This window comes from Periplaneta americana, chromosome 10, assembly GCF_040183065.1.
Source record: "Periplaneta americana isolate PAMFEO1 chromosome 10, P.americana_PAMFEO1_priV1, whole genome shotgun sequence".
NCBI classification, from domain to species: domain Eukaryota; kingdom Metazoa; phylum Arthropoda; class Insecta; order Blattodea; family Blattidae; genus Periplaneta; species Periplaneta americana.
Genome location: NC_091126.1, coordinates 173,565,674 through 173,687,569, shown reverse-complemented (window position 1 = coordinate 173,687,569; position 121,896 = coordinate 173,565,674). Strand labels below are relative to the sequence as shown.

The 121,896-nt window shown below is 35.3% G+C and overlaps 1 protein-coding gene and 2 long non-coding RNA genes across 4 annotated transcripts; 1 reads left to right on the top strand and 2 right to left on the bottom strand.

Annotated features, from left to right (window-relative positions):
• Positions 1-594: 594 nt before the first annotated feature.
• On the bottom strand, positions 595-105,722 carry Ipo9 (Importin 9). 2 transcript variants are annotated; one of them, XR_011334608.1, is made up of 20 exons: positions 105,541-105,722; positions 105,110-105,292; positions 101,450-101,655; positions 87,297-87,530; positions 79,835-80,042; positions 77,250-77,408; positions 73,775-73,926; positions 72,011-72,109; positions 69,574-69,820; positions 58,557-58,704; positions 52,137-52,296; positions 43,513-43,591; positions 41,025-41,162; positions 35,757-35,896; positions 32,378-32,653; positions 23,685-23,851; positions 21,570-21,810; positions 19,240-19,327; positions 12,642-12,792; positions 12,364-12,498 (listed from the first exon to the last, which is right to left on the bottom strand). XR_011334608.1 is itself a non-coding variant. In XM_069838415.1 (19 exons), exons 2-19 carry the CDS (start codon positions 105,276-105,278, stop codon positions 12,305-12,307), a joined length of 3,105 nt encoding a protein of 1,034 aa, XP_069694516.1. In that variant the 5' UTR covers positions 105,279-105,292; positions 105,541-105,722; the 3' UTR covers positions 595-12,304. The 2 variants fall into 2 exon arrangements, 1 of the variants encoding a protein (XP_069694516.1); XM_069838415.1 differs by lacking the exon at positions 12,642-12,792 and having other exon boundaries at positions 595-12,498.
• LOC138708165 (uncharacterized) lies at positions 25,368-26,917 on the top strand. Its single transcript, XR_011334614.1, has 2 exons — positions 25,368-25,790; positions 26,566-26,917. It is a non-coding gene; the product is annotated as an uncharacterized lncRNA (long non-coding RNA).
• On the bottom strand, positions 27,680-32,347 carry LOC138708164 (uncharacterized). Its single transcript, XR_011334613.1, has 7 exons — positions 31,054-32,347; positions 30,031-30,221; positions 29,738-29,796; positions 29,526-29,595; positions 28,749-28,810; positions 28,522-28,646; positions 27,680-28,180 (listed from the first exon to the last, which is right to left on the bottom strand). It is a non-coding gene; the product is annotated as an uncharacterized lncRNA (long non-coding RNA).
• Positions 105,723-121,896: the final 16,174 nt, after the last annotated feature.

Below are 121,896 nucleotides of genomic sequence, written 5' to 3'. Positions count from 1 at the left end.
TCAGAAAGAGAAAAAGGAATTGGCTGGGTCACTGGCTGAGAGAAAAGTGCCTACTGAAGGATGCAGTGGAAGGAACGGTGAACAGGAGAAGAGTTCAGAGCAGAAGATGATATCAGATGATAGACGAAATTAAGATATGTGGATCATATGCAGAGACTAAGAGGAAGGTAGAAAATAGGAAATATTGGAGAATGCTGGGTTTGCAGTGAAAGACCTGCCCCTGGGCAGAACACTTATGTATGTAGAGCCTGATCGCAAACTCGTGGCACCTGCACGAAAGATGAATTGGCATCCACTTACATGGACTCGCCCAAGAGTCTTGCTGGGGGGGGGGGGGGGGAGGTTTGTTTGAACAGTACGCTCTATGAGTAAGCAGTCGTCCGCACACACAGAAACCCCCACTCCAAAGCCTCAGAAAGAAGCTCGCGATCTGGCTCTATGTATGTATGCGGATTGTATTGGAATGTAAGACTGAAAAGAGCTAAATAATATTCAATATCATTTTTCGTTAGGTGAGCAACACTGCTGCAGAAGTAGTTCCTGGTGCCAGAAAGGAAATTGGGTGACGTCACTGTACACAATGAACTTCATATGTAGAGATAAACTGAAGTATCAAAAAATTTATTGCGTTCAAGTACAAAATCATCTGATATGATGCGAAAAGAAATTACATAAATCAAAATTCCATTTTAAAACAAGTTCAACAATTTTCAAATGCCAACCAGAAATATCTATAATGAGAAACTAATTACGTATAATGTGTAAATCTGGTTAACATGTGAAAAGTTTTCATTTACAGTCATTTTTTGTGATATAATTACTAGATCACCATTGTCTTGCATAGATTTATGAGTGGTATCATTTTTTTCTCGTATCATTCAATTATCATTGTCATTACTACAGGGCTGTGAACAGGAATCGAAGAACAATGAAAATTAAAAATAAGAAGCAAAATCTTGGTGTACTCAGGCAATCTGACTTAACAGTGAAAATTCTCGAATTTCTTATGGACTGAATAATAAAATATTAATATTTTTGGCAGTTTAACAGTTTCTAATGCCTTGTAAAATATTCTGCTAGCCTGGTACCCAAAATTTTATTTCTAAGAATTGACTCCTATAAGATGGGCAACAGACACTGGCATAGCTCAGTTGGCTGAGGCGTTTGCCTGCCGATCTAAAGTTACGTTTTGGCATGGGTTCGATTCCCACCTGGCTGATTACCTGGTTGAGTTTTCCTCAACCATAAGGCGAATGTCAGGTAATCTATGGCGAATCCTCAGCCTCACTTCGCCAAATACCATCTCGCTATCACCAATCCCATAGCACTGTCCGACCGAGTGGTTATGTCGCAGAGTCATCAAAACATGGCAGTTACATACTTAACGGGCCTCTTTCTTTAAATTATTTTAAAGAGTTTTATAATATTATGTAGAAGCCCAATTGAGGACCGGTTTTACAAAACTCAACATCTACAAAATTAAGATTTTTCAGGAAACACATTTTTATGAATAATAACCTAGTTCTGAGTTTCTGAAAAGTGAACATCAACACAGACATGGAAATACTCCACATCCAACCAAAAAGCCAGAAACTCAACACACTAGAACAATACGAAATATAGAGACACACAAAAACACACCCCAACGATATTCTCAACACAACTCAATTTCAAAACACATACACTCTTTGACTCTACACTATGAAAGCACCCACACAGGAAACAAGAGGCACCAAGACCAACAACGACCATTCCGAAGATGACCGAAAATAGATCGAAACATGTTAACAAGGTACGTTAATATTTAACACAAGAAAGTTCTTATCACACATATTCCGAAGTGATACAGTGTTAAAGTTGTGTAATCAAGATGTAGAAAAAATTATATTTTATTATCATTATTATTATTATTATTATTATTATTATTATTATTATTATTATTATTATAGAGATGTGCTACATATAATAAGAAAAATTAATTTGGTCTGATACATGTCAGAAAAAAAATTACTGAAAACTAAGAGTTTTCTTCAAAACTTAACATCTACAGTACTAATCATTTTAAACAACTTTTAATATTTTACTTATTCGTAGTAAAAACAATGAAATTACACCAGTGAATGTTTTCATCATACATTGAAACTTCATTACAATTGTCATTGTTAACTAACATCTACAGTTACAAATTCATTTTAAACTCTAAACAACTTTTAATATTTTACTTATCCCTAGTAAAAACAATGAAATTACATCAGCTTTCTTAACACATGATTGCTTGGTGTTATTAATGGAGCATTACTTATTTCCCTGAATTGTGTAACATTTTTCTTCTATACTTCAACCATGATTGTCGGCCCAGTGTAAGTGGTCTGCACTTCACATAATATAGCATTCCTTTCTGCATTTTTGTAAACAAGATTCACTTATCTTGAAAGGTAATGTAACATATTTTACAATATTGCTAACAATGGATTTAATATCACAGACATTTTGCCAAGTACTCATATCATTTAGTTGCCATGATTATGTAAAACAGCATGATACTGTGAAGGCAATGTTATGTTTCCATGTTTTCGTAGTTCCTTTTCGATAACATCAAATATTTTATCTGGTGGCATGTAACTATGACCCTTAATGGGGAAGTAATGATAAATTTTTCTGAACACTTTCATGACTCACAAAACCTAAGTAGCATAGCCATCATAACAGTATTTTTGTTCTATGATGCACAAGAGTCAGAGAACAATCTCAATGTTAGATCTTTAGCATTTTCTCCAGAAAGTTTCTTCCCTAAGCAGTGGCGTAGCATGAAATTTTGAGCAGGGGAAGCTAATTCAAATTGTCTTTCATGCAATATGAGAAAACGTATTACAAAAACATAGTCTTAAAATAAATAGTAGTCAATGTCAAGTCAGCAGTCGAAGATTGGTTGGAACCTCGTAAGTAACACAAATAAGGCATGATCTCAAATGGTGCGTAGTAAAATATGATTTCACGGTTTACACATATCTCTAACAAATAGACACGTATACGTATAACATTAGCTCACTCCCTGTCATAGTTACAGGAATCACAATATTAACGGTCAATAGATACAGTATGTAAGTATGCGTCTGTCTTTTGGTTGTGTCCTTCATTGACAGCAAGGGAGTCGGTCATTTGTTTTTTAGATCACACTTTTGTTCGTAAGTCAGTCTTGATAATAGAACTGTCCTAAAAATTCAAGTAAATTGGTGTCAGGAACTGTTATTTCACTCATTATTTATTATATCAGCCACAATGCACACTAACACTTCAACTGAACACAACTGATGAAAAGGGATAACTCGGAAACTACTTATTTTCAATTCAATATCAAAGCTAGCTTCTTGATAGCCTTGTGACCAGGATAGTTTAGTTAGAAAGGGATGGAAAATCTGTGGGGTGGGTTATACAGAAGAATGAGTGTAAGAAACCAGTCTGCTTCTTGTTTACTGCTGCATCACAAATCATCCTGAGCTGCCGCATCACAATATTTAACGTGTAAATATAAATTCTATTAAAATTAATAAATAATTTTTCCATAGACTGAAGGTTTATTATGAAATTATTATTAACTGGGGAAGCTGAGCTTTTTAGCTTACATTGACGCTACGCCACTGTCTCTAAGTTACCTAAAAAAGTCTGACTGCAGATGGTATTTCATTTGCCCCCCCCCATCTCATCTGCATTTCAAGCCAAGTATAATGACATGTGTTTTTTCTTTCTCGTTTACTACCATAATTATGCAGTTATAGAACCATAGTTGATGAGAGTAGAATATTTCGCCAACTGACAGTTTGGGCAAGGGCTGGTTTTGTTGACAGTCAAAGCAGACTCTCGCAGTGCCAGCTTCTTTCAGTTTCATGATATCATGAAATTTTTTTGCTCTCATTTTATGAAGTCGAAAATGTGTTCTGAAGGAATGTTTTTCCTCTAAGTCTTTAGCATATTTAATTTTGAGAAGCATTTCGACACATACGGAACAAGTCAGTCTTACGCAAGTAGCTGAGTGTGGAGGTTCATTTGTGCAAGTCAGTGGAAGTAAGCGTAGCAGAGGCATTGACCTGTGTGATAAGTGAAAGAAGCCGGAGTGAAATGGAGTATATTGAAATGAAACAAGATTTAGTAGCATTGAAGGAGACCATAGCAGAGATGAGGAAGAAGATGGAAGTAAACCAACACGAAAATGAAGGTTTGAAAAGCAAATGGGAGCACTTAGAGGAGGAAAAGAGGAGAAAGAACTTGATATTTTTTGGAGTAGAAGAAATTGAAAAGGAACATAGTGGTGAAACATACGAGAAGATAATAGGAGTGTGCTGGGAGTGTTTTGGAATGGATTTGAGCGACGGACAAATTGTGGATGTATTTAGAATAGGGAGAAGAAATCGAAATCGCAATCCAGATCAAGTTAGGCCTATACTAATGAAATTAAAAAGCATGACAATGAAGGATAAGATCGTGAGAAACAGAAGGTTGCTAGGGAACACTTCCATCAGAATGGACAATGATTGGAGTTATGAAGGAGCAGAAGACGAGTTTTGGCCCCTTTCCTGAAAGAAGCTAGGAAAAGTGGTCAATTTTCAAGACTGTGTGGTGATAAATTAAAGATTAACAATTTGATCTTTAGTGTTGAAGAATGTCTCGAAAGCATCAAGGAGCCAGTAGTAGGTTTGGAAGAAATGGAGAGGAATAGGAGAGTCCTGAAGGAGAAAATTAGGGGATTAGTGTCCAGGAGCATTGGAAATGATATCAGCTCGGACAACATTAATGAAAATAGCAAGGCAAGCATGACACAGAGTTCATCAGACAGACATGAAATGTGGAAAGAAGCAACTTCAAGTGATCGAGTAAAGCCTATGACGTCATCTGAGGAGGAAATATCAACACGTAGCAGAAATCTACAAACGCGTCAAAATTCCTGCAATCAGCATTGTGAGGCGATTCCAAGGCGAGTACGTGTGTTGCAGAGTCAGGGGAAAACAACGACAAGGCAAGTGAGGAAAAATGGAACAGATTCAGGTAGCAGTGATGGAGGAATAAAGTCAAATAGTAAAAAGAAACATTATGATTTAAGAAGTTGGTGTAGTGGGGAAGTAGTGGGGGAAAACACAAGAAAATAGTATGGGTGGGACAAGGATATCAATAGGAAGTGAAGTGAAGTGAAGTGAAGTGAGGGGAGGATATAAGTGTGGGGGTCAGCAATGGAGAAGTGGGGAAATATAGATGGATAGGCCGATGAAGGAGAGGTGACAAGATACATTTAAAGAGAACGTAAGTGAAAGAGACGGAAGTAAGTTATGACTTGCATAAATTTGCTATGTAATAAGGTGGATGGCACTGTATACAAATATGTGAAGTGCCATCTCACCAGAAGAAAGTGCTTAATGACAAATATATATCATATCATATGGAACAAGTATCCGTTCAAGGATATCCAAACCCTACATTGAAATGTTTATAAAAAACAATTTGTAATTTGGAAGTCAACACTTCAATTGTCCTGCTTTGATTCTTCCCATACAAAATTGTTCCTGAATTTTTGTTATATTCAATTCAGGCAGTAAATATGATCTTGAACATTTGTTACGTGTGTAGTGACTATCCCTACATCTATACTTCAAAATATCTCTCCTAATATCACCTGTCATTTCCTCATCTCTTTCATTCTGCCTTCTACCATCCTTTTTCTCTTTCAGCTCTTCCCCTTTCAGGTATTTCTTAGCCAAATGTCCTATCCTGTCTCCTGATACCCCCTGTCATTTTCCTGAACACACACACTTGAAACTCTATCACATTTACAATTGGTACGAAGTAAGTTAAAGTTACAGATCTATTATTTTTCTGACCTCCCATCATAGTTCGTCTGGTAGGTTCGGCAACTCTGATAAATTTCAAAATAAATACATCTTGCTGAGTTTTATTGTTACCATGACAGATATTGCCTCTAAATTCAAGCAAATCATTTTTTATAAGTTTAGCTGCCTCACAGCAGGTTCGTTTAGATTTTTGCCCAAAACTTTTAAATCCATGACTGCAGTCTATATCAGGCGCACCTGTCCTTTCTTTAGTGTAACTGATGCTCTATTTTCTACTACTTGTACTGTCAAACCTCTTCCTTTTTCGCCCATGAGAAATTTCTTGAACTGCAGTTGGATACTCATCACCAGTACTTTGATTTTCCATCTGAATATTAATCCAGATATGCCTACTGTCCTATTAAAAGGACAGTTGTCAATGTTTCAAATTACCCTCTCTACAGTTAACGCATTTGCTTTTTCACAGGTGTCACTATTACTGGTCTTAATTAGAGGCTTGCTAGGTGTGTTAAGACTGGTAATTAGAGTTCTGGTCATCGTTGAGTTTGAGATGTGGATGTGAGAATTGTTCGTTTATTTCAGCTATGGCATCTGAGACGCAAATTGGATAAGAATGTTAAATATTTTTACAGTTCGGAATTATTGTACAAATTGTTGTAGATCAAATGCCTCCTAATAAGCATAAATATAACGTGAAATCACAATGCATTCGAAATATTTATTCATTGCGACATGACAATGGCGAAAACTTATGTGTCCTTTTAAAAGGACAGTAGGCACATCCCCATATATTTTGAAATTGTTTCGCTTTTTCAATTTTAGTGGATTTTCCCTGCATAAAATGCTATCTACGTTTGAAAATTATGCTACGGGCGAAATTTCACCTCAAATACAGATATATCACTATAATGCAGCCTACAAATGCCACAAAGAGTTCGTGTGCACTCAAAATTGGGTTTCTGGCGTCTTGTCAGCCCACTGAGGTGTGTGGATATGAAGGGAAAAGTTGAGACAGTGTCTGGTGTAGTTGCTGGGTAGCTAGTCGGCAGAGCATTGGTGCGCTAAGCTAAAGGTCCCGGGATCGATACCCGGCTCCGGAACAATTTTTCCTTTGAAATTATTCAAGTCTGCTTCACAGGGAGATATATCTGAAAGCCAGATTTGCACAGCAAGATCTGTTTACAAGTGGAGGACTGGTGACGTTCTGGAGGGAGGTATTGAACGGACATAAGTTTCTATTGTTTTTCATTTAGTATTTTTGGAAGAGGTCTTATTTTCTATCTAAATTGTCACTGTCATAACAATGTAGATTTTAGAAAATGAACTGAAACCTGTTTTTCGACATTGCCACAGCAATTGCTTCATTATATGTATCGTCACTTCTCTCCCAATATAACCTCCTCCTCGAAACTTCAACACTCTTTTCGCCTATTACTTATTTTTACGTATCAATAGCAATACGGTACTATTCAACGACAAAAGCATTCCAGAGTTAAAACGAATTTAGCCACAATGCATCATTCTTCAGAATAATATTAGTAGTAATAATAAAGAAACTATAATAAAATAACAACGTAATAATTTGTTAATAATACTTACTTACTGGCTTTTAAGGAACCCGGAGGTTCATTGCCGCCCTCACATAAGCCCGCCATTGGTCCCTATCCTGAGCAAGATTAATCCATTCTCTATCATCATATCCCACCTCCCTCAAATCCATTTTAATATTATCTTCCCATCTACGTCTCGGCCTCCCTAAAGGTCTTTTTCCCTCCGGCCTCCCAACTAACACTTTATATGCATTTCTGGATTCGCCCATACGTGCTACATGCCCTGCCCATCTCAAACGTCTGGATTTAATGTTCCTAATTATGTCAGGTGAAGAATACAATGCGTGCAGTTCTATGTTGTGTAACTTTCTCCATTCTCCTGTAACTTCATCCTTCTTAGCCCCAAATATTTTCCTAAGCACCTTATTCTCAAACACCCTTAACCTATGTTCCTCTCTCAAAGTGAGCGTCCAAGTTTCACAACCACAAAGAACAACCGGTAATATAACTGTTTTATAAATTCTAACTTTCACATTTTTTGACAGCAGACTGAATGATAAAAGCTTCTCAACCGAATAATAACAGGCATTTCCCATATTTATTCTGTGTTTAATTAATTTGTTAATAATAATAACAATAATAATAATTGTAAATTACAACAATTACGTTGTTTCCTTCATGTAAGCATAGTATACAATTATTCCTCAAAATGTATGCTCATATGCCTACTGTCCTTTTAAAAGGACACCTGTTTCTAGCTCAACCAGTTACAACTAGAATGTTTCGACAACATACAAATACTTCAGTTATATACTGCATTAAATGAGATTTGAAAAATATACAAAAATTGCAAAAAAATATTTCAGGCATATCTGGATTAATATAAAATAAAAATAAAAGTTATAAAATGTATATTTTGTGGATAAAATAATAATTATTCTTTTCACGAATTATCAAAGCTACAACATATAGATACATACCTTGGTAATTGTATCTATTTCAGTAGATAATTATAAATAACGTTTACAGTGAAGACAACCTCTGCCTACAATAACGTTGATTTAAGAAAGCAGTAAATTATTGTTCATTGTTGAGTGAAACACATGTGAAACTTGACAGTGTTGCTAATTAGCAGAATGCAGGGTTAGTAAATATTCCATACAAAGTGCTAACAATATAAGAAAAGATTGAAAATTGAGTAGATGTTAAGTTTTGTAAAATCTTTCTCCCAGTATATGTTAAGTTTTGACAAACTTCTCTATGTTTGTAATGAAATTGCACCAATAGATGTTAAGTTTAGCTTAATTCTGATAATGCCATTCGATTCCTCTTACTTCAAAATATACGATGTCACACATAACTTGATATTGAAAATTTTGTACATGTTGAGTTTTGTAAAACAGTTCTCAATTCTGAACAGCAAATCTTTTCAGGAAATAGCTAAGACAGTCCAGGCACAAGCCTTTACAAAGGTGCCAGCAGAAAGGGGGGAGATCGAGATACAACATAACCACTCGGATGGACTACAGTTGATACAGTGTCATTAAATAACAATAACATATTTATTATTAATAACTAAGTAAAAAAAAAAAAATATGGATAACAAGATCATGCGACAAAACATCCGACAATAAATTACTCTTAAAGACTACAAAAATGTAACAAAAAACTAGAAATTTTTTAACTTACGCAGTGGATAATGTATATTAATATTTATAGCAAATACATAGGGTGCTATTCACAGACATTTCGCTAGCCCGCACTACGAGCGTGCTAAACTAGACCCGGGTATCGAGTGATTACTTGTACAGGATTCATATCGTATCATATTGCTAACATTGTCTTATGAATACGAAAAGCGTTAGTTCACTGATCATCCACCGGAAGCCCGCACTAAGAATGTCTATGAATATGGCCCTTAATGTATAACTAAAAAATTCATTCACGTCCTTGACGACATTTACAAAATTAAAAAAATACTTTCGTCTTTCCTTCTTAGGAAAAAGAACAATGAAAAGTGAGATTCCCATCACAGCACTGATTTCAGGTTCTACAATTCAACAGCGTGCATATAAAAAGTACAATGTTCACCAAGAGTTTCCTTCTCTATGTTCCACAACAAAGAGAAATACAATTCAAATCTTCCAGAAACTGTCTGCTGCTAAAATACGAAACAGGTTTAAGCTGATTATTTGTACAGATGAGGAGGTGAGACCTGGCATTTGAGCTGTGCGAGAGGGGAAAGAATGATCTATCAGAAAGAGAGTTTGTTTCATGATGGTTATTATACGAATCTACTGACGTTAAAGTTCATAACAGACTGAAACCTATCTTCCCCCTCCACGCCCATTGGTTACATACCCACGACACATGATAAGGTCGCAGGACAAGTCTTGCCTCCTGTACTGTACATATATTACAAAGCTTATCATTGGTGTAAATTCCTACAAGTTTATACAGCAACATCAAACCAACAAATAATATACCTGAGGAAGAGCAGGAAGTTTCAAGTAACCTTCATGATTTGAACAAATACAGCATCTGAGAACACTGAACATACCAGCTCCCATAATACTCATGATAAGGGAAACAGAAAACTGCAGTCAATCTCATTTTTATAATAATTTCATTTCTTACAACTTAAATTATATGTTTCTTCCTTATGTTTATATGTATATATATATATATTATTTTTACAATTTCAATGCTATTTTAGCGTATGTTGTCCTTACTATAGTAGAACAATTAGAATTATATTCCCGCATTATGCCCAGCATGCGCAACCCTTCCCTTGGTGTTGGATTAAAATTCATTATTAATTCTAAAGTACACGATTCTTACAAAATGTAATCAACATACAAAGTCTTGAAATAAACTCTCAAACGTATTGTACAGTATTATAAATAACGCCACTCTGTATTCTCATATTTCGAAGGGAGAAAGTAACAGTGCTTTATTATTATATTTTTCGTTTTTATTACTCTTCTTACAATGCTTCTCTGAATATTGCAAGAAACATTCAAACTGCAGAAGTTACCAGAACCACTGTTGTATTATTTCATATAGTCACAACTCTAGTATTTTGCAATTCATTTTATATTTCAGATGTGTCTAGTAATGTCATAAAATAATGTTATAAATTTCAATCAAAGACACAACTATCTGCAAATGTTTATTTGCTACATGAATATAAGGTATATAAACGTTTTCGCCTTGTGGGGCATCATCAGATATATTAAAATTATGTGATCTGAACTTAGATTAAATTAGATTTATAAAAGCAAATGCGAACAGTGTGTAATACATGGTGATAAAATTTCATGAGTTATATGTATACTAATTGTAACAAGAAATAAGATAAAATGATGAATTTCAATGTAGTGTAAATTCAAATATGATTAAAATTGAAATTGTGTGTACATATAACTCATGTTACATTATAATACATATTTATCAAATAATGTTATGCAAATTATGATCATGTTAAAATCAAATGAATAAATGGATAAAATCTTGGGTTAAAGTTACCACAATAAAGATAAAAATATAATTAATGAAAATTTACTAAACTTTAGTAACCCGCTTTACACAATTTAAAGTAGATCCATTTACATCATGACATGCCATCTTTCAAATAGTTCCCTTCAATATTACTCCGCTATTACACAGCAGAACACACACAATCACTCAACTTCAGTCTACTTCAAACCATCAACACTCCCACATACACGTACGTAATTTGAAAACCGTTATTAATATAATATTATACAAATTAATACCCCCATATTCGCTTTCATAGAATTAATTATTCATTCTCACATCACTTTTCTCTTAAAATAGTTCAAATTGATTGAAATATTAATGGCAACATTTCTTGTTTTTACAGAATTCTTCCATATACACACATCTTAATTAAACACAGTAATTCAACAATGATATGCATTATAAAAGATAGATTATTTAGATCTAAAGGAACAAGGATAACCACTATTTGCATCGAAACTAGACAACATTTAGATTACAATCAAGCAAAATACTCGTAAGTAATCTTAACACCTTTTCACATCTCCAAAACCAAAATAGACTTCTATCCCATTTGATCGCTAAATAATGCTCATAATTTGTATAAATAAATCATACTTCTATGTTTACCGTATATGAATGATAATTTATACGCACATCACAATCAACCTACAACATCGATTACTGCAAACTTCGGTATGATACACAGTTCTCCAAGATGTGTCATTTTCTAAACATTGAATAACTTTAACCCAAGATTTTATCCATTTATTCATTTGATTTTAACATGATCATAATTTGCATAACATTATTTGATAAATATGTATTATAATGTAACATGAGTTATATGTACACACAATTCCAATTTTAATCATATTTGAATTTACACTACATTGAAATTCATCATTTTATCTTATTTCTTCTTACAATTAGTATACATATAACTCATGAAATTTTATCACCATGTATTACACACTGTTCGTATTTGTTTTTATAAATCTAATTTAATCTAAGTTCAGATCACATAATTTTAATATATATGATGATGCCCCACAAGGCGAAAACGTTTATATACCTTATATTCATGTAGCAAATAAACATTTGCAGGTAGTTGTGTCTTTGATTGAAATTTATAACATTATTTTACGACAACTCTAGTATGCCTTGTGCAGTAAGTGTTATGAATAATTTCTCAATAATAAAGCACACAGTAACAGTTGAGAATATAACGAGTGTTGCATAGAACTCAAAATACAATGATACAATAATCTCCCTATAGCATGGATATATTCTAAGCATTTTCTAATTGTATTAAAATATATTCACAGTTTTTGTAGATTCTCAACATTCTATTACACATCACTTTGCGAAAATATAAAACTGTCATCCTCAGTCTTATGCTCCTACTCCTATAGAGGCCAGAACTTGTTTCTCCTGCTTATTTAAGTGTTCATGAAAGGCATGGAAGTATGGCTGCTGGCTGAAAGACTGAAGAAATTCAGTCAGGTATTGCTGGATATTGAGGTGATAAACAGGGTCCTTTAGGGCATCAGGATCTTCTTCTTCATCCCCTGTATCGTCCATTCCTCCTGCCAAGAATAACACACACAGATACCATTAAATTTTACAGTTTTACTGTAACTACAGCTCTTACTCAACACACTGGTGGATGGGATAATGGCTGTGATTGTGTGATGGTGGTGGTTGTGTAACGGCAAAGGCAATAAATTACCTAGGTCAGACCTGCAGAATTGTAGCTCCTCAGAGCGACTGCCTTTTACGGCTTCTTACCCCATCCACCTTTTCTATCAGTGCGGTCATGGCGTTTTAGTTACGGTCGGCTGCATCAACATTCATTCTCGCAGTGGCAGGTATACAATACGCTATCAAGAATTACAAATGAACAGATAATAAAATCCTTAGGAACATGCCTTTAGAAAGTAAGAGAAAAATGAATAAGGGAAATAAATAAGTTAAAAGATATGTAACATAAATTTTAAAATGTATGTGTGCATATAATGTAAGGTCTACCCAGCGAATAGGAATTATAAAGAATGGACACTGAGCGAATTTTCCTGTGTTTTGTTTCTCTGTGCGCCAGCGGCTAGTTCCACTTTCAAGTGCTAGAGGTAGTGTAATCGAGCATACGCTAAGATAATAATTGAGAATAGAGTTAAGGCACAGGATCCAAACATCGCCTACCTTATTGCATAATCCAGTAACGCTTTGCTTCAAATAAATTCAAGTTAACAGCTTTTCCTCATTTCTCAGTGACAAACTAGTTGTAATAATAATTTTTTATATTTCAGATATCATAAATTATATTATAAAATAATATAATACATTATAAAATTAAGTATCGAATTCGTTTAATATTTGTATATAATATAATATAGGTATATGGTTTTACTTCTCGTAAGAGTTTTGTTTTTCCATTTTCAGCGCTATCAAATCATTACATATTTTAATTGTTGTTGGGGTCAACGTCTCAACTCTCATTATAAAGGAACTCTAGAATCTAGACATTACAGTTAATGAAGGATTTATTATTTTATGGATCCAATTTATTTTATTTGAGTACATAATGTACCTAGATGTATTAATTGTATGTGTTATATTTCCGCTGTGTCGACTGCTAGCTGGTGTGATGTCAGCGCCAACTCTAGGGAGAAAGCAGAATCTGACGCTTTAGCTGGCTTGAAGGCCATTGAAATCAGTCCGGCTACATCAAAGGTACCGACGCGAAGTGTCCATTCTTTACAATCCCTATTCGCTGGTCTACCTATGTATATATCGTCCTATTACTAGTAAAGTCGATAAGTCCACTTTTAGTGTAAAATAAGTTAAGTACAGTTCCCGACTTGTCTTTCCGTGCTCTGTATTTTACTAAAATGAAATAAGTCTGAAATGTTGCAGCAGGCAACAACCAATTACTTTATTTGAAGAATTTATTATGATTTATAGTGCATTAATAAAGTTTATTCTGGCACACCGTCGATGCTGATATAACCTCGGCAGTTGCGAGCGTCGTTAAATAAAATGTAATTAAAAAACTCGTCAATGCAAATGAAACCATACTTCGTCACTAAAAGATCATAAATACTGTGGATCTAAACTGCCGTCATGTACAGATTGAATAAACCAGTTGCAAAAATTGATTTTCCTATGTAGGTCTCCAGGTTCTAGGGCATGCACATGTTACTTTGTATGAATTAAATTTTATTTAATTTTGCTGACGTACGGCTGACCCCAGCTTCATGTGCTAACTTTGTAAGAGATTTTCACAAAGATTGTTCTAATCAAGCATCGAATTATCCAACTTTTCCACAGTTAAAACATAGCACCTTTGTCTTCTTTTCTTGTCCAACAATGATCCGTTGTTTTGACTTTATTCACTACTGAACGAACTGTAGATCTATCAGGTGGATCAACAAGAGAAAAACTTTCTTGAAATTCTCTGACACTGAGCAGATGGATGGTATTTTAAAAAGTTACAATAAATGAAAATTTTTTGTTCTGTATTAAATCTCTGAACTGTGACTCAAACAATGACTCAAACAACAGACACAAAGAGAGAAATGAAAGTCAACAGTGCACACAACATACTTACTGAAGCACTGAAAATCAACTCAAAACTGCACATAGTAAGAGGACAACCATCTAACAGTGGCTATGTGTGCCCTTGAATGGGATGTGCGCAACTAGGCATTGCTGCAGCATAGATCCCGTAAGTAGGTGGAGGAAGATAAAATGTATACACTGTACCTGTTTAATATCTTACACATACGTCCAACTTAACATTCACACTAATTATAAAACTCAATCAGCTCAGAGCCATATTTGAGTACCCTACAATGGTATTTCGTTGGTTTTTTTATATCATTCTGTAACCCTTAATTAAAAAAAAAATAATCTGAATCCTACACATGCATTCAAATTTCTTTTTCTGACCAGTGCTACCAATTCGACGATTTCTAACGTAGAATATCTGATTTTTGTATTCTACCAAAACTACCGGAACAGTATTCTATGAGGCCACAACTCTACTGGGTGTTCAGTTCAAAGTGTGTCATGGCTCGCTGTATGCCGTCACGTGGCTAGTCAATGAGCCTAGAGAATTCAATCTTCCTACACTTCCGCACAGGTGTATTACTTATCTGCCAGAGAAGTTGCCTAGCAAGTACGGCGTTCATTCAGAAGAGTACTTACCGATACGTACAGTAATGCCGGTAGTGGCAGGAATGTGAACTGTTTCGAAACATGTACTGAGGTGAGTTTTTTCTTACTGTCGGGAAATGAGCAGAGGGTTAAGACGATTACTTACGTATTTGTTGACATTAACTTCGACGGTCAACATTGGCACGGAGCATTTGATTTGTATTGTGGAATGTTGCCGTACGCAACCGATGATAACAAATACCCTGTGTATGACTTGGCCGCGCAAAACACAGTTCGAAAGAGGTTATGGTAGCACACAGACCGAACAATTATCAGAACAGTATTTTTATTAATTCTACTAATTGGTTTATATCACGAATGAAATCAAGGATCATTAGAATGAGCATCATAGGATAGTAGTTAAATATAACATTTGGGTTGCATTCAAAAAGCATTGATTATTCAATCTATCTTAAATAAGAAGCAATTAATTGCACGCCATCTGTTGCTATGATGTTCAAGTTATACCGTACACGTTCTCAAGTTCAGATTGAACGCCCTTGATTAACAGGCAACTGCTCTGACACAAAAGCTGAAACTCGCTTCAAATCGCTGACTCATCAACACTGACGTCATGACACACTTTGAAATGAACGCCCAGTATGTGACAGTAACTGGAGTTGGTGGTGACAGATATGTCATTGTCTGCCAGCAGTGAAAACCACATAAAAACACTGCTCATCAGTGCCCTCATTTGAATTTGAGAAAGCTGTTGGGACTGGCTAGTCTAAGGAAGTGTTGTGGAAAAAATGTTATATTTACTCCTACAAATATAATTGCAAATTGAGCTTTTAGTCATTTAGGATTTATAGTTAGACCTGTAAATAGTGGATATCATTGGATGAATCCTGCTATAATAGCAAAAACTGCTCCTATTGATAGAACATAGTGAAAGTGGGCCACTACAGCCGTACAATTCTTTATCTCGGGTAATTTGGGCTCCTCGCTCTTTATTTATTTATTTGTTATTTTTTCAATTTCATTTCGAGACCCATATTCCCCACATCCATACAGAGTTTCCTGATGCAGAGTTTACTGGCATGGGTTAAGTTTATTTTCTTTATAATAATACTTCACCAAAATCTTACATGCACAATATTAAGATGGGCCTTAGATGACAGCAGACTCGTTACTTTTTATTACAGTGTTGCCACATACAAAACACAGTGCTTCTGTTCGTAAGGCACGCATGATGTCATTCATCCACACCCACTAACTGATAAGAGATGTGACAGAGAGTTAGGCCATTTTACACTTTAAGACCAGAAATACTCTAATGTAGTAGGAGTAAAACAATTTTAAACTACATATACTCCACAGCACCAGATCTGCACTCTTCCATAGGCATAAGCCAAATGATGTAACACTCTACTGCATCCTGGGGCCTGTTTCACAATGTTTACAAGCTTTGTAAATTGTAAACTTTGCTTGTAGATTGTAAACTTCTGTTTCACAATCTTTGTTTGTAATGTTGAACTTTACAAAGGAAATCAAATCTTTACAAATTAAATTTTGCTCACTTTACAAGCATTCTGTTTCACAATGAAGAGTAATTTTACAAACGTGTAAACTTTACTTGTAAAGTTAGCACATTTTTCTACAATAGCTCTGAGATGTGTAAAGTTTGATATTGCAACAAATTCTGAATAAATACAATAAAGAAAAATTTATTAAATTAATTTTTGAGTAACTGGGTAATATTAAGAATTAAACTAGAGCAGTTTTGATGTTATTAAGTAGTTCTAATGACTCAGACGAAGATATTGAATTTAGGCCTAATCAAACAAAGACGTATACGTAAAATTTTCCGGCCAAGAATTAATAATACGTTCGTATCATTGTATGAATTTATTGAAAGGTTTCGAATGAGTCCCGCGCTATACTTCAGAATACCACATGAGTATTTATATACGAAGACTGTATTTAATAAATAGTCGCACTTAAAAAAGAAGTTCCCTGCACCAAAAATAAATTAATTCAATAATACAATAACGACACTACTTACGCGGTATTCTATAGTCGTTTTGAGTCCCGTTTCGCTGGAATCTCTCCTTCAAGATATGGGACATCACATCCAACATGGAAAAGTGGTGCCCTAACCTCAAAGCGAGAAGTGTATTGTTTTGCATTGGTTTAATATACTAGCTGTCAGTTCCGTGCGTTAGTAGATAAGCATGGAATTTCTAAGATATGTGTGCAAAAGTTGATGTCGCTAAAAGAGTTAAATTCGAGACAGGTTTTTGATTACCAAAATGTTATTTACTGCAGCACATAACTTTTATGCTGCTGCTGGGGTCACTAATTTTCGTGAGGTTATGGATGTAACATTAATAAATACTGATAGATCAACACAAAAAAATGAACCTGATTTTGAGGTAGACATTGTAATTATTTTATCAATTGCATATTTGTACGCGGACCAAATCTGTTATTTACGTATGTGACTGAATTTGGCACTTACTTTGGTTATTTAAGTAACAGACATATTGGTATACTCGACCAATCACATCACATTAAACTCCATTCTCGCCAACATATAAAAATCTAAATACTTTTAATTTTTTTAAACAATACTTTACATTTTCCGTTGGTGAAATATGAATCAGCAAGCTTAGAATAATCTATTTTACGAGGGGGATCCAGGAAATAACGACCGTTCGCGCATACCCGCCATGCAGCTGACTCCCCTTCCTTATTTGAAGGTCAACTGGCTTCCTTAACATGTGTTCTCATAATGATGTGAGTACTGGTTGCAACAAGTCACCATTGTGCATTTTGTGTTACTTCAAAATGAACGATGTGATTGATAATCCCGCTGACTGTGAGGTGAGGAGTGTGATTCGATTTTTGAATGCCCGATATTTGAAACCTGCAGAAATTTACCGGCAATTGAAAGAAGTGTATGGTGATACTGTAATGAATGAAAGAAATGTGAGAAAATGATGCGAAGTGTTCAACAATGGGCGAACAAATGTCCACGATGAAACTCGACCCGGACGCCCATCACTCATCACAGAAGACCTGAAGACTAAAGTGAACGACAGAATCTTGTAAGACAGGCGCACATCACTCGACGAATTGCATATTGCCTTTCCTGACATTTCTCGTTCTTTGCTTGGTGAAATTGTGTCGCAACATCTTGGCTACCACAAAATCTGTGCCCGCCCGCACACTGCTGCTTCAACTCGAGAATTGCTGGCTCAATTCGGTTGGGAAATCTTTGATCATCCGCCCTATAGTCCAGACCTTGCTCCTAGCGATTTTCACCTTTTCATTAAGCTGAAAGACTTTCTGGGTGGTACGCGTTTTGGAAGTGATGAAGAGTTGAAGAAGACAGTGAACACCTGGCTTAATGAACTGGCGGCAGAGGAGTATAACACGGGAATTCTAAAGCTAGTGAACAGATACGACAAATGTTTAAATGTAGGTGGTGATTATGTAGAGAAGTAAAGGAAGCTTCAGTTATGTAACAGACTTTGTTTTTTCAAATAAATATATATATTTTTAATTATTACAACAAAACGGTCGTTATTTCCTGGATCCTCCTCGTAGTACAAAATATAAACATATGTATCGATAGTGGTAAAAATACAGCGACTTTAGCTCTGCTCCTTAGCGATTTTTGTTAACTGTCGTTGGTGATATTGTGTAACCAATAATGCGTATTTGTAAATTTCTTTAGCTGATTTTGTAAAGTTCGTCAAACTTTACAAATTAATAAGATAGCATTGTGAAACACAATTTACAAGCATTTGTAATCTTTTACTTGTTATTTGTATATTGTTAATTTGTAATTTGTAAGGATTGTGAAACGGGCCCCTGACTGGTAGGAGCATTTGATTTCTGTGCACTTGGAAATACATGTTGCCTGGCTATACACTGCATATACGAAAATTGTTAAATATTCAAATCCAGAATATTTTTGCATGTGATATTGCACTCGTTATGAGTGTAAGAAAACGAATTACTACTTTACACATCTAGCCAGAAAGTAAACATTTATTGAATTTATTGCTTTATTTATTCTAATATATAATTTTTAAATTATCAACTTGATATTGGAATTATGAATTTCTAATTTTTGTATTAATTTTAAAATGACATGTACCAACCTTTATAAATATTTTCTCCTAATAATTGTGAAATAGGAACTCCTTGATCTTCTCGACCAAAATCATCTTCATCTGAATCCTCATCAGTCTGCAGAAATAAAAATACCAATATTCAAAGTATCGCCAATTATAGTAAATTTTAAGTATCCAGAATACATTTATTGTTTCATATCACAACCACTACCTGTGTACTTGTTTTCAGAACATGGGAAGAGTGATAGTAGGAGGAAGAACTCCTAATACACAGCTCTGACACGAGAGATATTATGACGATCTAGGGAGCACTGGAGGGAAACTAAAAACAGTGTTTCTTCTAGCTACATTTTATCCCGTTTTCACTAAATTTAGCAAAACTTCAATCCCTCCAATAATTTTAACACTTTTCTTTTTACATATTACCGGTTCTTCTGTACGGTTGTGAATCTTGGACTCTCACTTTGAGAGAGGAGCAGAGATTAAGAGTGTTTGAGAATAAGGTTCTTAGGAAAATATTTGGGGCTAAGAGAGATGAAGTTACAGGAGAATGGAGAAAGTTACACAACACAGAACTGCACGCACTGTATTCTTCACCTGACATAATTTAGAAACATTAAATCCAGATATTTGAGATGGGCAGGGCATGTAGCACATAAGGGCGAATCCAGAAATGCATATAGAGTTGGGAGGCCATAGGGAAAAAGACCTTTTGGGGAGGCCGATACATAGATGGGAGCATAATATTAAAATGGATTTGAGGGAGGTGGGATATGACAGAGACTGGATTAATCTTGCACAGGATAGAGACCGATGGGGGGGGGGGGGGCTTATGTGTGGATGGCAGTGAAGCTCAGGATTCCTTAAAAGCCATAGGTAAGTAAGTCTTTTTATGAGCTTTAGCAATAATGGTCTTACTGCTACCTCGTAGACCTGCTTGTATAAAAAAATTCAGAAACCTAGCTCAAGCTATTTTCGAGTTATAATTTGTTTCGTTATATATAAATGACTTTTTTCAATGGTGCATTAAATTATAAACGATGTCAAAGTTTCAACAGATAAAGCTAGAGACTCCTGGTTTTTACTAAATGTAGCATTCCTACTGTACTTTCATGTCAAACAGTAACATGTGTATGTTAGCACAAAGTTTAAGGCCTGTAGCTCATTACCTGTTTTGGATGGGTGTCAAACTTTTTACCACACTGTACATTTACCCCAAATCATGACTCCTAATTAAAGGTACGGTCACACGTCGCTACTTTTGCAGCGAAGCAGTACAAAAAACTGCGCAACTCTCGTACTGCGACATGTGAACAACGGTGCAACCTGAAAAGTAGCGGCTGCCGAACCTGCTGCTCGCTACTTTTCCGTGCTGTGCACAGCTTAAAAGTAGCGACGTGTGAACAGGGTTCTCAGGGTTGCAGCCACAGCATTTTTGATATCGGTTTTGTTGAAACTTTTGCTGCGGTTGCGACCAGTGTTGCCACCCAAGTGTGCCAATGATACTTTTATTGTTTGGATGTATTTTAATGTTAGATGTGATGAAAATAAATTATTTGTAACAGTTATTAAATGCACAACACAGTCTGAGCATAATTGCTGACGATATAATTCATTTTTTTAATTTTCTGTAGCGTAGTTTCAAACAGGAGGGTTGCCAACATTGATTACGTGAATATGCTGTTGGTTATCATTTAAGTATATAGGCGTTTTTAAAAGCTTTATAGTAAAAATAATGCCAATTTCTGAATACTAGTTAGGACAGAAAAGCAAATAATAGATAAGTAAGCTTTCGCATGAGTTTCACAATAATCGAACATAACCACAAAATGTATATTGAGAAATCAACACGGAGATGGAAACCCGCAGCATGACTGCGGCTGCAAAAGTAGTGCCTTGTGTGTTAACAGACTCGCAACCTCCAGTTGCAACTTTTGCTGCACTCGGGTTGCACAGCACGAAAAGTAGCGTGCAGGGCGCTACTTTTGGCTTATGTGTGAACACAACACGCAACTTTTGCAGCTGCAGCACGAAAGTTGCGCAGCAAAAGTAGCGGCGTGTGACTGTACCTTAATTAAGAATTATGAGTAATTTAACTTCAAATAATGATACATCAATAACCCTCATTTAGTTTAATTAACGAACACACAAAAAATAATGTACAAACAGAAATGTGATGCCACAAATATTTTCGTCGTAAAACATTATGAAACACGAATTAACCAGCTCTTACTCAAGTCCACCTTGTTGTTTAATATGTTGAGCAGTGTCCTATAACTCTGAAGAAGACTTCAAGCAAGTTTCTATTTGAAAAGCAGATACTGCAAGAATGTTATTTCCTAAAAAATAGCACTCACCTCTTCCTCTTCATTCCTAGCCATATTTGCTTCCATTTGATTGCTCAACTCGTTCACTAGCAACTTGTATATCTTCACTAAGAGAGGGATGTTTGTCCACTGCGGTGACTGGTTTTGAGTTTGGGAACGAGTTCTTATACCTTCTGACACAAATACTTCATCTCCTTTCACAGTGATGTCATTTAAACGATTGTCATTAGAAGCAATCCCATGTTCTAGCAGTTTACACAAGGCCACGGTACTGTAATTACATTCAAATAAATTTTTTGACACAACAATTTGTAAATTACTGATACAATAATTTTTCTTATTTCAAATGATAATACTAAAATTTATCTTATACACTAAAAGTAACGTCCCAGTATTTTAATATATTATTTCCTATTCAGGATATGATCTTTTAATTGAAATTTATTTAACAACTCTTATCAAGTGCATGATTATTTAATACAGTAAAACCCCGATAAGACACTGTTCAAGGGACCGCGTGTAAATCGCATATTAACCGGGACTGCATATTAGGCGGGTATACTAATTTTGACTTATATACAGTATCTATTAGCATTCTTCTTTATTGAAATACTTGATTCATGAAAGGTAATACAGTGTTACTCTATTATGTAATTACTGTACTGTACGTTAAAGACATTTACCATACTGTATGTATGTACTGTACTTAATTCTTTCGAAAAGAGTCATTTATAGTTGTTTGCCTTGTGCATGTTCTCCAAGTCCTCATGATTACCACACTTCACTCTCTTGCGCTTACATCCTCCTGACATCGCAACTGCAGTGATTGAGTCGTGATATGTCGATGATGGGATTCCTAAGGGTACATACACGTTGGAGCGACGATAAGCGATAAAAGAAGCAGCGATGCTATATCAGAGAGAATTGAAGCATGCATTGTTATTGAGGTGTGCATATTGGAGTAACAATAAAAGCGAAGATACATGATAAAAGCGACGAAAAAGAAAAGTTCCATTTTCTTCGCTCTTGTCGTTCATATGATCTCTGATTAAGATAATATTAATCTGTATAATTACCGGTGGTTATCAATATGTCCGAATATTAATCGATTTATTATTATTATTTTGGCATATTAAATTAATTATTGTAGATATTGGCAAATTGATCAGTTGTGTATTTATTCGTCATATGTTATGTGATCACAAGAACCAATCACAACACAACGAATTTATACTATCTTTGGGATGAGAAACGGGTTTAATTTTGTACGTATTTAAGTTATATTAACCTTGAACTTAGCAGCTGATATTTCCTATAATCTTCTTTCATTAAGTGGATGCATACAATATCTTCTACTGATAAATCAAAATGTTCGCTTCCCGCGTCCTCGTTGCTCCGATATGAACACTTGATTCTTTGATAATACCAAAGCGTCGCTAGGTAGTTTCTTTTATCGTTTATCGTTGCTTCAACGTGTATGTACCCTTATGAATCAGACAGTTATTTCTGATGAAGAGTAATGTTTTCATCGTACTTTCGTAAGATTTCCAATTTTTCCGATACAGAAAGCGTTTTTCGTTTAACACGCATTGTAATCACATTCAAAGACACTTCAATACACTAAAGGACAACAAACTGACCAGCAAAAATTTCCAGAATTTTATTATGGTCGAGTGAGGAATGCTGTTTGAGAGAGAGGGTTAGCAAGAGGGTGAGGTATTGTAACTGTATGTAGGCTTTAAAAGTGCAGGTAAGGAGTCGAATAAGAGAGTGTAATAAGAGGGTGGGGTATTATATAGTATGAAGGTTTAAATGCTCAGGTAAAGGGTCGAATACCAGTACTTTTCAGGTTAATGGCACCAGTAAGTTCAATGGCCAAAATGTTTCATTGCTGTTACAGTACATTGCTGAAAATTACATCGAAAATATTCCACAAAATCAGCGTATTATGCGGGACTTGAATGCAACAAACGAGGTATTTTTATTAAGGCGTTATATATCAAATGTGCAGGGACCGGACAAAAAAAAAGCGTATTACACGGGACAGCCTAATAAGCGGGCACATCTTATCGAGGTTTTACTGTATCTGTGAAATTAGTGATAATTATATGGTATTTGTTGGGATGGAAACTGTAACACACAAACCTAACTTTTCCTTCATAAGCTCCGTAGAAGAGGTGTTGCCGTGAACACCATTCTGTGAGAACAAACTGCAGTGCCGATTGACCAGTTGGACCGGGAACAGTAGACAAAAAATTGAGAACAGCATCGAGTTGCGTGTGTATCAGATGTGCATATACCATTACCAAACTCTGCAACACAATCCAACTACAGTTAAGGAAAATTAATGATACCGGTAATAGTCAAATGTGAAACAAACTATTTCTGAATCAATAACAAATTGGTTAATTTTACATTTCTTTAAAAAAATGCCTTTGAAGTACATTTTTAAGTACTCCAAAGGAAATAATTCACACCTATACACATCAATACTTTTCAACTTAAATGCAGCTGCTGTTATTTACCGAATTGTCTGACTAGAAACTCCATTTTCTACATCTATCACCTATGGTCTATTTTATACTAATTTATATTTTACTTAATTTCAGTGTTAGCAACCGATATGAGAATTTTCGTTTCATACAATAATTTTATCAATCAGATACTTAGCTGCAATGGCAGTTTCAAAAGGTGGGCATGTGCACCCACATCCATGAAGAAAATCTGAGTTTTTTTTTTTTTTTTTTTAATTTCAGAATAACGGAATCCAGACAAGAAAGAATTCTTCACTCCAAATGGACCAACAAGTTCAACATAAATTAGGAAAATCTGTTACAGTTTTAATAGTTTCAATATGCCAGTTTAATGATGTCATTCACAAAGAAGCTGAATTGCGTTACTTTTAAATAAAGAGTGGTTAATATTGTTTGATAGTTACTTTTACATAAATCATTTTAAATCAACAATTGGCAACTTCTGATGTCAATCAATGCTTCATATTTTCTTTCCTTGTCACTCGTTTTGCTTTGTTCCTTGTCCTCTCCATCTATCTCACAGATGTCACAATGATGTATGTGGTAAATAGTGCTAAAAATTACACACTTCGATTTCAGCATTAAATTATTCAAATTCTTGATTGACTGCACTTACCATTTGCCAAATAAAGCTTCAGATTTCCACATGTATTTAAAATATTAAATAGAACAATGAATAATCACATATATGTAACATCTGATGCCACATTTTAAATTTTTCTGATGCTTTAAAAGAGAATATGTGGTGAACACTACATGAGAATTTGTACAACATGCGCAGTATGTTATAACTGAAACTTGGAAAAATTCAAGTGGCCCGAATTTTGTTTCTGGGTCTGTATAAAGTATAGTCCGGATCAGCTTACTTCATACACTAAGAGTGAAACCTAACCATTTTTCTCCCATTACTACATATGCTAGTGGATTGTGGTGATTTTCTAGTTTGCAGGTGGAATTTTCACAAATATAAATTACACTTGGGAGAAAATTAAACGCAGAATAAATATGAGAAATGCCTGTTATTATTCGGTTCAAAAGATTTTATCATCCAGTCTGCTCTCAAAAAAGCTGAAAGTTAGAATTTATAAAACAGTTATATTAACAGTCGTTCCTTATGGTTGTGAAACTTGGACTCTCACTGAGAGAGGTACAGAGGTTGAGGGTGTTTGAGAATAAGGTGCTTAGGAAAATATTCGAGGCTAAGAGGGATGAAGTTACAGGAGAATCAAGAAAGTAACAGAATGCAGAACTGCACGCATTGTATTCTTCACCTGACAATTAGAAACATTAAGGGCCTGTACTACGACTCTCGGATAAAGTTCTAGTTTAAACTTATCCGGCAGATGGCATATTTATCCGGAAGTTGGGTTGTAATTGCGTACTACGACTTTTGGTTATGTGCAATCTGGAGGCTAAACTTCCAGATTAGCAATCCGGAAGGCAGAGTGGCAGATAGGCGTTATCCGGAGGTTGGAACTCGGTGTTGAAATCAAGATGACTGCACGTCGTACAGCTGGTGATTTGAAGGATCAATTTAATTTTGATACTGATTCTGATAAGTTCTGGAGCAGATGCTTCGTTATATCAGAACAGCAAAACGAATTAGGCTGCGTCCAAATAATTTTGAAGAGTGGGATGACGAGAAATTTTTTAGACAGTTTCGAATAATGAAACCTACTACATGAAATCTATTATCAACTGAAACAAGACACAGATCGTAAGTACACAGTTAATAATAAGCTACACTATTTCTTTAGGTATTACATTAATATTTTGTATATAATAGCACTATAATAATTATTTTGAAGTACAGTAACCTGTAATAGGCGTACAGTAGAAGTGAGGTTAGAATGTTGCTTCATGCAGGTGTTCTGTTGTCCTTACAAGGTATTAAGGTGATTGATATAATAATATAGGGCAACCTACAATAAGTTTCAAAATACTTTTATATAAAAAAATAATAATAACCGTATATAATATATCAAAATCCTTTATATGGTAAACTATCATTTCTTCACAATTGCGTTACCACTTTAAGATACAAATGTATTCACATATTTGGCTTCTAGTCAAGTCATATGTACTGTAAACGAAAGAAAAATTGAGTGCCGACACCAATTTCCCAAATAAAGGTGGAAAGTTGCTGTGAAAGTGGAGTCCGGTGGAGAGGTACGGGTAGGCAGGATCGCTCTGTCGAGATAGAAGGGGTAGGCGGCAGGGAAGGGCATCACATTCATTTCATTACTGTGTTTCCTTACTAATTAAAGGGAAAAGACAAGTTTTCGTAAGATCGAGTTAGTGACAGGTTAGGTTAGTATGATTTGCATATATTTACAATTGTCTAAAAAAAAAAAAAAAAAAGTCAAAACTACATCCAAACCTCTCTCTTCCAGGCTATCCTGTAGGGAGTCCTTGCCTTCTTTTGGTAACGCTATTGTAAAGATTTACCGGTAAAGGTGTAACCAAATCTAATTGTTTGTTCATTTTTCCAGAAATAATGCCTTATCTCCAATGGCCCAATTACTATTGGTATTGAGATTCTATGCCACTGGGAGAACATTGACAACAGTAGGAGATTTTTGTGGGGTCCACGAAGTTACAGCAGGAACTGTTGTCAATCGAGCTAGTGCTGCACTTGCTGCTTGGTTTAATTGAAGTGATGACTTTTAATGCTTCATTGGGAGTAGTTTTATTTGCTCCAGTAATTAAGTGCAAGGCTTGTTTTTTTCTTCCGAGGGATTCTATCTCTCTTTTTGATGCTGTTACGAATACTTCTGAATAGTATTTTAATACAGGTTTTATGTACATATTATAGGTCTTGATTAAAGTTTTCCTAGAACTGTCTGCTAGTTGTTTAGTCAACTCTCCGAAGATAGATTGGAATATCAATAAGGCATCACTCATGAGACAACTGTCAGGAGATAATGTGGTAGGGTGGCAAGTTCCCTTCTCCTTCCTTGCATATATCGCTCGCCAGTAGGAGTAGGCCTAACATATTTCACTAATCAGACTTAAGATATGCTTGCTATATATTATTATTTAACAAACTGTAACAGTTTATTGAATTTTAGACGTGACAGTTTTTCTTCATTTCCTGAAAGTTTTGGAATTGGCATTTATGTTTTGCAAGGGAGCTGTTTCATTCACGCTACGTCTAGTGATTCATGTATGCAAACATATTCATATCGTTACTTTTTAAATATATTTTATTGCTGGGATCCCTCACAGTGATCTCTTAACAGGCTAATGCACTGTATCTGCAATTCAAATTTATTTTACATAAGCAAAATATGGTAAAACAACATTTTTCAAGAGGCACATTAATTGAACCGTCGGCTGGAACAACGTTATAAGTTACATTTGGTCAAATTTACAGGAGCTGCAAAAATGTGTATGCGTACAACTTTGTTCTTATGAGGGTAGCAAACTTTTGAGTGGACAGTTGCAAGCCAAGGAGTATAGCAAGGTAACATGACATACAACATTATTACACGGAAACACACCGAATGAAAATTTTGTAACTTACAACGTTGTTCCAGCTGACGCTTCAATTGTATTCAGGTACTCTGTGAATGTGTAATTAAAACAAGAGAGATGGACTATAGCTGCAATTAAATTTAAAATTTATTTATTTATTTTGTGTAAACAAAACACGACATTTTTCAGGAGACACAATAAGCATAATCATTTATTACATCCACTGTCTCATTATATATGCTATGGTACATGTCATATTTACAAATTAATAATATGCAGGCTAATACATAAGAATACATAGTAACTGTAATTAAACACAACACAAATACAAATGCAAATACACAAAACTTGGAAAACTGTGGCAGAGCCAACTTCAGCTATAAGCCCCATTTGTTAGAGATCTGCACGGGCCATAATTCTTAGGCCCGGCCCATCTCGGCCTGATCTGAACCAGACCCGAACCCAACCAGAAACCTTAGATTAGCTTATAATTATCACCTGACTCGAACCTAATCCTGAAGACTAGCAGATAAAACAGAGACCATAGGGATCAAGAACAGCTGCAAGAGATTATCACTCCATTAGAAGGATGAGAAGAAGTAATCTTCCAGTCATCCAGGTCAAACAAATCTGGTCAACAAAATTAAACATATTTTTTGTTAAAACATAAAGAATGGGTGATTATTGTAGCATTTACTTTCTGCCACTAATTGAAGATGTCCTTGTAGATGGACCACCCATTAAAGAGGAGGAAAAAGTAATGTAAAAACTCCAAATGTTACTTTTGATATTCCAAACCCCATCTCTTTCCAAACATAAGGACATGACTTACTTTTATTTCAAATCATTCTTTGTTATAATGTTAGCATCCAACTTTCAACTAATGTATTTTTTAAAGAAATCGCTGTAGTAGTATTGAAGTTCATGCATTTCTAACATCTCAAGTATAATTAAGTCAACATTAGACTTACAGTTCACAGATGGAGAAAGATTTTTCAATGTGGCTAATGCATTCCTCAGAGGCTTGCTTTTTCTTTCTTTTTTTTTTTTAAGCATCCTTGGGGTGTAACTCGATCAGCTATTATCCCATTATCAGCTGAAATATTTAAGAGAGGGATATATGCTTATATTCAGACCTTTCTGGGTTTAGCCTATACTACTTACACTGAATAAACCAGTAATTTCACTTAAAACTTACTTTCATTACACTGTGTAGACACCCGTACAGTGGAAGACCTTCATCTGCTGCACCAGCTGACTCTGTAATATTTTAAGAGTGGAATTAATTCTTAAGATAATTAATTCTGGAGAAAGATGATGTTTTATCATAAATGTGTGGACACTTCAAAGTCAGCAGCTGTAACAGTATTGTATTTTCTAACGTGCTATTAATCCAAACTCATTTTTAACAATAAGAAAGTAAAGCTGCAATAAAAAAGAGAGAGAAAAAACCAAGCAGATAGTTCTATTGTAAATAGAGTGTAGTCAGTTTCTGTTTTATCTTATGAAAAGATATTTTTCAGTTTTTCTGTACACAAGAAATCATTCACAAGTTTCCTTACAGTAAAATTGAAATACAACTTAACATAATGTGGCCTAATCTGATTACAAACCCATTGCAGAGAAATCTCAAAATAAATTCTTCAGTTCAGTGTATTTTCTATTTTTAGGCCTACATTTATAAATTTCAAATTCTCACTCAAATCCCACATAATATTATAATACAATGATGTTTACTTTTTGTGACATCCATTTCTTGTGACCATTTCATCATTATGTACAATTTATATTTTAACATTTTTTTTTGCATCTAATTTATCTACTGCTTGCTACAGATTTCATATAGTATGTGTGTTAGTTTTATTTTCAACATGTTGGCTGAAAATGTGTTTACATGTTACAGCTATTTCAGATTGGAAAAGTAAGCATCATATGTAGAATGTGAAAGAACGTTTTGTAGTATAAATCAAATTACCTGGAGATATTGTTGGGATGTCCAGTTTCACTTCAAAAACTAAAGAATTGCACTGTGAACCTGAATGGTACTGTAAATAAAAAAGAAATAATACTATTATAATGTAATACCGACATTAAATTTGTATAACAATTTTCAAGAATCTAATATTTTTTTTTATCTCTAAAGCTCATCATCTCCTTCTTCTGACTCTTAATTCCTTACACACTAACCTCATTCGTGCTATTAGCTGCACTGGTATCAGTGGAACTTGGTTTAGTTACTACTTCGGCTGTAAAAAAAGTAAGTAAATAAATAAACGAGTGAATGAATGAATGAATAAATAAATAAATAAATAAATAATAAATAAATAAATAAATAAAAAGAATTCAAACTTGTGTTATACAATTTCCTCTGCTTATTATTTAATAATTGTATAACTTAACATATAAATGAACTTATGCATTGAATATGAATCAAAATCACTGAGAAATCACTCAATTGATAGGAGAATTAAATCACTTACCTTGGATAAGTTTGGATTTGGTTTTGCTTCAGTTGGAGGGGCTCCAATTGTTTGTAGCCTGCATTGTTTCTCTGCAGCAGCAATTTTATTAGTGTTCTTTTCCAAGAATTCAAATTTGCTTCTCAGCTGTTTTCAGGTCCTTGTATTTGTGCTGATGTTACTATATTCTTTCAATGCTTCATTCTATAATACTAAAAAGGAAGTAAAACTAGGTTAATTCCATATGCAATCTACAACATTAGGATATACTGTATTTCTCTTTTTCCCTTATCTAAGTTTCTATACCTAAATAAGCAAAAGCTTTTAATGGATGATTGTCAGTACAATATCAAACATATGACTATACTGTACATAGAAACTTTGGAAAAAAAAACTTAATATCTGCTGTTTCTGTGTTATTTTACGAGGTGATGAATGTGCATTACAAACAGATAGGCCTATTGCATTTTAGTGGAAACGTCTCTCCACCTCATGCTGTTCTTTTAAAAAATAACGTTAGGCCCTATCTGTGATCGAATGATATTATGGGCCTAATACAAAATATCTGCCCACTTATTAACAGTAAAATACGTAGGCCTAACATACTGAAATATTGATAATTTGCTAGGAACAATGTACCTTGCTGTACTAATGTTGGTTAGAAATCCCAGGCCAAAGACATCATTCATTATTATCAGTATCAGTGAACTTTTCTTTTTTAAACGAGTTATTGTGCCTTCGACCCATGATTTGCAGCCGTGAAGTACACTATTTCTAAAAAATTACCGAAATAGGCCCTATTCACTAATAATGTAGGCTATACAACAAACTGAAAGCACACTTAATATTAATTACAATACAAAAATAATTGCCACCTACACTTCTTGTGCAGTTACACGTGAATAAAACAATGATTATGGAGAAAAACGCACTTTTGCTGGAACCCGCACCAGTCCTGTTTAGGCCTATTAATTAAAACCAAAATACTATCATATGGTAGGAATTATTACTATTCGAAAAGAAACATAACCTTTAAAATCTTACCTTTTGCTTCCATGTAAAGTTTCTTCATACAGTATATGTAATTTTCTGTTCTTCACTCTGTTATTTTTTGGCTGGAGCTGCAGTATTATAATAAATAATAACAATAATGCTTACAATAAAACCTCTAAATAAATAGTACCATATAAACACGGAACATAAACATGAAATACGCGGGGAAAGGTATACCAACGTAATAAATTTCACTACATTTTCAGTAACTTCATTGCCAACGTAATAAAAATGTTACTATATCTTCCGGATAAGAATCCTGCAGTTAAAATCCGCTGGTAGTACAGAACAAAATATTTAACTTCCAGATTGCTAAACTGGAGTATACGAATCTGGAGCTTTAACAGGCGATCGTAGTACAGGCCCTAAATCCAGACGTTTCAGATGGGCAGGGCATGTAGCACGTATGGGCGAATCCAGAAATGCACATAGAGTGTTAGTTAAATAGCAAGGAGGTATCACTAACATTTGAACATTGCAATAATAATTGAGACAAATAATATAATAAGATAAAGTAGATGAGATAGTAGAAATATTAGTGAATACTAGTCAGAGATAAAATGGTTTTTAACGATAAACATAAAAGTAGGGATAACAGTATTGAAAGATGACAATGATAGTAGTAGAGATGGAGGAGTAGATGTAGACGCGAATGTTTCTATATAAGAGTAAGGTGGACAGTATTGCATAGTATTTGAAATTATATTGAGGGAAGATAAAGAAGGTTAATAGTTGTAAATACTGTACATCAGAAAGGATGGAGGAAGAACTAGACAGACGCAGGGTTAAACGTTAGATAATTGGAAGATTTGGGGAGATATAGATGATATAAAGGATATATGATGTAATGTAAGCAAGGTAGTGGTGGACCGTATGCAGAAATGTGAGGGAAACCACTACCTGAAAGACGTTTGATGACAATAAATACGAATATGAATATGAAAAAAGATATAGAGTGTTAGTTGGGAGGCCGAAGGGAAAAAGACCTTTGGGGAGGTCGAGACATAGATGGGGGGATAATATTAAAATAGATTTGAGAGAGGTGGGATATGATTGTAGGGACTGGATTAACCTTGTTCAGGATAAGGACCGATTGCGGGTTTATGTGAGGGCGGCAATGAATCTCCAGGTTCCTTAAAAGCAATAAGTAAGTACAGTAAGTATTATTATTATCATCATCATCATCATCATCATCATCATCACCATCATCATCATCATCATCATCCAACCCACACCTATTCTCTTCAGAATAAATATGACGAAGAATCCTATTCCTTTCAGTAAGATATCATCAACCTAAATGATATATGCTCACCTGTATGACACTAAGTGTCTCTGCTCTCTGCATCTTACTCAGTACAGCTTTGAGAAGAAGATCCAAGTTTTCACCAAGTATATTTCCCGCTTTGGTTATTAATGTAGTAATCAGACGGCCAACAAATGTTGCAGTATATTCTGAAGAAGAAGGATTTAGAAGTAGAGCCACTACCTGCAGAGTGTACCATAAACCTGTGTGACCTTCACTGTCTTGGTGATTACAAACTTGCTCTGGAGAAATAGAGATGTATGTACGTAAACATTCACCACCACTCTGAAACAAATTTACAAATGGTAAGAAATCAGCAAAAGTTTAATTTTCGTATTTAAGCTCAGCAACATGCGGCAAAATTTCATAGAGCAACACTGCAGTGGTTAAACTTTCCTACCACAATTACAGTAAAAACAATACTGCAAATACAGTTTCAGTAGAATACAGAGCATTTAAGAATATTTAAAACGGAAACTTTTAGCATATTATTACGCTCAAAACACTGTTAACTTATTCTGTAATTATTCTTTTCACACTTTTTATATTTATAAAAAAGTAAGAGCCAAAATGTGTAAAAAATTTCTAGGAATACCGGAGAATGCTTGTAACCTGGCAGCGTTATTAGAGATGGGAACCGATTCGAGTCTGGGAATTATTCTAGAAAGAAAAATAAAATATTTAGGGAATATTCTGTGTAGGAATGATTCGGCAGTTATGAAAACATGTATCTTTTTTATGAAAGCCGCTAATTGGAAATCGAATTGGCTGAATGAGCTGGAAAGTGAAATAAACAGATTAGGTCTAAATTGGCTATGGAGAGAACTAGGGTCTACAAACACGAAAACTATTGGAAGAATAGTAAAAGACAGGGCAAACGAAATTTCAAGACAAGATATTTTTAGTAATATGAAAGACCTAGGATCACTAAAATACTATAGGGAGGTTAAGCAGTTTTGGGAACAGGAAGAATATGTTAGACTAAATTCAAGGGAAGAGAGAACGGGAATAGCATGGTGGAGATTAGGTATCTGGAGACTCAAGAATAGAAGAGGGAACATAGAGAAGGATAAATGTCCTTTGTGTGGACTAGCTGAAGACGCAATACATATTGCGTTAAAGTGTCAGGCAACGAATGATTTGAGAAACAGTTGGGTGGATAAAAAATTTCTACAAATAAACGCTATAGTAGTTTATAAAAAAAATGAATGGTCACCTAAACGCAAGCATTCTGCATAAATTAGGAAAATTTCTGTTTAGAGTTAAAATTAGATGGGAAGAGAAAGTTAAAGCTCTAACGGAGATGGAATTATAAATGTTGAGGAGTTACACGATAAGAAACTACGAAGAGTAGTCAGCGAAGTAATAGAATAATTCTTAAAAGAGTAGGAGTTTTAAATAAAAGAGGTATATTTATTAGTTGATTATTATTATTATTATTATTATTACTTTTATTATTATTCTTATTATTATTATTTTTTATTATTAGTAGTAGTATTATTGTAAACAGAGGATACTTATAAGTTCAAATGTATTAATTTTTTGTTATATTTGTATAGAGAGTGATGGTGGATTAAGAACTGGAATACATCTAATCCGCCATGATGTGAACAATGATTGATGAAATAAATAAATAAATAAATATTTATAAAAAAACTTTGGTCTCCATTATAACATTAACACTTTTAGCATTACACTTTTTTTTTACAGAAATAAGAAAAACAATTATTCATGAAATGTATGTGATTTTTATTACTAGTAATTCTGCCGGACACAATATTATCACAGTCTAGTATATACAGTCGCGAAGCTTGGGGTGATTTTTTGCATTTCTCGCGATAGTTGCTAGCTGCTTGGAGCGCTGTGTGTACTAGGAACAACAGACTGTGTCACTACCATCGTGATCTAATACAGGCCGTAAGGCAGACCATGTAACTCGCTTAACCCGATCACGAAGGGCGGCGTTTCAACCATATAAATTAATTGGAATGCATAAAAAGTAACATATATTTCTCTAAAATGTAGTGTAATTGCATTAATAAAATTTAAAACAATGATTATGAGACAATTGAGACATAATTCCTTGCGAGTTAAGATGTAATATTATTTTTGGTGAAAATTACGTTGTTCGTATGTGTAATAGACCTGTCTTTATTTCGATTAAATATTGCGAAATTATTGTACATTCATTTATGCACGATTCAATAATTTTCAGTTGCACCACACGAATATTTAGATATTTTGAAATTATAGGTTATGTTTACTGTCCCAGTCGCCCATTTCTGTCTAATTTTAGTGGTCTCCAATGCCCTGCCATTCATATGGAAATATTATAGGTTATGTTTACTATATCTTATATTCCTAAATTCGCAATTATACATTATAATTAAGCATAATGTCATGTATGATACTCCGCACATTCAATTTGTCTGTATTTTAATACTACTATTGAGTATTGAATTATTGTATTTATTTACTACTTAAGAGACAAAGTAACAATCGTACGTACACTAATTTCATAAGAGTGGTATGATAAATTTTCTGTCTTTATCAAGGAAGGTAGATGTGCTATATTAAAATCACAATATAAATTCTTTTTTATTAAACCTCAAACTAGCTTCCATTCTAAACTTAAAATGTTGATGCTAAAAGATTATGTTAACATGTAAAATTCTCTTCACATTAAAATAACACAGTTTTGTAATTATTTCTGCAACATATTATGCAACAAGAAGTAAAGGGAACTCATGGACACATTACACTAAATAAAACTTAGCTATGATACGCAATAAAGTTACAATATAATAATTCACTCAGCTCCATACACTGAAATAGAAAACCCGAACATATATTACGGCCTGGTCTAGATCGAAAAGGCATTGACTGTGCCGTATTTCGCTTTGTTGTGAAAAGTTGTGTAAACTGTGAAATGTTCGTTATCGGTTGTAATAACTGTAAATGGCTAAAATAAAATAATTTGAGTAATAATATGGGACAAGAAGACGTTTGTGGCACTATAAATTCTAAGAAAAAGAGGTCAGAGTTATCCTTCCGAAAGATCCAGGAAGGTGAGTTTATAAAGTATAATATATACTTTATGATAATAATATATAAACCTTATGTATTTCGTATTTCAATAGTGGAAGGAAGGTGTTAATTTTTCAAAAGAACACAATATAAAAAGTACAATACATTTTATTGTCTGCTAGGGAAAGTCTGTGATGAGGCGATAGTAGCGATCCTGGTGGCTAGCAACTATCTATGGATGCATATTTCAACTGTCTATGTTTGCATATTTAGTAAGTATTGAGCTTCGCAACTGTACATACTAAACTGTGGTATTATTCACAAGTGGCAAAGCAAGGACATGAGAGGAACATTTATATACCTGCATAGTTGAATTGTCATCTGTCCTCAAGATGCACTGAAGAGCAGCAGGAAAGGCTGTATTCATAAGAGTGTCACTCAATGGAGGCTCAGAATACCGGACAAGTGTTTGTAGGACGTCCAATGCAACAGAGTGCAAACCTGAATATAAAATATAGAAGCTGCATTACTACACCACTAACATTTTAAACAGTAACACAATAAATTCTAATCTAATGTAACAAACAACCTACAGTGGAAGCTTTGTATCATGTATGATTGAATTAACAAGCAATATTTGTATCATGTACGATTTCATTAATAATGTCCAGATATGTGACAGAGGAGACAGCTTCAAATTTCTCATTTGCATAAAAGATTGCATACATCAATGGTTTGTATTTCTTGATTCGCGAGTCAACCCCTTAATATACAATCAGGTCGGAGAGGTAAGGTATAACCTCCCTCACCTTATATATATAAAATGGATTTATTAATTTGTCCTACAGAATAATCTCTGTAATTTGACAATTAATATTTGAGGAGAAAAATTTTTTTCCGGCGCCGGGAATCGAACCAGGGTCCTTGATTCTACGTACCAAGCGCTCTGACCACTGAGCTACGCCGAATTCAATCCACAGCACCGGATCGAACTCTCCTCCTTCAGTGTTCCCCTTTGTGACCTGACTCCAAGTTAGGCATATATGTTGACGTATGTCTAGTGTTAACTGCCATTATACTAGGAGTGCACTCAGTTGAGTGACTTATTTGGCCAGGATTCCGCAGTTATGATGCACTGCTAGCTATGAGAATATCCGGTGCTGTGGATTGAATTCGGCATAGCTCAGTGTTCAGAGTGCTTGGTACATAGAATCAAGGACCCGGGTTCGATCCCCGGCACCAGACCGAATTTTTCTCCTCAAATATTAATTGTCAAATTACAGAGATTATTCTGTAGGACAAATTAATAAATCCATAATATTCTCATAGCTAGCAGTGCATCATAACTGCTGAATCCTGGCCAAATAAGTCACTCAACTGAGTGCGTTCCTAGTATAATGGCAGTTAACACTAGACATATATGTCAACATATATGCCTAACTTGGAGTCAGGTCACAAAGGGGAACACTGAAGGAGAAGTGTTCGATCCGGTGCTGTGGATTGAATTCAGCATAGCTCAGTGGTCAGAGCACTTGGTATGTAGAATCAAGGACCCGGGTTCGATCCCCGGCGCCGGACCGAATTTTTCTCCTCAAATATTAATCCCTCACCTTAGCCATCACTTGTTCATTCAACGTTAAGCAGTTTGGGTATCCTTCCTCCCTTTTGCCCTGTGTTGTGGGATGCATTTTATATACTGGCTCATATTGTACACAGTCTTCAAATAGACATTCATCTGTGAGTGTGCGGCTGCACATAGCTGATGAAAGCACGCTGTTTGCCGAAAGAGTCAGATATTCAAGCACATAGATTGCTCATGCAAATTACAAAAACCACCTACCTTTGTCGTAGATGACGTTGGAAATGATGTCCTTGTGCCACCACACATCTCTCACACCTTTTAAGAAAATATCCAGTAACATATATTAGTTCTTCTGAAATTGCTCCAATTTCCCTTCTTATATTGTCTTTCAGTTCTTCCAAAGTATGCAGGTTATCCCAATACACTTTATTTTTTAATCAATCTTCTTAATGTATCCAGCTGTTTGCCGACAGTCCACTATAGTCCACTGTAGTATATTCAGTTGTTGTTTTTCACGAGAAATGAGGGATATTTTGATCGGTGTTCATTATAGATGCCTGTTGCTAGTAGCCAGAGTTGGGGTGTAGTCAATATATACTGCAGGGCTGTGTCTTCTGCAACTGGTACTGATGATTTTAATTCACTTCTTTTGTGATTTATGGGTGGACAGTATAGAAGAATGTGTTCCAGATCTTCATCATGATTATTACACCACAGACAAGTAGAATTATCAGAAATGTGAAATCGGTGTAGGTACAATTGTGTGACAATGTGACCTGTTCTGGCTCTTGTTAAAAATGTTTGAACATGTCTGGGCAAGTTTTTGTACATTTCCAGGTCATTTGGTTTCTTTTGTACAGACTGTAAAATTTTTCCTTTGTCAGAGGAGAGCCAATTGTTGATCCATAGGTTTGTAAAATGAGACTTTACTGAAGAAAAAGCACTGGATAGAGTTATCACTTGAAGTGTTGGTTGCAAATATGTTGCCTGTTTTGCAATATTATCGACTTTCTCGTTTCCAGGTATACCACAATGACTAGGTATCCATTGAAATGTTATTTCCCTTTGGAGTTCTTTTAGTTTACGTAGTTGTTTCTGAATTGGAATAATTCTATGTGCATATAGGTTTGGTACATATTTAATTATATTAAATATAGCCCCCTTGGAGTCGGTAAGTATGCAAATAGATTTTTCAGAAATTTGAGTAACACACTGAAGAGCAGCATCAATAGCTAGCAATTCAGTGTCAAGACTGGAGGAGGATGTACATGGTATGAAATAACTTTCTTGACATTTTGGAATATAATACCCTGCTCTTGATGTCCCACTATTAGGATTTAGAGATCCATCTGTATAAATTTGAAGGTGATCCTTATATGTGCTGCAGAGTAGTTTCATGGCATCTAACTTAAGAATGTTAATTTTTTTAAGTTCCCCCATAAACGGAAATTGTATACAACAAGATCTTGGAATCGTGGTGACCATTTTTCCTTACTGAAGACCCTAGCTTATAAAATTTCCACAATTAATGCTAACGAGAGATCAGCTCTTTGTGCTGTACCAGAGTCCTGTTGAAAAAATGGCTGTGTAAATTCAACGTCATAATTCTTCTAGGAATGGTGTGATTATGTTATCTCTGTACCTCTGCCCATTCAAAGTATTAAAACAAATATACGCTCTACAATTCTGTAAGCATTCACTGTGCAACACACACCAATTTTTTGGTCATGGAATGACATTTCATGTACAAGATCAGGTTTTCCTGCACTACAGTAAGTTATATTTGTTCTGTGCCATTACATTACCATGTGAATGAAACCATCCGTGAAAAAAATTAAATGTGGATCAACATTATCCAACGCCCAATTACAGAAATTCATTCTACTCACATTATCACGTGACTGCTTTTTCTGAACAAATGAAGTGGTACATTGCTATTTGTTGTTAGACACATTAATTTTGAGATCTTACATTGGATATTCTTGTAATACTGTATGCGGTTTCTATTTACGGGGAACTCAAAAAATAAACTAAGCTGTATTGGAATAACCTGCATATGTTGAGAACTCAGAGACAATATAAGAAGGGAAATTGTAGCAATTTCGGAAGAACTAATGCGTGTTAATGCAAATTTTTATAAAGGTGTGAGATGTGTGGCAGCACAAGGACATCATTTCCAACATCATCTACGACAAAGGTAGGTGGCTATGTAATTTGCATGAGCTATCTATGCGTCTGACTTACTCTTGGTTTCACAAGTAAAGAACCTTCGTTGCAGGGCTGGGTTCAGGAAGCCATAAATCTGACTGACACGCTCCCCCAATTAGTGAAACTGTGGACAAAGATGCCGCCAGGAGACCGCCGAGAATGCTGTGTTGTGAATTTTCCATTTTTGAAAGAATCCAACCAGTTGCAAAAGAAAATACATTTAAAGAGTCCAGCCAAGAGCAAACATGGCAACAGCTTCCCCTAACTGGCCTGTCAATCACTGTCATCTGTGCAGAAGTGGTGTGAGGCCAGGGTTCTTTACTTGTGGAGCCGAGAGTAAGTGGCTATGAATATCTGATTCTGCCGTCAAACAGCCACCATGCACAAAAGGCACGAACATCTATTTGAAGGCTCTGTATAATGGTATTTGTTAGCTGAATTTTATTACAAATTTGTTTGTCTGGAACTTATGAAATATGGGTTGGGGACAATTCGCCACAGAGGCAACTCACCACATAATTGAAATTTGTACCAAAGACAATTCGCCACACATTAAAATTCCTGTGAAAGGCAATTGGCCATATACTAAAATTCGCAACAATTTATAATATATTTCTGTGGTAACACAAGACAAATCCAGAAGCTGTAAACTAATTTGGACTATGGCGGAAGAAATTCGCTTCAAAAAACCAGAAAGAGGCTCTGACAAATTAATATATCTTGGCTACATGTACACCAGACTTAGAGAAAATAAGAATGGAGTTGTTTGGTGCTGTGACATGCGTGGCGGGTGTAATGCAACAGTCACGTTATCAGAAGATGGAAGCAGTGTCGTCAAAGAACCGTCTGAACACAAGAATCATTCTGCAGACTGGGGAAGGATTAAGGCATAGAGAACATGAAGGCAAGGGCGGGGACTTCCCGAGAACCAATGTCTGTCATTATTCAAAATGAGTTACAGCGTATTGCAAGCGAAGCCAATGTGAATCTACCGAAGAAACATCTATTAAAAAAACTGTGCACCGTGCCAGGAAGCTGCACCTACCACCTGAACCAAGGAATATTGACGAAACTGAACGTTATAGCCGACAGATACACTAAGACCGTACAAGGAGAATGGTGGTTGTTGTATTTTGAACTGGAGGACAACGTGAAAGTTATATTTGCCACGAATTCACATTTAAATAAATTGTTATGGTCCCATTTTTGGATAATGGACGGGATCTTTATGTCTGCTCCTTCAATCATGCTGCAACTTTACACTATACATGCCAATGTACAAGGGGAATGGATGCCTGCAGTAATGATGCTGATGGAATGGAAAACCAGGGAGGTGTATGAAACACTTTTGAGTATTGAAACGAGAAGTAGAGCGACGTTTTGAACATCAATTAAGCCCAAGATTCATATCAATTGATTACGAAGTAATTGTTATAAACTGTTATAAATGATTTATCTTTGTACCTCGGTGTGGCAAATTGTCTATTTGTGGCGAATTGTCTATTTGTGGCGAATTGCCTATCTGTGGTGAATTGTCCCTATTACCAATTTTCTGTGACCAATTCTCCCAGTTACCAATTTTCTGTGGCAAATTGTCTGGAACCGATGAAATATAGCTAATGTACTGCCACAAAACAACTTTTACCAATTCTCATATTTCCTATTAAATCAGATTTTTTTTTTCATAAAAGCACAGTGACGACTTTTAACACCTTGAATCGTTCTTAGCAAACTGAATATACGAACACTGTACCTGAGAGCATGGTAACATTCCACTACCCAATGTCACTGTGAACATGTTATCTTTGAACAGACTATTTAAATAAAGGTTCCTCATACCTGATGGAATCTTATCCACAGGAGCATTTAGAATACTAACAAGTGTTGGCACTAAACGTTGTTGAAGAGGAGCTAGACATTCTGGATTTTGTGACAACTCCTTAAAAACATCTTGGGCTAACATAATTATCACAGGATCTGCAAAATTATGCAAGATATTAGAACTGTGTGTCTGAAATTAGAACTACACAGCATTACATTACAATACATTCAAAATATATGATAGTTAAATTCGAATACGGTACTATTAATATGCCATGATCATCATCATCATCATCATCATCATCATCATCATCATCATCATCATCATCATCATCATCATCATCATCATCATCGTCATCGTCATCGTCATATATGCACAAACAAAGTTTGAAATATCTATACTAATAATAAATCTGTAGCCGAAATTTTTCTGGTGATTTTCGATTTTCCAAAAATAATTGGTCCTAAGATATATAATTAACCGCCCTGAAACCGAAAATCGCTTTTTTGAAATTTTTGTTTGTATGTTTGTCTGTCTGTCTGGATGTTTGTTACCATTTCACATGATAATGGCTGAACCGATTTATATGAAAATTGGAATATAAATTAAGTTCGTTGTAACTTAGAATTTAGGCTATATGGCATTCAAAATATTTTATTTAAAAGGGGGGTTATAAGGGGACTTGAATTAAATAAATCGAAATATCTCCCTTATTATTAATTTCCATGAAACATATTACATAACAAAAGTTTCTTTAAAAATAATTTCCGATAAGTTTTATTCCATGCAAAATTTTGATAGGACTGATATTTAATGAGAAAAATGAGTTTCAAAATTACAATAACAACGCCATCTAAGGCGGTGTAATGAAATAAAAAACAAATGACTTCGTCTATAAGGGACCTTGGACAACAACAATCGAAAGCTATGAAACATACGGTAGCCTAAAGAGAATGTTTCTGTGTTTGTTTGAAGTAATATCGGAAGCTAAATTAACCGATTTGTATAATTAATCATTAATTCACCATTGGAAAGTGTAGTTTCTCTAGATGGACATAATGCTATAATGTTATTACAGTAACTTCTGAGTGAATCGAGGACAGGTAAGATTAAAATAGCTTCTTATGCACAGAAAACTTGATAGGCATTCGTTTCCTGTATTTCCTAAAATAATTTTTATGACTGGATCAAAATGATCGTATTTTAATTTTTTTAATACAATTTAAATTAAGTAACATAATAAACGATTTATCCTTCTATCAAACACAAATGTTCCCTGGATCAAATGTCCTATTTTAATTATGTAATGACTTTATATTTATTTCTAATGAGTGCAGCGGAGCGCACGGGTATGGCTAGTACATAATAAAACAAGGAATATGCAAAAGCATGCAAAATTCAATTTTGTAGGATTCACTGTCTTTCTAAGAAACAAAATATGAATAATTTATTAGGTACGTGAATGTGGTTCTCTCTTTATTATTTTACATTAAGATTAAATATGTACAGATTTTAAGTGGTGCCATATTGCTATCACTTGTGAGGTTCAGACCTGTCTTTGGACAGTTGACTAAACAACAATGTACAGCTTTCTTTGTTTACCTTACTTTTTCCGGTTGAAAAAAAAAACAGCAACAAGATTTTCAAGGTTCTCTGTTGCCATACTTTGTTATCTACAAGGATATTTTCGAATGCTGTTAAATGGTTCAACATCACATAAGGTTTCTGGACAAAATTTTAGTGCACCAATTGTGAATTTGTAACATCCAGGTTCAAGAAAGCCACACTTTCTTGGCACAAGATCTTCTTTACTTTGAGCACAGTGCTATAACCAGGATTTTTTGATAGCACCATGACTAATTTCCTTTTACAGCTTGAACAGATTTTCCCCACAAGTGAAAATCAATACTTTTCAATTTTTATTTAGTTGCAGTACCTTACAATATTGAATAATGGCACTGACCTCCTGTCATATAGCTGTGATTCACTTATCAATATACAAAATTTTTACACAAACAAAGAAAGGTTTATTTATATTACATACACAGGCTATTGCTAGTACATACAGTATATTCAATCAACATAAATGGCCCAGTAAAAGTACTGAAAATAATGAAGTTAACTAAACATTAAATGCTTCAATTGTAATTTAGTTTCAAAAGGGTCTAAGTGCACAGTACTAGGTTTGTGAAGCATTGGCACATAAACCCAATGAAGGAGTTGTTAGAGACAGACCCAGCGCTATCTCGTGGAATAAATTGGTACTAATGTAGGTTTCGGTAATCCATATATCATTCTGAAATTCATTGGTCAGGGCACATGGATTCATTTAAAAGTACTAGCTGTGAAATCATGATTTTGGCACTTAGTCCCTTATGAAACTAAAATCTTCAATTCTGTATGTGATATTTTCTATTCGACAATTTCCTTAAGTCTAGTCACATGAAAAAGTAATACCAAAGAATTAATTAATTTAATTTAACGTAAAAATAAAATAACACTCACCTGAATTATATTTAAGGAAGACTGCTATTGCAAGGGATGTCACTTTAGACTCGTATGATGCAGTGAAATTTCTATCGATCTTGAAAAAAAAAAATTGCATTTTAAATTACACTTTAACACTATGTATGTACATGAATAGTTTGCATAGAAACAAAATACACATTAATACCATATGAAAATCTTACATATGCACTAGGCTGTAACGAATTCCCCCCCCCCCCCCCGAATTTGAAAATGTGCCACATTTAAGAAGTTTCATACTGACCTCATATGAGTGCACAACAAATCTGAACAGATCCAATAACATTTCAGAGAGAAGCAATGCCTTAAATATTTAACCTCTTCCCTTACTATATATTTTACCAGTTTTGTGAAAAAAAAGTGTCATATTTCTTTATTTTCGTAAAGAGGTCATTTAATATTGCAGAATCACTGTACATTAGAGTTGGGTCGATTCGTGAACGAATCGTTCATTCAAATGACTAATAATAAAGAATCGTAAGAATCAATTCGTGGTATCAACGAATTGTCGTTCAAAAGAATCATAACGAATCATCGTTCAAAAGAATAGTAACGAATTGACATGGTATCGCAACCCACGATTCTATTTACTTGTTTAATGTAACCTATCAGCGGACATTTCCGAACCATGCCGAATGCTCCCGAGCGAGAGTGAAATCAAAATATTGCATTTGTTAAGTATGAAATATAATGAACACGAACCTGAAACTTGCATAGTTAAATAGAGATGTAATGCAACAAATGTACTTCATAATAAGGTTCAGCTGATAAATTATAATTTAGAAACATTATCTTGGGTAATTTTGTAGACTAATGGAGGTCATGCTGAATGGTTCCAGCCAATGAGAAAGAGACAATCCAATGTCTCGCCTCTTATGCCATCTATGAGAGAGATGTAGAACGTTTTTGTTCTACGCGTGGTTTGCAAAGGAAAGTGTCCTGTAAGTCGTTCGTTGAAGAATTGTTGGAATCGCAGAGTAGGAAGAATCGTGAACTCGTTGATGATTCAAAAGAATAGTTTGAATCGCAGACTGAGAAGAATCATGAACGAATCGTTAGAATCGATTCGTAATGTATGATTGAATCGTTGGAATCGACTTCTGAAAAAGAATCGTGTTGCCCAACTCTACTGTACATCACTAATTTTCTTACATACTTAAAAAATCACTATGAAATAGACATTCGGACTCAAACGAGTTAACTCGGGATAATAAGGGAAGTGGTTAAAAACACTGCAAAAATGTAAATTTTCAGTAACTGTACCATGTAACGGTCTGCAAACCTGTATTCTACAGTTCGATTTTGTGCTGTTTGATATTCTACAGTTGTGGATTTCTTTCTGTGAAAATTGGTGGTCCATGGCAAGGGCATGAGTTCAGTGGAGCATGATAGAATGGCATCGTGTCTAATGATGTGGGTTGGGGTCGTTCATACAGTAGTACAGTCCATTCAAAAGACAGTAGCAGATTAGAGGTTTTGTTCTCTGTTATTTTAGGTAAAATATAAAATAACAAAGCAGGATGCTACAATGAGAAAGACAGCAAGTAGGTATCAAACTTGAAGCAATATTCGGTTTAGCAGAGAACCGGAATTCGAGAGTTCTGCCAACATTACGAGACATGATGGGATAGCTATTATTTTATACACGTCTAAGTTTGAAATTAGAAGGAAGTAAAGGACCAGTGAAAAGTAAAATTTGTAATGTTTTTGCAAAAAAAGTGAAAGAAGTATTGTTAAAGGCATCTATGTCAACAGTCTAGATGCGGCAGATCCACCAAATGATCATAGATTACCACAATAAAATTTTCAACATTAAGAAAATCTATCAAACTTTACATTATGTAATATTGTAGTAAACTGTGTAAAGTGCCAGAAAAAGAGAGAGCCTTTTTGACTGACGAAAGAATAGTAAGGAAAATAGCTATTGATAATGTAGATGTCGCCACAATTAAACAAATTGAAGCAAAAGAAAACAGAAAATCCCAGAAAAGAAAAATGAGTGAAATGATGGTAAAATCACATACTGGTACTTCAGATACACTGCAGCAGAATGTACTTCGAGTACTTAACGAAACATCAGGAACAAATTTGGAAACTGACAGTGATTTTCAATGGAAATATCAATTAGAACCGAAAAAGAGGCCACAAACACATAAAATTAAGAACTGGTTGTGACAAAACAATCACAAAAAACCAAAGAACATTAATAAGGGAGTCAAACAGGGATATGGACTATTGCCTAAATTATTTAAATCTATATTAACAAAATTGTTGAAGAATGGAAACAAATCATAAATAATGGCATTCAAAGAAATGAAATCCAAATTGTATTGTACACCAATGAGCAAGTTATACTTGCCAAATCTGAAGACGAACTACAGAAAACTGCTAAAGAATTAAATAAAATTTGTCAAAAATATGATATGAAAATCTCGAACTCAAAATCAATAGGGATATGTGATAAACACCCACGGAGAGTAAAAATTGTTATTAACAACCCATCACCATAAAAAAGAGCTTGTTACGAAACCCCAAAATAAGCCTCGGAATTTGGGGCTAAGAGGGATGAAGTTATAGGAGAATGGAGAAAATTACACAACGCAGAACTGCATGTATTGTATTCTTCATCTGACATAATTAGTAACATTAAATCCAGACGTTTGAGATGGGAAGGGCATGTAGCACATATGGGCGAATCCAGAAATGCATACAGTGTTAATTGGGAGGTCGGAGGAAAAAAGATCTTTGGGGAGGCCGAGACGTAGATTGGAGGATAATATTAAAATGGATTTGGTGGAGGTGGGATATGATTGTAGAGACTGGATTAACTTTGCTCAGGATAGGGACCGATGGCAGGCTTATGTGAGGGTGGCAATGAACCTCCGGGTTCCTTAAAAGCCGTAAGTAAGTATTAATGATAAATAACAGAACAAATGTCTAATTTCGCATATTTGGGAAGTCTAATATCAAGTTAAGAAAAAGACATGAACATTAAATTACAAAAATATAACAAAATCAATGGTACAATTAAATGACACTTGGTAAACAAAGGTTAACTGAGACTAAATTACGGTTAGATAATATCACGTCAAAACCAACTTTATTATATGGCAGTGAAAATTGGATGCTAAATACAAGAGCTACAGAGAAATTGGAAGCAGCACAAATGAGATTTTTAAGACCATTGTTAGGCCTGACGAGATTGGATGATCAAAAAATGTAGATATCCGCAAAAATTAAAAGTTGACAGTATAACTGATAAAGTTAAATGTTACCAGAAAGAAATGGTTTCAACACATACCTATCCCAAAATTAGCTCTACAATATAAACATATGGCAAAAGAGATTCGAAAAGACCATGAACATTTTCTAAAGTTTTTACGGACAGGTCATGGAGAACCTAAGCTGGACTAGTTCATGATGATGATTTATTTTAGTCATGTGGTTTATGGTGATTAGCAACTGTTTACATGCTTCCTATAAGCAATTCGCTGTTTCCACAGATTGATTGCCCACCCACATGTATTACAGTCACCAGGAAAGACTGCATGACCTATACAAAATCAACTGCATTAACACGTTGAATGCCACTTGACGCGTATACACGTCACACGGTCCTAGCGCCATATGCCAATGACGCATATGCACGTCATAGTTGTTTTCTTGCTTTCCCGCGCATTATTCCTTCAGTATTTTGGTTATCCTGTATTGTTATGCAGTATTACTTACTGGAAGGGTGCTGCTATTTATTATCATTCTTGGTTATTACCTTCCGCTCATTTAAGTAGAGAAATCATGGATGACAAATTAGATGATAATTTTGAGATGCCTCCAGGTCCTTCAAATGCAAAAAATCGTAAAAGTGCGCCAGATAAACTTGCAAGGATGACGAAATTGCGCGTCTAGTGAATACTTCAATGCCTGATTCGGACAGTGACAGTGATTTCAATCCAAATGAAAGCCAAAGTGAAAGTGAAATGAAAGCGAAAGTGAGAGTGATAGTGAAAGTGAAACTGGTTTTGAAACATCTAATAATTCAAGTACTATTCCAGTTGCCACTCCAGTTCAAAATGTGGATATTTCGACGTCTTATTTATCTCACTGAATTTGAAGACGGTATTGTTGAAACAGTAAATAAAAGAGGGCAAAAAGTACAAAAGTCGCATGCAATTTTTTTTAGTTGGTTATTTAACGACGCTGTATCAACTACGAGGTTATTTAGCGTCGATGAGATTGGTGACAGCGAGATGGTATTTGGCGAGATGGGGCCGAGGATTCGCCATAGATTACCTGGCATTCACCTTACGGTTGGGGAAAACCTCGGAAAAACCCAACCAGGTAATCAGCCCAAGCGGGGATCGAACCCGCGCCCGAGCGCAACTTCAGACCGGCAGGCAAGCGCCTTAACCGACTGAGCCACACCGGTGGCCGCATGCAATTAAAAAGTATAATAACCACATGTCAGGCATCGATCGGCAAGATCAAATGCTTTTGTATTACCCATGTGAAAGAAAAACAGTTCGGTGGTATAAAAAAAATTGACATCCACCTCTTCCAAATAATGTTACTGAACGCACATAATTTGCATCCTCGGTACACCACAAGGAGTAGGATTTCGTTATATGATTTCAGACTTTCAGTAACACGATATTTGCTATCGTATGCAACACTCAGCAGTCCAACAATCAAACTGGTATCACCAGCTGTGAAACACCTGCCTGCAAAACAACGCGCTAATGAGAAAGGCAAAAAAAAATGAGGAAATGCTGCAAAGTGTGTTACAAGAATGGCAGAAGAAAAGAATTAACATTCTACTGTCCTGATTGCCTTGGTCAACCTGGATTGTGTGTTGATCCCTGCTTCGGAATCTACCACAAATGAAGTAAGATAGGCCTAATTTATTTTTCTCTAACAATATTTCAATATACCATCACGTAAAAACAAAAATAAGTGTGACACGTAAACGGGTCAAATGGCACTGATAATGGAATATTAATGCAGTGCCGGTGATGCGTAAATGCGTCATCAAGATTTCAAACATTGTCTGTACTCGAAAATTGTATATGAGGCTAAAAATTATTCATAGACACTATTACATGATAAATAAACAAAAAACTAATCGGCTCCTGGGGATAGATTTTGCAACAATACAGTCGGCAGCAAACATGTTAAAAAGGATGAAATAATATTACTACTCAAAAACCACAGAACACTTTTAATTATCATGCAGCAGTAAACAATATAATTTCAAGAAACAAAACAAGTAGACAGGCACAGTGTTGACGTCACATAATGAGACTCCCACTCTCTGCTTAGTGCATATGATCAGAACTGCCTTAGAGGACAAAGGAATCAAACCTTATGAAGCAAAAAGAAAAAAAGCCATAATTTAAAGGGAAGAAATTAAAAAAAAAAATGAAGTCTTCTCAGAGATGCCTGATTTTTTCTTTCAATGAATATTACAAGACCAATAATTAATTAGTATGAACTAGAGTCGATGGCAATTCGGAAGGTGGTAGTCTGCTAGCGTTTGCGTCGAGAGAGACAGACAGAGAGAGGAAGGCAGCGTATAACATTGCCACATCGCACTTCACATGCACGTGCAATACAAATAGCACAGGGGCCTGTTTCATGAAAGTAATAATTTAATACCATTACTAAAAAGGTAATAGCATTAAGTAATATTATTACTGTTCTGTTTCATAAAAGTAATAGTTAATAATATTATTTATTACTGTAAATGCTCATAACATTACTAAAATAAATAATAATAATAATAATAATAATAATAAAGTGTTTCATAAAGCAGCAAAGATAATTAAATTTATTAATAATATGAACGTTAGTTCCATGACTGTATTTTAAGTAATAGTTTAATAATTTGTAAAAAGTAAATGCCAATGTAGGGGTTAGATTTTGAAGATAAAACCGTGAAAACATTTGAAATGGATAATTCTGACTCAAATAGTGATGAAGAGGGCGTGTTTGTCAGACATCCAAGAAATTTTAGACAACAAATATCCTACAACCATGCAAGAAAGTTACGAATATAATGAAAGGTTTCGGCTATATCAACAAGTAGATCTATTGATAAACTAAAATTAACTTACGAGATTTATAGGTACCGTATCTACAATTCCACATCGCAATCTCTAATCAGAACATATTTGCATTTTGTATAGTCAGGTAACTTCTTGAAAATATTACTTACAACATAATCAGCAATAAAAACCCATTCCTACAATTTCAGTATTTTTATTAATTTCGTCATAACATTAATCTTCTACAACATCCACACATTCAAACTCAAATACGATATTTTCTAGGAACGACTTCACCGCGTACGTAATGTCGTTATTGCATTAATTATTTATTTTTGGTAAAAGATTATTTTTTTGTGTATTTATTTACCCTTGCACCAATAATTTTTTAAGCTTTTTTATGTACTTGCGCAGTATTCCGAAGTATAACGGAACTTGAAATATCTTGCATAAGACGCTTTATAGGGTCCACTAACCCTGTCATTAACACTGTCTGTAAGGCTGCTACAATTTATCATCAAAAGTTTTCACGGTTTAACATTTTCATATGGTATTTCTTTAGATAATGAGCATGCAACACACACACACACACACACTCTCACACTCTCTCTCTCTCTCTCCCTCCCCCGCCATCCCCTCTCTCTCTCTCTCTCTCTCAAACTTTACAACAGCAGAGACGTGAACAATTAGGAATGATAAATATCTGTTCACAATATTTTAGATTTATCAAACTGTTTCTTTTACTCATAAATCAACTGAATCAAATAACAGAAACAATAACTTCGAGTTGCAATGATTTACAATCTTATCTGCAATAGTCTACCAAACCTTTACACATATTACGATATATTCTGTTGTTGCTATTAATCATAGTACTTCAAAGCTTATTTCATTCAACAACTGTTAACAGAGCTATAGAGTGCAGACCAATTAGGTTATGTTTGTCAGCCTTAACCTCAAATCATCTGGCTGCAAACGATACAAACACATTATAACCACTGTTTACTACGCATGACCATTCGCAACCTAAGTCTTATAGAATGCGCTCATTACTAAATTAATAATATTACTGTACGTATTTTATGACTCATGCAAAATGTTTATGAAACAGAATTTAGTCGGTTAATAAAATTACTTTCATCACTGTAATACTTACTTACAAATGGCTTTTAAGGAACCCGAAGGTTCATTGCCGCCCTCACATAAGCCCGCCATCGGTCCCTATCCTGTGCAAGATTAATCCAATCTCTATCATCATATCCCACCTCCCTCAAATCCATTTTAATATTATCCTCCCATCTATGTCTCGGCCTCCCTAAAAGGTCTTTTTTCCCTCCGGTCTCCCAACTAACACACTATATGCATTTCTGGATTCGCCCATACGTGCTACATGCCCTGCCCATCTCAAACGTCTGGATTTAATGTTCCTAATTATGTCAGGTGAAGAATACAATGCGTGCAGTTCTGCATTGTGTAACTTTCTCCATTCTCCTGTAATTTCATCCCGCTTAGCCCCAAATATTTTCCTAAGCACCTTATTCTCAAACACCCTTAACCTATGTTCCTCTCTCAGAGTGAGAGTCCAAGTTTCACAACCATACAGAAGAACCGGTAATATAACTGTTTCATAAATTCTAACTTTCAGATTTTTGGACAGCAGACTGGATGATAAGAGCTTCTCAACCGAATAATAACACACATTTCCCATATTTATTCTGCGTTTAATTTCCTCCCGAGTGTCATTTATATTTGTTACTGTTGCTCCAAGATATTTGAATTTTTCCACCTCTTCGAAGGATAAATCTCCAATTTTTATATTTCCATTTCGTACAATATTCTGGTCACGAGACATAATCATATACTTTGTCTTTTCGGGATTTACTTCCAAACCGATCGCTTTACTTGCTTCAAGTAAAAATGACTGTAATACTATTACTTAATATTATTACTGTGTTTATGAAACAGGCCCCTGGAGAGAATTTAAATTATCAAAAGACAATAATGACCTTAGCCGTTAATTACTATAAGGATGACACCAAACAAACCCTCTTTCCTTCACTAACAATATTCTTTGCACGGTTCTCAATCCCACACCACATGCTTCTGCAGTAGTTTCTTGCATGTTGGCAATGTTGCAGCCAGCATCAAGATGGCCGGCAGCGTTCTGCTCATCAACGTTTTTTAAATAATTATACACCTTAAACACTATTTTCCGCGCCTGCCTGTGCAATACTTGTTTTTTTTTTAAAGTCTCTTCTTCCATTTATTTATCGCGCACGCACGCACGCACACACACACACACACACACACACACAGAGTAAATGTTAGTAGTTCTTATTCAATGTATTGAAACACTCACACATGAACAAACGAACTCGAGAAGTACTTGTTACTGACTACGATTGGTTCTACTGTACAAGCTTGTGACGTCACATACCAGAAATGCTACAGCGCATATAGCAGCCGACAGCCTTCCGAAATACTGTCTAGTCTAGGTGAAAATGTGACGAAACAAGTACACAGGACAGAAGGACAACGCTATAATGATCACTCAATACTCACCGACAAAACTAGTGCTAGAGTTTCCATAACAAGACTTAGAACTTCACATGAATACTGAGTTGCCATTCCTAAAAGATTGTCCATCATTGTAGGAAGCAGTGAAACCAGCATCTGAGTATTGTTTGAATTCTTCAAATGTTCACAGAAACCCCAAACAGCACTGGAAAGAACAAGAGACATGAAAAGCAATCAAGCAAAACTGATACATTTCGAAGAAGATTATGTCAACGAACTTAATTTAGTTTATGCTCGACCATACCGAAATGTACTAATTATACATCTGGTAGCAGTCCTTTAATGCATGTCATTAAAGTACACCTACTCATTGAAGTACAGGTCTTCAGCCAATCATAACTCAGCTTACATGTGTTCAGCCAATGACAAGTCAGCTTTGTACCGTTATAAAACCGCAAGTATTGATTATTCTCGGATATGCAATCGAAAGAGAATTAGTGAAAAGTCACGGAGGCTGGAAATCCAATACTGTCGCAGAAGGTTATGTTCTGTTACTATAATAATTAGCGTTAATTGTAAATAATAGTCAAATAAATTCAATTTGTCATCTCGTTTTTCAATGTCGAATTCAATAATCAAGGTTATAATATTATAATATTATCAAGTTTAACGGGACTACGTCAAGGTCAATGACATTATCGTTCCTCGGAAAAAATCAATACTTTCGCGTCTGCGCACATCTCACAATTCACGACCTAGAACAAGGTCACTTCCGATCTTGTCAGTTACAAATAAAATGTATACATCTGAATACCGGTAATTTCAAGTTAGAAATATGGTCGAGCATAAAAAGTCGTATGAAACTCGCCTATAATGGTAATTAAGAAGCTCGTATGGAAATTATTAAACTCGCGCTCGTTTCATAAATATCCATACTCGATTCTTAATTACTATCATTATAGGCTCGTTGCATAATGTACTATTCTCAAGTTATCGGTTATACATGTTACATTATACTTTACATTGCATCCCTGTTAACTCGTTCCATACACACACATACACTAACACATTGACAGACTTGCATATTCACATCAAACAGCTATTCACAGGAGAAAAGAAGCAGTCGATACTTCTCGATATTAAAAGCCTTGAAACAATTTAATTTCGCAACCCTGTGTTATCGTTCACCTCTGCTGATGCATGTGGATGTGAGACCAGCAATTGGCATTTCATGGGCTGTCACGCCAGTGATTATTATTTCCTCTCTTCCTTTACTTTCTTTTCATTCTTCTTTTTCTCTTTACTTCACGAAGCTCAGTACGTAGGGAATATGCATCCATAGATAGTTGCTAACCACTAGGATCACTACTATCACCTCATCATAGACAATGTGAAATAGTACCGACACAGTATGTTGTTCTAGTACCCTCAACAACTCAAGCTTCGTGACTGTATATACTAGCCTGTGCTGTTAATATAATAGAGATACCCTTTATTATTTCACCATTGGGCATATTGTCATAAAAAATACATTCGTCCTATAAGTGATGTAGGGGCATTGCTTGTCTGTGGGCAAGGTGGGTGACAACCTGGCTGAACCCAAGGGGTATGAACTGTCTCACTTCAACTGAGAGGAAGTTTGCAACTGGAAAAGAGATTAGTTGAGTTCGTGCTTTTGGCCTGTGCAGTGGTACGTGTACCATCTTTATCTTACAATATAAAAATAAATATGTTAAATTAGGAAATAGCTAGTTGAAGTTATATGTAGTTTATATTTATTTGGTCCTTAAATAAGTTTCGTGTGTATAACTTTTGATTGCAATCAATAATTAATGGAATTAAGTACAGTAGAACTTGGTTATAACGACATCCAAGAGACCTTGAAAATTATGTTGTTAAAAACGAGTGTCGTAGTAACCGAGATTCATATTATCAGTCTAGTGAGGTGGAAAGTGAAAAATAATAAACATAATTAGGCTTATTTTAGATTTATGTATTCACTTTTAAGCATACCATGAACACAATAAAATACATGTACAATTATAAACACAGTATTCTGTATTAAAACAATTTGTTCATTACTCACCAAACTTATTTACTGAGGAATGAAGTAATCAGTCATTTTACTCTGTTGTCTCCTACTTGCCCAATATACACTTTCTGAATTAAATTCTATGTTTATTATTTCAGTTGCAATTTCACTGCTCCTTCTCCTAGCTTCATACTCCCTCCTCTAGCTTCATAGAAATGTTCACAATTCTAATGGCTTCTAAAGTGTCACTCACTTCTTTTAGTGACCATACTGCGTTAAAATGCGCGCACTTAGTGAAAACTTCCTGTCAAAACTGACCGCATGCAGGTACCATTAATACCGCATGAATTCGGGCAAGTTACAATGGGATGGGGAATCTGCCTGTATTCCAGAGGTCTACGATAGAAGGGAAAACTAAGGATTTGCCAGATTTCAGCTAAATATTTCTTAAAATACTTTGGTTCTTAGAAAATTGTATTCCAAACTGAGGTTGAAAATGACGTTATATGCGAGGTAGACGCATATGCATTTGTCGTATTAAGCAAGGTAGAAAAGCATAATGTCTTATGGGGAATTAGTTGGGACCACAGAATATTTGATGTTATAGGCGAGGTGTCGCAAAAAACGAGGTCGCTATAACCAAGTTCTACTGTATTTACAACCTAAACATTTAACACATGCAGAGAGAATTTCTGCAAAAAAAAAAAAAGGGCAGCAAGATCCATTCTGAATATAAAACAGAAGTGTAGTGATAGAAAGAGAGCTTACAACAGATATTTCAACAAATCGTTGTAAGAAAAGTGTGAATGGATTTGTTGCTGTGAAGTAAGTAATTCATTCTTTTGTTTTCCTTATGTATTGTTTAGGGTTGATGATGAATGGTGTACAAGGACAGATATTACGGATTTAAAATATTTGTCTGACAAAAAAAAAAAAAAAGAAAACATGATCTCTTGCAATTGAATTAAGTTTAGCTTTGTTAGGCCAAATTGATATTAGACAACAACGATGAGGGCTATAGAGTTTCTCTTCGGAAGCATAATGAAGAGGTGGACATGAACAGATATATTTTTCCACACATTATTGATGCAGTAAAGTTTTGTAGTGAATTTGAACTCGTCTTAAGAGGCCATGATGGAACTGAAGACTCAGGTAAAGCTGGTACATTCAAAGGATTAATAAATTACATGCCGTAACTGATAGTATCCTAAGAGATCGTTTAGAAAATGCGAAAGTGTTCAAAGGCACCTCAAAAACTATTCAAAATGATTTGTTATCTAGTATGTTGTCAGTATATCAGCAACATATAAAAACTGAAATCAGTAAAGTAGATTATATATCATTGCAAACTGATGAAACAGCAGATGATCTCAGATGACAATAATTTTAAAATACGTATTGGGAAGTGAAATTAAAGGATGATTTCAGATTTTTTTGAGGTACATGATAGGAGTGGTCAGGGCTTAGCAGAAATAATTTTACAGCAGATAATAAAATCGAGGTGGACAAGGTTCCCGAGAAATTATCTGTCATACGATGAGGGTTATGCTATGAGAAGGAAAAGAGGAGTCCAATGTTTGGTCAAGAAACAATATCCCAATGCTAACTACATACAATGTTATGTGCATCAAGGCAACTTACTTTACAAAATGATACATCCTCATCCTCTCAGAGTAGAAAATTTTTTGAAGACATTCAAGGCATTAGACCATTTTTTCAAGATCATCTAAAAAAGTATGGACTGCTTTGCTCAGTTTGTTCAAAGAAGAATCGCTTCCATTCCCACAACAAGATTGTATTTTCAGCAAAGGACTGTAAATAGTGTATATGAAAACAAAGACAGTCTAATAGAATGTTTTCGACATATTCAAGAGACAGAAATAAATGACAGACATGCAAGAGGGCAAGCAGCAGGATTTGCTCATACCTTGAAGGATCTCCAGTTCCTAGTTTGGTTAGAATTGTATCATAAAGTTATGCCTCACGTGTCATGTAGCTATTTTCTTTCACCGCATTCAGTATAGAAACATTGATGCATTTAAAGTTAGAGAATTTTTAGATAACTTTAATGATGCCATTTCTAAAGTTCGAAAAACTTATGAATAAGAGGAAGTGACAGCTGATGAGCCTCACAACAAAAGAAGACAATACAGAGAATACACAAATCCAAGAAACACTCATGCTGCTGTTCTTGAAGTATGCGATATTATTGTCAACAATATTAGACACATTTCAGTTTTTGGACCATCTTAGTGCTTCAAAATTGTTTCCAGTTAGTAATTTCAAGGGCTGAACATGTAATTTCCCAGCAAATGATCTCACAAACAATATCAAAGCTTTCCCACTTTAAATGGAGAGAAACTGAAAACTGAATTGGAGGTTTTATGCAGTCATGAAGATATGCACACTGCTGTTCTTTTACAATTCTTTATGTAAAATAACACATTGCGCACTTTCTCGGAATGTGTCATGTTGTTGAAAATTATAGTTACCATCCCAATGGAGACAGTCGAAAGTGAGTGTTGTTTTTCAACACTTAAGCGTATTAACGGCCACCCTACACCATTATCTCCTGGCCTAGTTGCCTCGAAGTGGTGCTGTCTTGGTATCACTTATGAGGTTCAGTCCTGCCTTCGGACAGTTGACTAAACAACAAGCGTATTAAAACATTTTTAAGAAATTCAATGGGAAATGAAAGACAGAATGCTTCAGCTGTGCTCTCTTTGGAGAAGAAAGTGATTTGTGACATTCCTGAATTCAACAAGATGGTTATTGAGAAATTCGCTACAGCTAAAGAGAGGAGAGTTCATCTGATATATTTACATGCATTAAGTTTTCAGGTACGTGTATTATATGAGGAGCATCGTTTCAAATTGTAAGTCCAATGGTGGACAAAATTGAGTTTATACAAATCTGGCTTTCAGGTAGTAGCCTGTAAAGCAGGTTTGAATAATTTCAAGGAAAAATTGTTCCGGGGCCGGGTATCGATCCCGGGACCCTTCACTTAGCATGTGAACGCTCTTCCGACTGAGCTACCCAGGAACTATACACCACACCGTCACAATTTTTCCTTTGTATCCACACGACTCAAATGAGCTGACAAGATGCCAGAACTCAACTATGAGTGCACACAAATACTGTGTGACTTAAATTGTGGCTATCTGTTAACGTACCTCCAGTAACGAATGTATTATACAAATCTGGCTTTCAGGTAGTAGCTCCCTGTAAAGCAGGTTTGAATAATTTCAAGGAAAAATTGCTACTACCTGAAAGCCAGATTTGTATAATACATTCGTTACTGGAGGTACTTTAGATTTATATGGTATCATTATCGATGCAGTTACTATGGTAACTGGCAATGAGGATGATGGTAGTATGGCTACTTGTGGCTGCTTAGAAGAAAGATGATTCGAAAAAATGTGAAAAAGAATCAAACACCATGAATGGATTAACATCCATCCGGTTCGATTCATGGTGTTTAATTCTTTTTCACATTTTTTCGAATCATCCTTCTTCTAAGCAGCCACAAGTAGCCATACTACCATCATCCTCATTGCCAGAACACTCTGTAGGCCTACATAAAATTTGTTTAATGTATACATTTATTTTTTATTAATAAAATAATGTTTTATTTAATAATAACAATAATAATGGTTTTTATGCATTAATTTATCTCGTTAAAGACATTTGACAGCAGGAAGAAGTTATGAACACTCTGTACATCAAAATGTTTAATGTGGAAATTGTAATTTTATATTAACAAATAATGTTATTCTTTAATAATAACAATAATAATTGGTTATTTTATGTATTTGCCTCATTAAGAATTTTTAATTACGAACATTTGTACAATTATTGAATCAAAACGTATTATGTCCAACACATTTTCCTTCAATTTGAAGAACACAATTGAAAAGTGATTTCATTTTTTCAAGTTCCTTGAAGTACGCCTCAAGCATAATACCTTCACTTTTTTCAGTTTGTGAAAAATTACCCGGATTAGGAGTAATCAGTTTTTCGTTATTCCTGTAAAATTTTGTTTTTTTTTTTTTTGGACATAATATGATTTGAAACGATGCTCCTCATATATTCTGTTATTTTCTACTTATGCAGTATGTTGCATTGGTTTCTCTTTGTTTATGTGCTTTTTGTGACCTTCCAATTTCACTGTTCACAAGTTGCTGCTGGTATGTTCAGCATGCAATAGCCAAACTGACATCAAATCATACAAGTAACTCATCAGTGTGGATGATATCTGAGGCGCAAAATAAGGCTCTAGTTTGGCTATTATGGATTCTGAAATTTCGTAGACAGGAAATTGGCAGTCTCATTACCGAACCACAATGCACAGCACTTATAATATGGGACAAGAAAATTATTACTGATGGTCTCCAACAGAATTTTCTTGTATATTTAGTAAATCCTGCACTTACCGAACAGCAGATATTCTTATATTTGGCAACTGGCTTGGTTGAAGGCCAGTTGCAGTTGCTTGAAGAAACTGCTCTATCATCGGTGGAGACATGAAGTGCGCATATCGACTCCCAAACCACAAACAACGTCCAAGTAAAAACGGAGGCCCTGAAAATTAGTACATATTATCAAACACTTTCAACTGAACAGTTAAATTGGAATGGACGAACCGTAGTGGTTAAAGTGATTAGTTAGGGTGGACACAGGTCTAACAAAGCAAATGTGATTTACAATAATAATTTGGAACTTTTGTTAACAAATTCAAATTCAAATTCAAATTTATTTACAATTTACATTTGAAATGAATACATGTGAATAGATACCCGAAATGAGCATATGCTCGTGCTCGGGTACAGTTCAGTAGTCTACATAAATTTTACAGGGATCAAATAATAATGCTGAAGATAGAAATAATAGTAATAGTAATAATAATAATAATAATAATAATAATAATAATAATAATAAAGTAATCGTGACAGAAATGATACAAAGACTGTAATACAAAATAATTCATTAATAATAATATTATTAATAATAATAATAATAATAATAATAATAATAATAATAGTGATAAAACAAAAATATATATAATAATAAAATAAATACTAAGACGGATAAAACAAAATATAAAACCACTAGCGAGAGTTAACACAACTTAAATAAGCATATAATAACCGGAAAAAAATGACGAACTCGAAAATCAACAGAAAAGTTCGTTGTATCGCAGACGACAGCAACCGCCGTATTGACATTGTGTTGTGCATTAATGGTAGTAGGGGGGAGCCGAAAGTCTACGTAAGTACCATTCTCTTCAAATCTTCTCGTACAATCATGGGAAGTTAATGCTGCAAAAACAAAATGTCTACGAGTCAAACTGTTCATTATTACCAGGATAAATACAAATAATACTGAAATATATTAATCTAGTTTCAGTTATAGATCTCCCCTTTTGTGCAAGAGGTATCGTATCAAAATATTTTATGAATGGCGGGGAAAATATAAATTTCAAGAACTCTCTAGTGACAAGAGATAGTGACAAGTACAATCAAGTGTATCTGTGGCGATGCTAAGAAATCATTTATTGGAGATATACACTGTTATTAATTAAGAAAATGATCTATTTATATTTATTACAATGGTTTATCTTATAGGTTACAATGCATCAGATAAATACAATAAAAATTAGTACCATATAATGCTAGTATCAATAAAAAAAATAAATAAATAAAAAATAAAATTGATCAAATATCATACAAACATTTTCACTTTATTTTTAAACTTAAGAATGTGTAAATTGCTTAGGTCTGGATTATTTTTCAATACTGAATTGTATAGTCTTGGTCCATAATTCCTACTGTGTCTTAATCCAGCTGTAGTGTGGCATTTAGGTTCTGCCAAAAGAGTTGGGACATTTCTTCTGGTGTTATGTATATGTTTTTCAGTTATAAAATTCATTCGATTTTTGTGAAAGTAAATTAGTACTGTACGTTTATATATTTGCTCAATTTTTAGTACTTGGAATTCAGAATAAATAAATTGTGTCGGATAATCAAGTGGTTTATGCAGACAAATTTTGATGATACGTTTTTATAGTAATATTAATGGAGTTAGGATAGTCTTTGTCATTCCACCCCATCCTATTATTCCATATTGAATGACTGATCGAAACAAGGGAAATCTGTTTTAGAATAAATAGCTTAAGTTAAAAATTATTTTGAGTTGGACCTGCTCAAAGCATTTTTCCTAGAGCCGTCACTAACTCTAAAATAAAAGGTACAGATTATCAAGTAATTCACAAATTACACACCTCACTTTATAATTCTCCGTCTACTTTAGTAACTGATGGGTTATGAAAAATGAATGAAGTGTATCTCATTTTGATAAGGGTGGATAGTTATTGGAATTATCATAGATGAACACAAGCATATTTTGATCCAATGCACTTTTGGTTGGAATAGAGATGATAAAAAAAAAGCTCTCTCTAAAGTTCTATACACAATCATATATATACTACGTAATTTACTGAACAACTATTGTCATAAAATGGCACACCTTTTTCACTGCAGATATTGTGCAGCAATCTATACTAATAATAAATCTGTAGCCAAAATTTTTCTGGTAATTTTCGATTTTCCAAAAATAATTGGTGTTAACATGTATAATTAACCATCCTGAAACCGAAAATCGCTTTTTTGAAATGTTTGTTTGTATGTCTGTCTGGATGTTTGTTACCTTTTCACGCAATAATGGCTGAACCGATTTATATGAAAATTGAAATATAAATTACGTTCGTTGTAACTTAGATTTTAGGGTATATGGCATTCAAAATATTTTATTTAAAAGGGGGGGTTATAAGGGGGCTTGAATTAAATAAATCGAAATATCTCCCTTATTATTAATTTTTGTAAAAAATGCTACATAACAACAGTTTTTTTAAAGGTGATTTCCGATAAGTTTTATTCTATGCAAAATTTTGATGGGACTGATATTTAATGAGATAAATGAGTTTTAAAATTAAAATAACACCATCTAAGGCGCTGCAATTAAATAAAAACAAATGACTTCGTCTATAAGGGGCCTTGGACAACAACATGTATAATTAACCATCCTGAAATCGAAAATCCCTTTTTTGAAATTTTTGTTTGTATGTCTGTCTGTCTGGATATTCTCTGAACCAAATGATCATATTTTAATTATTTGCATGTAATAACAATTAAGAAATATGTTAAAGTAATTATCATTGCACTAAATGAGTGGTCTCTGGACCAAAATGATCGCATTTTAATTATTTAAATACAATTTAAATTAAGTGACATATTAAACGATTTATCCTTCTATCAAACACGAATGTTCCCTGGACCAGATGTCCTATTTTAATTATGTAATTACTTTATATTTATTTCTAACAAGTGCAGCGGAGCACATGGGTACGGCTAGTTAAACTAATAAAGGTCTATCAAATTATTCACTTTCGTATTCTATCATATTCCTTTTTCCTAAAAAGAGTCACTATTTCCTCTGAAGTCCTCCACCTGCTCTATGGTTTATAGTTACAAAGACATCTACAACACATTAAGAAAAGTGAATGGCACAATGCATAGGTTTAGTAATGTGGGCCATGTCATACTGCCCTCATCCACCATAACCCTCCTGCTGATGAGCCACCTTGGAAGTTGAATTTTATTCACAAAACATCATGCAGGTGCTTACACTAATGACTAGGGCTAGGATTTTTATGACCTATAAATCATAAAAAAATGTCCTAAAACATTGCATTTATGACCTAAAAATCTTTCAAAAATGCCCTAAAAGTTGATCTTACATTCTAAAATTGCCTTAGTAGGAAAAGGAGTTTTGTTCTACTTAATATTTAGACTAGTAATTAAATTAAATTGTAATACCAACATTTAAGTTTATTTAATTTTACATAATTTTTTCTAAGTGGTACACTTTAATTAATTATTTTACCTGATGTAGTTTCCATGTAGCCCATCACAAGGCCACTCTTATACGGAATTAGCAAATATGGAGGAGTCTATATTAAAGGGATGGTTGGACTGATCCATTACATGGGGTGTACTACGTTAAAAGGGCAATATTTGTGTAGAAAAACGATAAAAAAATTATTATACAAAAAAATGGGTATTAGCCACTGGCGTAGCTCGGTCGGTTAAGGCGCTTGCCTGCAAATCCGGAGTTGTGCTTGGGTGCGGGTTGGATTCCCGCTTGGGCTGATTATCTGGTTGGGTTTTTCCCGAGGTTTTTCCCAACTGTAAGGCAAATGTCAGGTAATTTTTTGCGAATTCTCGGTCTCATCTCGCCAAATATATCACTATCACCAACTCCATCGACGCTAAATAACCTCGTAGTTGGTACAACGTCGTTAAATAACAAAGTAAAAAATAAAGGGTATTAATGGACAAAATATGTATACAAAATATCAAAGGAAATAAACATTATTTTATATTAATAATGGAGATTTGCGGCCAAAATTAAATTAAAACGCCTAAAAAATGTCCAAATAACACAAAAGATGCTCTTATGAGTTTAAACAGGCAAAACATGCAAAAAAAAAATGCTCTTACAAATATATCTTAAAACACTCAGTTTATCACATAACATATAAATACTAAAGCGGCTACGTTTCTAGCTTACTAGAAAAAAAGATGCAATTTCATCAAAATCCTAGCCCTACTAATGACACTTCCTGGCTCTCGTAAAATTCTTATTTTACATTATCTTTAGAAAGAAATTCATGTAAGTCTTTTGAAGCTTTATCAGCAAATAATTTTGTAGATAAAAATTGTCACTCTAAACTGAATATATTTGGATGTATACGGATTTTAATTTACATTTGGCACTGCTATTGAGAGATTAAAGATAACTACTTAACCCGCTATTTGTCGCTATATGAGCATTTTGCTCACATTTTTAAAACGTGTAAAACTGGCAACGTCTGCTAGTACAATTTTCCCGCTCATTCTACCTGACTTCTGAACCCTCCTGTAACAGATGTTTATGTTAGATTCAACAATGATCACATTCGTTATACTTTTAACCAGTCTCGTTTTAGCTCTGTCACAAAAAATGTGAACATTTTCATTGAACAACAAATCACATTATTAAAATGCAGTGCTGCGCGATTTTTTTTTTCTAATTGTAAGTTGACATCTAGTAATAGCATTTTGTGATCTGCAAAGGCTCTCTACCACTGTGGAGTAACGGGTAGCACGTATGATCGTGAAACAAGCAGGCCCGGGTTCAAATCTTGGTTGGGACAAGTTACCTGGTTAGGAACTTCAGTTAAACTGTATGGTTAACCGATGTTTTACAGAATGTAGTAGATTTAATCAACTCCAACTTCTGTTTAAATAAATTTGGTAATTTATATATAAGATAATCTTTCAATTGGGTACAAGTAGCACTGTGGGTAAAATGCTCACACGCAACAAACCGTGTCAGTGGTAGCAACAAATGACGGATTAAAAACAAAAATAAATTAGCATCAATTAAGAGAAAGAGAGAGAGCACTTTGGACAAGAGTTTTAAACTGCAATACATATGACCTTATCCGCCAGCGATAATTACGACACTTTCTATGCAAAATATAAATAAATGTTCCATAAATTTAAGGAGTTGTAGAGAGTGATGTGGTAAACATTTTTCATAGATGAATCTGAACACTGGAATGGATGGTAAATCTAGCGGAATAAAACAAAAAAATTCAAGTCTAATATTTTGACAATTTCAGACATCAGAGCTCTTAACCAATACCTACAGTATCTCAATGCATGTGATACCTCTGAAAAGCCCTTGTTTATGTTTAGTCTAGCTACAGAAGTTAAGTGTATTGGAAGAGAGTATTGTCTGATCTCGTTCAGTCACTGATAGAGTGAAATAGTAAGTGGTTGTAAATTCTTTGTTTCTCAGTTGACGGCAGTGGCGTATACTGGTTAAAGGGTTTGGGCTACCGCTGACCCTATTATTACACAAAATATATCTAACAATTACTTTAATTTGAATTACTATGGTAAAACTAATAATACAAAATTATTACATTATGTTATATTATAAACTTTTTCTTTTGTAATTTCCTTGGGCTACCGCCGGTAGCCCGCAAAATACGCCCCTGGTTGACGGTAGGCTTGTGAAATGGAAACTGAAGCTGAAGGTGTGTGCTACCTTTTGCATGTATAAGTAATGAAATAGTAATATACGTTACAAGAGCGGTATGTTGACGTTTTCATGGTCGAGGAAAAGATTGAAAAAGCGAAATGTAGTTGAGCTTCTTTAATTTCCGAGAACATGAAAACAAACATACCACTCGTGTATCGTACATTATTTTGTGCGAAGATCATTTATTACATACCTGAAAGACGAATTTCTAATTAGTTGCAATGAAATCTCCATGTTGGTTTCTGTTTAATGACGGCAACTTCGGAAAACTTAATATCTTTCTTCAACATTGTTGCTATAAAATGTTTTCTGTGTTTACTATACTCCAGCAGGCCGTGATATGCGTCTGTCTTTTTTTTCCCCCCCCCCAGTCTATAAATGCGAACTTAAAACAAACGGTAAGGTTATGTAATGATTTATTTTTCATTTTAATATTTCAACAATATTATTTATATAACATATTGCAGTAATAACATCCGCATCTGGAATCTTGTTGATTTTTTCACGGCTTCCTTAATGCTACTTGTATCAGGAATGCAATAAGTTTCGTGGAGTAGTAGACTTTACTTAATTTTTGCAAATATTTAAAAACAATAATTAACATTGTAATTTAGGTGACATTGCAGTGGTAAGTTTCCAATTTATAATTATTACTATGTTAAACGTCTCTAAAAATAATATGTTAAAAGCCTAAAGCAGTAAAATGAATGTCGCGCTTAAGTGGTAAGAAGAGGGAAATTGTTATGTGTGTTATGTTGGGAATACTGAATGTGGTATTTCACACTTACCGTGTATTGGTTCTGTGTGGAAAACAAGCAAATATGCACGATCTCGCACAAAATTTATTGCGATAAAACCTTTTATTTGCATAACATCTATAGGCATTTATTTTCATTTTATTAGCTTAATGTTTGCCTATACTTTTAAAAATGAAGGGCATCAGTGGACACTGCAATTTTTAGGACAACATATCAAGGATATATTAAAAATTTAAGTTTTTAACCTGCCAGTGGTCACTATATGAACATTTTCCTCACACCTTCATAAAAATGCGCATATATGTATCTTGATTCTGAATAATGGTTTTCTCTCTAGCTCAGTTTATTTTTTTTAGTTGGTTATTTAATGACACTGTATCAACTACTAGGTTATTTAGCGTCGATGAGATTGGTGATAGCAAGATGATATTTGGTGAGATGAGGCCGAGGATTCGCCATAGATTACCTTGCATTCATATTACGGTTGGGGAAAACCTCGGCGCTATACTGGAGAATTACCACGGTCACTTTGAACCGTGCCGATACGTTTACCACCAAATTTAAGTAAATACACAATGTCACCAACATAAGAACATGACGTTGGTGTGTGGCGTAGTTGGCGGGAGAAATTTTTTTCTCTCTCTCTCTCTGCCTCCTTCGTTCTGAACATTACTGAGAGATAGCACCAGTGTTAGCTACAAAGTGTATTTGTGCAAATATATTGCAAGTAGATTACGTGACTTATTACGTGTCTTAGATGAGAGTCACGAGACAAAACAGATTTGTGCTATATTTCTTTTTTTTCTCTCTCTGTCTACCTCCTTGGTTCTGAACATTATTGAGAGATAGCACCACTGTTAGCGACAATGTGTATTTGCGTCAATATTGCGAGTAAATTATGACGAGTGCCTTAGATGAGAGGCTCAGGACAGAAACAGTTTTGCTGTAGCGCATGCGCGGACCTCTCATGTAGTGGGAGTGTGATCCTTACTTGAATTTATTTTTGCGCGTACATTGCAGATTAAATGATTGAGATCCCTTCTTGCTCTTGTTACAGACCTTGCATTTACGAAGGTTAGGTTAGGTTAGCTTTGGTTAGGTTAGGTTAGGTTAGCTTAGGTTAGCTTTGGTTAGGTTAGGTTAGTTTTGGTTAGGTTAGGTTAGATTGATTTCATTCGTCCATGTAGTAGTTAAAATTATATAATATGACAGTTTTTGATTTGTAATATTGATAAAAAAATAACAGGCCTATAATGAAAGCGGTGAATAATTTCATGGTCCCTAAACTTTTTTTTCGTAAAAGGCTAGGTATTTTTCTATAGGCCAGAAATAAAACAGCAACGCCGTCATAATTACGCACTTTACGCTTTGGCGAACATTAACCGGAAATTTACTTTCCGTCATTTTAATGGTATTCCGTGAAACACACCTTTTTTCCTGTTAATTTCCTTGTGATAACCTAGCTTATGATCTTATTACATCTTCATTTTCTTTTAATGCATTCAAGAAACCGCCGTTGTACTACATAAAACCTTGAACTTGACTAATGGAGTGAATTATTTAAGAATATAGTCGCGAATTTCACTACCACGATTTCGATTACATTTTGTTTCATACGGCTCAGTACGGCCCGGTGACTAGTGGCCAGCGAGTAGCGTCGACTATCGATATTGGTCTGCCGTGGGTATTATCCAGTTGTTCCAACCTCGGAAAAAACCCAACCAGGTAATCAGCCCAAGTGGGGATTGAACCCGTGCCCGAACACAACTTCACACCAGCACACAAGCACCTTAACAGACTGAGCCACGCAGGTGGCTAGCTGAGTTTATGAACTTTAGTCACCACCTGGTATTATTTTCAAGGACACTGTTTAATAACCCCGTAACTACGGGCTTGTTAAGCCCCTCCATCTACCTGAGAGGGATTCTCTCATCATGCGTCCAACCATGCTTGGGCTTTTCTGTCAATTCCTACAATAGCTGTCACGAGTGTCACTCTTTGTAAATTGCTATTATTGTAGATTCAGTTGTTCAGTTCACAAGTATTCAAGGCAGTGATGCACAAATTTGTTTTTATTTCATGGTGAGTAAATTATTACAAGTGAGTGACAATGAGTGGAGGAAGAAAACTCGTTGAATTAGCTCTCCAATAATATCAACGTAAGTTTATGTATTTCATAATTAGCATTACTATTTTGCTGGTTCATTTCAGTAATAAAGTAAATTCAAAATTGCGTATTGTAATTATTATGTGAAAAAGAGTGGCTGTGAGAGAATCGGGTTCCTAAAATTCCAATACAGAATAATGTAGATGTGGAGGCAAAGGAACTGCTTGGAGAAAGAACCTCTGCTGTAGAAATTAAAAAAAAGGAATTTCCATAGATTTCTCTCAACATGAAAATCAGACCGCTCTGTAGTACCGCAGTTTAGTATATACAGTTGCGAAGCTCAATACTTACTAAATATGCAAACATAGACAGTTGAAATATGCATCCATAGATAGTTTCTAGCCACCAGGATCGCTACTATCGCCTCATCACAGACTCTTTCCCTAGCAGACGATAAAATGTATTGTACTTTTGATATCGTGTTCTTTTGAAAAATTAACACCTTCCTTCCACTATTGAAATATGAAATACATAAGGTTTATATATTATTTTCATAAAGTATATATTATATTTTATAAACTCACCTTCCTGGATCTTTCGGAAGGATAACTCTGACCTCTTTTTCTTAAAATTTATAGTGCAACAAACGTCTCCTTGTCCCATATTATTACACAAATTATTGTATTTTAGCCATTTACAGTTATTACAACCGATAACGAACATTTCACAGTTTACACAACTTTTCACAACAATGCGAAATACGGCAGAGTCAATGCCTTTTCGATCTAGACCAGGCCGTAATATATGTTCGGGTTTTCTATTTCAGTGTATGGAGCTGAGTGAATTATTATATTATAACTTTATTGCGTATCATAGCTAAGTTTTATTTAGTGTAATGTGTCCATAAGTTCCCTTTACTTCTTGTTGCATAATATGTTGCAGAAATAATTACAAAACTGTGTTATTTTAATGTGAAGAGAATTTTACATGTTAACATAATCTTTTCGCATCAACATTTTAAGTTTAGAATGGAAGCTATTTTGAGGTTTAATAAAAAAGAATTTATATTGTGATTTAAATATAGCACATCTACCTTCCTTGATAAAGACAGAAAATTTATCATACCTCTCTTATGAAATTAGTGTACATACGATTGTTACTTCGTCTCTTAGGTAGTAGATAAATACAATAATTCAATACTCAATTGTAGTATTAAAATACAGACAAATTGAATGTGCAGAGTATCATACATGACATTATGCTTAATTATAATATATAATTGGGAATTTAGGAATATAAGATATAGTAAACATAACCTATAATACTTCCATATGAATGGCAGGGCACTGGAGACCACTAAAATTAAACAGAAAGGGGCAACTGGTACAGTAAACATAACCTATAATTTCAACATATCTAAATATTCGTGCAGTGCAACTGAAAATTATTGAATCGTGCATAAATGAATGTACAATAATTTCGCAATATTTAATCGAAATAAAGGCAGGTAGGTCTATTACACATACGAACAACGTAATTTTCACACCAAAAATAATATTACAACTTAACTCGCAAGGAATTATGTCTGAAGTGTCTCCTAATCATTGTTTTAAATTTTATTAATGCAATTACATTACATTTTAGAGAAATATATGTTACTTTTTATGCATTCCAATTAATTTATATGGTTGAAACGCCACCCTTCGTGATCGGGTTAAGCAAGTCACATGGTCTGCCTTACGGCCTGTATTAGATCACGAAACCAGTGACACAGTCTATTGTTCCTAGTACACACAGCACTCTAAGCGGCTAGCATCTATCGCGAGAAATGCAAAAAATCACCCCAAGCTTAGCGACTGTATATACTAGACTGTGGTAGTACCATGTTCAGCTTTTCAAAAATAAGCGTGGTGACATTGTACATGCCCTGAATGCAGTTCACATGAACATGAATGAATAGAATCGAGTAAATCATTTTTGGAGCAAAAAGTATGCATCATTTATACACTTCCGAGATAAACTGACTCACAGATAGTGAGTAGGAATCAAACATGTCTTAATAGTTCAGGAGAAAAGGCTATGCAAATCAGAAATGCTAAAAATATGTACGTCCATGAGAAACTCATGTACAATATTTTGTAGTATCACAACACTTCCTCCACATTAAGTATAATGAAGCAAAGTAACGTAAGGACTATAAAACTTCACAAACATAAACACAAATGAACATTTTCAAGGCAGATGACTCATAATATTTACAAATGTGTAAAATGTGTTCCATTTGTAGTACTGTTAAAGTGTTCTTCATAAAACGAATTTATTTCTCATTCTCACTTTGGACTATACTGAACACTGATAACAAATCCATCCTTTTCACGAATTTGTTTAACAGAATTTCGGTAGAAGAATAATTCATAACAATTTTTAAACACTCACCTGATGAGTTCATATCTGCAATAACAACATTCTGAAGAAAACCTGTTAAATCGAAGACCACTTCTCCAGCTTCTAACTTCTCCACAACCATGTCTTTTACTGAACCAAGTGCCAGCATGCATGCTTCATGTATTTTCCACCAGTTGGCGTTATTTGCATTTCTTTCTGTCTCTGCTTCTTGAACGTGTCTTGCTGCAGCTTGACAAAGAGCAGGGCAACTTTCATCTTCAAATTCCATGCACAGCGTCTAGAAAAACAAACGATTTATCATTAAACTATTAGTTATCATACTGTGCAATGCACAACTATAAGGCAAATGTCAGGTAATACTATAGGGAGGTTAAGCAGTTTTGGGAACAGGAAGAATATGTTGACTAAATTCAAGGGAAGAGAGAACAGGAATGGCATGGTGGAGATTAGGTGTCTGGAGACTCAAGAATAGGAGAGGGAACGTAGAGAAGGATAAATGTCCTTTGTGTGGACTAGCTGAAGACGCAATGCATATTGCGCTAAAGTGTCAGGCAACGAATAATTTGAGACATAGTTGGGTAGACAAAAAAATTTCTACAAATAAACACTATGGTAGCTTATAAAAAAAATGGTCACCTAAACGCCAGCAATCTGCATAAATTAGGAAAATTTCTTTTTAGAGTTAAAATTAGATGGGAAGAGAAAGTCAAAGCTCTAACGGAGATGGAATTATAAATGTTGAGTAGTCACACGATAAGAAACTACGAAGAAACAATGAAGTTAACAGAATAATTCTTAAGAGATTGAGCATAAAAATGAAAAAGCTAAGGTAGGAGATGTAAATACAAGAGCTATACTTATTATTAGTTGTGTATTATTATTATTATTATTATTATTATTATTATTGTAAACAGAGGATACTTATAGGTTCATTATGTATTAGTTTTTGTTATATTTGTATTGAGAGTGATGGCGGATTAAGAACTGGAATACATCTAATCCGCCATGACGTGAACACAGACTGATGAAATAAATAAATAAATAAATAAAAAGAAATAAAAATGTCAGGTAATCTTTTGGCGAATCCTCAGGCCTTGCCTCATCTCACTACATCTCACCAAAATATTGTAAAAAATTGTAGAAAATTGTGTGTGTATCTAATGCTCTGGATTTAACAATGAAGTCATCATCCTTCTTGCTTCCCAATATTTTGATGGAAGGTCCACAAATGTCGTAAGAGTTTCACAATTAGCCAGGTGCTCCATCTCCATGTCCTCTTCTCTGGTGCACAGTAAGCATTTAGGTGAATTCAGTACTCCAATACGATGGAGGTGTTTACTGAGGCAATCATGACCAGTAATCAATCTAAACATGGCCACAGCAGATTTTCGAGGTAGATCAGGAATTAGTTTCGGATCTTTGAATGATTCTTTCCATTTTGAATTTTGATGTTTTGCCTGTTCGCTGTAACTTATTCTTTTTATGACTCGCTTTATTGATTCATATGGGAACTTGAAATTTGTTTTTAAGTTGATATAAGTCCCTTTCTTTGCTAACATATCTGCTTTCTCGTTACCGTTCAGTCCGCAGTGGGCCGAGATCCATTGGAAGACCACTTTTTTATTTAGCATTTGAATTTGTTTTACCATGCAATGAATTTCTTTTACTTTTTCCATTTTAGGGGATGTAGTTGAGCTGATGGACTGGCTTGCAACTTTGGAGTCAGACAGGATGACTATGTTTTTGCACTGGTTTAGCCAAACAAATACATTTTGAAGTGATGTATAAATGGCTTCAACTTCGCCATCAAAATTTGTTGTGTACTTGCCAACATTTTTATAAAGAGAAAAGTATTGGCAAGTAGCTCCTGCTCCATCTCCTTCATTTTGATCCATGAGAGATCCATCAGTGTAAATGTACAACCAGTCCTTTTGTGGATATTTTCTATTAATTGTTTGTAGGGCAATGGCTTTTGCTATTTCTGGATTTATATCTTTTTTGTTGAAGACTTCATCAAGATCAAGGCAGCAATCAAGGTAGAAAATTGTAAAAATTGTAATTGTAATTGTAATCTTGTAAAATTTTGACTTGTTCCACATCTTCAAGGTTCACTGCTAATGTGAGATCTATGGAATATAATAAATGAAATGGAAAAAAAAAGAAAAACAAAATCCCTTTCAGAAGTGTGTGTGTTTATATCTAATGCCTATCCACTTCATTTGAGTGATCCGAGTTCCTTTCAGGAGTTTATTTCATGATACTTATTTTGTAATAAATGCAGACATAACACAAGTGATTATCAGAGAAATATTAGTTCTATTAAAGTCTAAACAAACCATAAGACACAAACGTGTGAAACCTCTATCATTCACATAATCCCATTTTCATGAACGTAACATTCAATTTTAGCCCCGGAAATATATCCAAATAAAAGTGTCAAACTTTTACCCAAAGAAAGTAAACTTACTAGTAACAAATCCTGAGCTGATATTCTAACTGAATATGCAAATGTATCCTCATCCTCATCTTCCACAAACTGATTAGGGTTTGCAGTCCAAGAGCGAACCTGATGAGATTAAACACAAACATCACAGAGTAAGAAAATAAGCAGACAATAACTGAACATCACATAAAATAATTAACCACTTATACAATTAGATGCCAATGCTTGAGGAATTGGCTAATCACTAAAATCACCATCAATACCCTTGACTGTTACCATGATTGTCATGATATTCTAATTTATTACTTCAAACACATAGAAACTTAATAAATTAGAGGGCCGTAAAATGCACCACTCTCAGGAAATAAAATTCGGGGACTCTCTCAAATGTAAATGTATGGGCTATTCCATATGAAATCGATCAGTAAAAAACCTCGCATTTTTTTATACTCTAATTTTTTCCCTATTTATACAAGATGTTGAGGAGAGTGCATTTGCAAAAATATACTATCGAAAGTCAAACGGTTTTCGTATTGTTAAGCGACAAATTTAGCGTATTTTATAAAAACAAGCCTCTTTCAGCGCTCAGAACTCTGGAACCATTTACTGCAGAACATTGAACAAGAGCTCATTTTGAAGCTGACATTTGGTAGGTTATGATAAGAAGTAATCCTTATTTTTAATGTATACAGAGAGACAGATAATCTGATTTTACTTACTTTTAGGCTTTTTGCCCATTTGTAAAAATGTAAAGAAATAATGAGAAAAAACCTTGCATTATTAAGAGGGATTCGGCATTGTTTGCTTAGTGTCACGGCAATAAGTTTCGGGGGTATTAAATAACTTATATTCACATGCCTAGACTTGAAAGGCACAACACAGCAAGCACTGGCCGAGAGATGAAAATAAGCGAGCTTTGGGCGTCATTTTACTCCTGTGTTTATGAAAACCTGTGATAAAGCTAGCCCAGCTATGCGCTACTAGACGAAACATCACGTGTTTATGTCTCCTGGCCTTGCTTCCCTCGGCCAGCTCCCGTCTCACAGTCAGCTGGTTAGCTCACCCGCGTACTATTTATTTTCTTTATTTGATTTTTAAATACCCTCTTATTAACGTTGCACCAGTAAAAAATACGTGTTTATTTGTACTTTCAATGCGGAATCTAACTATATATTTTCAAAATATTTTTTCGTGGGCAAAGGTGTCTTAATTAAGAAAAATCTAAATTTCTCCATTTCCATAAAAAGTAAGAAAAACTGTTTACATGTCAATATAAACTTTAACTTTTCAGAATCAAAATAAACCATGATTTTGATCATTGGGTGAAAGAGTTTCAGAGCCACAACAGTTTAAAGTTACTAATTTTATGAAAATACGATAAATTAAAATATTTTTAATTTAAACACTATGAAATTCTGATGCCTCAAACTTTGCACAAAGTATTGTATCATAGTTGTCTACGGACAGAAAAAGTGTCATTGTATTTAAAAATTGCAAGGTCAATTTTCTCTATATTTTGGTTGATTTGAGATGGAATAGCCCGTACGTAAATATGAACATTTTAGAATTAAAGAATCATAAGAACATAGCACCATTACATCTCTTATACTTCATTCTGAAAAAGTACTTGTACCTAGTATTTGAAAAGAAAAATTGGGTTTACGTTTATTCTGACCTAAACAATAAGCGAGAACTAGGTACAAACAATTTGGGCTTTTAATTTGTCAACAAAAGTAACTAAATATGAAAACCCTTTAAAATGCTATTTAAGACTTAATTTTTGCTCACCTGTTCCTCTGTTATTTGCATGAACAGGATCAGATAGTATATGAGGTCTGTTAGGGCAGATTCCACAGTCTTTGAGAATTTGGGACATTCAACAAGTGCATCAACGAATTCAAATATACTGAAAACCAAATTTTCAAATCCCAGAATCTCACCTACAAACAAACAATAGGTTTCAGTTAATTTACAATGAAGTATGTATATTCACACTAAATGAAAGTTATCATTCATATACTGGCTTAAGTGAAGACACTACCCTTAATGAACATACAAGTTGAGAATTTTTTTGCGTGCTGTAAATCTATGACCGGAGGAAAACAGAGAGCCGGGGCATCCCCAGGGCTCTTCTGTACAGGAAACAGGTGCCACAACAGGCCACCAACAGAACGAAAAGGATCCCAGCACAACAATGGGAGGAACGTGGCTACTAAAACACCCACCTGAATAAAAGGAAAGGGGAAAAAAGAAAACTAGGTAAAAAAAAAGGAAAGGTCACTAAAAGAAGAGGAAAGGTGGGGACCCTACCAATAAAAACAAAATCACGATCATAAGTGACCTAACGAAAATAAGATGAGGCATGGTACAGAGCGTAACACTAAACAGAAGAACCGTAACTGTGATAACCATCAGAATATGGACAATAAAAGCAAGTGTAAAGAGAAATCTCATAAATAGCATAATAACATCAAGACATAAATACTTACAAGTAACATCTCAAAAATACCAAGAGAATACAAAAACAAAAAATGCAGGGGAGTGCACACAGCAAAAATATATGTCTGCAGCCTTGTTGTACGATAATAAAAAAGCACAAATTCCTTGATGGATGCATAGCCTAGAAGAAACCTTGAATAGGCAAGGATAAATACAGTACCAAAAGCAACCACAAAAGCCAGCCTTCCATGGTAGAGGAACAACCCCCACAAACAACAATAGAGCAACAAAAAAAAAGACCCACCCATTGCTAACAGGTACGTAAACCCATCTGTTAAATCTAAAATGCACAAGAATTTGGAAAGCCACTTTCCGGAAATTTACGGCAAAATTTAGGCAGGGGAGGAGTGGGGTATCGAAAAAAGAAACACACCACCCTCACCCTGAACATCAGAAAACACTGGTGAGGGTTACACAGCAACCCTAGCTGTGGGTCCCTGAACAGCTCCAAAAAACCGACCCTTTTGACAAAATCTCTCTCCCCTGAGACCGCACACAGGGAAGAGAGGTCCAATTTATGGGACTCTTACCCCACGCATGGGCTACGATAGCATTATTCATATTTGTCCACCATAGAGGTTATATCAGCGAAAAACAAAACGTTACTTCTCACCCCATCCAATTTAAGCTGAGAGGCATGGGGGCAGAGAAGTTCCCCCCCCACTCAACCATCAGACAACTGCAGAGTGGTAGGAGTATAAAACTGAACAACCTGAGATGGTATCTTATAACAATGAGCTAACTTCACAACAAATTTATTGGCCTTGTTGCTAATAGGGTGGTACTGGAGATAGAATCCCCCACCTTGGAAGGAATGGAGTCCCGCCACACACTGATTTTCAGGAAAGGTGAATGAAAAGCAACAGATGATATGACATCCCATAAATGCAAACATCTGGAAACGTTCAAAACATTTAAATACCTGAGTATGAACTTGGAAAACAGCATACACATGATTCAGAATTCATGTAAAGAAGAAAAGCAATACTGTAATGAAGGTAAATTTTAACATATTACCCAACCATTCGGTTTGTGGAATGGCAGTCGCTTCTACTAACACAGCATGTTACCTGTGCAGTATGATCACTCTCTTATTCTAGTCACAGACTATGTCCTTCTCTCTCGCACAGAGTAACAACACAAGATTGCAGCACCGCTGTTTATGTTCCACATACAAAATGGTCACCTAGTAAATAGAGAACAACTCTCATCTTGACACAGCAATATTGCTATTCAGAAGTAAAACAAACCCAATTCTAACCCAGATATAGAATTTATATGGGAATACTTCATGAAACAAGATCTGAAATCTATGGAATGTATAAAAGTAAGGCTTCTTAAAACAAATTTAAAAATATAACAACCCACTTCATCACAAATAGTATACGAGCTAACTCGAGTGTTTTCTTTTCGAGGATCTGAGACAAACGTCTACTGTCATCTATAAAGAAATACCAACAGAGTAGAAACTGATAAGAGAAATGTTACATCCAAAATTTTGAACTGACAATCCCAATAATCAATATATCTTGTACCTAGCAATGCAGTAAATTGGGCACATGTCATTAGATAGCTGTGCACGGTTTCCACAATACATATGTAAAATACAACAATACCACACTCTGAAAAAATCCATGTAACTGATCACATCAATGCATGCAAAAAGAATTAAAATGTTATAGTAGAATGTAGCAGGGAATAGGCCTAAGTGATGGAAAGCCTTGTACATTCCTTCTTTATTTATTAATATGAACATTTATGGTTTAATTGTAAGTATGAATTAAAAAAATGATTGAAGCCCATTTGGTTTATGTTGGCACAAGATTTTTAAAAAGAGAAGGAAATACCCTCTCACTTTCACACTTCATTGCCGCAACTTCTTACAGTGATGGTGGAAAGTGGAAAACCATGTTATGTGAACCGATGGATGAAGAAGTGGCGCAGTTGTCCCTACCATCTACCATAATTGCTGGTATATAAAAAAAGCACTTTTTTCTTTGGAACTGTCTCAGAAGCTGAGTCTGTGAATGGGTCAAAATTCAGTGGGATGCTGTGGCTAAATGTCTTAAAAAGTGTGACATTAGTAAAGCACTGAATGGTACAGTAGACAATTTGCTCAGACTCTGATTTAGAAGTGGTTTCAAGTGACCCTGGCAATGAATTTATGAATTATGACGAAAAGGATTAAAAGGTATTCTTTCCTAGTTACATTACATATTTTATGGAAGTAGATTTACATATTACTATTGTAAATTCATTATAATATTCAGTCATAAAGTTTCTTCCTTAAAAAATGTACACAAAAAGAAAAAGGGAGGCGAGTCTTATAGGCAGGCAAATGCAGTAATTATAAAGCTTTGCTTTTTATGCAACAATAATTTGGAAAATCATGAACACAAGTGAAACCACTAATATTAAATAAAATATTATATAAAATATACTATGCACTTCCAGATTCATGATACATAGAATATATTTCAACTCAGAAACTAAAGTAACTGACAAAGTGACCACCACTGATAACCACGAACTAGCAGGCTGAAGCATCTCGGCAGTTATGACAACACTGAGTTCTTGCGGAAAATCCTAAGCTTTAATGAGGGTTTAGCACTGCGCCTCAATAGAGTGGAAGTAGGTCGTTGGTGAGAAAAATTCTCCCTTTCTTCACCTGTGCCAGCCTGCCATGTCACACTGTAGATGTCTCGATTCACAGTCCTCCTGAGTTTTTCAACAATATGCATTCTAACTAGTCAGTATAACTTACCATCAGAGTCCACAATCTCATCAACTTCTTCTGTTCCATTTACAACTGTCTTTAAATAAATATCTGCACTCTGTGTCAGGGTTTGCCATATAGGCGGCAATATCTGTGGAAGCCATGGTGCCATCTGCTTTGGTACTCGCTTAACAAGAAGTGTTATTGCTGAAACACATTTGAATGTAGATTACACTGTTGAAGTCTGATGGAAACAATCTATACTAGTAATAAATCTGTAGCCAAAATTTTTCTGGTAATTTTCGATTTTCCAAAAATAATTGGTGTTAACATGTATAATTAACCATCCTGAAACCGAAAATCGTTTTGAAATTTTTGTTTGTTTGTTTGTTTGTTTGTCTGTCTGTCTGTCTGTCTGGATGTTCGTTACCTTTTCACGCGATAATGGCTGAACAGATTGCAAAGAAAATTGGAATATAAATTAAGTTCGTTGTAACTTAGATTTTAGGCTATATGGCATTCAAAATACGTTATTTAAAAGGGGGGTTATAAGGGGGCCTGAATTAAATAAATCGAAATATCTCGCTTATTATTAATTTTTGTGAAAAATGTTACATAACAAAAGTTTCTTTAAAAATGATTTCCGATAAGTTTTATTCTTTGAAAAATTTTTATAGGACTGATATTTAATGAGATAAATGAGATTTAAAATTAAAATAACTGCCATCTAAGGCGGTGTAATGAAATAAAAAACAAATGACAGTCTATAAGGGGCCTTGGACAACAACAATCAAAAGCTATGAAGCATAGCCTACAGAGAATGTTTCTGTGTTTGTATGAAGTAATATCGGAAGCTAAATTAACCGATTTGTATAATTAATTATTATTTCACCATTGGAAAGTGTAGTTTCTCTAGATGGACATAATGCTATAATGTTATTACAGTAACTTCTGAGTGAATCGAGGACTGGTAAGATTAAAATAGCTTCTTATGCACAGAAAACTTGATAAGCTATTCTGTACATTTTTATCCTATGCAAAATTTTGATAGGACTGATATTTAAGGATATACAAGACTTTTAAAATAACAATACAATACATTTTCACCGCCGCCTCAGATTATAGCGTTGTTGTTCCTGCAGTAACTCCTATGTGCAAAATATAAAATTTTTGATTAGAAAGAAAAAACACATTTATTCATTCCATGGCAATAGTACATAGGAGATCGTGAATTCTTACATTTTCGAAAGAAAGAAATATAATTACATATCACGTATCACTATTTAAGTTATTTGAAGGGTTCAGAATCATAGTGGGCCAAGCGCCATTTACTGAAGATGTAGAAAACAAGGGTTAAAATTAAGTTATTAGTCCATAATTCAATGGAAACATATAGCAAATAATATAAAGTATACACATTAAAACTAAAAGATATGTCAATCTTCATTAAACTATGGTTGCATGTAATAACAATAAAAGAAACATGTTAAAGGAATTGTCATTGCACCAAATCAGTGGTCTCTGGATCAAAATGATCGCATTTTAATTTTTTAATACAATTTAAATTAAGTAACATATTAAACGATTTATTCTTCTATCAAACACGAATGTTCCCTGGATCAAACATCCTATTTTAATTATGTAATTACTTTATATTTATTTCTAATGGGTGCAGCGGAGCGCACGGGTATGGCTAGTAGACAATAAAATCGTTCACAGAACTAAATTAGAAATAATGTGAATCATTTAGCGACAGTTTCTTGGAACTGAGAAAACATATTTTTCTTAATCGTTACATTCTTCCACACTCTAGTCTGTAGTCAGATAATTCTGTGAATTGTTAAAACAAAGCATTAATTTTAAGGTGCCGTATTTTCTCGAATACTCCGCACACATTTTTTCCTAAACATACAAATATAAAAATGTGGGGGCAGAGCTTATTCGAAATGAAGTTGGCAATGACGAAAACAGCACAGAATGAATTAGTTAACAGTAATGACACATATTGATTATAACAAACCACATAGTATCATACAAAATAAAGGTAGTTATTTACTGACGAGAACGTGATAAGAAGCACGATAGAGGGAAAGAGTAGAGAGAAAGAAAGAAAAAACCAGACAAATAGAAGGAAAAAATAAAATAAGAAAGAAAAGAAAAGAGAAAAAGAATACGAAGAAAGATAAAAAAGGAAGAACGAAAAGAAAAGAAATAAAGAAAAGGAGAAAGACTAGAGAGGTAACATAAATAAATAAATAAATATATAATGAAGAAAGAGGAAAATACACAGTAAGAAAGAAGACAAAGTGTAAATAATGAGGAAGAAATAAATAAACACACAAATATACTGCAGAACCCTATTAATATTGCAGGATATCGTGTAAACTGCTGATTAACTGACATACATGCAGTGCGTGTGCATAGAATGGGTTTGAAATGCGTCCTGTTCCAGGATAAAATTTATTTAAACTTATTATTAACTGAACTGTATATTTGTGTTTGTTTTTAAGTTATTGCTAATACATTTGTTTAAAATTTTGTATTCATATTTTTTTCTTCTTTTCCTCATTTCAAAAGTCGAGTTTTTGGGTTATACGAGAAAATACGATATATGTTACACGAACTTCACTCACCCTTTATGATATCCGTTTTTAAACACGAGTCACTATGAATCCCATTGGGAACCTGTAGCCCACGAACAAATCTTTCGGAAAACGATGGTAACACTGGATTCAGAAGAGTTTTTGTTACAGTTTTGTTATAGTCCGACATGGCAGAGATCATGAAAGCACATGTGGTGAATATCTCGACTGCACGACCTCGAATCCGAATGCTGTACTTCTGAAAAAAGAAGAAAAATATATACATTAATACAATTTAATCATGAATTTTGTTTCAATGTTCTAGTAACACTACATTCAGAAATAACTGGAATAATAACAGTACTTCCTACAGCACATTAAAAAAATTTTAAAGTTTCATCGCTACCTTGATCTCTACATAAATTCCCACATTCCTTACTTTAAAAATTTCACAATGGAACAACATTTTTCACATTTCCATGTTCCGACTTTTTAATGGACATTTCATTGTATTGGCTTGCTCAATAGATATGAAAAATGTTATCTTTATATGTAAATCTGTAAAGATGAAGTCAGGTGAAAAAAAAAAATGAAATTACAACAGCTCATTTTCACGGCATACAATTCAAATACTGGGGAGGGGGACAGCGCCCCTGACCAAAAATCACAACATAAAAGTCGTATGTCACAGTTTGAATACCATTTCTATGGCGATATCAAATTTTGATGTTCTTTTGAACAAAGCTAAAATAGTAAATTTCTTTCATACTTAATCTACTACATTCAAAAATGACCATGAGCATATACTTCACAGTATATTTTGTCCATGTATCATCATTCAGAAGGACAGTGGTAATAAATGGCAACTATCATTGACAGTAATTTAAAGATTGTTCATGATACCTGTAACAACATCAAGTCAATAGTGTAGACAACTGATTTAGCTGCTTAGGTTACGTTCACATTGGGGCTTAATCGAGGTGCGTCCATAAAGTAACTTTCCCACTCGTCCCACACCTAGCAAACCATATGTTGCGCAAAGCGACTGCGTGTACGTGGTAGAGTAATGTTCTGGCATGGCGCATGTGCTAGTGGAACTTCCCAACTGCTCTCAGTAGCTTTGTTGCATTGGTTGAAGATGGACGCTCCTATTCCAGCTCCCACAGTGTGTGAAGTGCGGTCAGTGATAAAGTTTTTGAATGCACAGGGCATAGCACTGATTGAAATTGATCGTCAGCTGTGCCAGGTCTATGGGCCTAACGTCATGAGCAAGCAGATGGTGCGTTGCTCCACAAGGTCGTCTGTGATGATGGTTGGCCTCCCACTGCGCTCGTCATGCACATTTTGGCGTCCTGCTGAAAATTGTCTACAGCAGCAACGTACCATCTGCTTGCACATAGACCTGGCACAGCTGACGATCAATTTCAATCGGTGCTATGCCCTGTGCATTCAAAAACTTTATCACTGACCGCACTTCACACACTGTGGGAGCTGGAATAGGAGCATCTATCTTCAACCAATGCAACGAAGCTACTGAGAGCAGTTGGGAAGTTCCACTAGCACATGCACCATGCCAGAACATTACTCTACCACGTACACGCAGTTGCTTTGCGCAACATATGGTTTGTTAGCTGTGGGATGAGTGGGAAAGTTACTTTATAAACGCGCCTCATATTACTATTTCTCTCCCCCCTTTCTTTCTCAGTCTCTCGTTTGCAAGATATCAATGGTATACTAAAATTCTAACGAAAATTACAAATGGTATGATTCCCTATGATTAAAGTAATCTTTGAGAACCAATTCCCACTACTGGCCAAATTCGAAACAAAGTTCAGCACTTCTATTATTCTAAAGCACAGAATCTTTCTGAAATTTTCAAGAGAAGACACAGAAAATAAACAAGACATTTCAACAAAATTTTTCTTCCCCCCTCTATTAACTCCCGGAAGATTACAGTGATTTGTGGAACAATAAATTAATTGATAGTCATAAATTAGAACGAAATGACAATGCAATTTAAATACCTTTAAAGTAAAATTACAAATACTACAACATATCTAGCAGCATCTTACAGATGATGTTGCTTTAACATGTGATAACCAAATTTTATAATGGAAGTGCAGTGTTTATTTCCAGGTGATCAAGAGTTTATTCCAAATATGATGAAAGAGTAATGGAACGGAGAAAAATTCCCTCCGGCACCGGGATTTGAACCCGGGTTTTCAGCTCTATGTGCTGATGCTTTATCCACTAAGCCACACTGGTTATCCACCCCGGCACCGGACAGAATCGTCTCAGTTTAAGTTCCAGCTCTTGGGTTCCCTCTAGTGGCCGCCCTCTGCACTACGTCATAGATATCTATGAACGTAGGAATGAAGTCCACACATGTGCTGAGGTGCACTCATTATGAGTGACTAGTTGGCTGGGATCCGACGGAATAAGCGCCGTCTTAAATCACGAAGTGATTTACGCATATCATATATATTTTAATGTACTGAAGTACATATGATATTTCCATGCAGATATTCTGCGTTATCATACGATGAAAGAGTAATGGAATTGAGAAAAATTCCCTCTGGTGCTGGGATTTGAACCCGGGTTTTCAGCTCTACGTCCTGATGCTTTATCCACTAAGCCACACTGAATACCCACCCCGGTGCCAGACAGAATCATCTCAGTTTAAGTTCCAACTCTTGGGTTCCCTCTAGTGGCCGCCCTCTGTACTACGTCATAGATGACTATGAACGTAGGACTGAAGTCCACACATGTGCTGAGGTGCACTCGTTTTGAGTGACTAGTTGGCCGGGATCCGACGGAATAAGCGCCGTCTTAAATCACAAAGTGATTTATGCATATCACATATATATTATTTTAATGTACTGAAGTACATATGATATTTCCAAGCAGATATTCTGCGTCATCATACGATGAAAGAGTAATGGAACAGAGAAAAAATTCCCTCCGGCGCCAGGGTGGGTATCCGGTGTGGCTTAGTGGATAAAGCATCAGCACATAGAGCTGAAAACCCGGGTTCAAATCCCGGTGCCGAAGGGAATTTTCCTCAGTTCCATTACTCTTTCATCATATGATGATGTAGAATATCTGCATGGAAATATCATATGTACTTCGGTACATTATAATAATATATATTATTCCAAATAATTAACCCCAAACATTTCACAATTTGAAATACAAACTTTTTCCACTTACTATATATACACAGCAGGTGCCATAAGAATAATGAAGACATGAGAAAACAGCTTTCATGTAAGCTGTATACAAAGGCTAACAGGACACAGCAAAGCTTGTTTACAATTTATTTCAGTATTGGTGTAGCTGGAAGAAAACACATTGAACTGTATTGTATTAAACTGTATTAGCTAGTCAGGTGAGGCTATTCTTCCAAGGAAGCACATCGGACTGCAGGCATTTTCTTTAAGTTGGCAGTGAGTTAAACTTTTCTGGAATAATGCACAGTTTGCAAAGAGGTTCCTTTCTGGCATAGGTCAAAGTCGATGGCTTTCTAGCTAGCAGTCTGAGGGCTAGATTTCCCTTCCCAGACTGACTGCAGACAGTTTACAACTGATGTAGACAAATCATATTTTAGAAGTCACCTCACCACAAAGAAGGAGTTGACAATAAATCAAGCCATTGCCCGTTTGACAGATGCACAGGAGTAGATAAATTTCGAGAAGAGAAGGATACTTTCGACTGCATATTATGATGGATGGTTATGAATGTTCCCCCAGTTTGACACCAGTCATGACTCTCCCCCCAAAAATGTTGCAGCATATGTTTGAGCCAAATTTTGTCGTCCTGGTGCTGAATCTCTCATGATGGAGTAGGTATCTTATCGAGAGTTTCTGGCAATTTTAATACTGAACAGAATCTTTACACAGTAAAACTTCTTTCACATGTTTCACACTTATATTTATGTTCTTCATACAAACACTTTTTCTGAATTCCTGGCAGAATTCCTATACTTCCAATGTTCATTTATTTCGGTTATACAGTTTTCAAACTTATACAATCGTATTTTAAATCCCAGGAGTTACAAAACCTCATTTACACGTTCTAAATCAAGTTTGTTTGATATTAGTTGCTGTAAAAATGTTAAGAACGCGAAAATACAGTACATATTCTTTGTTAAGATGTGCTCATTGGAAGTTGAAGCTGCCCACACTTTCCTCCACCAATCTTGTGTTCTTTAATCACATTTGTTACTGCTTTAGAAACCGTGAAACGTTTTTGTAACACACCACGATATAACTGAACAAATTATGGTACAATTATCACAATTTGAGGTTATTATAATAATAATAATAATAATAATAATAATAATAATAATAATAATTATTATTATTATTATTATTATTATTGTTATTATTATTATTTATTTATTTAATCTGGCAGAGCTAAGGCCAGTAGGCCTTCTCTTCCGCCCAGCCAGACTCTAATTCTAATTGAATACAATTGCTTACATAGTTATTACATTAATATCTAGACCATAAAACAACATGAAAGTTGGATAAGTAATGTTAGTGTGACAATAATAAACATTGGTAAGAATAGTTATAATAATAATAATAATAATAATAATAATAATAATAATAATAATAATAATAGTATAGTAGTAGTAGTAGTAGTAGTAGTAGTAGTAGTAGTAGTAGTAGTAGTAGTAATAATAATAATAATAATAATGAGATAATTTAGATATTTATCTGTGATATATATAACCATTAAACATTGAGAAACCTGAAATAGCTATTATTGTTAACAAGAATTGTTAGAAAAATATTTCGTTAGCCTATTCTTAAATTGGCGCGCCGTAGCGTCGTGGTCTAAGGCATCCCGCCTAGGACTTGCGTTACGGAATGCGCGCTGGTTCGAGTCCTCATGGGTGAAGAAATTTTCTCATGAAATTTCGGCCAGTGTCTGGGACCAGTGCCCACCCAGCATCGTGATGCACTTGGGGAGCTACGATAGGTAGCGAAATTCGGTTGCGAATACCAGCTATAACACCTGGGGGGATCATCGTGCTAACCACACGATACCCCCATTCTGGTTGGATGATCGTCCACCTCTGCTTCGGCATGTGGGCATGAGGCCAGCAGCCGGCTGGTCGGTCTAGGCCCTTCACGGGCTGTAGCGCCACGGATTATATATTCTTAAATTGGTTTGATGTATGACAGTCCCTGACATTACTCGGTAGGGAATTCCAAAGCCGAGGAACACCCACAGTGAAAGAAGATGAATATGAGGATGTTCGGTGGGAGGGAATGGATAATACTGAGGAGTGTTGTGATTGTGTGTCTAGGTTATGATGGGTGGATAAATTTTGAAAACGAGACGCAAGATAGACAGGAGTGGAGAAATGCAATATGTGAAAGAGAAGGTAAAGACAGTGGATTTTCCTACGATCTTCTAGACGGAGCCAGGACAACATTTCGAGGGATGGTGTTACGTGATCAGCGCAGCGAATATTGCAGACGAAACGGACGCACATATTATGAACACGTTGTAGTCTCTGCGCCGAAGTAACGCTTAGGTCAGTAAGCAGAATATCACAGTAATCAAAGTGGGACATTACGAGTGTTTGCACTAACATTTTTTTTCATGGAAAAGGGTAGAAAATTCTTCAATTGCCTAAACGAGTGGATTAATGAGAATACTTTTTTTCAGGTTTCTGCAACTTGAATATTCCAATTTAAACTTTTATCCATATAAATACCTAGATTCTTTACTGATTCACTGAATGGAATTTCGGTGCCGTATATTTTAATCGGGGATAAATTTGGTATGGTAATAGTGCTTAACAAACGTGAATGGCCCACAATGATTGACTGTGATTTTTCTGGATTTAGTTTAAGTCGGAAGGTTATGGCTTATTCCTTAGGAGCTAGCAGTTCAAAATAACTAACTTTTTTGTAATAATCACATATTATTAAATGAAGGTCACAATGGAAGAAGATAAGTCAGTGATTGGAGTTTGCAAATTAATATATCAGTCAGCTTTGCTCTAAGCAGCTAATACAAACTGGTCTCACTCGTCTCACAACCAGACATGCTAACCATTACTCCACAGTGGTGGACTTACATTTTTGGCACCTCTAAATTTGTGCTGGAGGATATGCCATAGTGCTGTCTGGAAAAGCTAAGTTATCTCCCCATGTGTCGGTAACAAGAAAACAGACAACCAGTAAAGTGACAGGGGAAGTTGGAATGCCCTGAGAAAACCTGTAATTCTATCTTCTCCCATCAATAATTCACTCTTATTTGCGGGATATGAACCCGGATCTTAATTTGCGGCTGTTCGTGTAAAGGGGGTTAAGTATGAATTGGCTAAAGAGCAGGGGCGAATGCTAGTCACGAAAGTTAGGCTTGCTCTTTTATTCATAGGGGAAGATGGGAGGATATAATAATTCATAATTAATAAAAATAATCAGACCCACATAAATCATTTATTTGATAATTATGAAATCATTATGAGTCATGGATCATATTTGCTTATCAGTTGTAGAAGTTCGATATAATATAACACACATTGCCAACAAAACAGTTTATTAGTTTCTTCGACCCTGCCAACCAGTGCATATTGTTGTATTGAGCTGCACTGAACGAGCACACATATTCTCTATAATGTCTGTCTTCTCTTGAATAGTCCTTCGGGAAAATGGATTTAATAATAAGGTTTCAATAACACAATTCCGAACTCATTGCAATACTTCAAATTAATGTTTAAGAATTAATACATACAGCAGCTAACACATGCATTCCGCTCATACAATTACATTGCACTCGCAAATCACAGCACATTCCCGCTGTCAATACTGCTCTGTGTAATGTTAAATAGTCGTTGGTGTAGCTCTCGGACCAGAGCTTCAAACAACACATAGTGCGCCTAGAACGGACCAAGGAGGAAGGCACTTACGCACGCATCATATTCTCGCTATTTCTACGTCTTTCCTGTAGCTCCAAGAAACGAGCAAGCGTTGCGGTACTTGCGGTGTGAAACCTGCAGATGGTAATACGCCTATACAGTATTCCAAAAATCAAAATAAATTTTAATGTACGTAACGTCATTTTGAGAAATACACATTCTACGAAAATAATGGGCTTGTGCAGCAAGCATAGCATGCCCTGAAAAATCGCCCCTGCTAAAGAGGGATAAGTAAAGATTTGAATCCTCCACGATTACTTCTGTCTTGTGTTAAAGGGGTTAATTCATGCTTCCATCCATGATGCAGCTACAGAGCTCCGTATTTTGTGACAAAGAGGTTTTGTTCAGTATCAAAGGAGAGAAGTTTACATACCTTACAATTTGACTTAACCCCCTTTACACGAGCAGCCGCGAACTGTGGAGAGCTGATACACTAGCCATTCAGTTATTACTTCGATTAAATAAACACATACCTAGATATAATTATGAAGATTTTAGAGGCCTAATTAATCTGAAATACTGACGTCCTACAATCTCATAAAATCTTAATCCTATGTAAACAATGTTACTTACCTGCTCATCTTCGAATATTCGATACATTTCTGACAAGATGACTGGTGCAATGAATGGAAGCTGAATATCAGTCAGGTCACGAGAAAACTCCGTGAGGACTCGCATCGCTCCATGTACAGCCCATTCATTGTCATTAGACAAGTAATTAACTAGAATATCGAACAAACCTGGCCAATGCTCTGGCCAATCCCAATGTGCAATTGCTGAAATAGCATAAGCCACAGAGGAACGCACCTGAAACAGTGTTCATTAAGCAATTAATAGCTCGCCCAATGTAGGAGACTCTATCTGATATGTTGGCCATGCTTCTCCTGAACTATTGGACTAACATCTTTGTAATCAATACCTTCACGTACATTTAAACCAGAGGTCTCCAAAAAGCGTATCATCTTTCGTGCTCTCGATGTTGGCCGCCGAACACAGTGTGCTGTAAGGCTAGAGAAGGGGAAGAGACTCGTACCTCAACAGATGGGAGCGATCAGTGGGGGATCGCGGCAACGGTCTGCTTATGTTTACAAATAATAACATCAAAATAATAAGAAATATCATACGTTTGTATATTATTTTCATATATATATATATATATATATATATATATATATATATATATATATATATATATGAAGCTGGAGCCCCGTCTGTTGCTATTGACACAAGCCATTGCAAATCAAACCTCTTCTGTTCTATGGTGCCTTTCAGTGCCTGGAAAAGATCTTCTCCAGTTGTATTTTGTAACTACATCTGGAAGACATTCAGACACAGTAAAATGTTCATTAACTCCTCAGATGAAAATGGATAGGTGAGCTTTATCATTTCTATCTGTGCTTTCGTCCAATGCAAGTGAGTAAGCCACAAACTGGTTAATTGTGGTTTCGACTTCAGATTCAATTACATTTACAATCTTGAAATTCCTTCTCTGAACTGTAATTGGAAACAATTTAATTTTCTTGAACTTTGACTTTGTTCTGGACACAGTATTTTAGTAACGTCCTGTATGCACGATTTTACAAATGATGCTTTTGCAAAGGGCTTCATTGATTTTCCAATATTCCAAGCTAGAACATAGCTAGCAAGAAGCTTTTATTGTTTTAAGACTGAGAACACATGTGTGATTAGTGTTTGTATTTTCTTATTTTACATTTATCAAAATATTTGTAGGCCTATGCACTTCACCTAAAATTAAACGAAAAACTGTATGTTTGTCATGCGGAACTGAGTGTAAACGTTTTGTAATATACTGATTATTATGTATAACCAACAGTTATACAGATAGCCCCAAAATAAATTATTTTCACATGTCCAATATGCCTGTAATTGTATTATATTCTTTATAAACAGTCGAGTAGTATCGCCGCATGTTGAATTTTAACACACCCTTAAAATTTTTCGAACAAATTAAGCATTTCACATTCTCCCCACTAACATAAAAATATTTCTCTTCCCTTTCATCCTTGAATGTACTACGGCCATGATTAGAAGACACTGTGAAACGGTAGAACACTCCGACCAACACAGTGATAATGGCAGTCCGCCACTGCTCTTCGTTTGCACATAAACACTGAGTACAGTACAGGTGGAGATGGGTGAGGCGATGCGCGCTCATTACGTACTGGCTTAGGTTCCGTTCAGTGGCTTACTCGCGAGTACGCTTTTGGAGACGTCTGATTTAAACATTATGCATGCAATGAAGTATTGTATTAAGAGAATAAGACTACAGTAAAACCCCCGTTACAATGCAGGGGTCAGAGGATATGTTTTACATCTACAGCACAAGAAACTTTTATTCACTTAAAAAAATGATTAAATATTCTTATGGATACTTATGGAAACTTCAGAACACGGTTACCTTCCTTGCCCTTTCCCCCCAAAATTTCAACCTTCTGCACACAGAATAAATTACTGGCACTGAAAAGTTCCTATTTGTAAACATAAAATTTACTTTGTCATACGTTAAAAGCGTTAAAATTGTTAAAAAAAGGTATATACCTTCGACAGACGGCGCGTTTCGACGCTATGTGTCGTCGTCATTCCTATTTGTAAGTGTGAAGCGCATTCGACAAACAGACAAATCTCCTCTTTTTAGTATTTTAAGATGAACTGTTAGCAATGAGATAACCATACACCGAAAGCTTCCCATTCTTATTAACTGCACTTAATCTTCATTTATTACTGTATCCTCATACTAGAGTTGGGTTGATTCGTGAACGAATCGTTCATTCGAACGACTAATAATAAAGAATCGTAAGAATTGACTCGTGGTATCAACGAATCGTCGTTCAAAAGAATCGTAAGGAATCGTCGTTCAAAAGAATAGCAACGAATCGGCATGGTATCGCAACCCGCGATTCTATTTACTTGTTTGATGTAACCTGTCAGCGGACATTTCCGAACTGTACCGAATGCTCCCGAGCAAGAGTGAAATCAAAATAGTGCATTTGTTAAGTGTGAAAAATAATGAACACGAACCTGAAATTTACATGGTTAAATAGAGATGTAATGCAAAAAAAATACTTGATAATAAGGTTCAGTTGATAAATTATAATCAAGAAGCACTGACTTGAATAATTTTGTAGACTAATGGAGGTCATGATGAATGGTTACAGCCAAAGAGTTTGTAATACTTACTAGAGACACATACCCGTGAGTGGCAGGCAAGGAAAATGTCACAAATTGAATCGGCTAGCATCCGCCATTAAAGGGAGTATTAGTGGCACGAAATTCGAAAACAGTACCCCCCAATACATTGATGTAGTCTGGTGATAGACACCGTTTTAAACATCTTTTACCAAAGATGGATCGTGATTAAATAAATATGAATGGTAGAGGAGCGCTGTATTTATTGAAATATTATATGATTCGCCTATGGCGATATTATAAAAAATAAATTAAATGACCCATATATACTCGGGATAAGTAAGTAAAATATTGAACAATGGAAATGCCAACATGAATTTTCAATATTACCAGTATTGTTTAAGGCCATAATAATATATATCTACTGTAATATTTAAAATAATCTATATTTTTGTCCTTTCATGCAAAGGAAGAGGTGCTTAGAAAATGTTTAGTGGTGAAATATGAGAGCATCAAAATTCTGGAAGCACTGATTTAAAACAAAATAAGGATAAATTTTTATCATCATAAAACAATCTATTAATTGTATAGTTGACGACCATAGATTAGAGGTCAGTACAGGCTCTTTAATGTAGCAGTAGTAGTAGTAGTAGGCCTCGTAGTAGAAGTAATAGTAGGCTTAGTATTAGTGATATTAGTAGGCCTAATAGTAGTAGTAACAGTAGGCCTAGGAATAGTGGTAACAGTAGGCTTAGTAGGTAGTAGTAGTAATAGTAGGCCTAGTAGTATAGTAGCAGTACGCCTAATAGTAGTAGTAACAGTAGGCCTAGTAGTAGTGATATAATAGAGGCCTAGTATAGTAGCAGTAGTAGTAGTAGTAGTAGTAATAGTAGGCCTAGTAGTATAGTAGCAGTACGCCTAACAGTAGTAGTAACAGTAGACTTAGTAGTAGTGATATAATAGAGGCCTAGTATAGTAGTAGTAGTAGTAGTAATAGTAGGCCTAGTAGTATAGTAGCAGTACGCCTAACAGTAGTAGTAACAGTAGACTTAGTAGTAGTGATATAATAGAGGCCTAGTATAGTAGTAGTAGTAGTAGTAGTAGTAGTAATAGTAGGCCTAGTAGTATAGTAGCAGTACGCCTAACAGTAGTAGTAACAGTAGACTTAGTAGTAGTGATATAATAGAGGCCTAGTATAGTAGTAGTAGTAGTAGTAGTAGTAGTAGTAGTAGTAGTAATAGGCCTAGTAGTAGTAACAGTAGGCCTAGGAATAGTGGTAACAGTAGGCTTAGTAGATAGCAGTAGTAATAGTAGGCCTAGTAGTATAGTAGCAGTATGCCTAATAGTAGTAGTAACAGTAGGCCTAGTAGTAGTGATATAATAGAGGCCTAGTATAGTAGTAGTAATAGTAGGCCTAGTAGTAGTAACAGTAGGCCTAGGAATAGTGGTAAGAGTAGGCTTAATAGGTAGTAGTAGTAACAGTAGGCCTAGTAATAGTGGTAATAGTAGGCCCAGTAATAGTGGTAATAGTAGGCCTAGTAGTAGTAACATAATAGAGGCCTAGTAGTAGTAATAGTAGGCCTAGTAGTAGTAACAGTAGGCCTAGTAGTAGTAACAGTAGGCCTAGGAATAGTGGTAACAGTAGGCTTAATAGGTAGTAGTAACAGTAGGCCTAGTAGTAGTGGTAATAGTAGGCCTAGTAATAGTGATATTAGTAGGCCTAGTAGTAGTGATATAATAGAGGCGTAGTAGTAGTAGTAGTAGTAGTAGTAGTAGTAGTAGTAGTAGGCCTAGTAGTAGTAGTAACATTAGGCCTAGGAATAGTGGTAACAGTAGGCTTAATAGGTAGTAGTAGTAACAGTAGGCTTAATAGGTAGTAGTAGTAGTAGTAGTAGTAACAGTAGGCCTAGGAATAGTGGTAACAGTAGGCTTAATAGGTAGTAGTAGTAACAGTAGGCCTAGTAATAGTGGTAATAGTAGGCCCAGTAATAGTGGTAATAGTAGGCCTAGTAGTAGTAACATAATAGAGGCCTAGTAGTAGTAATAGTAGGCCTAGTAGTAGTAACAGTAGGCCTAGTAGTAGTAACAGTAGGCCTAGGAATAGTGGTAACAGTAGGCTTAATAGGTAGTAGTAACAGTAGGCCTAGTAGTAGTGGTAATAGTAGGCCTAGTAATAGTGATATTAGTAGGCCTAGTAGTAGTGATATAATAGAGGCGTAGTAGTAGTAGTAGTAGTAGTAGTAGTAGTAGTAGTAGTAGTAGTAGTAGTAGTAGTAGTAGTAACATTAGGCCTAGGAATAGTGGTAACAGTAGGCTTAATAGGTAGTAGTAGTAACAGTAGGCTTAATAGGTAGTAGTAGTAGTAGTAGTAGTAGTAGTAGTAACAGTAGGCCTAGGAATAGTGGTAACAGTAGGCTTAATAGGTAGTAGTAGTAACAGTAGGCCTAGGATAGTGGTAACAGTATGCTTAGGTAGTAGTAGTAACAGTAGGCCTAGTAGTAGTGGTAATAGTAGGCCTAGTATTGGTGCCATTAATAGTGGTAGTGGGCCTAGTAGTGGTGGTAATAGTAGGCCTAGTATTGGTGGTATTAGTATGCCTATTAGTAGTGGTGGTGGTAATAAATTTGTTGCCATCGGCTATACTTTCAACAATAAACTAGAAGTACATACTGAACTAAACGGGAACATAAATTATTTAATTTATTCTGAAACAAAACAGTTTTATACAGATGCTGTCTGAGGATTTTCTTGTGCACTTTGCTATTACAATCTACTGTAATATGATGGCACCTAACCCTTACATACATTGTTGAAATAAACCGTATAAACCTGATTAATGTGTTTCTGGAAAAACTTTATCCAAGAAATGTTCCGACATTCAAAGGAGGAACTGCATTTAGAATATTCTTTCAATGCTTTCCTGGGCACCCTACAATAGTAAGCTATGTTAGAACAATTATTTGCGGCGTAGTATTTCACCATTTTCTTATTATTTCCCTTCAAGTGTACTTATATTTATTCATACTCCTCAAATTAGCATGAACTGCTCGCAATCCCGGCGAAGCATCAACTCCCTTTAATGGCGGCCGAACAGCGGTTCAATTTTGTACGCTACACTAGCGCCATTGGTGTCTCTAGTTATACTGGGTGTTCAGTTCAAAGTGTGTCACGGCTCGCTGTATGCCGTCATGTGGCTAGCCGATGAGCCTAGACAATTCAATCTTCCTACACTTCCGCAGAGGTGTATAACCTATGAGGCAGAGAAGGTGCCTAGCGAGTACAGCGTTCATTCTGAAGAGTACGTACCGATACGTACGGTAACGCCGGTAGTGGCAGGAATGTGAACTGTTTTGAAATACGTACTGTGGGATATGGGGAGAGGGTTAAGACGATTACTTACGTATTTGTTGACCTTAACTTCGACAGTCAACATGGACACGGAGCATTTGATTTGTGTTGTGGAATGTTACCGTACGCAACTGATGATAACGAATACCCTGCGTACGACTTGCCGGCGCAAAACACAGTTCGAAAGAGGTTATGGTAGCACACAGGCCGTACAGACCGCTATCTGTTGCTACGACGTTCAAGCTATACCGTACACGTTCTCAAGTTCAGATTGAAGAACGCCTTAAATAATAGGCAACTTCTCTAACATATAAGCTGAAACTCGCTTCAAATCGGTGACCCAACAACAGTGACGTCATGACACACTTTGAAATGAACACCCAATATATTACAAACTCTTTGGTTACAGCCAATGAGAAAGAGACAATTCAATGTCCAGAGTCCGTGGATATCCAGAGTACCGCAATCGTTTGAGCCGGCAAATCCCGACAAATCCGCCATTGTTAGTCCAGCGCGCGCTATGCAGTATACAGTTGTATAGGGAAAGAATGTAATTTAAGTGCGAAAAAATACAATGCTGCTGTGTTCAGAACTGTTCACAGAGAACTGAAAAAAGCGCACATTTGTTTTCTCTGTGACAAGGCGAAAGAAATAAGGAAAAAGGAAAGAAGTGACTATAAATATAAAAAGGAACAATCCACTACCTAAGCGAGCATACATTGTGAGATTAATGAATGACTGTAATTTGATATTTATTTTTTCAAAAATTGGGCTCCAAAATATTTTTATTATAACTAATGTGGAATTTAAGTTGTTTTAGCAATGATATTTCTACATAAAACAAATTAAAATCACGTACCAATTAGGATCAGTGTCAAATTTTTACCATCTTCTCCCTTTCAAATCAAGCATTTCTGAATTTAATCCTATTTGCTATTTGCAAGAATGACATAATATATTTGTGAAGTTCTGAATTCATTCTTGAGACAAGATTGTATTGTTTGGCTCGATTGGAAAATGCGGAGACCGTAGAAACTAGAAACCCTATTAAGGTTAGACTGATGTGAAATTTCAATTTTCTTTACTATTCTAGGTAGATCTCTGAAATTTTGTACTTTTAATTTGTAATTTTAAATTGTGTAAATTTAGGTTTTCAAAAATTGCTACTATTATGGCCAGAATTTTTGCCTACATACTTGTCAGACCTTCAGAAACAAAACTTACTATACAATTTTCCTTTTATTTTACTAAAAAAATAATTAAAAATATTTAATGCACTAAAAGTGTAAAAACAGAAAAAAAATTCAACTCGAGCGTAAAAAAATAGTATTAAAAATACCTTTTATTGATACTGTGGCTGATATGCATATATATTATCAGGCAGTACATCTCACTTGACGATATGTGTCAGAGGAAGAGCAATTGTTTGCATGCATCTGAAGTCTGATTAGTGGAATATGTAGCTAATCGGCGAAGTATGCATTGGAGGGAGAAAGGAACTTGCCACCCTACCCCATTATCTCCTGGCCTAGTTGTCTCATGAGTGATGCCTTATTGGTGGTACTTATGAGATTCAAACATGTCTTCGGACATTTGACTAAACAACAGCAACAACAAAAAATATGAGTGTTAGGTATAATCCTGATAGTAAGTTTTGTTAAGAACATATTCAAAAACCTCTAATGATTATTGTAATACAGTAAACTCTATGCAAACTGTAAGAATTGTTTATGTATTTTCGCGATATGTCTTCCTAAGCTAAAACGACATAAAATAAATATAAATTAAAAAAAAACCTCTGCAAAAATTCATGCACGTAGTACAAAATCTGTAGAAAAAGTAGAATTTTTAGCAATGCAAAATTTACAGTAAATTAAAGTTGAGAAAATTCACTTCAAAGTTTTGGATGATAATAATGAACCAGGTCTCTGTCTTTTTTATTTTCTAGGCATTTTGAAACATATAGACCTAGTATATTATATACAGAATTTGTTACTTGTAATTTATTAAGTTCTTGTTGCTGTAATATCTACAATTGTGACGTTTATGAAGGAGTGTATTGAACATTTAAATGTATATTTATGCTATTATAATTATTAAATGAAGTTTTTTTACATTAGTATGTTGACTGACAATAATGTTCTATAATGTAAGAAGATCCTTTAGACGTTTTTGCCCTTCAAATTAAAAATATCTGACTTTTACTTTAAATATTCCTATCCCTAGCGTGTTGAAGAGGACTAACAATGGCGGCCAACTCAGTGATTGCGCTACTCTGGATATCCACGGACTCTGCCAATGTCTCGCCTCTTATGCCATCTATGCGAGAGATGTAGAACGTTTTTGTTCTACCCGTGGTTTGCAAAGGAAAGTGTCCTGTAAGTCGTTCGTTGACGAATCGTTGGAATCTCAGACTAGGAAGAATCGCGAACTCGTTAACGATTCAAAAGAATAGTTGGAATCGCAGACTGGAAGAATCGTGAACGAATCGTTAGAATCGATTCGTAATGTATGATTGAATCGTTGGAATCGACTTCTGAAAAAGAATCGTGTTGTCCAACTCTACCTCATATCATTACTTACATTTTATGTCTTTATAAAAAAAATCGCTGGTACATCTACAGAAGAACTAGACCAAAGAAGACACCATTTTATCTTTAACAATTGCATACTACGAATAGTATAGCATGTGGTTTTGCTTTCTGGCATCCAATGGATATATCACAGCCATACTTGTCCTCATCAGATATCACGAGCTAATGGATCACCATTTAAGAATAAAATACGACTCTTAATTATAGTAAAATACGATTTCTTTTGACAGTAATCTCTATCTCCACTGGTATTAAAAATGCTTCCTTGCTGGTACAGTCCAGGCCCCAAACAACCACTGCCAGAAATTTGCACCTTGACTTCTTGAGCAAACATAAGTGTTTAAAATACAAGTCTCACCAGCACGTGCCATGTTAGCTGAATGGTTAACACAACCACCATTATAATGCTTTTCACATCACATAGTTTATGTCTCATAATCTTTGTTGCTACAACATTTTGTCTGGGAGCACGTAATATTTAAATTGTTACCACTAACAGTGATTGAGCCTTAACAATACAACTAGACAACACTGCTTAAGTGTGAATGACTCGTATCTTTCTGGGTGGCTAGACAGCCATGCCTTCCATGAACTAAATAGCAAAAAAAGGGGGTAGGCCTACAGTGCCAGATGATGATGGATTAAGTTCAATTTATAATAAATATGCTTAAAATTAAATGTACGTTGTGATTACACGAATATAACTGCAAAACAACGAACATCACAAGATACAACACAGAACTGGAGAGAAGGGGAATAGAGAGAAACAGAACTATCAAGAGTCGACGGCAATGGGGAAGGTGGTCATCTGCTATATGCACCGTAGCATTTCTGGCTTGTGACATCAAAAGCTTCTACTGTAGAATCAATCGGAATCAGTCGGTAACAAGTGCCTTCTGAGTTCGTTTGTTCACGTGCGAATGTTTCAATACATTGGATAAGTAAAACTAACATACGGGCTATTCCATATGAAATCGATCAGTAAAAAACCTCGCAATTTTTTGTATACTCTAATTTTTTACCCTACTTATACAAGGTGCTGAGGGGAGTGCATTTCCAAAAATATACTATCGAAAGTCAAACGGTTTTCGTATTATTGAGCGACAAATTTAGCGTATTTTATAAAAACAAGCCTCTTTCAGCGCTCAGAACTCTGGAACCATTTACTGCAGAACATTGAACGAGAGCTTATTTTGAAGCTGACATTTGGTAGGTTATGTTAAGAAGTAATCCTTATTTTTATTGTTCACAGAGAGACAGATAATCTGATTTTACTTGTTTTTAGGCTTTTTGATCATTTGTAAAAATTAAAAAAATATTGAGAAAAAACCTTGCATTATTAAGAGGGATTCGGCATTGTTTGCTTAGTGGTATGGCAATAAGTTTCGAGGGTATTAAATAGATTATTTTCACACGCCTAGACTTGAACGGCGCAGTACCGCACGCACTGGCCGAGAGATGAAGATAAGCGAGTGATGGACGTTATTTTACTCCTGTGTTTATGAAAACCTGTGATAAAGATAGCACAGCCATGACTGCTGCACGACACATCACGTGTCTGTCTCCTGGCCTTGCTTGTCTCGGCTAAGCTCCCGCCTCACAGTCAGCTGGTTAGTTCACGTGCGTACTATTTATTTTCTTTATTTGATATTTTCAATACTTTCTTATCAACATAACATCAGTAAAAAATATGTGTTTATTTGTACTTTCAATGCCAAATCTAACTATATATTTTTAAAATATTTTTTCCTTGGCAAAGGCGTCTTAATGAGGAAAAATCTAAATTTCTCCATTTCCATAAAAAATAAGAAAATCTGTTTATATGTCAATATAAACTTTAATTTCTCAGCATCAAAATAAACCATGATTTTGATCATTGGGTGAAAGGGTTTCGGAGCTACAACAGTTTAAAGTTGCTAATTTTATGAAAATACGATAAATTTAAATATTTTTAATTTAAACATTATGAAGTTCTGATGCCTCAAACTTTGCACAAAGCATTGTATCACAGTTCTCTACGTACAAAAAAAGTTTCATTGTATTCAGAAATTGTAAGGTCAATTTTCTCTATATTTCGGTCGATTTGAGCTGGAATAGCTCATACATTGTGTGTAAGATAAATAAATGGAAGGAGAGAATGTAAAAGAGCAAGTACTGCACAGGCAGGCACGGGAAATAGTGTTCAAGGTATATAATTATTTTAAAAACGTAGAGAAGCAGAATGCTGTTGGCCATCATGGTGTTGGCTGCAAAAATGCCAATGCGCAAGAAATGACTGCAGAAGCATGTGGTGTGGGTTTGTGAACTGTGCAAAGAATTATTGTTAGTGAAGGAAACAGGGTTTGTTTGGTGTCTTACTTACAGTAATCAACGGCTAAGGTAATTACTGAGAATTTAAATTCTCTTCTTTGCTATTTGTATTGCGTGTGCGTGAAGTTACGATGTGGCAATATTGTACACTGCCTTGCTCTCACTATCTGTCTCTTTCGATGCAAACACTAGCAGACAACTGCCTCCCAATTGCCATCGACTCTAGCAATGAAATTTTTAATCTAATCTCTTTTGATTCTGGCATTTAATGTGGAAATCATGGCAGCGATGCATCCATTCATAACTATGTATAATAGATGAATAGTTCTAGATTACTGTATGGAAAGTATCAGGTGTCGAAAATTACATAAATCCAAGTGCTTGCTACTCTATACTATACTATTTGTACTTACTTACTTACTGGCATTTAAGGAACCCGGAGGTTCATTGCCACCCTCACATAAGCCCGCCATTGGTCCCTATCCTGAGCAAAATTAATCCATTCTCTATCATCATATCCCACCTCCCTCAAATCCACTTTAATATTATCTTCCCACCTACGTCTTGGCCTCCCTAACGGTCTTTTTCCCTCCAGCCTCCCAACTAACACTCTATATGCTTTTCGGTTTAAAAATATCCTCCCGTCCTACTTTAGTATTGAAATCCCCCAATAAAATTTTCATGTGATATCTAGGTAACTGATCAAAAGTCTGTTCCAATTCCTCATAGAAGCTATCCTTTATATGGTCGTCTTTCCCTTCTGTAGGGGCATGAGCATTTATAACTACGATATCGCACCATCTACCCTTAAGTACTAAATACGATAACCTATCACTGATAAATTCGACCTTTTTTACTGCTGATTTTATTCTTTTATGAATAAAGAATCCTGTTCCTAATTGGTGATTATCGTTCCCTTCCCCATAATACAACAAATAATCTCCTATTTGTGTTATGCCATTCCCATCTAACCTAACCTCCTGTACTCCCACAAAGTCTATTCTATATCTAGCTAGTTCTTTTGCTACTAATGTTACCCCTCCTGTTCTATACAGACTTGTAACATTCCAAGTACCAAATCTCAAAACCTTATTCCTTTGCTGTGGTCGTGCCAGAGAATCAGTCCCATTCCGAGGCTTATTTGAAGGATTTGTAACAAGCTGTTTTTTACGGTGAAGGGTTGTTAGACCTTCGCCCAACCCCCAAGCTGGAGGACCACCCCTCATCGGCTGTCCGCGACTGCTTATTCAATATATTCACAGCTACCCTCCATATCTGGAGGCCGTCTCCTCGATACTATTTGTAGTACGCAAATATTAAAGAAAAAGCGGTGCCTTCTTTGATCTAATTTTTTTCTGTAGAATTACCAAATCGCTTAATTTGGTCTGACAAACCTGTTGTGAATATAGTATTTAATGGCAGCAAGATGTAATAGATACGCCTGTTCACAGTCTGACTTTTTCAACCATGCCATCACTTCCTATATTGTTTAGTGCTTGCAGCCATAGTTACCACTTGATACTGTGCTGTGAGTACAACTGACCCAATGTAGGAGTTAACACACAGTCACCAGTTTTAAGCCTGTACACTACAATACATTACTGCAGACCTAACTTCTGGTGATGTTCACAGTCAAAGATAAAGCAATTTGCATTACATTTAGCACATGTAAAATATAATAGTACATCATGCAACGAGCCTATAATGATAGTAATTAAGACGCGAGTATGTTTGTTTATGAAATGAGCGCTTGCGCTCGTTTCATAATTTTCATACGAGCGTCTTAATTACCATTATAGGCAAGTTTCATACGACTTTTTATGCTCGACCATATTTCTAACTTGAAATTATTCAGAAGTATTCATGTTATTTGTATCTGACAGAAGATCGGAAGTGACCTTGTTCATAGCTCGTAAATTGTGAGATGTGCGCAGACGCGAAAGTATTGATTTTTTCCGAGGAACAATAATGTCATTGACCTTGATGTAATGTAACATGAACTAATTTTGATATAACCTGGAAATTGATTTAGAATTGAAAAACGAGATGACAAATTGAATTTATTTGAATATTATTTACAATTAACGCTAATTATTATAGTAACAGAACATAACCTTCTGCGACAGTATTGGATTTCCAGCCTCCGTGACGTTTCCCTCGTTGTCTTTCGATTGCATATCCGAGAATAATCGAAAACCTGAACTTTAATGAATAGGTGTACTTTAATGACATGCATTAAAGGACTGCTACCAGGTGTATAATTATTACATTTCGGCATGGTCGAGCATAAAAAGTCGAATGAAACTTGCCTATAATGGTAATTAAGATGCTCGTATGAAAATTATGAAACTCGTTTGCGCTCGTTTCATAAACAAACATACTCGCGTCTTAATTACTACCATTATAGGCTCGCTGCATAATATACTATTATGCTCAACCATATTTCTAACTTGAAATTATTCATAACCATTCATGTTATGGTTATGTAAGTGAAGAGTGGAACTGACCTGAATTGTGAGATGTGCGCAGACGCGAAAGTATTGATTTTTTCCGAGGAACGAATGTGTCATTGACCTTGATATAATCTAGAAAATAACATGAACATTAGGCTTGATATAACCTGGAAATTGATTTAGAATTGAAAAACGAGATGACAAATTGAATTTATTTGAATATTATTTACAATTAACGCTAATTATTATAGTAACAGAACATAACCTTCTGCGACAGTATTGGATTTTCAGCCTCCGTGACTTTTCGCTAATTGTCTTTCAATTGCGTATCCGAGAATAATCGATACTTGCGGTTTGATAATGGTACAATGGTGATTTTTCATTGGCTGAACAACTGAATTATAATGAATAGGTGTACTTTAATGAGGTGCATTAAAGGGCTACTACCAGGTGTATAATTACTACATTTTGACATGGTCGAGCATAAACAATAATTACTGAGGTTAGAAAACAAAACTAGACTGCGTGAAGTCAGGAAAATGTTGATACTGTGTATCAAGATGTACATAAATTCTTTACATATTGGGGACACGACTGCACCAGCAATATATCCAATTCCTTGATTAGTCCACTTTTTCCTTCCCCTCATGCACAGGTAGGTTTCACGAGATACCGAATGTCCTATACTATTCTTTTATATCTTAAAATGACAATAAGTCTTTCCTTTTATAATAGCTTGACAGGGGAAGTTGTAGAAGTTACACGAGAAAAACTTAAGCATTAAAATTACAGATGCTACTCGTCTTGTTCAGTGGAAATAAATTAAGTACAACACAAGAAAAAAGCAACATATTCTTTTCAATGGAATGCTTACCTTACTAACAGATTCTTTCAAACCATGAGGCAGAAGTTCTTTGATGGTAACTTTTGCATGCTCTGTTGTTTCTGGAGGTCTAAATTTCTCAGAACAATTGCACCAATGTGTTTCAACATACTGTTTCAAGAGAACTGACGATAGCTGCCTCACTGCCAATGCACCCTCAGGATCAATAGTAAATTCAGCAAGATGAATGCCAAAATCTGAAATAAAAGGAAACAATATATTTCACGTGTATTCCACTCAGTGACAAAAAACTTCGCTATAACGTCTCAAATCGTTACTTCTGTAGAATGGAAAGTTAGTAAGGGCAGATATTGTTACAACTAAAGTGATATATGTCTCTTTTATTAGTGTGTTTGTCTTTATTATTAAACATAAAATTACCCAGCTTATACAATCTATTCAGTAAGATTACAATTGTTGGCACAAATGATAGCCAATGAACTCAGACGTGCCATGTACCATTCAGTCATGTGACTAACAGCCAATCAGTGATAGTGACAGGTGACAGTAATATTTATTAAGGAAGTTCAGTATCTATGGCTATTTTCACCAGTGTACTAATGTTCTTTAAAAATAATCACAATGTAATAGTAGCCAGGGCCGTATTTAGGCATTCTGCCACACAGGACAGCCTCAAATTTTTATAAATTATCATTTATTTTGACAATGTTCACATTTTATTACGCTGTTTTCTTTTTTTTTCAGTTTTTTTTTTGTGTACTGTATTTTTGTAAATTTGTAGTGTTTTTTGTATTGCAGCTTTACTCCTGGGTGAGTGTTAGAGAAGGCCAAATGGCATTATTATTATTATTATTATTATTATTATTATTATTATTATTATTATGTCACCACATTCTTTAACCGATTAACTGTAATGCAATCTACAGATTCATTACTAACTTCGAAAATTCCAGCAGTCATATATGAAGAGCATCATTTCAAATCGTATTATCTCCACTGATGGACAAAATTGAGTTTGATACATTTTCGTATAGTTCGGATGTGGTCTTTCATGCTGTGAAATCTGATTGTATCAAATGAAATCTGATTGTATCAAATCGTATTCGCTAACAGTGTAAATGACTGCTCAAAAGTAGCGGTTGTTTCAAATCGTATTCAGTCCTTTATAGTGTCTGTTTCATATCATATTACGTCCATTATTCATGTTACAGAATAGGTATAAATGAAATTAATTAATTACATTCTTATGTTATACTGATATTTTTCTCGACAATGCTACATATTCAATACGGACAATACAGTCTTTCCTTTGTAAGCTGTGTGTGATGGAAGTTATTATATGTATGGATTTAAATATTGATATTAGATTTGAGTCAACTATCACTAATCAGCTAGAAAATATGTTACAATCTTTTGGTTTGAATGTGCTAATACTTCACCTACAAGAGGATTGGCTTGTATTGATAACTGTATAACAGATCTGGACCCTGACTTATAAGATAAGGGTATGTGAGTATGATATTGCTGACCATATGGCTCTTGATATTGAAATTAAGACTGCAATTAGAAATTCTAATAATAAATATAAAATGTCAAATTCAATTATTGGATCTATTGAATATGAAGGTCATAAGATTCAGCAATTCAAAACTTTAATATCATGTATAGCTTGGCCTATGATGTTTGAATACAAAGGGGCGGTTAAGCCTTTAAGATATTTTGGTTAATATTTATGGATATTTTCAGTCATTGTTTTCCAATTAGAGAAACTGATGGAAAAGGTGTGTTAAATTCATGTAGGAAAGGTAAGATTGGAGTCAATTGGCTTGATGCAGAATTGATAAATATGAAAAATAGTGTAGTCAATATGCACAATAACTATAAGGATACTGGAGATATTGCTGTTTATCAGGAATACAAGTCATTAAGAAATAAATATAAAATCAAAATTAGGAACACAAAAAAATGCTGCATATAGTAGATACATTAGTGAATCTTCTAATAAATGTTAGGCTTCATGAAATATATTAAAAACTGAAGTTCTAAATAATAACAAAAGTTCGGTGGAAGATCATCCGTTCACTGCTGATGATTTTAGTAAGTTTTTTTAAACATCTGTAAAATCAATACAAAATGCAATTCACACTAATGTAAATAATGCAACTAGTCACATAACAAGTAACAAAGATAAAAATGATACTACACCTGAGGTTATTTAAATTGTTCGCAGACAGTAATTCTACTGCTAGAGATATTTATACATTTCAAATAAGTTTATAAAAGAAGTAATTGACGTAATTGCAATAACTTTGGTTGACATTATCATTATTATTATTATTATTATTACTATTATTAATAACAAAATATATGATTATGTCTCATGGTCAGAATATTGTACGAAATGGAAACATAAAAATTGGAGATTTATCCTTCGAAGAGGTTAAAAAATTCAAATATCTTGGAGCAACAGTAACAAATGTAAATGACACTCGGGAGGAAATTAAATGCACAATAAATATAGGAAATGCCTGTTATTATTCGGTTGAGAAGCTTTTGTTATCTAGTCTGCTGTCAAAAAATCTGAGTTACAATTTATAAAACAGTTATATTACTGGTTGATCTGTATGGTTGTGAAACTTGGTCTCTCACTTTGAGAGAGGAACAGAGATTAAGGGTGTTTGGGAATAAGGTGGTTAGGAAAATATTTGGGGCTAAAAGGGATAAAGTTACAGGAGAATGGAGAAAGTTACACAACACAGAACTGCACGCATTGTTTTCTTCACCTGACATAATTAGGAACATTAAATTCAGACGTGTGCGATGGACAGGGCATGTAGCATGTATGGGTGAATCCAGAAATGCATATAGAGTGTTAGTTGGGAGACCAGAGGGAAAAAAACCTTTGGGGAGGCCGAGACGTAGATGGGAGGATATTATAATGGATTTGAGGGAGGTGGGATATGATGATAGAGACTGGATTAATCTTGCACCGGATAGGGACTGATGGCTGGCTTATGTGAGGGCGGCAATGAACCTGCGGGTTCCTTAAAAGCCGTAAGTAAGTAATGATGTTAGCATATTGCAAACCATTGTTAATTAGATTTCAAATTATAACACTTCCATCTTTGTATATTTATCCATATTTGTTGTATGTTAAAAGAAATGAATCTCAACTTCCTTTACGTAAAGACTACGATGGGCACACTACCAGATATTGTAATGATATTCAGTTACCATTGATCAGACTTGAAAAAAACTAATTCTTCATTTATGAAACAAAGTATAAAGTTTTATAACATGTTGTCTAATGATGTTACAATTTTGGATATGAGACATTTTAAGATTGTATCAAAAAACATTTTAAGATTGTATCAAAAAACATTTTACTATTCATTCATATTATAAAATAAGTGATTTTCATGGTATGCGGGAAAATTTCAGTATACGAATTTCTCACTGACAATTATTATATCTTGAAATACTAAAAAGAGCAGATTTGTCTGCGTTTGTCAAATACGCACCATCATGCTTACGAAAAGGCACTTTTCAGTGCCAATAATTTATTTTGTGTGCACAAGGTTGAAATTTTGGATGAAGAGGGAAAGGAAGAAATCTGTGTTCTCAAATTTATGCGGACAACGTACAAACTTTGCACAATAAATTTAAATGGGTTACTAAATTTACTCAAACCTTCTGTCACTTCCAGTGCCTGGATTCTTTCTTCTGCAGCAATTCTTACATCATGATGTGGTGAGAGAATTCCATTTAATGTTTCATACAATGCTTCTTTCAAACTTCTGTTCACATCCGGGCTACTTGCCATTGACTGATTACTTGATAATGGAGAACTCGTCGTCATAATATATTTATAGCCTATAAAATGAAATACAATTTAGTAACAATGGTTACCATAACAAAAATACATAGATAAACACAACTCTACATTTTTCCCTTATACAAACATAAGCCGTTACATATACATTACTGTGGCAACTCTAAATGTTGCCGCCTTAACTTTGTTGATAGACTAGACATGTGAATGAATACCTACAAATCCCATTTGCCCTCGTGTGCATGAACATAAATTTTTGCTGGTATTTTAAATGTTATAAATCACTTACTATTAATGTCACCGCATTTACTTGCAAAATATTCCTATTGTAGTAAATTTTAATTCACTTCCTTACGAATACAATAGGCAACTAAACGAATAGTACAAACGCAATTACGACGAACAATTTTACAACCAAAACGACATAGAAAAACAAAATGTTTTATCTATGCACCGAGGCAAAGAAGATGCTCCACAACTGTCCCTATAAACAGCTGAGAGGCTTTGGTTACATACTCTGTAGGAAAATTAAAAATTTCCCGCCATGAATCGTTTACTACCAAAGATAACGTAGAGTCATATTGCAACCGATATTAATAAACAGGAGGAAAGAAATGTTTTCATTACAACAGACAAATTAAAATGAAATCAATACTTACTTACTTACTGGCTTTTAAGGAACCCGGAGATTCATTGGCGCACTCACATAAGCCTGCCATTGGTCCCTATCCTGAGCAAAATTAATCCATTCTCTATCATTATACCCCACCTCCATCAAATCCATTTTAATATTATCATCCCATCTACGTCTCGGCTTCCCTAAAGGTCTTTTTCCCTCCGGCCTCCCAACTAACACTCTATATGCAATTCTGGATTCGCCCATACGTGCTACATGCCCTGCCCTTCTCAAACGTCTGGATTTAATGTTCCTAATTATGCCAGGTGAAGAATACAATGCGTGCAGTTCTGTGCTGTGTAACTTTCTCCACTCTCCTGTAACTTCATCCCCCTTAGCCCCAAATATTTTCCTAAGAATCTTATTCTCAAACACCCGTAGTCCCTGTTCCTCTCTCAAAGTGAGAGTCCAAGTTTCACAACCATAAAAAAACAACCGGTAATATAACTGTTTTATAAATTCTAACTTACAGATTTTTTTGACAGCAGACTGGATGATAAAAGCTTCTCAACAGAATAATAACAGGCATTTCCCATATTTATCTTGTGTTTAATTTCCTCCCGAGTATCATTTATATTTGTTACTGTTACTCCCAGATATTTGAACTTCTCCACCTCTTCAAAAGATAAATTTCCAATTTTTATATTTCCATTTCGTACAATATTCTCGTCACGAGACATAATCATATACTTTGTTTTTTCGGGGTTTACTTCCAAACCTTTCTCTACTGGATATGCTTCCAGTAAAATTCCCGTGTTTTCCCTAATCGTTTGTGGATTTTCTCCTAACATATTCACGTCATCCGCATAAACAAGCAGCTGATGTAACTAAACCCCAAAGACGTTGTAGTTATATATCTAGACACATAATTGGCGCTGGTGTCGTGTACAAATTTGAAACCTCTCGCGCAGGTTCGCGCGACGCCATGTTTGGGGAGCATTCGGAGTTCAGAAAATACCATTGAGTATATAGGCGTTTTCTTAGTGGATTTCCTCCTTCACTGTAATATAACTAAACTTATTTACGTATTTTCTAACGTATAATATAAAATAACAGAAGTAAATCTAAATATTGTAACTAAGCATTGTTTCAAATATGAACGCCTTATATTGCTCATAAATAGACATTAGTTTATTTCTATTTCCTATGACCGAATACATGGAATATTTTTACTTATGTTATTATATACGTTAGAAAATACGTAAATAATTTATTTAAATTATATTACAAAGAGAGGAATGTCCGTTAAAAATGTCTATACAGTATACCCAACGGTATTATCCAAACACCTAACGCACTGTAATAATAATCCTCAGTGTTCTGAGAATAAGAGGCGATATGACTCTTCTACTGCAGACATTGATTGCAATTCCCTCATTCTTACATAATTCTCAATGACACAATATTGTCAAAATGTGATTGTATTCATTGCTGGCTTAGTTGTTAAATCATTAAGAAAAATATGGTGTAATAAATCTAAAGACTCAATTTATGGTACGTAGCATACCACCAGTAAACAAAATCTCTTTTATTTTTTAACGAAAGAATAATGGGAGTCTTGTCATATCATCATTTGAGATTATAGAAATATGTCGCTTAGTGAAAGAGCGATTATACAGTTCAATGGCATATTAACATCCACTCTTACATCGTGTGAAAGCAATGTGCTCTAGAAGTAGAATACTTGTGCAATTTTTCTGTACTTATAGGAACATATTTTATGAAATGGATCCCAGATTCCTCCCGAGAACCACATTTTAAACTTGTTAAACTGACCATAAAAGTGCATAAAGATCTACTGGCGTAGCTCAGTGGGCTAAGGACTGTCAGTCCGGAGTCGCGCTCGGTCGCAGGTTCGATTCCCGCTGATTTCCTGTTTGGGTTTTTTCTTATATTCCCAACCGTAAGGTGAATGTCAGGTAATCTATGGCGGATCCTTGGCCTCGTCTCGCCAAATATCATCTCGGTATCATCAACACCATCGATGCTAAATAATCTAGCAGTTGATACAGCGTCATTAAATAACCAAATAAAAGAAAGTACTACATCAAGAGCAGATGTTAGCACACACTTAAGGTTACCAGTACAACACGACTTTACATAAAAATGTTGTAAGACAATGTTTAACGGAGTCAATAATGAATCAATAGGCAAGAAGTTCTGTACACTAGGCCTGAGTTTTATTACATGATTAATTGACTAATTCGTGCATGTGACGTTTATTTCATACTACAGCTGTGATAATAAGCTATTGCACGGTAGGCCTACTTATATTTCTAACTAAAACATTAGGTACGTGTTTCTATTTTACAGGTGTAGGCCTATATTATGTGATATGGAAGCGAATAAATAATAATTGTTTATTTCTCGTCCATATCAAACCAAACGTGTTTACAATATAGGCCTAATGTAACGTCTTACACAGGCAGTGTTTTGTTAATAATAGTTAATACTAACAATTTTCTTTTCATCTAAACTATTACTACAATATGCATTTGTATTTTTGTTCGCTCTATATGTTGTCAAATAACTATACAACATCTTTAGTTACGGTATCAAATTGTTGCAGTTTTCTTTCGTTTCATGTCAAACTAACGGTAACTAAGCTTGATTATGTCTTTAACGTGGTCGCTTTAAATGTTAATTTTCATTTATCCATTCAGATTGATTTATAAGAGACATATATATTAAACATTCAGCATTGTATAGTGCAGCCGTCTGCTAGCCGGTGCTTCTCCCAAAACATGGCGGCGGACGCAAGCTTCAATTTGTCCCTACCAACGAGTTAGAAAGAGAAGACTATAGAGTGGCCATGTTGTCCTGTACAGCGCTCTTTGCGGTGCCACCGCGAAACACGGCAGATCTGAGCTAAGCGTCCACCTTTGTAAAAATTCGTCTGCTTACAATGTTATATAACGGAGGTAAGAAGTACAAAAAAACGAAGAAAAAACATGCCTGTTGTGTGTGCTGCATATAACTGCAATGTCAAAAGGAAAAAGACAACTGATATATCATATTTCATGTAAATTTTATGAAGTTAAGTCCATAATTTTGTTAATTAGCAGCATTTTTTTCATGCATAAATTTGTAACAACGCCCGGCATAAACAAAATAAATGGTTCACTGGTAATGTATTTAAACTAAATACGGATAAAACCAATACAATTCCGTTTCAGACCCAGTGAAAAACAAATATCAATACAATATTAAAACTGTATTTCGACACCGGCATCCTTTATTTCTGCTCCTTCTGTCCTTACTGCTTATACAAGAAGACGATGAGCTGTAGCTTATAAGAAGTAGGCATATTTCCAAGACAAACGATTAATCAAATAAATGGTTCACTAGTAATAAAGTTAAACTAAATACGGATAAAGCCGCTACAATTCCGTTTCAAACCCAGTAATAGCAATCAAATATTAAAATTGTATTTCGACACCGGCATCCTTTATTTCTGCTCCTTCTGTCCTTACTGCTTATAGAAGACGATGAGCTGTAGCTTATAAAAAGTAATCCTATTTCGAAGACAAACGATTGATCAAATAAATGGTTCACTAGTAATAAAGTTAAACTAAATACGGATAAAACCGCTACAATTCCGTTTCAAACCTAATAATAGCAATCAAATATTAAAATTGTATTTCGACACTCGCATCCAAAATAACGCAAAACTCTGGGGTAGGTCGTATTGTTGTTAGTATTTTGACTGGAAGGACATGAAAGAACATAATTGAGCACCCACGTGCAATAATGGGTAAGTATGAATATATTTCGTAACTACTTACCCCATTATTGTACGTGGGTGCTCAATTATACACTAATAATTATCTGTGGTGCCACACCCCTTGAAAGGCTCAGACAGACCAGCCGGCTGTTGGCCTCACGTTCACATTTCGATAATAATTATACTTTACTGTAACAAAAAAACTGAAAGCGTGTTTTGTCATGTTTCACCCACGTTACAAGCTTGGAGGTAAAGGTTGTTTACTACAGATAAGGCCTACTTTTATTCTATATCTTATGGTATAGTAAATAGTTTTGCAACGTGTAGAGACTGGGAAAACAATTTAATAAAATCATCCGAATCATACTCATTCATTTTATAGGCAATCTTGCAGGTCGCATTTAAAAGAACCTAGGAATATTAACATTTTCTTCAGTATATTTGCTAGGACTTCTTGTCATACTACATGACAATATTGCTTAGGTTATTCTTTTAAGCATTCCTTCTAGGAATAGCTCAAGTGTTTTAAATTTAGCGTACATAAGTTTAGATTAAGTTCCTAGCGCGTATTTGACGAAATACTAGGTTTTTCCACTTCAGTTTAACTGATTTATGCAAACGAAATTAAGACAGCTGACGATTCTAATGTCAGTTATCACCACGCCCACTTTGTTTTGGGCGCATAAGTTCATTACCGACGGTCGTTCAATTTTCTTCAAACATGGCGGCGCAATGACCACTCTATATCTTTCTCTTTCTAACTCGTTGGTCCCTACTCTAAACTTCTGCGCAGCCTCGGCTGTAGGGGCTCGCTAAACCCCTACAGTCTCGGCTGCGCGGAACGAGGAAACGGAAACCGGGGCAAATTGAACACTGCGCTTGCCGCCATGATGTAGGAGAGCAGACGCATAATAGCAGTACGTAAATCACACAATTTAACGCTGTGATGATCTAAAATTGACAGATTATGGCCATTTTCGACGTTTAACGTAAAATGAGGACGAAATAAATATATTCAAAGTTTCATTGATATGGGTAAGAGCATTAAAGGAAAGAAAATACGTACGCAGAAATTGATAGAAAACATGCTCATACATCCATAAACAGGCCTACATAATACACGTTATAGAATGTATAATTTTACGTTAATCAGCATATTGTTAGGTTTCAGAGAATTGAAAATTATATTAACATACATTACTCTTAGATCACAAGAGGTAAATACATGCACCTTGATTACACAAGTTCTTATCATAATCAAATTCTTAAGTAAAATAAATATGCGATAATCAGTACAGACCACTTGTTAAGTTTTAGAGAATCGAAAATTATATTACCGGTATTTTAGACCACAGGACATAAGTAATCACCAAAATATAATGCGCAAAGGTAGCAAAATTACATTGCATTTATAAGTCATTCTTAAATTAATAAAGGGAATGCTATCAACTGTTAAAAGTAGCCTACCGGTACCTAATACATTGCAATTAATAGGTAACATGAAGACCTAAAAACTAAACATAATCCCATTATGTAAAAAACATACTTTTTATGAGTGGATTTCTTTACATAATATATTGTTATTTTAAATATATATATATATATATATATATATATATATATATATATATATATATATATATATATATCTCATTGCTTACATAATTTTATGCACATATGTTATATCGATAAGATGACATTCCTTGCTTTTTTAATAATATATATGGGGCAAAATATAAACGGGTTATTTGTATGTGAACTATATGCATTTATAACCCCCAGTGAAAAATAATGCACTAAGAATATCTGCAAAAACAAAACAACAACAAAAATTGCTGTGCAAATGACAGCATAGACCACTCACAAATATAAAGTAATTTTAATGGAGTGGTGTCTCAACCTACAAAAAAAATAACCTCTATTAAGTTACAAAATCTGCTATAATGTAATATTAAATGTTTAAATATTTATACACTTAATTAGGTAGATCATGTTTATTTGCTGTTAAACACCAAAAAATGGTTGAACAGATAATAATAACTTTTCTCTCCCTCCCCCCTCCTAGAATCCCACTAGTGATATTTAGTTTCCACAGGAAATTATGTATTCATTTCCTTACATCTGAAACATAGCATGTTCTCCAACAAGATCAAACCCACGGCTGGCTAATTTATTAGTCTAGTTAGGACTATACATATTGATCATGAACCCTGAATCATAAGTTCACAAAGTAGGCTTAGCTATTATAGCCATTTATTTATTTACTTACTTATCACCTATAGATTTTGAATCGGTTTTTATTATCTTGCAGATAAATTAATTTACATAATAAAAACAAAAAGTTATCTTTCAACTAATTGTGTTTAATAACTGATGTGTAAGTCTAAATAATTCACTCAGTGGGATTTCTCTGCAGTCTGATATACTTGTACTAACAATTAAGTATTCTTTATTGTCGTAACCTACTGATTGATTTTTAATGATATTGATAGTGTAACAACAGAGATAATATATCGTACCTCTTGCAAATGGCATGGAAAATTAAACAGGGATGGTACAGCATCATCTTTCAAAATTCTATTGCCATTACTTTTCCAAAAATCTGTGTCTTTAAAATGAGCCGAACACAATTTTACGTTAGGTGAAGGCACAAATTTATCTCTTTTAATAGCAACAAACCACTTTGCAAATAGCTCGGGCTTCGTGTTTACCTCTGTTTCTACCTATTTAATGGCGGCGTAAACATGCGCAGACTGGTTTCAATTTTGGACAGCACACCAGCGCTCCGTGTGAGTCTAGTATACTATTATGACGTCTTTGGATGTAACCCGTTCAATTCCAAACCCTCTCTGTTATCCTGGACTTTCCTAATGGCAAACTCTAGAGCAAAGTTAAAAAGTAAAGGTGATAGCACAGTCTAATACATACAGTCGCGCAACTTCAACACTTTTTTTGCCAACATTCGCGACACTAGCGCTCAAGCGGCAGGCAAGGCACTTGTCATAGGGTTGATACATCCAGCACGTGCTTTAAAGGGATGCGAGATGTTATAATAACCTTTTAATCATGCGTCGGAATAAAGGCAATGTGTGCAATGACGAAAATTGCAGTAACAACAAGTTTAAATCTCCGAATTTGTCGTTCTTCAGATTCCCTAAAGACCAAGAGAAAATCATAAATCAGCCATAACCAATAATCCAAGTTGTAGGTAGCCTACGTATTGTGTTCTATAAAACATTTATTAGTTATCAGTTACCTATTTGTAAATCAGGAAGGACAGTTTAAATAAAAACAAAATAAATACTTGTTACAGTATATTATTGTTTTGCAGAGATCATATGTGTAAATGTGTAACCATTCCGATTTTGGATAATATATCTACAGTTTTTAATGCAAGGAATTCCATAATTTTTGTATTCGTGTTTTTTCTTTATATTTTTCAAAAGCTGAATGTTATATAGCATTCAAGTATGTATCATGGTGTTAATTTTGCAAGAATTCATGGAGTATAGTAATCCTTTTGCAAAATATTCACTTCTTGAATAAATCCAGACCGTGTCGATAAATTTCTGATGTGTTGGTGTAGATTCATGTGGCAGAGATTTAAGTTCTCAAGAATTAAAAGAGCCTTTTTAAATTTAATATAAAAAGCAATCTTTTCTGTAATAATTTGCATGACTGTTATTGGTGTTGATTTTACATTCCCAGTGATTATTTGAGCCGTTCAGTGCAGAAGTGGTGTAAGTCAAAATCAGATAATGAGGTTTAAAGTAAAAATTCTGTAAAATACAACGCAATGTAGCAATTAATATATCCTTCGTGCTATTCACTGACTATTAATAGTTTAAATACATTCAATATTAACCGCCACTTTGCGCTGTATTTTACAGAATGATTACTTTAACCACTCAATACCCATTTTTGACTTACACCACTTCTGCTCTGAAAATAAAATTAGGCCTACATTTTCTGAGTTAATTGAAGTTACAATTTTTTGAACAAAATTGTGTGTTCATTTATTTGTTCTCACCTACGTCATATTAACAGTAAGTGCATGTAAATTACGTATTATATAGGTAGGATAAGTTAAAATTAGGCATTAGTGAAAACTGGAAATGTAATGTAAAATGCGGTAAACTTACCATAAAAATTTAAACCATAACATCAGCACTATTTGTGACTCAAAATAATAAAGGAAATACAGGTTCTTAAGAAATGGAAAAATAATGAACTTCATATTAATGTTTAAATCCTCCCCCTTTCTTTATTTTCAAGTTTACCTCAGCGGCCGAGTTTACCCCAATTTGCGGTATGCAAAATCGTTAATTTCTCAGGAAATAGGGAAAGGAGTTCACCACGCGATGTAGGCTTACCCTACGAGATATGCCCTACAGTTTTGAAGCTACTAATTTTTACTCTTCTCACAGGAAATATAAAGTTCCAATGATTCATAATTATATTTATGAATGAATTGAATTAACCGACGACGCACGAACAATTATATTATTTCAAACCATGATACGTGATCAGGGCCATGATTCAGCTGTAAGGAGCAGAGAGAATTACGTTTATTCCCAGCTTCTGAAACTTGCAGATTAACTGCGTGTAAAATTCTTCAGGGATTCTAAAGTAGAATTAATAAGAACCATATACACTTATTGTTTAGCATAAAAACATAAAATAAATTACGCAAAACCCGTTTTCTGATGTGTTATCATATGTCGTGTGCACACTTTTAACTTGCCTACCGCTAGAGGGCTACTGTCGCGCCAGCTGTCAAATGTTGGCATATTTTATACGTATGAGTTGCGTGACTGTATCTATTAGACTGTGGTGATAGTGCATCTCCTTGCTTTAGCCCACAGTTAATTGGAAACGCATCTGACAGAAACTGACCTATACGAACTCTGCTGTACGTTTCACTGAGACATATTTTAATCGAATTAGTTTCTTGGGAATACCAAATTCAATAAGAATATCATATAAAACTTCTCACTTAACAGAGTCATATGCTTTTTGAAATCTATGAATAACTGTTGCACTGTACCTATATACTCCCATTTTTTCTCCATTATCTGTGGAATACAAAATGTCTGGTCAATAGTTGATCTATTACGCCTGAAACCACATTGATGATCCCCAATAATTTCATCTACATATGGAGTTAATCTTCTCAAAAGAATATTGGACAAAATTTTGTGCGACGTCAACAAAAGTGATTCTCCTCGAAAGTTACTACAGTTAGTCTTGTCCCCCTTCTTAAAGATAGGTACGATAATGGACTACTTCCTTTGTTCTGGTACAATTTCCTTTTCCCAAATAGCAAGTACAAGCTTATAAATTTCGTTAGATAATGCACTTCTACCCTCTTGTATTAATTCTGCTGGAATTTGATCGATACCTGAAGACTTATAATTTTTCAGATTTTCTATAGCAATTTCGACTTCAGAAAGTGTGGGTTCGGGTATAAATGGCTCAGCAGTTTGTATTTCAATTTCGTCCCGATCATTCCTATTTGGCCTATGTATATTTAGTAGTTGTCAAAAATAGTTTTTCCATCTGTTCAGGATTGAATGAGCGTCTGGAAGCAAGTCACCATTCTCATCCTTGATCACGTTTACCCTTGCCTGATATCCATTCTTGAATTCCTTTATGCCCTTATATAAATCTCTAATGTTTTTATTCTTACTATTTGTTTCTATCTCATTCAGTTTTTCCTTCAAGTATTCTCTCTTTTTATTCCTAAGCGTACGATTTGCTTCCCGTCTTATATTGAAATAATTATCTCTATTCACCTCAACTGGATCCTGTAAAAATTTCAATTTTGCTTGTTTCCTTCTTTCTACTAACATGCAACAGTCTTCATCAAACCACGGTTTCTTTTCCTTAGTTTCATAATAACCTATGCTCTGTTCAGCCGTAATTTTGATATTATCTCGGATATTTTCCCACATGCTATTTACATCTAACTCTTCCTCAACATCGTCGGAACTTGCTAATACGGCAAACCTATTTGAAATTTCGTCCTGATAATGTTGCTTAGTTTCCTCGTCCTTTAATTTCGAAATATTGAATCTTCTAATATTAACTTGTTGCTCTACTCGCTTGGCTACTGATAGTCTTTCTCTTAGTTCTCCAATTACGAAATAATGGTCAGAATTACCGTCTGCCCCCCTGAAGGTTCGAATGTCTACTATACTATTATGTCTTCTTTTATCTATCAAGATGTGATCTATCTGGTTATGTGTCAATCCATCTGGAGAAGTCCAAGTATATTTATGTATATCCTTATGGGGGAATGTTGTACTTTTAACACTTAAATTTTTTGATATGGCAAAGTTCACTAACCTAACCCCATTGTCATTACTAGATATGTGTAGGCACTCTTTTCCAATAGTCGGCTTAAAAATATCCTCCCGTCCTACTTTAGCATTGAAATCCCCCAATAAAATTTTCATGTGATATCTAGGTAACTGATCAAAAGTCTGTTCCAATTCCTCATAGAAGCTATCCTTTATATGGTCGTTTTTCTCTTCTGTAGGGGCGTGAGCATTTATAACTATGATATCGCACCATCTAACTTTAAGTACTAAATACGATAACCTATCACTGATAAATTCAACCTTTTTACTGCTGATTTTATTCTTTTATGAATAAAGAATCCTGTTCCTAATTGGTGATTATCGTTTCCTTCCCCATAATACAACAAATAATCTCCTATTTGTGTTATGCTATTCCCATCTAACCTAACCTCCTGTACTCCCACAAAGTCTATTCTATATCTAGCTAGTTCTTTTGCTACTAATGTTACCCCTCCTGTTCTATATAGACTTGCAACATTCCAAGTACCAAATCTCAAAACCTTATTCCTTTGCTGTAGTCGTGCCAGAGAATCAGTTCCATTCGAGGCTTATTTGAAGGATTCGTAACAAGTTGTTTTTTACGGTGAAGGGTTGTTAGCCCTTCGCCCAACCCCCAAGCTGGAGGACCACCCCCCATCGGCTGTCCGCGATTGCTTATTCAATATATTCACAGCTACCCTCCATATCTGGAGGCCGTCTCCTCGATCCGCTACCTGAGGACGTGCGATGCTGTGGTGATAGGGACCCACAATACATGGAAAATGAAATCAATTTCCAGAAACAAAAATATACAGGGTTTTTAAAAAATACGGGCCATAATTTCAGGTATGTATTTCCCACATGTATACAATCAAAATAGTTCATTACAACATGTGTCCGGAAATGCTTTATTTCCGAGTTGTGGCCTTCAGAACATTGAAATTCACCGGAACGTTTTTCTTTCCGCAGGTCGTTGCCGTCAAAGGAGACATTAAGAGGGCACTCTGACAGTTAATTCCGAGGCGAAGGTTACATTCAGTGTTGTGTAGGCGTTAGACTGTGCGACATGTATTCAAATCAAGAGCTGGCAGAGATACACTTCATGTACAGTAAGGCGGACAGCAATGCTGCGCTGGCTCGTCGTTTGTACCAGGAGAGGTACCCACAGCGACAATGTCCAGATCGGAAGACATTTGTACGTTTCCATTACCGTCTGTGCGAGTATGGAAAATTTAACTCTCCTGGTTTGGGAAGTGGACGACCAAGATCTACAACTCCAGAAGTACAGGAGGAGATTCTGGAGGCTGTGAACATGACTCCTTCTATCACCACACGAAGGGCAGCGTTGCAAGTCAATGTTCCTCATACGACTGTCTGGAGACTGTTGAAAGAGTATCAATTGTATCCTTACCATTTGCAACGTGTACAGGCCCTGTCACCAGCAGATTACCCTGCACGAGTTAGGTTCTGTCAGTGGTTCTTGCAGCAGTGTGGTGTAAATCCGAACTTTCCTGCCTTAGTATTATTTACAGATGAAGCACAGTTCACACGAGATGGCATAACAAATTTCCACAATCAGCATGTATGGGCGTATGAAAACCCACGTTCAACTGTTCCATCTCGGTTCTCCCTCAACATGTGGGCCGGTATCATTGGTGAGCGATTAGTTGGACCCTATGTACTTGTAAACAGACTTACGGGGCAGGCGTACACTAACTTCCTGGAAAACACCATACCTCATGTTTTAGAAGACACTCCACTGATCAATCGTCAACACATTCACTTCTTGCATGATGGCGCTCCTGCACACTTCAGTCGTACGGCTCGCCGGTACTCGGATCGAAGGTTCCCTGATCGATGGATAGGTAGAGGTGGTCCAATTGCTTGGCCTCCACGCTCACCTGATCTGAACCCTCTCGATTTCTACTTGAGGGGTCATTTAAAATCATTGGTTTATTCGTCTCCGGTGCCTGATTTGGAATCCCTTCGGAATCGAATTGTGGCATGTTCTGAGGACATACGCAATACTCCTGGAGTTTGGAATCGTGTTCGCAGGTCAATGAGACATCGATGTGAGATCTGTATTCAAGCAGGAGGTGGACATTTTGAACATCTTCTGTAATGACAACGACCTGCGGAAAGGAAAACGTTCCGGTGAATTTCAATGTTGTGAAGGCTATAACTCGGAAATGAAGCATTTCCGGACACATGTTGTAATGAACTATTTTGATTGTCTACATGTGGGAAATACATACCTGAAATTATGCCCCGTATTTTTTAAACACCCTGTATATATATGAGTTTCGAGATCTGAGATGTAGATGGGAAGATAATATTAAAATCGATTTAAGGGTTAAAGGAGGTGGGATATGATGCTAAGGACTGGATTAATCTTGCTCAGGATAGGGACCGATGGCGGACTTATGTAAGGACCTTATTGTGGCGGAGCTCTTTAAGAGTCTTTTGAGGCTCACATGCAACATGACTCGCAAGTAGTCCACACCTGTGGAGTAACGGTCAGCGCGTCTGGCTGCGAAACCAGGTGGCCCGGGTTCGAATCCCGGTCGGGGCAAGTTACCTGGTTGAGGTTTTTCCGGAGTTTTCCCTCAACCCAATACGAGCAAATGCTGGGTAACTTTCGGTGCTGGGCCCCGGACTCATTTCACCGGCATTATCACCTTCATATCATTCAGACGCTAAATAACCTAGATGTTGATACAGCGTCGTAAAATAACCCAATAAAATGACTCGCAAGCATCAAGGGCTGCCGAGGAGGAGGGGGTATCGATTCGCTACGATTCAGTAGCAGGACGAGGGGCTAGTCTCTACCGCGATATTGGTTTTCTGTAAATGTGCAGCATTCTAGAGTGTTTCTAGTTTAATCAAAAGTGCATGCGTGTGTGTGTGTGTGTTACTAATTTTGTGTAAAATGGTTCATACTGAGAAACTGAGGTCATTACTTGCAGACTTAAAAGAGAAACCGTTTTCAAGTTGGGTGTATGAAAGAAAATGAGCTTACAAAGATAGGAGATGGACACCACATTTGCATATTAAAATAGCGGATGGAGGAAGACAAAATAGATAATTTTAAATTTCATGGTATAAAAATATTCTTGGCTAACTGGGTGCCCTGAGACAAATAATTTATGTTATGCTTGAATTCTGTTTTGGGTGAAAATGAGTGATCGCCACCTTCTCGTGGGATATGTGTCACAAAAAGTTTGATAGGAAAGCCGAGAAACATTTTTATATAAAACAGACAAGGTACGCAGATTTGTACTGCCTACACAGTATTTACACCTTAGCTTTGCCACTGGCGACAATTTAACTCCAAGTTCTCTAGAGCCATTTGTAAGTAAGGGAAAACCTCTACCAGATAACTTGCCGCAACCAGGATTTGAATCCGGGCCCGCTCGTTTTACGGTCAGGCGTTGAGCCGTGCACACCGGCTCAGCCGCCAGAACAGCTTATTAAAGCTCATTTGACTAGGACCCCAGATCACATTTAAGACAGATTGCTAAGCCTTATATGTTTTAACGGTAAAAATTTTGTCAGGTTGACTATGCTGCCATCTAGTTGTTACATAATGAGTAACGTCAAAACTTCCATTTGAATTGCATTAGCGACTATACTGCCATCTCGTGTTCGTTTATGGCGAACGGGTGGCGTTCCTGGCGGTTCTCTTCAAAGTGATACCAATTTTAACATAGGGATGAGCAATCTGTTGTGCGTATATATATATATATATATATATATATATATATATATATATATATATATATATATATATATATATATATATATATATATATATATATCTGTGTGTGTGTGTATGTGTGTGTGTGATCACTGCTAGGACGAGATCTATACTGCCGGCATTTCTTACCTTCCTTCTTTATTGGGCAGCATGGAATCATTGGTATGTAAGAGAGGGGGGGGTCCAGACTTGTGGAGTAACGGCTAGCGCGTCTGGCCGCGAAACCAGGTGGCCCGAGTTCGATTCCCTGTCGGGGCAAGTTAACTGGTTGAGGTTTTTCCTCAACCCAATATGAGCAAATGCTGGGTAACTTTCGGTGCTGGACCGCAGACTCATTTCACCGGCATTATCACCTTCATCTCATTTAGATGCTAAATAATCTCAGATGTTGATACAGCGTCGTAAAATAATCTACTAAAAAATAAGAGAGAGGGAAGCCGAGCTCAGCTGGATAGTCAAGTTTGGTTACTACGCCACTCGGAAATCTGTAGCCATGTATTGAAGATCAACTATAGGTAGACCATTTACAAAAAAACAGTTATGGTGGAATCATTACCTTATTTCCTACTTCCACACTCGCTGTGCGAATCTCTCCGTGCATTCCCCTCCGTCGATCACCAAACTGAACTCAGGTCGGCAGCACTAGACCGGTTACTATCGTCACTCCCATTGGATAACGAGATGATCACGCTGTCTACTGATGAATCAACCTAAACTCATAATCAAGATATTTGCCTTTTATTTTCCAGACATGCTCACAACATTTCCTCCATTTTTCGGAGGGATATCTATTCATGAGATCCACACCTGTGAAGTAACGGTTAGCGCGTCTGGCCGCACAGACGGTAATGGAGACGTACAAATGTCTTCCGATCTGGACATTGTCGCTGTAGGTACCTCTCCTGGTACAAACGACGAGCCAGCGCAGCATTGCCGTCCGCCTTATCGTACATGAAGTGTATCTCTGCCAGCTCTTGATTTGAATACATGCCGCACAGTCTAACGCCTACACAACACTGAATGTAACCTTCGCCTCAGAATTAACTGTCAGAGTGCCCTCTTAATGTCTCCTTTGACGGCAACGACCTGCGGAAAGAAAAACGTTCCGGTGAATTTCAATGTTGTGAAGGAAATAAAGGATTTCCGGACACATGTTGTAATGAACTATTTTGATTGTCTACATGTGGGAAATACATACCTGAAATTATGCCCCGTATTTTTTAAACACTCTGTATGTATGTATGTATGTATATATATATATATATATATATATATATATATATATATATATATAGACTGTGATATAACGTCTCTGGGATTGACGAGCGCAATAAATTGAGCACAGTCAGAGCCATCTTCAGTTACAAGCCGGAGCATGCTACCGTTCGTTTGGCAACGCTGAGCGGAGGCGGGAGATTCGAAAGTGATACTGATATAATTGTGCTTTCTCACTGTTTTCTTTGTACGTAACGTGGTATTTTTTCAACATTAATTTATGCATAAATATAAGCTCAAGATTCAGAATATTTCCGTAAATTATTAAATTCGGCTGCTAACACCTAAGTGCTCATATTACAATTAAATTAATTAATTTACCAATGAATTTAAAATTAACACATTATTCATAATTGGCATTGCAATACAAAACAACGTCTTTCTCTGATTTTATATTGTGAAACTTTGCCTTTTCTTAGGACAATTTTATAAGCGAAAAATTGTTCCCAATGATACCGAAGCAATGGATGCATATTTAAATCTAGAGCTGAGGCGAGATGTTATGGCACCAACCTGCGCGATTGCTGGCCAGCAGGCAGGGGCGGCTCGTCCATAAGAGCTGCGGAGCTGCAGCACTCCCTGCTTTGACAGGAAAATAAAAATAACATTTATTTTAATTTGTAGAAGAATTGTTACAGCTTTTATTGGTAAATTGCTTTAAATGTCATCAGGTCGGGAATATGTACTATTATCTTATGCATAATCTTTTTGTGCATCGACTGTATTGGAATTGACACTGCATTCAAAGTCGTCCTGGGATCTGCAGGGTGGTCAGCTCATAGAGAGTGTGTCTCGCTTGGTCAGGGGGTAGAGAGGTGAAGGGGAGCAGAGGAAAACTGCCGCTGTTTAAAACCCATATTTCGCTGCAGTGG

What these genes read in the sequence shown, in the direction of transcription:
- Ipo9 (XM_069838415.1), bottom strand. Translation starts at nt 105,278, where the DNA reads ATGACGACGAGTTCTCCATTATCAAGTAATCAGTCAATGGCAAGTAGC. An exon ending in GGCACTGGAAGTGACAGAAG is followed by an intron (nt 101,656 to 105,109) that starts GTTTGAGTAAAT and finishes CTTTTATTTCAG; the next exon opens with ATTTTGGCATTCATCTTGCT. An exon ending in TGTGGATAAGATTCCATCAG is followed by an intron (nt 35,897 to 41,024) that starts GTATGAGGAACC and finishes TTTTATATTCAG; the next exon opens with GTTTGCACTCTGTTGCATTG.